General features: G+C 45.5%; 1 protein-coding gene across 1 annotated transcript; it reads right to left on the minus strand.

Annotated features, from left to right (window-relative positions):
- Positions 1-3813: 3813 nt before the first annotated feature.
- Positions 3814-81055, minus strand: TMEM174 (transmembrane protein 174). The gene is made up of 2 exons (XM_078677329.1): positions 80406-81055; positions 3814-4172 (listed from the first exon to the last, which is right to left on the minus strand). Exons 1-2 carry the CDS (start codon positions 81038-81040, stop codon positions 4061-4063), a joined length of 747 nt encoding a protein of 248 aa, XP_078533455.1. The 5' UTR covers positions 81041-81055; the 3' UTR covers positions 3814-4060.
- Between the last annotated feature and the right edge of the window lie 63124 nt (positions 81056-144179).

The raw sequence follows: 144179 nt of genomic DNA on the forward strand, positions 1-144179 counted from the left end.
AAGCCCATCTGTGCCCATCCGTGCCTGGACCGCGCCCAGCGCCAGGACCCCTGGACACCACGAATGCCACGATGCCCAACACCGCTACGATGCCAGAACCCTCCATGCACTCAACACCGGACGATCACACACCTGCTTCCTGGCCGCCCGAAGCGCACCCACGGAGCTTTCACCTATCGGAACTGCAGCTTCACAAGCATCCGCCCCACCATACTGCCGACCAGGAAAGAACCCAACCACTTCAGATGCATCCGTCTCAACACCCGCTCTGCCCGAAAACATGCTGTTGAACTCTGGAACCTACTCGACTCAACCTCCCCAGACGTCGCCTTCCTGACGGAGACCTGGCTGAACCCCGCCTTGGCACCCGACATAGCCATAGCCGTGCCGGTAGGCTACAAGATCACCCACAAGGACTGCACCAACCAACAGAGCGGGAGGAGGACTTGCCATCGTGCACAGGAACACTCTCAGAGTCTCGACCAACACCGACGACACCCTCAGCACCGCCGAATACCTGCACTTCCAGATCCACACCGACCCCAACACCACCCTCAGAGGAACCCTCATCTAGAGACCGCCCGGACTCCGACCACAGTTCAGCGACTCCATTGCCGACTTCGTCAGCACACACGCCCTCGCCTCCATGGACTACATCCTCCTCGGGGACCTGAACTTCCACCTCGAGAACAATGACGACACCATCTCCACCACCCTGATCGACAACCTAGCCAACCTCGGACTCAGACAACTCGTCACAACACCCACACACTCTGCCGGTCACAAGCTTGACCCCATCTTCTCCGCAAGCCCCCACATCTCCTTCAACCATACCACCGAACTCCACTGGACCGACCCCCGCTGCATCCACTTCACCTTCAAGAAACCCACCACGCACCACCGCACCCAACATATGCCTCACAGCTGGAGCAAAGTCACCGAAGACCAGCTAACCACCACCCTCGCCCAGAGCCCATCCGCCGACCATACTGACCCCGACACCGCCGCCCGCAACCTCAGACAGTGGATCAACGGCTGCGCCAACACCCTCACCCCGATCAAGAAACCCTCAAACAATCATACCAACAAGAAAGCCAGCTGGTTCACTGAAGACCTCCAGGCCTCCAAGCAAACCTGCCGAAAGCTGGAGAAGATCTGGCTCCGTGAACGAACACCGGACAGCCACGCCGCCCACAAGAAGGCCACCCGCAGACACCATCACCTCATCAGACCCACCAAAAGGGCCTCCTTCAAAGACCGCCTAGACAACAACGCGCACAACAGCAAAGAGCTCTTCAACATCATGAAGGAACTCTCCAACCCCAGCTCTAACACCAACGACGTCCCACCCTCGCAAGACCTGTGCGACTCGCTGGCCACCTTCTTCCACCGCAAGATCACAAACATCCACGACAGTTTCAACGCCACGACCGCCCCGACAACCACTGAGACCTCCGCCCCCACGACCACCATCCGCACCAACCGCCTGCTCTACTGGGCCAACATCAACGACGATGACACCATCAAGATCATGAACACCATCCACTCCGGATCTCAGTCAGATCCATGCCCACACCACGTCTTCAACAAAGCCAGCACATCCATCGCACCCCATCTCCAGAAAGTCATCAACACCTCCTTCTAGACAGCAACCTTCCCGGAGAGCTGGAAGCACACCGAGATCAACGCCTTACTCAAGAAACCTAAGGCGGACCCCAAGGACCTCAAGAACTTCCGGCCCATCTCCCTCCTCCTGTTCCCGGCAAAGGTCATCGAGAAGACCGTCAACGAACAACTGACCCGCTACCTCGAGGAGAACAACATCCTGGACCCTTCCCAGTCCGGGTTCCGCAGCAACCACAGCACCGAGACTGCCCTCAGCGCCACCACCGATGACATCAAGTCCCTGTTGTACAACGGAGAAACGGCGCCCCTCATCCTCCTGGACCCGTCAGCAGCCTTCGACACGGTCTGTCACCACACACTACGAACACGCCTCCACAACGCTGGGATCCAAGAGAAGGCCCTAGACTGGACCACCTTCTTCCTCTGCGGCAGAACACAGAGCGTCTGCCTTCCCCCCTTCCGCTCCGAAGCCACAGAGATCATCTGCGGCGTACCCCAGGGCTCATCCCTCAGCCCAACCCTGTTTAACATCTACATGGCACCGCTCGCCCACGTCGCCCGTCGGCACGACCTCAACATCCTCTCCTATGCCGATGACACCCAGCTGATACACTCCCTCACCAAAGACCCCAAACCGCCAAAACCAACCTTCATGAAGGAATGAAGGCCGTTGCTGAATGAATGAGGAACAGCCGACTGAAGCTGAACTCGGACAAGACGGAGATCCTCATCCTCGGATCCAACCCTTCGGACTGGGAACCGCTCCTACACCCACCGACCACGCACGCAACCTAGGGGTCATCCTCGACTCCACCCTCTCCATGACTAAACAGGTCAACGCTGTCTCCTCCTCCTGCTTCAACACCCTCCGCATGCTCCGTAGGATCTACAAGTGGATCCTCACTGAAACGAGAAGAACAGTCACCCAGGCCCTTGTCAGCAGCAGGTTGGACTATGGAAACGCCCTCTACGCAGGAGCCTCGGCCAAATTCCTGAGATGGCTCCAACGCATCCAGAACGCCTCTGCGCGCCTGATCCTCGACATCCCTCACCGCAGCCGCATCACACCCCACCTGAGAGACCTGCACTGGCTCCCGGTCAACAAGAGGATAACCTTCAAGCTCCTCACCCACGCACGCAAGGCACTCCACAACACCGGACCAACATACCTCAACAGACGACTCAGCTTCTACACCCCCACCTGCCAGCTCCGCTCCACCGACCTCGCCCTCGCTACAGTCCCCCGCTTCCAAAGAGCGACCTCAGGCAGCAGATCGTTCTCCCACCTCACCGCCAAGACCTGGAATACCCTCCTGATCCACCTACGGCGGACCCAAGACCTGCTGACCTTCAGAAAACTCCTCAAGACCTGGCTTTTCGAGCAGTAGCAGCATTCCCCACCCCAGCGCCTTGAGACCCTCACGGGTGAGTAGTGCGCTTTACAAATGATATGATTGATTGATTATCTTAATTACTCGTCCCTGCTTAGGCCTCGATAGGACTTCAGTTAGCGCCAGGACACCTCCGGGTAACAGTTGTGCCCTAGACATATCAATAACATTAACACGTGCTCATTTTGGCCGTGTGCACTGTTTTTAAGGACATGAGGTCAGTCGAGCTGCAGAGAAACTAGTTTCTGAATTTCACTCCCACTTCCTTGATCAGTGCAGATTGAGAAGTCAAAATCGCAAGCTACAGTCTTGTCTTTTGCAGGGTTCAGGGATGGAAAGCAGAAAGACGGCTCATAGAGGTTGTGGGGAGTTTATATCGTAGAACTAAGTGCATGGAATGTGGGAGGTGCCTTGGCTGGGCAAGAAAAGCCTCTTAGCAAGAGGTTAAATATTAAAGTGGAATTATTTGAGTTAGGATTGGCTATGGGATTAGATGGTTTTGATGTCTAGTTATATCACCAACAGTGTACTTGAAATTGAGAGACTCAAGGGGGACTAGGAAATTAACCGACAGTTGATACACAGATACACCACACCATGTTACTGCTGCTGGTAAACCTTCTTGTTTATAGAGTCCTTATGCACAGATGGATGAAGGAATAAAAACAGCCTTATTACATTGATCCTTTCCTCAGTGCATTCAGTCTGGGGTCGGAAGACGTGAGCCTCTCGCCTCAGTGACAGATCTTTGGTGCCTTCAGATACGCTCTTTAAAAAATGCTGAGACTTTATGATGTTTCCAATCACTTGAAATAAAGATCTTTAATGTATTGTCTTTTAAGTCAATGATAAATAGCCTGATGGTGTGGATCCTGAGATGCTTTTGATGTGCAAGGCATATTTCCCTCTACTCAGCATCAGGCCGTCGATGCATATCTCTGCTAAAAATGGTGTAGCTGAATATACCAGCATCTTCGTTTAAATCAAGTTTTGATTACCTCTGAGTTTCACAATAAACAAATACAGCAATTGCGATCACAGTTTTATTGCAACACCACAGGATATATTTCCTCATATGGGGGAGGCGGGCAGCAGTCATAACTCTCCTCTTCTAGCAAATCGTCGGGCTGCTGAAGATCCTCTACTGCACTGAGGCTGTGGAGAAAACAGAAACAGGAATCAATAATGACTATGTTGAGTGCTGCTTATGTTTAGAAATGCAAAGCATTTGTAAATATGGGTTTTCATTTAATGACATGGGGCTCAATAAGCAACATCTTTCATGACTCTTCAGTCTGAGATTAGATTAGAAAGGTTTTGATCAATGATTTCGACAAACAAGATCTTCATCCAAACATATGACCCGTTATTTATAGATGTTATTGATTTCCTTGAAGTATTGCAAGGGATAGAAACTGTCACCCTCATTTATACCCAGCTCGCCAATATGATGTTTCTGATTCAGCTTGAGTGGATAATGTGTGTGCGCCTTATGTATGGAACACCGCATCTTACAGTAAACATGAGGTTTTCTGACAGGATGTTGTGTGTACATTCTAATGTTTTTTTCTGTCACGATCAATGTTAAAGCTGTCTCTCCCACAGACTGACATCAAAAGCGGCTGCCACACATATAAAGACAACAATTTTAGTTTCCTTTATTAACTGCCAGCAAAAAGCTTGGAGTTTAAGAATGCGGGCCCGATTTATCAAGGTTTTGCACCCCCCTTGCTCCACGCAAGAGGGCACAAGGGCAACACAAAACCTAAGAGACATTTATCAAGTCACACAAGTGGTACTCGCAAATTGTGCATGCAATTCCCATTTATTCCAATGGGCCTCTAAGCCCAAAGGAATGAATGGGAAGCAATTCCTTATTTGCGAATCGCAATTTGCGAGTCGGAACTAATTTGGGGCCGATTCACAGATATTACTTACGACAAAATCCTAAACTTACTACTTTTGGTATTCACAGAAGGCATTTAGTAGTCGTAAATTAGGATTTTGTCCTAAATTAGGATTTTGTCTTGAATTAGGATTTTTTCCTAAATTAGGATTTTGTCTTGAATTAGGATTTTGTCCTAAATTAGGATTTTGTCTTTAATTAGGATTTCGTCTTAAATTAAATTTAGGACAAACTTAAATTAAACTTAAGTTTAACTTAAGACAAAATCCTAACTTGACAAAATATCCTAATTTAGGGCAAAATCCGGGCTAAATGAAATATCAGAAATTTATAAACTGTAACTGTACGAAATTCCAACTAAACCCCAAGGAGTAATTCACATGGATATAACCTACGAATAACATTTTTCACCCAGATGCCAAGCATAAGGAGATACCATAGGATTACCCACCATTCCTAGAATACCCGTGTAGAATCCTAGACTAATCTACCCAAACCTCCGAGATCATGGGACACTACTGACATTTCAATCTCTTTGCTGATACAAGGCCCACCAATTCCACCATGATGAATATTCCCAGAAAGCATCATGAAGGGATCCCGGGTGGCCGGCAGTAAGACTACGGACAACACGGGTCCCCCACCTCTACGTCTTGAACACACCCAGTTTTTGGTTTGTCGCAATTCATATATGTAGGTTTTTGATCTGCAACACCAGGTTTTTTAATTTACCAATGTATGCGTTTGGACTTATATCCACAATCACGTTTACTCCGAAATAAGGGACAATTCCCAAATTAAAATAGTATTGTTTTTTAAGATTGGAAGAATGGATGGACAAACATCGCTATGGTATCATGTAGAAGCCTACATGTCAGGCACAGATACAACAATAACACGAAGCCGGCACGCTGGGAACAGTGCAAATGCATGGACACGGATCGCCCATGCGCGAATCCAAGAAAAACTACAACTCCCATTAAACCAAGGGCCAACACCGATTACGTCATCTCGAGGGCGCGCTGGTGCTCAGCTACGGAGACGGAAGGAGTTTTGAGACTCGGAGGGTGATTTGAATCGGTAAGCCTACTGTCGGTAAAGGGATTTTGTGCAGAACAATATCCCGTTCAGGACATGGAGACTTTTAAGTGCGCTCTTTGTTTCCACCCCTTGTTTTAGACCACGGGGACCTGACATTGAACAATTGAAACATCAGGTCACCATTAAAAGTACTCCTCGCCGACGGGCGCCAGGAGGTAAGATCTTCCGTTTGAGTCGCCCAATACCAGAAAAGCTGTTATGGACTCACGGTTATTAAGGGTATCCACACATTTTTTATCTCCTTGTGGTTAGATGGTGACCCAGTGAAGGCATCTTATCACGTGGCCACACATAGGTAAGAATTGAGATAAGACGAAGGCATTGTGTAGAAGTAATACAATAAGTGGAAGGAGAAGTATTATATATGTTTCTCTTTTTTCTCTCCCCTTTTCTTCTTACATTTATAGCACTCCTTTGGGGACAGAAAACACACATTTTTCCACATGTGGGTGTGATTTGAGAGTGGTAAGCTGGAGCTTGAGAATAGTGGTTGTCACTTGATATTGTATTTAATTGGTGGTGATGAAGAATAGGAGATTACCATATTTCCTTTATTATTTCAGATTTCTATGGTCCTGATGAGAATCCCTACAACTTTTGGGATTTGAAACGCGTAGACTTTCGGTGCTGCCACAAAATATCCATATAGATAAAATTTTCTGAAAAAGAATTGGTTTATGGACACATTGTAAAAAAGTATTAAATGTTCAATCTTGTGTATTAACGAGTCACCTGCTAGTCCAAATGTTGAATATACTATGTGGCAAACCTTTTGCTACTCCATAGGCTCAGTCCTAGTGTTGGGCGTGTGTATATATGTATATTATGATGTATGAATGTGAATAAATGCGGATTGCTGTTGGTAGGAATGATTGATGGTATGAATATTTATTTACTTGTCCCCCAAATTATTATAAATGGTGTCTTTGATATCTTGATTATGTGTTAATAATGCTTTTTGTTACATGATAAATAAAAAATTGAAATAAAAAGCGACTTAGGAGCTCTCAGATGTGTATAAATTGGACATTCTGAAATACATCAGTCTTTTGAATGATCATCAGTACTGGCAATTGTTATTGTTATAAGGTTATATTGTGCCCAGCCTTGCTGATTAGAGCCATCCCCATTTTTTGTTAACAGTTGGTGTGGTTCTGGCGTGGATTACTGACCTGTCTCTCTGAGGTGTAGGGGTGGGATATTCTGCAGTCACCCCATTACGGTGGGCATTGGTGGTGTTAGACCTGGCATCCTTGGCATGGTTTTCCCTGATTTCTTGCCTCTACCTCCTATATTTTTGATGCTATGCTGGATTTCGTTTTTGCTGGTTTAGATGCTTTGGGCACTTTGCCACTGCAGATCAGTGTTAAGGTCCAAGTGCTCCCTGTATAAATTAATATGATGATTGATTGTCCATGATTGGCATATTCTTCTTCTAACTAAGTCCCTAGTAAAGTGCACTAAGTGTACCAGGGCTGGTAAGTCAAATGCTATTAGTGGGCCTGCAGCATTGATTGTGCCACCCACCTAAGTAGCCCTAAAACAGATGTCTCAGGCCTGCCACTGCAGTGCCTGCGCGCAGTTGCTAACTGCCATCCTGACCTGACAAGTGCACCCACTTGCCAGGCCCTACCTCCCCCTTCCTGTGCACATAGGACACCCCTATAGCAGGCCCAAGGTACCCCTTAGGGCAGGGTGCAGTGTATGTGGAAGGTAGGACATGTACTGATGTGTGCACTACGTCCGTGAAATACTGCCTATTTTATTATTCACTATTGAGAAGCCATCTTGCCCATAGGATAGAATGGGGAATGCTGTGTGCCATGTGTACCAGCATATCTTCCCATAGGAGTGAGATAGCCCATTGGAGTCTGGTATCCCTGAATTCTGCATTAAATAGTACATCTTTTAGTAAAGATGGTTTTTAAATTTTAAATTCTGTGTTTGAAAATAGCACTTTTAGAATTTTCTTGTTCAATCTTCCTGTGTGGCTCTGCCTGGTTGTGGATTGACTGTCTGGTTTGAGAGTGACAGGGGCTGGGTGGCTCCAGGAGTCTGGGTGAGTCAGCACTAAGCTGAATAGACCCATCTACATTTGGAGTGGTGGGAGGAGTAGCACCTTGGACCTGAATAGGGCTGAGCCTGCCTTCCACAATGCTGGCTCCACCTCCTGCAGTGCGTATGAAGACCCTGGCCCACCTTCACAAAGGAAAGAAGTTGTGCACTGGCAGAGTGCACACAGGACTGGTTTGAACTGGGTCTAGGACCCCTAACACATGAAGAACAAAGACTTTTGGGGTATAAAATTAAGAGCTGAAACCCCAGTAAGATTAGACTACTTCTACAGTCAAGACGCACCTCTGCCCAAGAAAATCAACTGAAGAAACTGAGCAGAAGTACTGCCCTTGCTGTGTGCGCTGGGGCTGGCCTTCAGTTTGCTGATTTTACTGAGGGTGAGGACAAGGAGCTTTGCTGTGTGCTGTGTCCCCCCTGCTTGCTGAGGACTTTGATGTGTGCTGTGTCCAGTAGTCAAGGGTCTCCAAGGGCCTCAGGAGAGCTGGCCTCCTGTTTCAGGAAAACTCAGGTATATAAAAGTTTTCCAAAGCCTCATCTGCTCAGCGTTGTGTTCGTATAAATGCGCCCAGCATGTATTCCCCGTGAAGCTCTCTACTGGTGAGGAATGTCTGACAAATTATCGAAATACAGAATATCGTAGTACACTAATATCGGAACAAAATTATCGTCTACACTATTATCGACATCCTATACTTAACTATACATATACAAATATATCGAAAACTTTATATCGATATACACAAACATCGTTTTCATTTATATCGACTGCTTTAATATCGGTATACATAAATATCGATTTCTGAAAAATACATACACATTAAATAAAATATCGACAACATAAATATCGGTTTTTCAGATATATCGACAGTTTATATACATATATTTGCACATTTATTTAACATACTAATATTTTATTTGCAAATAAATACACACTACTTAATTATACATTTTTATTTTTCTTATAAAAAATTCAAAACTTTTCTATATTATCTATTATATAACCTACACATAGAACATTATTGTCTGCTATTTTTATAATTATATAATTATCTTTCTTTTCCCTTCTATTACATAATACTCACAACTGAAATTCAAAAATACTAACTAACCAATCAAGACACTGATTTTTTAAAACAACCAATAGCTAACTAATTACTAATGACACTCCTCTATATAAACAATTAAACCCACAACACAAACTACTTGCTAAAAGTCACGGAAGGAGATACATCTCTGGATGATTTACAGCACACCTACAAGAACATCACGACTATCAACATATAATCAAATCTTCCAAGTAAGTACATAAATTAAACACGAAGTAATTAGCTTCTACTTCTTTACTTACCTGCTAAATACCCAGTGCTCCTTTCCTATTACTACTACTATACATGCTAATAATTTATATACACAAATGTTTTTATAGATACTACAACTACAGAAAATTCTACTAAAAACAACTGTGAACAAGATCCAAAAACTACAGATAATAAAAAGTAAGTAAATTGTCACTTTTCATTTACTTGTAAAATCTTCTAAAACACAAACAGTTACATTTATCACACATATGTACTTTTTTTCTCCAGATTCTACTACTGAAAACTGCACTACTAATGAACGCAGAACATTATTCCTATTTCTACATTTAATATTACTAAGTAAGTATTTGTAAACTGAAATGATTGTGGTAAAAACCGACTAATATTTGCACTTATTCTAATTTGTTATTATTATCTATTTTTTTTACACAGCTAACACTACAGATAAATTTACTGGAAATATTCTGATCTCCAAAATAGGAATACCAAAAATACAACTCACTAAGTAAGTATATTAAAGAACATAATTAACTGCTAAGTTGTTGAAAACGTACAAACATGGTGAATTTTGTAACACATATATACCTTTTTTTTTTTAGATAACCCTACAAACTACTCTCCACAAAAAGAACATACAAGTATACAGAAAAACCCTGCATAAAACAAAATAAGTAAGTATCTTGACAATGTAAACTAAAATCCTACACTTATTAGGATCCACTTTTGTAGTAGAAATTAGCTGTAACATTGTAAATATACACAAAATGGAGTAATAATATTTTCTTTTTATGTTTTTCCTAACAGCTCTAACAACATCAGAAAACAGTATCCACAACGAAAGAATAAAGCATATCAAAATATTTAACTGATTTCTAAAACACGTAAGTATATACATTAATAATAATCACTTACTTAAATTTATAAACACATTTGCCTTAACATTAACTATTATATATATATTTTCTAGATATACAAACAACAAAATGACAGAAGGAGCAGATTTTGTAACCAGCCAGAAAGGAAAGCTATTACTGTGCTACATGGGTTACACTTATACACAAGAAAAGCAATATGGCATGAAAGTTAATTGGAAATGTTGTAAATATTATTCTAACAAGTGCTATGGAAGGGCAACAACAAGAGAAGCTACTGTACTGTATACTAGGGAACACAATCATCCACCAAATGTTACTGAAATAGAAGTTAGAACAGCATTGGAAAATATAAAAGAGGCAAGTACAGGTTCCCAAAAACAAACCAACGTCATTTTAAAAGAAGCAATTCCTAAAATCCCTAAAACTGTCACAACTCAAATGCCAAATATTCTTTCCCTAAAAAGAACTATAGCACGAACTAAAAAATCTACTACTACTACCACACCAGCTCCCAGAACATATCATGATATCAATTTAAATGCCAACCAAATTATAACTTTAAACAAGCAACCATTTATAATTTATGACAATGAAAACAATGACAAAAGACTTATTATTTTTGGGACCAATATGAATCTAGTAAAACTTCAGCAAAGCCAATATTGGATGATGGATGGGACTTTTAACATCTGTCCCAAACCATTTTTCCAATTATACACAGTACATGGCCTCTACCAAAACTGCAACATACCACTACTATATGCACTACTACCAAACAAAAATAGTTCCACATATATGGAATTATTAAATATAATTAAACAAAAAACTAATGATTATTCTCCAGAAAAAATAATTCTAGATTTTGAGCAAGCAATGCTTTCAACTATCCTAAAAATCCACCCCCATACCTGCATTCAAAGCTGCTACTATCATTTAAACCAGTGTCTATGGAGACATCTACAAAAAACTACCTTAAGTGTAGAATATGCTACTAACTCATCTTTTGCATACCAAATTAAAAAACTCATAGCACTGGCTTATGTTCCAGAAACAGACGTAGCAGAACACTACAACATTCTGATAGACAGCCCCTTCTACAAACAAAATGAAGCAAAGTTGAGTCAATTTCTGGACTACTTTGAAGACACCTGGGTAGGCAGACTCCATAGATCTGGCCACAGAAGAAACCCCAAATTCCTAATACCCTGGTGGAACGTTTACAGAAGCACCTTAAATGGAGAATCTAAAACTAACAACGCAGTAGAAGGTTGGCACAATGCCTTTATACAATCAACTGGCAGAACAAAACCAACTCTAGAACATTTTATTAAATGCCTACAGAAAGAACAAAGCTACCAGGAATTGAGAATGGAGCAATCCATAAGTGAACTAGTCCCAAAAACCTCAAAACAAAATAAGCTAATGCACAAATACCTAAAAGAGCAAGTGAAATTATACCCTAGTACAAAAGGCATCGAATACTTAAACATCATTGCCAAAACTCTACTCTGAATAAATAACAACACCAAAGCAATCCCTAAAACTATCACCTAAATATGCATAACTGTTCAAACTTGATGTTTAAAAGTATTTAATGTATGCAATATATATAGATATGAATAACATATATGCACACATTAAATAAACATACGAACTATGAAACAACGCAATATTAATAATAACATTACCCACCCACAAAATATAAAAAATAAATGACTTACCAATCATGTTGTGATTCCAATAACGTCCTTCTCCACCAAAGTAATACAGGTAGTGCAAATGTAACCCAAAAAAAAAATGCAAAAATACAACTGTTCCAAAATAACCTAATCCACGGTGTGAAGAGCCATCGAATAACCATAAAAAAAACGAAAAATATTAAAAAGTTTAACAAAGGCTCCAGGAAAACCAAAAACTTAAAAGAAGTGTTTGCAAAGCAGTGGTGAATAAAACCAACAAACACTTCCTTTAAAAAAAAACGGAACTTCCGATATAGCGAACACCTATAACAAAAACAAAGAAAACAGACATTCCCACCCAGATTAACCAACATATAAATAAATACTAAGATTAGTAAAAACATTATTCTGCTAGTACATAAACTTAAAACCTAGATAAATTTACTATGTAAACAATAGTATAACAAAGTAAAACTACGTGTATCTACCACATGTAAATAATCGTTATAAAAATCTAAAACACAACTCACTCACGTATAAGAACACTAAATAGAAGCACACTACTCTCAAAAGAACATTAAAATCGACATAAAACATATAAAATAAACCTTAACTGAAGCGACGTGAAGTGTCTCCCAACCGCGAGCTGCTCTTCATCCAAATGACCCAAAACGACCTAACCCGGTTACAAAATAAAGAACCCAAAAGTAATAAAATAGTCCATAGTAAGAAATATAATAGAAAATATTTTCACAAATACCTGAAAAGATTTAATAAATGGTAATATTTGCTAAAAAATGTTACTTATTTGCTAGTATGAAAGTATTTACAAATATGTATAAAAAGTTTAAAAATAAATATTATGAAAAAAATAATGTTTATTACAACAATGTATAGAAATGTAAAAAAAATGTCACACAATGTTTAAATGTACTAATTATGTTTACACAAAATATCCCTTTTTGAAAGAAACTGATATGTAAAAAATGTAATTGTTTTAAAAAGTATTAATAATATTATTAATATTAGTAATGTTTTATTTTATTGACTATATAATATGTAATACTATAAAAATTATATTACAAATTAATATAACCATTTTATTTTATCTTCTTCTTCTGCTAATTTTATTGTAATTGTGTTAGAAAATTATTATCAGAAATATAAATGTTTCATAAAAGTGAATTAATTATGATTTAAATTGTTATCTCTGCAAAAAATACAAAACATAATAAAAAAAAAATTACAAACATCTTGAACATTTTCTATTTTATTATTACTATGATGTCAACATATTATTATTGGCAAAATCCAATAAGGTACAAATATTAACAACATTTAACTCACTATTCCCACTCCAATCTATATCACAATATAATTGATGCTGTACACTAATTTAATAAAAATAATTATTCCAACTCCACTCTACTTAATAAAGAAAGAGTTAGTAAACACTAAAAAAACATTACCTACTATTCCCACTCCAGTGTACAATAAATAAAAGTAGTTGTTGGACACTAATTATTTAATAATTATTATTCCAATTCCAGTCTACATTAAATTGAAGTAGCTGCTGGACACTAATTAATTAACAATTACTATTACAACTCCAGTCTACATTAAATTGAAGTAGGTGCTGGATACTAATTAATTAATAATTACTATTCCAACTCCAGTCTACATTAAATTGAAGTAGGTGCTGGACACTAATTAATTAATAATTACTATTCCAACTCCAATCTACATTACATTGAAGTAGGTGCTGGACACTAATTAATTAATAATTACTATTCCAACTCCAGTCTACATTAAATTGAAGTAGGTGCTGGATACTAATTAATTAATAATTACTATTCCAACTCCAGTCTACATTAAATGGAAGTAGATGCTGGACACTAATTAATTAATAATTACTATTCCAACTCCAGTCTACATTAAATTGAATTAGGTGCTGGACACTAATTAATTAATGATTACTATTCCAACTCCAGTCTACATTAAATTTAAGTAGGTGCTGGATACTAATTAATTAATAATTACTATTCCAACTCCAGTCTACATTAAATTGAAGTAGGTGCTGGATACTAATTAATTAATAATTACTATTCCAACTCCAGTCTACATTAAATTGAAGTAGGTGCTGAACACTAATTAATAAATAATTACTATTCCAACTCCAGTCTACATTTAATTGAATTAGGTGCTGGACACTAATTAATTATTAATTACTATTCCAACTCCAATCTACATGTAATTGAAGTAGGTGCTGGACACTAATTAATTAATAATTACTATTCCAACTCCAATCTACATGACATTGAAGCAGGTGCTGGACACTAATTAATTAATAATTACTATTTCAATTCCAATCTACATTAAATTTAATTAGGTGCTGGAGACTAATTAATTATTAATTACTATTCCAACTCCAGTCTACATTAAATTGAAGTAGGTGCTGGACACCAATTAATTAATAATTACTATTTCAACTCCAGTCTACATTAAATTTAAGTAGGTGCTGGATACCAATTACTTAATAATTACTATTCCAACTCCAGTCTACATTAAATTGAAGTAGGTGCTGGACACTAATTAATTAATAATTACTATTCCAACTCCAGTCTACATTAAATTGAAATAGGTGCTGGACACTAATTAATTAATAATTACTATTCCAACTCCAGTCTACATTAAATTGAAATAGGTGCTGGACACTAATTAATTAATAATTACTATTCCAACTCCAGTCTACATTAAATTTAAGTAGGTGCTGGATACCAATTAATTAATAATTACTATTCCAACTCCAGTCTACATTAAATTGAAGTAGGTGCTGGACACTAATTAATTAATAATTACTATTCCAACTCCAGTCTACATTAAATTGAAATAGGTGCTGGACACTAATTAATTAATAATTACTATTCCAACTCCAGTCTACATTAAAATTAAGTAGGTGCTGAACACTAATTAATAAATAATTACTATTCCAACTCCAGTCTACATTTAATTGAATTACGTGCTGGACACTAATTAATTATTAATTACTATTCCAACTCCAATCTACATTTAATTGAAGTAGGTGCTGGGCACTAATTAATTAATAATTACTATTCCAACTCCAATCTACATGAAATTGAAGCAGGTGCTGGACACTAATTAATTAATAATTACTATTTCAATTCCAATCTACATTAAATTTAAGTAGGTGCTGGATACTAATTAATTAATAATTACTATTCCAACTCCAGTCTACATTAAATTGAAGTAGGTGCTGAACACTAATTAATAAATAATTACTATTCCAACTCCAGTCTACATTTAATTGAATTAGGTGCTGGACACTAATTAATTATTAATTACTATTCCAACTCCAATCTACATTTAATTGAAGTAGGTGCTGGACACTAATTAATTAATAATTACTATTCCAACTCCAATCTACATGAAATTGAAGCAGGTGCTGGACACTAATTAATTAATAATTACTATTTCAATTCCAATCTACATTAAATTTAATTAGGTGCTGGAGACTAATTAATTATTAATTACTATTCCAACTCCAGTCTACATTAAATTGAAGTAGGTGCTGGACACCAATTAATTAATAATTACTATTTCAACTCCAGTCTACATTAAATTTAAGTAGGTGCTGGATACTAATGAATTAATAATTACTATTCCAACTCCAGTCTACATTAAATTGAAGTAGGTGCTGGACACTAATTAATTAAAAATTACTATTCCAACTCCAGTCTACATTAAATTGAAATAGGTGCTGGACACTAATTAATTAATAATTACTATTCCAACTCCAGTCTACATTAAAATTAAGTAGGTGCTGGATACTAATTAATTAATAATTACTATTCCAACTCCAGTCTACATTAAATTGAAGTAGGTGCTGGACACTAATTAATAAATAATTACTATTCCAACTCCAGTCTACATTTAATTGAATTAGGTGCTGGACACTAATTAATTACTATTCCAACTCCAATCTACATTTAATTGAAGTAGGTGCTGGACACTAATTAATTAATAATTACTATTCCAACTCCAATCTACATGAAATTGAAGTAGGTGCTGGACACTAATTAATAAATAATTACTATTCCAACTCCAGTCTACATTTAATTGAATTAGGTGCTGGACACTAATTAATTATTAATTACTATTCCAACTCCAATCTACATTTAATTGAAGTAGGTGCTGGACACTAATTAATTAATAATTACTATTCCAACTCCAATCTACATGAAATTGAAGTAGGTGCTGGACACTAATGAATTAATAATTACTATTTCAATTCCAATCTACATTAAATTTAATTAGGTGATGGATACTAATTAATTAATAATTACTATTCCAACGCCAGTCTACATTAAATTGAATTAGATGCTGGACACTAATTAATTAATAATTACTATTTCAACTCCAGTCTACATTAAATTGAAATAGGTGCTGGACACTAATTAATTAATAATTACTATTCCAACTCCAGTCTACATTAAAATTAAGTAGGTGCTGGATACTAATTAATTAATAATTACTATTCCAACTCCAGTCAACATTAAATTGAAGTAGGTGCTGGACACTAATTATTTAATAGTTACTATTCCAACTCCAGTCTACATTTAATTGAATTAGGTGCTGGACACTAATTAATTATTAATTACTATTCCAACTCTAATCTACATTTAATTGAAGTAGGTGCTGGACACTAATTAATTAATAATTACTATTCCAACTCCAATCTACATGAAATTGAAGTAGGTGCTGGACACTAATTAATTAATAATTACTATTCCAATTCCAATGTACATTAAATTTTATTAGGTGCCGGACACTAATTAATTAATATTTACTATTCCAACTCCAATCTACATTAAATTGAAGTAGGTGCTGGACACTAAGCAATTAATATTTTTATTAATAAATATTATAAAATAAATTATTAATAATTAATTTTTTTATATTTTTAAAAATATATTTCAAAACACTTCCCACCCTTATCCCCTATAAACCCAATAACCCGCTCCTAAAACTAGATATGTTATTTTTAATTCATATTTTTAATAATAAATATTATAAAATAATTTATTAATAAATAATTTTTTTATATTTTTTTAAAATATATTTTAAAACACTTCCCACCCTTATCCCCTATAAACCCAATAACCCCTTCTAAAACTAGATATGTTATTTTAATAAATATTTTACTAATTATATTTAAAAAAAAATTTATTTAAATATTTTTGATTATTACTTATTTCTAATTGCATGACATTTTTTTTACTACTTTAACTTTTTTTCACCACTATTAAACGATATTTTTGATTGTCGATATTTTGTCTATCGATATTCTTGCTTTCGATATTTTGTTATACTTACTGATTACGATATTTTTGTATTCGATATTTTCTTATTTCTATATTATCTACCTTCGATATTAAAACTTCGATATTGTGTCTTGTCGATATAATTTTTTCGATATTATGTCTGTTTACCACTGGTGAGATCGCCTCTACGTTGCCAAGTGCATTGTCCAGCGCCCAGCCTGTGTCTACGAGGAGCTGTGGGGAGAAGTGGGACCGGTCAAGGCGCAGCGCTTCCCGTCACCGCCGCTGGCCCAACATTGTAATCGCAACAAAGAACAAGCAAGCTGTGCAGAGCTTCCCGGCTGCGAGGCGTTGCCTAGCAACCGGGACTCCCCTACCAACTTCACCGCCAAGTAGAGCAGAGGGCGCCCGGCAGGACACGAGCAGGAGGAGAACTGCTGCTGACTGCGGAAAAAAGTCTCGGACTCGCAGGAGAATCGCCGCCAAATGGCTCCAGTGGAGGATCTCCCAGCGGGAACCCAGCGTCGGGAGCAAGTTCATGATCGAGAACGGGAAGCGGCCCCGAAGAGAAAACTGCCTGCGGAGTCGTCAGCGCGGACTGCACCCTCCACGTCATGACACCACGTAACTGTTTCCATCTGTGACCGGGGCCTGTGCCTGGGGCTGTGGTCGGCAGGAGTGCTACAGGTGGCCTGTGTCTTGCTGGCTGGGGAGCTATGTCGGCTGGCCAGTATTCGCACCGTGAGTAAAGTTTGATACCAGGGTCGGCTTGGGGTGGCCTTGCCTAAAACTCTACAAAACAACGTTCAGGAACTCACGAGAGCTAAGGGGTGATTATCGATTACGCTCCCTTCTTGAGGTCTTCTGCGCGGCCCATACTGACACAACAGAAGAGCTGCGGTACTGGGTCCACTCCAAGGAGCCTATTTGTTTCTCACCATTTGGGGGGCATACCGGCACGATCATTGAATGCAGAGTCAGCTTGGGACAATCTTGAAGGGTGCAGGGCCGCAGGTGCCGCACCTGTTAATGCCAGCATGAAGGGGTTGTGATATCCCGTATGGGCACCTAATCCTGAACTGTCTTGCACCAGTGAAACTTTGTATACAAGAAATACAGAACTGTGCACATCTCCACCCATAAATCATATCAAAGACATTCCTAAAGAGAAGTTAATTGTGTATGTGGATTTTTTGTTGTTTTTGGTCTTGTCTAAATTTATATAAAGATACCTATTTTTTATAATTATCTGTGTTGTGACCTTTTGTGGTGTTTCACTGTGTTGCAGTGGGTATTAATGCAAATACTTTACACATTGCCTTGGGGATAAGCCTGTCTGCTCGTGCCAAGCTACCAAGAGGGTGAGCAGGGGTTATCAACAGTGTGTTTCCCCCTTACCCTGACTAGACGCAAGGGTCCCTGTTTGGTCAAAGGTACCTACCACTGCCAACTGGAGACCCTGAGATCCAACAGGTGGCAATAGATACAAGAGGCATTTGCTCTTCCTGGGGCTCACTCTCGCCAAGCGCGACATTGCCAAGGTTTGGAAGGCGACTTCGCCGCCATTGGTCGGAACCTTGAAACAGGGCCTTGATTTTTACATGGATTTAAAGCTACTCATTTTCTTAGCTCGGGGATGTCCCCAGAAACACCCGAAGATTTGGAAGCGGTGGGCTGATTATCAGGGTCTATATCTTGAACCTATCTCTTCTACAATACACAATGAAGATCTGCCTTAATGACCAAATGTTGGGTATTTATTCTGTGAATGATTATATCTGTACGCACACGGTACGATTGATTACTCTGTATGACAAGTTACATATGGACCTTGTGACATTGATGTTTCTAGTTAACAATGTTTATCTGCGTTTAATTCATTGTATAGCATATTCAGTTCTGCGAAAATTGTATATCATAAACATTGACATCTTTACCATAACCAAGATATATACAAATGCTGCCCCGGTACCACCTGGGTAGGCAGGTTCAGTCAACAATAACATTTGTTGTGCAGAAAAAAGAAATTGTAGCTTTTATGAAAAAAGAATTATTTAATCTATACTAATATAATAAAGAGAGAGCCCAAACCTTTGAGGCGGGTAATCTCAGGAACCACAGCACCAATCACAACACCCAATACAGCGTTGGAAAGAGCAGCTGCAGCAGAAGGACCTAGGCTATGCAGATGCCCACCATATACATTTAAAAGGTAAAAGAACCGTGCCAGCAAAGTAGTCCCATGTGGGCGTGTCTGCGTTGTGCTGTGGGCGTGTGCTGGGGGGCGTGACAAACGCTGGGGGCGTGTGGTACGTTCCGCCCTTCATGCCATGTCTCATATCGTGTGCTGTGGGCTTGTGCTGGGGGCGTGGGCGTTTGCGGGGCGCGGTGTTACGAAGAAAAGAAAACGAGCGTTGTGCCCAATATTTCATTGTTTTTTCTTCCCAGGTTCTGTACATTCCAGCACCGGGTGTCCACCCTGCTCCCTTTAAATACCCCTGCACCCCATAATCATAACCCACCCTTACTCCTTAAAATACCCTAACACCCTTAAACACTAACCCATCTTAACCCTATAAATATACACTGTACCCCAAAACCCAAACCTAACCCTAAAAATACCCCGGTACCCCAAAACCCAAACCTAGCCCTAAACCCTAAAAATACCCCTGTACCCCAAAACCCAAACCTAGCCCTGAACCCTAAAAATACCCATGTACCCCAAAACCCAAACCTAGCCCTGAACCCTAAAATACCCCTGTACCCCAAAACCCAAACCTAGCCCTGAACCCTAAAAATACCCCTGTACCCCAAAACCCAAACCTAGCCCTGAACCCTTAAAATGCCCCTGTACCCCAAAACCCAAACCTACCCCTGAACCCTAAAAATACCCCTGTACCCCAAAACCCAAACCTACCCATGAACCCTAAAAATACCCCTGTACCCCAAAACCCAAACCTAGCCCTGAACCATAAAAATAACCCTGTACCCCAAAACCCAAACCTACCCCTGAATGCTAAAATACCCCTGTACCCCAAAACCCAAACCTAGCCCTGAACTCTAAAAATACCCCTGTACCCCAAAACCCAAACCTAGCCCTGAACCCTTAAAATACCCCTGTGCCCCAAAACCCAAACCTAGCCCTGAACCCTAAAAATACCCCTGTACCCCATAACCCAACAATATATCTGAACCCTTAAAATACCCAAACACCCCAAAACATTTACCTCAGTACCACAAAACATATACCCCTATACCCATACCTACCTTATCCAAACATTAAAAAACATGCTTTTACCATTCATGTAGTTACAACGAATTTCACTGTGAATGTACGCGTGGTAAAAGCATATAAAATGTAATGCCATGCCATGCGTTATAATGGCATTGCGGAGTCATGGACTTTCGTAATGAAAGTATGCGGAGTGATGGTATGGGGAAAGAAAGTTGCGGAATAATGGGTGTTTACCCTCCCCCGGTAAGTACATTGGTGGCACGGCGGCCCACATCTCCAGCAACATACTCATATTTTTTCACCACCGATTTGAAAAATGCACAGGTCTCTCTCATTGATGGCCAGCACCGACATACACTTTTAGACACACCTCCCGCCACAAGTTCTAGAATTGCGAACTTTAGAGCTGAGGAGCTAAGTTCGAATCTCGGCATCAGCTCAACATCCTGTGATTCCAGGCAAATCGCTTTGTCTCCCCCGTGCCTACCACAAATGAATGTGTTCTTCTGTAATGTAAATTGTGTTAATTTTATGTTGTCGAGTTCGCGCTATATCATATTGCAAGGAAAAATAAAGTAGGGAAACTCGAGTTCACAAACTACTGAACGCGCACTCTTAAGTGCATCAGCAGTGCACTGTGAATCGGAGCGTTTAACAGGCCTGTCACAGATAAGAAATGCTATCAAAACGAAATCCTACAAAACAATATACTACTGGCCGGCAGCAATTCATACCCGGACAATGTCGGGACGGGCTGCTAGTGTCAACATACAAAACTTGTATGACACTAAATATTCCATGCATGCCTTTTAAGTTCAGTGTGCTTGTGGTAGCTGGGTTGGTATCTCAAGAGTCCCCCTGAACCTTCTAAAAGGGGTTGTTAGTCACCATTTGAATAATGAAGGCAACTCCCAACGCTAATACCATGTACCCCAAGAGTAAGGTTTGCCTTAAGAGTTCACAAGTGCTTTAGGGCCACATTCAGCAGGCCCAGGTGCCCAAGAAAAGTTCGACCTGGCACACTGTCAGCAAGCGATCAAGGGGGGAACAGGGCACTCCTTTGCATGCTTTCGCTTCACTTCTCCGAGAGTCGGCAACCTCTTGCTACTCCAGCAACAATCAATACGTTCTATCTGCATCATCCATGGCAGGATGAACCAGGGCAATAGTCTTGCCTACATGGTGGCCCTCTACCAGGCACATGGGGGTCAACAATTTTGGTCCCCTCACAGGCGACGGGCTTGTCTTCACAGTGGCTCCCTCTTAGAACAGGGGCCAACCAACTACAGTGCGCACACGGGTGACAGTCGCACTTCATGGAGGCCCCTCCTGGCACTTGGGGCCACCAACTACAGTATGCAAGCCAGGACGACGGCACTGGATGAGCCGTACTCCTGTAATGGTCCAGACAGGGCGTCTCACATTTCACTCACCGGGATCCACTCGGCAGGATCCCTACTGGGCCTCGTTCATCTAGGATCTCTCCTCTTCCTCACAAAGCTGTCTGGTCTTGGCAAGGAGGCAGACACTTGACGCTCTCCTTCTAAGATGGTACTCTAATCTTGGCAAGCAGGCATACTCTAGACTCCCTCCTCTGCAAGGGAAGCTCTGGTATTTTCAGGCAGGCAGAAGGCTGGTGCTCCAGGCTGAGGGCAAATGGTCTTGACTTCCTGGGAGATGCCCCCCACCCAGCAGGGAGACTAGCAGACCTTTGTTCCAGTCCCAATTCCATCAGCAAAAAGTCTTGGTGATTTCTCCTCTCCTGATAAAACGGGCTGTTCAAACAAGTATGGGGCTCATGCTCCCACCTTTATAGCCCAAATACAGTGACATGTGATTTAGTATCCGAACTTTGAAACTCATGCTGGAGGTGTAAGCTGCTTTGACGTCTCTCCTCTGCACTGCCCTTTGCCACAGCAGGAATGGCTTGAATTTTGAATGACCCACTACATAGGCAAAGGGAGTAATCAAGGATCACACCTGGCTGTCAGTCTTTACTGACTAATGCCCCATAAAGGTTCAAAGGACTAATCATCCTTCCTCTCTATTAAGATTACCTGGTAGTGCCAACCCTATCAGACACACCATCTCCCTAATTATGAGCGCAGGGTCTACTAACCGGTAACTCTTCCTGCACTAAAAGAGACCTTTGAGGTGTACTGAGGATGCTCTTGTCCCCTTCCGTCAGTGTGTGTTCCTACCCCAAGACTCAGAAATTTCAGCAATACACATCTCCTGTCTGGGGGATGCAACCCTCACCTCTCTGGGGCCCCCGAAATGGAACGCACAGGCCTTTATGTTATCTAACATCCATAGGTGCGCAGATGCAACCCAGAACACACAAACAGGTATCATGCGCTGTGCAAAACACAATCCACGCAGGCCAAAGGTCAAGTATTCAGCCACAGAACTTTAAACGAGTGGGTCAGTTGGCCCCACTCCAGTGACTCAGGTAAAAAGTCCTGTTCACATTACTGATTCTACTGAACACAAAGCGAGCATGCTGCCACCTCTCTACCTACGTCACTTAACTTCAGATAAGGGCAGTAGCCCTTTACCTTCAGAAAACATTTAAATGATTATCTTACTCAGTAGGCTGAGAAAGATATTTCAGAGTAGGCATTAAGGTATTATAGAAATACAGGGCCATATATATGAGAAGTGTTGCATCGCTGCTTTATCGCAGCGATGCAACACTTCTGAGTGCGCCCTCCTTGCGACACCATTTGTGCGTCATATTCACTGTATGACGCCCTACGTCAGAAGGAAGGACAGCTGACATATCTGTTGGCGCAAAACTGATGCATTGCTAAAGTTGTGTCGGTAGCATGATGCAACTCCAACAGTGTGTCCTTTCACATGGGGCAAGCCCCATGTGAAAGGGTTTGCGTGAGTCTTATTCCTGCCATGAGGCAGGCTTAAGGTTTTCACACAATGGCGTCCTAGAAGTGGCGCACTGAAATCTTATAGATTTCAATCCGCCACTTCTAAGAGGCTTGTAGGAGGGGGAACGCACACCCAGCAATCATTATAACTGACACACGTATAATGCAGTGCAGGGCTTTACAAAGTGACGCATTTGCCTAGATGGGTCACTTTGTAAATAGGGCGCAACATGGTGCATTTTTTATGCCGCCGGTGCGTCACAAAAAGTGACGCACCAGCGGCGCAAAACTGTTGCAAGGGTTCATACATGAGCACCACAGTTGGGAAACTCTTAGCTTCACCTGGTAAAAAACACAAGAGTTCCAGAAAATGTCTGTGAATGGTAAATATATTTTGACATGGGACATAAATAAAATATTTCAGAAATGTCACTCTAATTTATATGCTGAATGTTTGCTTCCTTTAAGCAAGAGATCAACTGTTCTTCTGCTGAAATTACCTTAAAAAAATAATTCGGAAAACCTTACCTGTTAATATTTCATGTTGCAGATGAGGAGATATATAATGCATTTAGCCATATGAGAAGCACACATTTCTTTATTGTGGAAAGTCTATTATGAGTCCCAAAGTACAGAGCAGCTGGCAAAATCTATGCAGTCATTACTGCTAACTTCAAAACAAATCTAGGAAGGATCAAATTGACTATACGTCTTAGCAATCAATCTCATTATTAAATAATGGCATGGCATCAAACAACTACTTTTTTTTGTTAAACTAGGAAAAGAAAGGTATATATTCTACATGGGGTTTACCTCACTTTTAGATTTTCACTTTTTCTTTAGAGTAAAGTCAGCATTGTGATAAAAATCCCAAAAACATTTTTGGTGCGAAGAGAAATAAATATTAATTATACTTTGGGCAATCTGAAAGATTTGTATTTCAATATTTTAAATGACCAGCCTATAGATTCACCAAGCATCAATTCTGCGAATCCTAAATAGCGAGAAATAACAAATCGATATTAAGAATTCGCAGAATGGGATGCAACATCAAACTCGCAAAAGATTTGAGATTCGCACCCGCCCGCAATCGCCAAATGCGACTCTGCAGGAATCCCTCCAAAATCGCAAAATCGGCTGTTTCCAACAGCCTAATTGCGAATTCGCAATTGCCAATCTCGCAAATAGCGATCTCGCACATTGCGAGGTCGCAAAAACGTTACAACATCAAACTCGCAAAATATTTGCGATTCGCACCCGCCCACCACCGCCAAATGCGACTCCGCAGAAATCCCTCAAAAATCGCAAAATCGGCTGTTTCCAACAGCCTAATTGCGAATTCGCAAATAGCGATCTCCAACATTGCGAGATCGCAAAAATGTGAAGTCGCATTTGGAGCCCAATGATGACATCACTACCAGGAAGTAGCCTGCTCCATGCATCATTCAGAGTACAGAGCTGGATACAGGAGGAGGCAGAGCACTGAGCTCCAGGAGCCACACCCTGCAGTGCCCATACAGGAGTGGAAATCAAACCACAATGTCCCAGGAAGCTGCAGGACCAAGTGAAAAAGGCCGCAAGCGCAAAGTCAAGTTTAGTGAGAAAGAACTTGAGTACCTGATCGAAGGAGTGAGCAGGGACCACGACCAACTGTTGGGGAAGCTGTCCCAGAATGTGCCCGAGGCAATCAAGAGGCGCATCTCGGTGCGCATCAAGGCAAAGGTGAATGCGGTGGGAGTCACCCACCGGAGCATCGATGATTTAAAAAAGAGGTGGTACTACCTCAGAGGTCGTGCCAAGGAGCGAATAGCTGAGAGACTGGGGGAGAGAATTGCTACAGGAGGGGGACACTCCACAGTCCCAGAAAACACCCCCATGGAGGACCTAGTGGAGGACACCATACACCCTGAAGCCTGCGTGGGCGTTACCCAACTGGACACCTCCCGCACCACACACAAAAGTCAAGGTAAGAGGCATGCTACTGCGACCCCGTACCCTAACAATGCCCATGCCCCCAGTGCTATCCATATTGTCCGTGCTCCTCCCAAACGCCCAAATGCATTGTGGAACCTGTAGTGTGTAAAGGTGCCTTGATAGCCAAACACAGCCAGATTAGTAAAGATGCACAGACCCCTAAAGCCAGCCAGGGAATGCAGACATTAACCAATAGCGAGCCTGCATGCATGTTGCAACATCCCAGTTGCCTTAATCATACCAGTAATAATGCACTCATCCACATCACAGGTGCTGCGGATTCTGACACGTCCGACAGTGACATCCTCCACATCGCGGAGACACCTGTAGAGACGGAGGGGGAGAGACAGCCTGCACCTGCACCTGCACTGACACCCAGGGCCACCCCTGCAGCTACAGGCGGAGCACAACACCACGTCTCGGCACATAAGGAAGTGGAGCAGACCCCACCACCACCCAAGAGGCGGACACAAATCACTGCAAGTGTGCGGGCCCACACCAGCAGCAGGTCAAGGCAGCAGCGCTCCGTGCCCACCACAGCAGCCAAGGAGCAACACGCACCCAACTTGGGCCTGAGCATTAAGGCACAGATGCTGCGTGTGCAGCACAAACAGGCCCAGCACATGGCAGCAATGCAGCTGCAGCTCTACAAAACAGCACGCAACATCAGTCTCCTCACAGAGAGTGTGCAGAAACTGACCACGGCGATGAAGGAGAGCAACCAGCTGATGGTAGCGCAGCAGGACGTCACCTGCAGATGCCACAGGCAGCTGCTCACACGGCTGTCAGCCTACACCCGTTCAAATCACCTGATCGGGAACGCCACATCCCAGCTCTCTCGTAGATCATTTGCCATGCAAATCCAGATGGTTCAATGCTGTGCTGACGTAGAAAGGGCCCTTAAGCAGGTCACCAACGTGGTGGAGCACCAACATGCGGCAGACCATAGCAATGCAAGGGGGGGTGATGCCAGCGAAGAGGCATCTAGCCTCAGCAGCCTGTCTATGCCGGTGCAAACAGACAGGAGGCGCAGTGCCCAGCCCAACACTGCATCCCGACAGAACCTACCTAACATGGAGGGTGCGCGCGGCAGGAGGCGCTAGTTCCTTTACATTTCAGGCTGTGCCGTGGTGAGGCAACCATGCACACCAACTCAGGTTACATGACCTTGGATGTTTAAAAGCAGTACCCTTATATGTTGCTGATGGAATCACATTGAGACTGTGTGAAATAAACACAAGCTTTATGTTGACAAAAAATCCTCCTCATGTCAATCTTTGATGTGGCTTGCATGAGTGCAGTGTTGTGTGAGGGGTATGGATGCACTAGAAATAGTTCTGTGTGATGTGCGTGCGGCGCCTGTGACCTTCAGCGGGATTCTCCCAGTGTGCATGATGCACATGTGCAGGTGGCAGGTTGCCCCCAGACACCTCAATAGGTATCCTCCGCTTGGTGGCAATATTGTGAAGCATGGCGCACACGGCCACGATGCGGCAGCAGATCTCGGGCCGGTATTTGAGGGCCCCGCCAGTCTTGTGGAGGATGCGGAACCTACTCTTTAACATGCCAAATGTTCGCTCAATCACATTTCTGGTGTGTGTATATGCATACCATTGTACCTCCGTTCCTGTGATGTTGCTGGGTTGAGGTATGGGGTGAGGAGGTATTCACTGAGGCGCTGTCACCTGAAGGGAGGAGCAGAGGGTCAGTGCCTGTTATGCGCAGCAACATGGTCTTCACATACTGTATGTGGGCATGTGTACTTACCTAGGAGATGTCCCTCACCAAAATCACCCTTGGCCAGGCGGGCGTGTATGCCGCTGTGCCGGAAACGTAAACGAATCATGCGTGCTCCCTGGGTATTGTGCCACAATGTCTGTAATGATGGCCTTCGCATTGCAGACCACCTGAATGTTGAGGGAGTGATCTGACTTGCGGTTGCGGTACATGTATTCGGTCTCTGTGGGTGGACAGATGTGTATGTGGGTGCAGTCGATGCAGCCAATAACATGGGGTAAATGGGCGGTATGATAGAAGTCCAGTTTAGTTTGCATTAAGTCCTGTTGGGTTGTTGGGAAGGTGATGTAGTGATGTATCTGGCTCAGCATGGCGTCCAGTAAACTCTGTAGGCAGCGTGAAAGTGTACTCTGGGATATACCCCCTGCAACTGCGACTATCCCCTGGAAGCTGCCGGAGGCCAGGAGGTGCAGGCAGCACAGGACCTGGACATGGGTGGGCACGGCATTAGTCCTCCACGTTGGGTGCTGCATCAGGGGGTCAAGGTCTCTGATGAGCTTCTTAATCATTGCCCCATCGAGCCTGTATTTGGAGTAGATCTCCTCTTCAGTCTGTCCCAGTAGTGTAATCCGCAGCCGGAAGATGCGTTCATGGATCCTGCGTCTGTTCTGGGCTTTAGCCTGGAGCCTCAGCCGCCCTGCCACGATGTATAAACCTGCCATTGTGACTTTCCTCATGCTCCTAATGAGTCTTCTTAAGTGTGTTTGATTTCGCCAACACCTATTTATTATTTCCAACTCTTTTTTTATTTTCCCCAATTTGACTTCATGGTTACCACCTGGTTTGGTTTCTCCTTAAATTGCGACTCGTATATTGCCAATTATGGTGTTTTCGCTATTTGCGATTGCTGATGCATGTGGATAGCGATTTGTTTGCGAATTCGCTATTTGACTGCGAATTCGCTATCAAATTTGCGGATTATGAGAGGAATAGCTTTTAAGGAATCGCACTGGTGGTTTGGACGGGTTTAGCGATTCTTTGTTTTGCGAATTCGCAAATTGTTGCTTTTCAACTTGATGCATTGTGGAAGTGGAATTTGCAATCACAATCGCTGCGAAACAGCGATTGCAATCGCAATTTCGCTTGATGCATCTATGCCCAGGTGTTTTCTGGCTGAAGTTTAAATTGTTGTCTAAAGTAAGGTGTAACTCAAGGTTTGTGCCTGACTGAGCGACCATTTGTATTGACCTTTGACTTTGGCTGCTTCATATCAATCGATTAAGACTTAAGGCACTGCTACTGGTGTTGTGCTTGCATTTAAACTATAAAAGGTACAACGGATAATAATCTTTTTTTTCTAAGAAGCACAGGAAACACTAGAACAATGATCAAAGCAAGACTCTGTTAGCCCTGGACAACCGCTTTGAACATATGATTCATGAAAAGTAGATCATCTTGAAAGATAGGTGTAGGAGGTAGTATTCCTAAATTTAATTATTATTCACTGGGGGGAAAAAACAAGATAACAGAAACTTGCAAATATGTGTTGCGTTTACTAATGGAATAGAAAAGAACATTACCTGTAGGGCCTAAACTCTTCAGGCATCTGAAAGTCAACACCACATTCTTTGCAATTTCATACAATCTAGTAACATCTTCTCATGGAGATAACCTAGAATAGTTGAAGAGCGTACTTAGATTACTAGATCCCCTGGGTGCACACATCATGTGTTGATCCTGAGAAACAACTGCATTCTTAACACCTTGGAAAAGCACTTTGGTCAGACTTTGCTTTTTAATACATAGTCCAACATCAACACACTCACACACAGCATCCACATTTGTACCATGCATAAAAATCTGTAACACCGTCTCACTTCCTCACTGCACATGCAAAACTATAGCGGCTATATGGATCAATGTCACTGGGAGAACATTTTGTGAGTCCTGTGACATACAAGTTGAATAACAGGGACCTTCTTGCTGGCTTTAGGACTCTGGCACGTTACTACTGCTAATCAGTGCTAAAGTGCATGTGCTCTCTCCTCTAAACAAGGTATGATTGCGTTACACATGTTTGGCATATTTGACTTACTTGTGAGTCCCTTTTAAAGTGGTATCCCATATGCCCAGGGCCTGTTAATTAAATGCTACTAGTGGGCCAGCAGCACTACTTGTTCCACCCACAGAGGTAGCCTTTCAAACCTATCTCTTTAGGTCCTGTATGCGCATTTTATTGCCACTTCAACTTGGCATTTAAAACTACTTGCCAGGCCTTATACTCCCCTTTTATTACACATAAGTCACCAGTAAGGTAGGACCTAGGTAGCCCTATGGGCAGAGTGCTATGTAATTAAAAGGTAGGACATATGCGTGGCATGTCCTGCTATTGACAAACAGCCTATTTTGTTTGCACAGACTAGTATTGAGAATTCCCTTATATACTTTTAAGTGGTAATTCCTGATCAGAAAGGAGTGGCATTGCCATGTTTGATATGTTTAAAATAGTGGTGATAAATCGTACTTACTGGTGTAGTTGGATTTTGCAGTATTATTTAAGTAATGCTACTTTTAGAAGTGGGCATTTCTCTGTGTTTATGACTATTTGTGCTTTGCCGCCTGACTCCAATACACAGGCTGTTTGACAGCTGCACTTTGTGCGTACTTTCTAGACAGCCACCACACAGAAGGGGCTCAGTGTGATAGGGAATACATACTGGGCTGCGAGAGGGAGAGGGAGATCACACGTAACATAGGTTGTGTCCGGCCCTCAAACAAAGGGCTGATATACCCCCTACTGTGGAGCCATGATATGGCTGAAAGTGAATGTTGCCCTCTTCTGAGAGTCCCTTTGAAGACACCCTTTCATCAAATACATTTTTTAGTATAAGTACAGGGGCTCTGACCCCATGTTTTAGATATCACATAGGACTTGTAACCAGACGCTGCTGGCGCTACAATCTGCACACTGCCAAAGGACTGCTGTGCTACCAAGAGGAACCGCCATTTGGGCTACTTGCTGTGTTGGGCTGGCCTGCTGCGTGCTGGGCTGCTGAAGAGACTGCCACCCTGCAACTGGACTTTTGTGCTGGCCTGTTGCTCTCTTTGTTTCCCAAGTTTTCTCCAGTGGCTTGTTAGCTTGCTCCTCTGTTCTTCGCAATCTATGGGCCTAAAATATTGCCTTTCAGCCCCTCTGCTGTGGGACTCTACCTCTCAGGAGTCCGGCAGCAGCAGACGATGTGAGGAGCTGTGATCATTAGCTCTTTGCCTCAGGATCTACAAAACAGCATGGCTGAAGAGCTTTGTTTTGCTCCCAAAACCCTGATCAGAAAGGTGTAAGAATTACCTGGTGGAAGTTATCAACCAGCGCGTGTTGAATGCTGTTTTTTGTTCCTGGCTCTGGGAGTAGTGCGTGTTGAGTGATTCTTGTGTCCACCGATAACATGTGTCCGAACGCTTCGGATTGTGCAGAGAGTGGCTGCGTTCCTCCCAGTCCGGCTTCCCAGCAAGTGGATCGCAATGTACAACTCTGGTGAGAAAAGTGCCATTCGGTGGCACTATCTCCCTGCCAGAAAATATTATGGCTGGCCATTGGGAACCCCACCCAGCGAGGCCCCTCCACCACGAGAAATGTGGTGGACAGTACTCACACGCAGGAGCTACAAGAAAAAGTCCCTGCTCCTGTGGGTCGTGTCAGAGGCTCTCCTTTTGGCACCAAAAGGTACTGTGGGGGCTACCTGGTCCATTGGCAAAGTGCAGCTGTCCCACGCTCCTGCCCGGGTGGCACTTTTGCTTGTGAGTGCTGTGAATGGGAGGTTTGACGTTCTAGGTCCTTGTGGAGCAATCCCGCACTCCTTCACCGGCGGCTCTGTTCTTGGGCAGCAACTCCATTGCAGGAGGAGTTGTAACCTAAGAGGCCCTGAAAGCAGAACTTGGACATTGTACTTATTGGCCTTCTGTATTGTGGGGTAAAGCATCTACAGAGGACCCGGAGAGAGGCATGGATCTGCCTCCCCAAAACTGAACTGCCTTGTGTGATTTTTATTGTTAGGTTTTCTCTGAAATTACCGGAAAAGGTTGATTAGGGGCGCTGGGGCTCCTGTGCCTTATATTTCCCCTGATGTAACAATCATATCCTTACTGTGATTCATGTGATTACCCTCACAACTTGTATTACTTGCCAATTACGCTAATAGGGCCATAAGGACTACCATAGTAACTAATGCATTGGTAAGTGATATCCATGCAATCTTTAGCTATGTATCTAACGTGATACCTTGAAGCTGTATACCTTGGGAAGAACGTATGTGTTAATCACTGGAGGGTAACTGTTCCTAGAAAAAAAGGTGGCCTATTAGGTCGCTGGAAGGACAGATGAATGGATTTCCTACAAGGAATATATGTTGGATAATCAGAGGTCCTCCTTGTTGAAGAAGTGCCCTAACACACCCAAGCGGGTGTCATGCTTCATCATTGAGCGTTGCTCCTCGTGGGGGTGGCGCTGCTGTCCCCCATGGTCCCGGAGAGAGTGCTCCTTGTCGGAGATCTTCTTGACAGTGGTGGCTCCCCCATTGGGGAGCCGCTCTCTGTTGTGGGTATTGACTGTTTGGTCGGCATGGGGCCGAACAAACAGTCAATACCCACAACAGTGGGCAAGCCACTCCCCCCTGCCCTCGAGCAGGACCGCCCACTCTCCCTTTTTCTCTATGTAGGCTGCTGCATGCAGCAGCCTACATAGATAAAATGGGCCGGCTGGGGCGCTCTCTTCTGCGCCTCACCAATCACAATGCTGCCATTGCAGTGTTGTGATTGGCTGAGGGGAGCGAGGGAGGCCGCCTTTCCTGATGACAATGAGAGCTGCAGCCCGAATTGAAAAACGCAGGATGGCGGGAGTCAGGAGACATTCAGAACAGAAGCTGAGGTGGCGCAGGACGGTAAGTTATTATTATTTTTTTTTAACTAAACCCCTACTGCCTCCTCCCAATATCCCCCAGCAACGACCCCATTTCCAACCCCCCACCGATCCACCATGCCGTCCGCGACTGCATGATACTTCAGTTAATTGATTTATGGCTGAACATGCTTCCAGAAGTTGAACATTTGTCACTGTGTGCATTTTATTCTTAGATTTGGTAGCAAGTTTGCTTGTGATGAGCCAAGTTCTAGCTAGATGTGTGAAGGCAGAATTTTTCAAATGAGATTAAAACTGGAGCCGAGGCTGGTAGGGCTCGTGTTTTGAAGGGGAGACCGACAAGGTGGGGCTTTGCGCGGGGTCCCCAGCTGTTGACTTTGCAACTTCAGAACAAGGTTCAAATCTTGGCGCCGGCTCAATATCCCGTAATTATGGCAAAATTACTGAATCTCCCAGTGCCTCAAAATATGTATGTGACCTGTCTAATGTAACTGGTGCTCATGTAAAGCACTCCAGTATCTTTGTTATATAAAACTGCATATGAAGGGGCGTGGCCAAGATGGCGACGGAGTAAGACGCACTTTCGTGTCCCTCCGGCGCCCGACCTAGCATAGCATTGTCCAGCATTCCCAGCGGTGTGCTGAGCGCCTGTCGGTGACCTGCGGAGGTCCCCCGTACCGGTGGAGTGCGGTCCGGCCCGTAGCAACTAGCGGAGGCGGCCTGGAGGCGGCGTGGGTTGCGGCGGCGGACTGCGGCCCTGCAAGCCTCGGCCTTGCGTGAGGGGAGGAGCTGGACTTCCTGTTCAGCGGCTGCAAAACCGGACCGAGACGCGGAGCCGCGACGGCCTCGGAGAGCATTACCCCCGACCCATCGCACGCTGTTCGCTGCTCCCGCGCCTGGAGAGGAGGGGCCGCCCTGGTGATCCCGTAGAAGTCAGCGGACAAGTGCCGGTGAGCGGGGCCGTCAGAGATCGGCCGCAGCTGCCACTGCCAGACCCTGTCACGCGGGAGCCGCCCGGCCGGGTGTGCTCGCGGGCCGAGACTCTGCCGTGGGCCCCTGCAGCAGTGGTGGGCTAGGGTTTACCGGAGGTCTTGTGGACATTGGCGGCCTGAGGCCTAGCGATCCCCGGCCTGGCCTACCTATTGGAGTTGAGCGAACCCAGAGGTGAGGAGCCCCGGCTGCCTGATCCCTTGTTGTTCTGCCCGGTCGGCCGTCTGGCCATCCGGAGGAGGGGCTGTGTGGAGGGCCGGAGGAGTGCTTTCGCTACCGGCGGGAAGCTTGTGACACCGGGCCCTGGGAGCCGGACGGGCTCGGGCCCCCAGCACACCACGAGGAGTGGGAGGCCGTGGAGGTGGCGCTACAACAGCGGGGTCCTCAGGCACTTGGACTACCGACCGCCCCCCCTGCAGCTTTGAGGGACTCTCCCGAGTGGCAGTGGTCGCGCACCGTGACCAGTGAGGGGGGACTCGGGGGGGCCGCCCAACAGGCGTTCAGAGCTCGCTACCGGCGCCACCCTTCCCCCACTGCGTCCCTGAAGTCTCCGGGTGGAGGAGAAGGTACTGCAGTGACGCGGTCCCTTGGCTGGTTTGGGACTGCGGTGCCGACCCTTCGCGGGGGGTTCCCTCCCTGTGCGCTGCCAGTTGAGCTGTGCGCCTCGCCTACTGAACGGACCGTGTGGCGTACCTGGCTACGACGAGGCTGGTAGTAGGCCTAGACCGCGGAGGGTTCCCTGCCCTGGAGCAGCTCACGGCGGCGGAGGCGGAACGACCCCCAAAGGTGGTTTGCTAGACGTGAGCGCCTGACATACGGACTGTGACCCACTCTTAGTGGCCCCTGAGGGTGAAGGTCCGGCAGCAGCCTTGCGCTACCGACATCGTGACTGCAGTGCCTTGTACATACCGAGGGGGGGTCTGCTCCATCCTCCAAGGATTCTACGATGTCCTCCGCCCTACGCAAGGGGAAGCCAGGGAAGGATGGCGCGGCGAAGAATTCTCAGCACCCGCCGTCGCCCGGACCTAGCGTGTCGCCCAAGACTTCAGATGATGAGGCCCCTGCGACTAAGGCCTTTATGACGGAACTTTTTGCCTGCATCAAAGAGGACATTTCTGAACTTCGTGCCCAACTGGCGTCAGATCTCCGAGAGGTGCGGAGGGACGTGGATGGCATAGGCGAAAGAGTGGCCACTCTGGAGGACCATGACCTGAATGTTGCGAACGATGTCCATCAGCTGCAGCAGGACGTTCTTAGGCTCACGGAGCAGAACCTGGATCTTCAGGCCCACGCGGAGGATCTGGAAAATCGTTCCCGCCGGAACAACATCCGTATTCGGGCTGTGCCCTGGGATGGAGAAGCGGGCGATCTGCGGGGTTATGTCCAGGCCCTCTTCTTGCAAGTGTTGGACGACGCAGATGTCCAGGAAGTCAGAATGGATAGGGTGCACAGGGTCGGTCTTCCTAGGCGGGGGGGAGGGCCCCCCCCCCCCGGACATCCTCGTCTGTGTACACGATTTTCAGCTCAAGGAGAGGATTCTACGGAAGGCGCGCACTATCCCTTCCTTGCAATTTAGGGAACACCGCCCGCAGCTGTACCAGGATTTGGCGGCGTCGACCCTTCAGAAGCGGCGGGAGTTCCGCCCGGTGACAGCCTTCCTTCGGGAGCGCGACATCTCCTATTCATGGGGACATCCCTTCCGCATCATCTTCCGGTGGGAGAACAGGCTTGTACAGATTCGGTCTCTCCAGGCGGCCAAAGATTTGCTGGGGCTGGAGGAGGAGTCCCCCTCGCAGGAGCCTGCCGGATCGCCGAGGCGGCGACGCAGGCGTTCTTCCTCGTGGCAGAGAGTGGGCCGGGCCGCGGAGCGTGGGCGGCCTGACCGAGTGGCTAGCTTACAGGAGAGAGGGAGTGCGGTGGCTTCGGTGGCCTCCGCGACTCTGGCGCCTTCCCAACAAAGCTCCGGAGCTGCTTGAACCTTTGGGCCGCAAAATGGTTGTTGCCGGAGGGGCACGTCCTGCCAGGTAACGTGGGTTTAGTGTACTTTTGGAGAAGACACCCCGTACCGTGGCCTGTGGGGTCCTCTCAGGACACCACATCCCGCAGCCCAGGAGGACCACTACATCTTATCCTCGATGGGACTGCTAACTACATTTTTTCTGTTTCTTTTTTTGGGTTGGGGTTGGGTGGTGGGGGGAGGGAGGGACGGGGGGTTGGGGTGTTGGGGCGGGTTGGTCGGTGGGGTGGTGATGACAGGAATGCGTGGATAGCTTGGTGTGCTGTTGTTAGTGTTTGGGTCGCTGTTAGCTTTAGGGCCTGGGGGAGTGGAACTGAGGTACTGACTGGTTCAGGGTGGCGGGGGGTAGTGGGACCTGCAGAGCGGATGTCTTTCCTTTATCTATATGTCACTTAATATAGCTACGTGGAATGTGAAGGGCTTGAATTCGCCACAAAAACGCCAAAAAATATGGAAATACTTGATTGACCATCAGCTTGATGTGGTGGGTCTGCAGGAAACCCACTTGGCGCGTAAGGATGAGCTCCGCCTTAGACATAGGCATTTCCCGCTTATCTATAGGTCCTCGGCTTCCACCAAACATAGAGGGGTGGCCCTTCTGTTCCGAGCAGCCCTTCCTTTTCAACCTCTAGGGATGCAGAGTGACAGGGAGGGCCGATGGCCGATGGTGAAGGGGCTGCTGTATGAGAGACATTGCACGTTTGTGGTGGCGTATGCTCCTAACTCGGGGCAGAATAGTTTTCTCCAAGAGCTGCTACGAAAACTTGAGAACTTTGTTGAGGGTCATTTGATACTTCTCGGTGATTTTAACATGGTGTGGGACAAAACCCTGGATAGCTCTGGCACCCTTAGAGCCGACGCCGGCACGTTCTCCTCAGCCACGCAGCGTAAGATAAGTGAAATGGGATTGATTGATAGTTGGCGCGCTTTGCACCCCCACACCCGGGACTACACTTTCTTTTCGGCTGTTCATCGCTCTTATTCCAGACTAGACCATGTTTTTATAAGTCAAGCCCTTCGGGGCGATGTTCGTGACTCCAGCATCTTTCCACTCTCTGTCTCAGACCACAGTCTGCTGGTCCTTGGGTTGCGCTGGTCGGCGAAAGGCGACGGATAGCGCAAATGGTATTTCCCTGCTGCCTTAATCCGAGATGACGCTTCTTGCAAAGCGTTGCGGATGGCAATTCGAGATTTCTGGGCACTGAATCCGGTCTCGGACACCTCCATCTTCACGACCTGGGATGCCTGTAAGGCTTCCCTGAGAGGCACGTGCCTCGCTCTCAACGCCAACCTCAACAAGTTGCGGAGAGCGGAACGTGAGAAGCTGGAGGCAGAACTGGCCGACCTGGAGGCAGCGCATAAGATGAACCCTTCCCGGCTCACCCTTCGCCCTCTTACTGCGGTGCAGGGGAAATTGAGGGTCCACTACAACAATCGGGCAGAATTTACGCTAATGCGGCTGCGCCACGCTTCGTACACGCAGGGTAACAAGGTGGGGAAGCATTTGGCCCGTCAGTTCCGAGATAAACGGGAACGAGAATACATTGGAGGCATGCGGGACGGAGCGGGGGACCCCCTTCACCGTGATGAGGAAAAGGCTGCCCTGGTTGGCCGCTTCTACGCTGATCTCTATAGCAGCGATGCTCACGATCCCGATATGCAACGGCGATATCTGGTTGACTTGGCACTACCTCAAGTCTCTACTGATCGGAACGAACGCTTAACGGCCCCCTTCTCCCGGGAGGAAATACTGGACGCCATCAAGGCCCTGAAGCCTCACAAGGCGCCGGGGCCTGATGGCTATACCGCCCTTTTCTATCAGACTTTCGCCACTGAGATCTGTGACTACTTAAGAGATCTCTTCAATGCGATGGCGGAGACTGGCTGCAGCTCTGGCTCCATGGCTGAGGCGGTGATCTCGGTCATTCCTAAACCCGGGAAGGATCCCGCTCATTGCTCTGCCTACCGGCCGATCGCCCTTTTGAACATCGACGCGAAATTGTACTCGGCTATTATCGCTTGACGCCTCCAGGAGCTGATGCCGGTCCTCATCCACCCGGACCAGTCGGGCTTTATTACGGGACGCCAGACCCGCGATAACTTACGCCGGGTGATCCATCTGATCGAGAAGGCCGATAGATTCCGCATCCCTGCGGTACTAGTGGGGTTGGACGCGGAGAAGGCTTTCGATCGAGTGGATTGGGGGTTTTTGTTTAGCACTCTGGCGGTCTTCGGGTTCTCGGACAAATTCATCGCGATGATCCGGGCGAACTACAGTGCTCCCCGCTCCAGAGTTACCGTTAATGGCCATCTGTCGCCCTTCTTCTCCCACTCTCGCGGAACTAGACAGGGATGTCCTCTCTCCCCTCTGCTCTTTGCGCTTAGCATCGAACCGCTGGCGATGGTGGTACGGCAACACGAGGAGATTCAGGGCCTTCCCTTTACGGGAGAGCAGCACAAAATCTCACTCTTCGCTGATGACGTTCTACTGTCCATAGGAGATCCTGCTCGCTCGCTTCCGCACGTCCAGAGGGTCCTATCCGAATTTGAGAAGGTAGCCGGCTTTAAGGTAAACTTTGGGAAGTCGTACATCCTGAACCTCACACTCTCGCCGGCCGAGGTGGAGCGGGTGCGGCCTTTGACCCCCTTGTCAAGGGCGACCGGCTCCCTCTTGTATCTGGGGGTCCGCTTAACGCCCACCATAGGGGGCTTGTTTGCAGCAAACTTCCCTCAGCTGATGGCGTCCATCCGGGCTGACTTAGCCCGCTGGAAACCCAAATACATCTCTTGGCTAGGTAGGATACATGCCATTAAGATGGTTCTCCTCCCCAAGTTCCTCTATCTTTTCCAGGCCCTTCCCATTCCGCTTGACTTAGATTTTTTTAGACGCCTCAAAACCCTGATGCTCTGCTTCATCTGGCAGGACGGACGTGCCCGCTTCTCCTTATTTGCGTTGCGGTCGGATGGAGGGGTGGGTCTTCCCGATCTGCACCTGTACTATAAAGCGGCGCAACTGCGTGTTCTTGTGGAATGGTCCCAGCAGCTTTCGGAGAAACATTGGCTGCATATGGATAGGAGTGTCGCCGGTCGTTCCGTATGGGATCTAGCTTGGAAGCCCAAGAGTGATAGGCCTAGGAATGCCTATATCAGTACCCCCACCAGCACGGTGCTGAAGGTGTGGGACACGGTTTCGGGCGACGAACACTGGACGACGTTCCCGTCGCCCTTTACCCCCATTCATTTCAACCCGGCCTTCCCCCCCGCGATGCAGGAGGGCCCCTTTCGTTTGTGGCGCGAGGGAGGCTGTCGAGCACTTACTCACCTTTTTCATGGCACCGTTCCGCTCACCTTCGCCAATTGCATGAGAGACTATGGGGTTCCCCCCTCGGAACAATTTCGCCATCTCCAGCTACTCCACTGGGCTACCTCCCCAGGGACGGGGGATGCTGCTACGAGACCGCCTTCCACCTTCGAGGCCTTCCTTCTGCGCACTACATCCATGAAGGGGGCCATCTCCTTTCTCTATAAATTGTTGCTTACCACGGCGGCAACACCCCGCCCCCGCTATATGGGACATTGGGAGGAAACGATCGGGAGAGACATCTCCGAGGCCGAATGGGCAGGCCTCTGGCGGGACGTCTCGGCGCACAATCGATCGGTAGCGCTGCGGGAAGCACACTTCAAAACAATGATGGACTGGTACTTATGCCCGGCCAAACTGCGACGCATCTTTCCATCCGACCGTTGTTGGAGAGGTTGCGGGCTCCTGGGGGATTTCCGCCATATCTGGTGGGACTGCCCGATCATCCGCCCTTACTGGGAGGAGATCTTGTCCCACATTAAGGACATCCTGGGCTATCCGATATCGACCTCACTAGAACATGTCCTGCTCGGGCTGCGGGACCCAGATCTTGAGCACCAAACGAGAGCCGATAAGCAAATCCTCTGGCTCTGCCTTGGGGCGGCTAAAATCACCCTTGCTGCAGCATGGAAGTCGCCGGCCGCTCCAGCGATCTCCCTCTGGCACGCGAGGCTGTGGAGACTTCTGAGTGTGGCGAGAGTGGCGGACATCTTTCTAGGGAATTTTAAGAACTTCATCTTTCGCTGGGGTCCTCTGGTCCGATTCCTTTCACGAGGATTGCCCTCGGCAGTCTGCCCTTCCTCGGTGCGCGCGCTCCACCTATTTCAACTTTAACTGAGAGTGGTATGTCTGGATGTATGAATGGCTGTCATCACCGCGGGGGGAGGGTGGGGAGGAGTGGGAGGGGGGTTTGTTGTGGGTTGTTCCTTTTAGGCGACAATCATGGCATTTTTTCACCAGGCTCTGCACTTGGGGCACACGACGGCTAGCCTCGGCTCCGGCTGCCCTCTTTGATTGGTTTTGGACTTTGCCTATGGACTATCTGTGCTGTTCTGCCATTGAAATCAGTTTCCTGTAGTCCGTTGCCCATGTGTAGGCTGTGCTTTAGAGGTGTCGCTCATTGTATTGTTTTCTTAAGTGTTTTGCTTACTAAAAATGAAAATAAAAATTTTACAAAAAAAAACGGCATATGAAAATGGTAATGTGTGGAATAAGGAACGAGTGTTGCGTGTATTTTCAGTTCAGGGTGACTCTCAATGTTTTGAAATGCACACGTTGAGTTGTGTGCAGTGGAGAGTAATATACTACAGTTGAGCTAAAATACCATTATTAGGCCTATGACTTGAGCTGGCAAATTGACAAAGCTGCCCGACCATGGATAAAGTGAGTGGCACATGATGCTGCTGGCTGAATCTGCTTTGCCCTCGGCATCCAAGTCCATGACAGGCTCCGATGAACTTGGAGTAGACCATTAGACACAGCAGCCTCATTTCAAAAACATGCTCAGATACCAGGGGGGTTATGATGTGTGCAACCTACACCCCATTGTCCATAACATGCTCAGATGCACTGGTAGTGCCTCACGTGCCCACAAGTCTGATAAACAGATGGTGACAGCACCTTAAGTTCCAGTTAAACTGAAGGTACATGCATAGGAAGGCCAACCTCACTGCATTGTAGAGCGCCACTAACCGATGCTTCGCATTTTGCCTATCAAATCTATTACCTGCATAATGTAGATTTTTCTAGTATTCATGACGGAAAATCTTAATTTTATTAAAGACACGGAGGCGAGTATTATGCTTTCTTATCTTGCTTTAATTACACAGCAGCCAAGATAAGTAAAAAACTACAGTTCCCAGAGGGCCAGAGAACAAACTGGGCCATGGGAATGAAAAAACGCGAGAACACCATAACCAATCATAGGTGAGCTATCAGATAAAGACCCTAACTGACTGCGCAGCTTCCTCTTTTCGCTGGCGAGCAGATCAAGTATAGTCATTAAACAAAGGGAAAATGAATAAAATTAAGGATATAGCCAAAGTCCAGGAACATAAGTCTTGTATCAGGGGAATCCAAGGAAGAAGACCAAACAGGAGTCCAGGAGGAGGATCCAGGAGCGTTGGAACTGGAGAACTCGAAGGAGAAGATCGAAGGATTTGAAGGGTAGATCTTCTAGGATGAAGCCGGTGGCAGGGCTGGATTCGCTGTAGGGAGGGAGAACAAATGTTAACAATGTTGCGGCGGGATAATACTCGCCTCCGTGTCTTTAATAAAATTAAGATTTTCCGTCATGAATACTAGAAAAATCTACATTTTATGGCAAGACCGGAGGCTCCTATTATGCTTGTTCAAAGCATATTAATAACATCAGAAGCCACCGTATGAACAGGTTTACAGTAGAACATACGAAATATACTGTCATTTGACCAGTCTGCTGATCTCAGAATGTCTTCTAGACGAGAGCCAGACCAAAAGGCTGTAGAAGCCATGGCTCCCCTGGCCGAATGAGCCCCGAAAACGGAGACATCAATTCCGGCAAGAGACATGATCCAACGGACCCAACGGGCAAGGGTAGGAGAAGAGACAGGGAGATGGGGTTTCCGAAAGGAAATAAGGAGTTGAGAAAGAGAGGGCGTTCTGAGATCAGCAGTTCGGTGTTCGTACACTTTTAAACATTGTCCCACACACAGTTTGGGATGAGCTGGAAAGTAGGGGTAAAACACTGAATCCAAATTAGTCTTAGTACGTCTGCGTATCTGAAACAGCACACCTGAAGGAGAATATTGGCGGGTAGAAACATCTAGAGCCTTAACATCAGAAACTCGCTTAATGGAAACTAGACACAGTAACATGGTGAGTTTAGCAGATAGCATTTTCAGTGAAAGAACAGCATTATCTGGCCAACTATTAAACAATTTAAAAATCACTGTAACATCCCATAAAGAGGTATACTTAGCCAACGGAGGTTTCGCACAACGTACACCCTTGAGTAGACGACAAATCATAGGGTGAGCACCAACTGGTTTACCATCGATTTGGGAATGGTAGAGGGAGATGGCAGAGCGGTAGAGATTGATGGTGCGGTAAGCCTTACCGGCACTGGCTTGTGAACCAAGGAAATTAATTATGAAATTCAGAGAGGCTGAAATGGGATTGAGGTCCCTTTCCAAACACCAGCTTGTCCAAAGAGACCAGGCGGATCTGTATGCTTTGGATGTTCCCGGAGCCCAAGCCTGGCTGATGAAGATCGAAGCCTCTTGTGAAATGAGGACGTCAGAAGAGGAAGGCCGGAAACTTTCCAGGCCGAGAGTTGCAGGGAGGAGTCGAGAATGAGACTGTGTTGTTCGCCCTGAGGATTGAGAAGTAGATCTCCGAAAGAGGGAAGAAGGACCGGGAAGTCCACTGCCATTTCGAGAAGAGTCGGAAACCAAACCTGGGCTTGCCAGAAGGGGGCAACTAGAACCAGGGACGAAGACTGGCGGCGAACTTGAGAAAGAACCCTGTTGATCATCAGAAAAGGAGGGAAGGCATAATGAAGATGACGAGACCAATCTTGCAGGAAAGCGTCTGTCGCCAAAGCCAGGGGATCCGGGCGCCAACTGTAGAACCGGGGCAATTGGGAATTGAGACGGGAAGCAAAAAGATCGATAGAGAAAGGGCCCCAAAGATGGGAAAGAGAGAGGAAGACGGATGGACACAGCTTCCAATCGCTGGAGTCTCGAAGAAATCTCGAGTGCCAATCCGCCACGCTGTTGAGATCTCCAGGGAGATACTCGGCTGTCAGAGAAAGATGATGGGCGAGGCAAAATTCCCATAGACTCTTTGCCAAGTCCGCCAGGGGTTTGGACCTTGTTCCGCCAAGATGGTTGATGTAGCGGACCGCAGAAACATTGTCCATGCGGAGGAGAATAGAACAGTGAATCCTGTTTTTGGAAAGGCTTTTGATCGCAAAGGAACCTGCAAGCATCTCTAAACAGTTGATGTGCAACTTGGACTCCTCGGCGGACCATGAACCTCCAGTCGAGATTGGTCCACACCGGGCGCCCCAACCCGACAGGCTTGCATCTGATTCTAAGACTAGATCTGGGGCCGTGGCGAAGATAGTGCGCCCGTTCCACGCATCTAAATGGTCTATCCACCATTGAAGCTCGGTGCGGGACTCGGGGTCTAGCGCCACGAGATCTGAATATGCGAGGCCTTGTCGAAGGTGACGGATTTTTAGGCGCTGAAGTGCACGATAATGGAGAGGGCCCGGAAAGATGGCCTGAATGGAGGAGGAGAGGAGGCCGACGATCCGTGCAAGAGATCGGAGCGACAAAAGAGAGGACTGAAGAACAGATAAGATCTCCGCTTTGATCTTGGAAACTTTGGAATGGGGAAGGCGAAGGGACGCTGCAGCAGAGTCCACCAGGAACCCCAAGAACTCCGTGTTCTGAGAAGGAGTCAAAGACGACTTGTCCTTGTTGATGAGAAAACCCAGATCCAGGAGAAGGGACTGAGTCAAAAGAAGGTCGGAGAGGAGAGACTGTTTGTCTGAATTCATGAGCAGGATATCGTCCAGGTAAATAATTAGTCTTATGCCAAGAGAGCGAAGATAGGCGACCACTGGTTTCAAAAGCTTTGTGAAGCACCAGGGCGCGGATGATAGGCCAAAGGGAAGAGAGGTGAAACAATAGTTGATACCTGCCCACTGGAACTGAAGAAATTTCCATTGAGAGTGATGAATGGGGACCGTGAGGTAAGCATCCTGAAGATCCAGACGGACCATCCAGTCGCTGGGACGAAGAGTGTCCCTCAGATGTAAAATGGTCTCCATTTTGAAATGGCGGTAAACCACAAACTGATTGAACCATTTCAGATTGATGACCGTGCGGAGCTTCTTGTTTTTCTTTTGAACAAGAAAAATGGAGCTTAGAAAGCCTGAGGAGTCGAAGGGAAAAACTTGAATTGCTCTTTTGTGGAGAAGAGCCTCGATCTCGTTTGAAATTTGAGATGCCATTAGAGTTGAAAAGACGAGAGGGGGGGGAAGAGAAGATTGGACGGGAGGGGAAAGGAATTCTATCAGGTAGCCTTGAACCGTGTCTAAGACCCACGGATCTGAACTGAGGGTGCACCATTTTTGAAGAAACAGTTTTAAGCGACCCCCTACAGGAGGGGAAGAAGAAAGGCTTACCTTGTTGGTTGGAGTTTTGACGATAGTTTCGTTGACTTTTGCCTCTGAAGCCACGGCCACGTTGGGGATAGAATTGAGGCTTGTAGTCCTGGTTGTTGTTGAACGAACCTCTGGAGCCTTGGTTGTAGGGACGGCCGGAAGAGCGACCCCTGCCTCTGCCGGCCCGTCCAAAAACCCGAGGGGCGAAAACCTTTTTTACTGTTTGCTGGGCTTTGTCCAAAGAAGCAAAAGTAGAAACAAATCTACTAAGGTCACGAACCAGAGATTCTCCAAAGAGGAGACCATTCGCCTTGGGGCCAGGATCCATGGGTGCCAGATTTGAAAGTTTAGGATCCAATTTGATTAGGAGACCTTTTCGGCGCTCATGAGTGATTGCGGAGTTAGCCTTTCCTAGAAGGCAGAAGGCGCGTTGAGCCCACATGGAGATGTCCTCTGCAGAAAGTTCAGAACCCTCTAAGCGAGAAGCTTCCGCTAAATCAAAGATGCGGGCGAGAGGGCCCACAATGTCCAGTAGTTTGTCTTGGCAAGTGGTCCAAGCTTTATCCACCCCTCTGCGGGGGTCCTTGCCGAATTTGGAAAAGAATGTGAGGAGAGGTTGGTCGATGGAAGGGACCATCGTAATTTTGTCTGGGAGAGAAGGCTTAGGGCATTCAGATTTAAGCCTGGCTCTTACCGGTGCTTCCAAAGGGAGACGCAACCTGGCAGAGATATATTCTCCCACATGGTGAGAAGGGAACCATTCAGTAGAATTAGGGTGACGAATAGTGGAGGGATCGAACATGGGAAAACCCTCGGAGTCAAAAACAGGCTCAAAAGAAAAAGAATCCAATTTGGCAGATTTAGCAGGGGGGGGGAAGGGTCAGTGTTATCAAACAGGTCAAACAATTGATCAGCGTCATCGAAATTAGCATCATCATCATCGTCATCTGTGTCCAATATAGTGGAAATTACTAATTTTCTCCTAGGAGACTCTGCATGTTTCTCTTTTTGTTTGCGTTTACCCTCGGAGCCAACAAACCCCTCCTTAGTAGGAGGCCTGGGAGGAACTTGGTCCTCAGTCAAGTGCGAGGAAGACTCGCTAATCAAAGACGCTTTTTTAGGGGCACGAGATTGAGCAGAGAATTCCACTTTTTTCTTTCTGCTTTCCCCCGCAGACTGGGCCAACATTTTGGACATGATGCTTAACATGGAGTTTTCCATATTTTTTGATATTCTCTTCATAGAGACTTCCACAGCTGTTTCCACAGAATTATTAATGAATTTATTTAAATCTCTTTTGAAAGTATGAGAGTCCTGGGGAGGGACTTCCTCTGAGGAACTATCACGTTCCATAATTAGGCTGTGAATGAGGACCAAAAATATCACACACAGGAGGTAGGCGAGGGTTAATTGACAGAGCGGGGGCGTGTACAAGAGGAGGGCCGGGCAGAGCGTGAAGCGACGTCTCACACGGAGCTAAGAAGGCACAGAGGCTGGAGCACAGGGCTGGAGCAGCAGTCACACGCAGGAGACGGTGACCGGAGAGAGAGAGCCTGAAGAGGTTAGGAAGACGCGCGCGCGCTAAGACGCTACCAAGAGCGTCTGAAAACGGGGGGGGGGGGGAGGAGGAAAACGAAGCGCCGGAGCTTCGTGGAGACACGCGCGTGTAGCGCAAAAGCACTAGCGCGAGGACGCGCTGAACAAGTAAAATGCTAATATTATAAAAACGGCCACAATTAATATCAAACAAAGCATAAAATACTGGGAGCAAAAGATAAAGGCACTTATCTGACTGCGAGCAGCAAGAAAAGAGGAAGCTGCGCAGTCAGTTAGGGTCTTTATCTGATAGCTCACCTATGATTGGTTATGGTGTTCTCGCGTTTTTTCATTCCCATGGCCCAGTTTGTTCTCTGGCCCTCTGGGAACTGTAGTTTTTTACTTATCTTGGCTGCTGTGTAATTAAAGCAAGATAAGAAAGCATAATAGGAGCCTCCGGTCTTGCCATAAAATTCCACATATCACTTGATCCTTAACTGCGCCGAATTAATGTTTTTGTGATGCTTCTCATGGAATGAAATGCGTGCTCGCCCAAATTATAAAAGGTGCAGTTGTGCACTCAAGTAGGTCAATCAAGGAGGCAGGAGCTAGAACTTTTTAAAATCCTCGACCCCAGGTCTAATTGATGTAAAATAGTTTTGTATTGAAGTGGCACTCTTTTTTAAACATTTTCACTGAGAAAACCACCCCCAAATCCTTTTTTGTTGGTCGGGCTCGCTTGCTTTGCTTGGTTTTGATGTCTCCCCAACTTTTATGCCCAACTGCTTTCAAAAGTCACCAGCCACTACTGCTTTTTGAGGAATGCTGCAGTGGTAAGTGCGGGTGTGTGGGTAGTGGTGTGAGTGAATTAAAAGTATTGCACTAGTGCCCTAAAAAACTTTATTCAGGAGCCAAGAGGAATACTCTTCATCTGATAGTCAGGGTTGGGATTATTTTCCTTCTGCGTATCTCAGTGCTTCTGGTGATAAAAAGTAATGGTTTCAGGCCAACATGTTTCACACGTATTGTGGTCCCTAGTGGATCCAATGGTGATTCTTCAGGACTGTGCAAAGGTAAAATGTGTGAAGTGAGGTACAGGGGTTTGAGATGGCAACAATATCTAGATTTAGGTGTGGTCAGGGCGACTCTGCACCCGAACGGATACGACCACCTAAGTTTCAATATCCAACCTATGAAAAGGAAAAAAAGGGAAAGAGAAAGCAACACTTGTCCTTTAAAGATAATCATACTTGGTAATGCTGTGAAGATCAGGCGTGTTCATACACGGCATCCGTATTTAATAAAGATATTCTGGCGGTAAGCTGTATTATCCATATCAGCATGAGCGTGGCTTTCAATTAAAAGAAACATGCCTGCGTAGACGGCAACTTCATGTCGTATGAATCCCTGGTTGACGAGGTGGGGCTACCACCTGGGCAATTCCTCAGACACTGTTCCCTGATTGCAACACTGACCGCTAGCTGGGGAGACATGAAGGAGGAACCGAGTCAACACCTTACCATACAGAATCTCCATGTTACGGGGTGAGGTAGGCACTTGATTCAGTGGTTTGCGGCATCCCTATACACACGCGCAGCGATCAGCATGGAACTCCTCCACAGCAAATGAGAAACAGTCATAGCAGTCATAGCACGGCCACTAGAAGATAAGGAATGGGGCAAGATGCTGCAAAGTCCAACGCGCATACCCAGAAACATGCGGTTCCGCCAAATACAGCTGCTTATACTTCCTGGGCATACCTTACACCCGAGACGATCAACAGGTACTTTCACTGCACAGATACAGTCTGCCCTCGCTGCACGGAGTTTGGAGCGGGGCTAGTACACATGTTGTGGAGCTGCCACAAGCTACACCCCTACTGGGAGGCAATTCACGAGGCACTGCATATGTGCACGGGCCGTACCATTCCATTTGAATGGTCTGTTTACCTGCTGCACCTCTTTCGCAGAACGCCGTCCACGAAAGTTACCTCCCGCTTCCTCGACTTGGGGCTGGTGGTGGCTAAAGGACTACTCACTAAACGTTTGAAGGTGCCAGACCCGCCGCACATACAGGCATGGAGGTATTCGCTCCAGGCGTGTGCCAAGGCGGAGGGAATAGCTCTCCCGAAGGAGGAAACACTGGGTCTCTAGAAGACACCTATTGTGACACAGTGGGAGGGTCTCTACAGGCATTGACGCGGATCGAGGGGGACACCGCAGAGGGACGTCCTGTACTTGGGGGAGGCGCTCTCCTGGGGATGGCTGAATAGACCACCAGGGATCAGTTGTCCGCCACGTAGATGACTGTGTACTATCTGGTGCTCAGGATGACTAGTGCTCGGCTCTCTGATGTGTGGTGTCTGCCTCTGGTATTCCAGGGGATAGGAGGGCGGGCGGGGGGGAAACAATGCGGGATACACACCTAAATGTCGGACTATGCTACTGTTCTTGGTTATTGGGGGTTTCTTGAGTTTTGCCCCCCCATTTTAATGTTCTCTTTCTAACATCTGTGCATGCATGTATCCTGAAGACTTTGCGTAGACTCTGTACACCATACCACTGGACCTATATTTCCAACGCATGAAGCCGTTTATTCTATCGCAGATCAAACTGCTGCTAAGTCATCACTGACATTGCTGTATGTTGGGGGGTGGGTTCTCCTGGCCTATGGTCATGCTTCTCCGTTAATGCATAATATTCTACAGTATGGTCAATGTAATTTGTTGACTGTTGCCTGTCTACAGGTTGTAAACTTTGCAAAACAATAAAAACAGATTTAAACCAACAAAAAAAAGAAACCTGTCTGCGTACACACAGGATACACGCCAGGGACCAGCTGTGAAGTGATCGAACATTCTGCTCATCTGTGTCAAGGATGGAAGGACAGGCAGTGAGTGACAGAGATACACCAACACACGAGGTGTAGGAGTGCCTATCCGAGTGCGGCGTCTAAGCCGGGATCTGGTGGTGAGGCTTTTAAAAGGGCATGCTCGTCGGAGCACAAACAATTATCCAGAGTAGTGGATTTGTGACACAGATGTACAGACACACAATACAGAAACACAAATAATCCATACCCCAAAAAGTCATTTAGGGAAGCCTCATTGGCGTGGAAAGCAACTCTGAGAAGTATACCTGAAAGTTACATATTTGCAATAAACACATTGCCGCAGGTTGTTTAAAGTGGAGAAAAACACTTACATGGTGTCGATAGCAGGATGAAAATACTCACAATGACTTCTGCAAGAAACAAGCTTGTCACATGCCCACTGTTGCTCACTCGCCGGTGGGAGGGAGGAAAGCTGCTTCCACTTTTAACCCAAAGAGACTCCCACCACGTCAGCTCCCGGATACGGAGTGTTGCGGGGAAATGTGGTGTTAATCGGCTGAGGGGTGTGGGAAACGTGGCGCCATGTTGTGAGTAGGGTGGAGAGTTACCCAAATCAACTAGAAGAGTGACCTCCTAAGGCACCGGCGTTTGGGTGTTGCAGGCGCCATGTTGGGAGAGAGGCCGAGGGGGACAAGTCAACAGAGTATGGGGAGATCGGTAATGAGGTAAGTGAAAAGCGCTAATGGTGGTCAGCGCTAAGTAAAAAAATAAATACTGGCTCTAATGTCATGTATTACGGTCACTACTCGACATGGAAAAAGTGTCATGTGTCGGTAGCAGAAACAGGGAGACTGCAAACTTTGATGAAAAAAAAGAATAAAAATAATTTAAATGTGTCAAGGTAATCGTCCACTTAGCAAATAAGGGAAAAATAGGTAGCTCGATTGAGAAGCATAGTGGCAAATATGTCATAGGTACACCTCTAGAAAAAGGTGTTGTTTTTCTTATAGGTTTGCAACAGCAGAAAGGATAATTACCTTAATGAAAGCAGGTTAAGGTAATCGTCCTGAGACTGTCTATAGGTAAGGCTAGGGTAGTCCAGTAGGTGAATAGATGTACTCCACTAGTCCATACTGTCTTTAGGTGTGTAACTGCCTAAAATGGATGTCATTGCCAATGTTTTGCATAGCGGGCAGACATTACTAGACGGTTTAAACAGTAAGTTCATTAATAAATTCGGCCCATGGGATATCGTTGTTAAGGCCTCGTGTGTTGAGCTGTAGTCGGAAAACCTAGCGTTGCTCCATTGTAAAGAGGGTTCTCATCGCCCAGTTGGTATTGGAGTCGATGATAGTCCACCAAAGACTATCTGGTGTGTGGTGTGGTGTGCCTCAGAGAAATGACTGAGCATTCTGGTATTTGTTTTTCTGCGACGGATCGTGCTTCGGTGTTCCCTGATCGGTACCTTCACAGGTCTTGTAGTCATACCCACGTAGTGGAGATTGCATGGGCATGTGATCAGATACACACAGATTTTAGTGTTGCAGATAATATGTAATTCCCTGAAAGTTTCCTTCAAGGATTACAGGAAGGGTTGCAGGATACCATTGCTTCAGTAGTTACTCGACTCAGACCTTCTACAGCCGATAGATTTACTCTTAGAAAAGACAAAGTAAGGGATTAGGAGGAATTAGAAGAACAGTGTAGAAGACACCTAGCACCTATTCTACTGCTTCTACCCATATTGAAGAACCCAGGTAAAGTGGTAATCTAAGAAGAATGACCTGGCTTGAAAACTGCATAGCTTGGTCTTAAAAGGCAGACTTAGACTGGCTGTGACTCAGTCACTGATTGTGAGGTTTGCCATGCCTAAAGTCCAGTGATCAAGTGGAAGATGTAGCTCTCTTGAATTGTAGCTGTTTTATGAATCAGACATTCTAGCCCCAGAATAATATTCCAAAACAGAAGGAACCATAACAGAAGAAATTTAAGGAATTTATGAGACTTCCTTTACTTATGGTGTGATGCTGTGGAAAACCGTAACCTTGGCGGTGGCTAGTAAAGAGGGGCATGTTGACACTCTAGAATTTGATCTGATATGCGTTTGCAATAATCTTGGGCCATCGTGGATACGACTCCATAACCCCTGTATGAACTGTGCCTTTATGGACCCTCGTTGACAACAGCATTGTGTACCTTGGAAACGATGCTTTAATAAAATATTCTTTGATCTGTTCAACAATCTCTGCAGATCCTCTTCAGGAAGGGCTACCAAATGAGAATAGAGAGTTTGTGGATGTATTCAGCAAAAAGTGGGCAAGCATATTCCCACCACACCAACCCTAGGGTGGTAGCACTGACCTCATTCGAGATACTTAGACTTCTGACAGTAGAATATCTCCACTCAGCCCTAAGAAAACCCTAAGTTCAGATGTAAGTAGCCTTTTTGTGGTCGCAAAGTGTCCAATTTGCATGATCAAGCCATTCGCTACTGCAAAAAGGCCTTTAGTTATGTACAAACCTGCATTCCAAATTGATAACGTCACTGAATCGCAATTTAGGTTTGCAACCAAATACCGATTTAGTATTTGGAAGGGGGGGTCTATAGGGCATCCCTTCCTAATACCAAATCGTATTGGTAATATTGCTGTTTTGGGACCAAAATCCAGTTGCAAAAAACATTTATATTTTACCAACTACAAACATGTAATGGTAAGCCATTTCCTAACGGGAAGAGGTTCCTAAAGGCAAATGTTCACAAACATGGTGGTCTGCTGACCTCAGCAGCGCACCATCACAGTGAGTGAGTTGAAATTTGCAACCTACCTCATTAATATACATAAGGTAAGTTGAATTGCAACCCACTCTTCCCTCTATTTCTGTACTATTGGAACAGCTACAGGGAGCAAATGTATTTACTAAATTCATAGTACGAGGAGCATACAATCTAATTAAAATAATAGAAAGAGATGAGTAGAAGATGCCTTACAATACACAGTAAGGCTACTCTGAATATCTAGTAATGCCTTTTGGGCTCTGCAATGTCCCAGCCACATTCCAACAGTTCATCAATGATGTCTTCAGTGATCCTTTGAATTCTTATTTTGTGCTAGAGCTAGATGACATTCTGGGGCTTCTTTATAAACCCCTTGCTCAACCGTTGCGTCACTTTTTGTGATGCCCCGGTGGCGCAGGAGCCTGCTCAATATTTACCAGGCAACCTTCTTGGCTTAATGCTGCCTTGCAAATATCGTTCCATTTAATGCCATTTTCTGCTTTAAAGGGGTGTGCAATGGGTCCTGCTGGGTGCCGTGACTTTTTTCACTGTGGTCAGAGTATTTGCCAAACCCACAACAGAGACAGCAGACATTCCACCTTCCCAAGACCTTTACAACAACCTCAGCACCTTCTTCCAATGTAAGATTAAGAAGATCTACGGCAGCTTTGATATCCAAAACGTCACCCGACCAGCAACTACTGCTCCCAACAATGTTGGATCCCAGCAGACCCTGACTAGCTGTACTACCCTCCCCGCTGACGACACCCTCAAGATCATGGAGAGCATCCACTGAGGATCACCCTCGGCCCCTGATCGCGCCACCTCTTCAACAGAGCCGGCACCTCCATCACCCCCCAACTCTGCTGCACCATCAACTGCTCCATCAACTCCGCCACCTTCCTGGAAGAGTGGAAACACGCAGAGATCAACCTCCTGTTGAAGAAATTCTGACCTTAAGAACTCTCCTTCCCAGCCAAGGTCATCAAGAAGGCCATCAGCGTTTAACTTTCCAAGTCCATCAAAGAGACCCACATCTCGGACACCTCCCAATCCAGCTACCAAAGCAACCACAGCACCGACACTGCACTCTTCGCTGCCATGAACGATGTCCGCACCCTCCTCGACCAAGGCGCAACTGCAGCCCTCATCCTTCTGGACCTCTGGGATGCCTTCAATACTGTCTCCCATCGTACCCTATGCACAAGACTCCATGATGTCAGCATCCGCAACAAAGCCCTGTAATGGATCCACTCCTTTCTCACCAGCCGAATGTAGCGAGTCAGACTACAGCTGTTTCACTCTGAACCCACCGAGATCGGCTGTGGAGTGCCCCAGGGCTTCTCCCTGAGCTCTACTCTCTTAAACATCTACATTGCCTCGCTTGCAGCAATCGTGAGGAACCACTTACTCAACATCAACTCCTATGCCGATGACACAAAGCTGATTCTCTCCCTCACCAACGAACCCTCAGTCGCCAAGAGCAACTTCCACAACGGGATGAAGGCTGTTGCCAAGTGGATGAAGGACAGCTGTCTCAAGCTCAACTCAGAGAAGACCGAAGTCCTCATCAAGGGCTCCATCCACTCCACCTGGGATGACTCCTGGTGGCCCACAGCACTTGGAACCCCCCCCCCCTACACCTATGGACCACGTACGAAACCTCGGCACCATCCCGGACTCCTCTCTCACCATGAACTGCCTAATCAACGCTGAATCATCATTCTGCTTCCATGCGCTCCTCTTGCTTCTAAAGATCTTCAAGTAGGTCCCCAATGAGTCCAGAAAGACGGTCTAGCATGCAGCCATCAGCAGCTGACTCGACTACGGCAACGCACTTTATGAAGCATCACCAAAAAACTCCTCAAGAAACTGCAGAACATCAAGAACATCTCTACCAGACTCCTCCTGAACATCCCATGCCACAGCCACATCACCAGTCACCCAAGAAACCTCCACTGGCTCCCAGTCAACAAAAGAATCCCCTTCAAGCTCTTCAAACACACCTGCAAAGGCCTACATGACACGGGACCGGCATACCTCGACCACTGCCTCTCAATCCACTCACCCACCAGAAATCTCCCCTCTGCCCAACTGGCCCTGGCCACCGCATCAAAGACCTGGAACACCCTGCCTCTACATCTCAAGCAATCACAGTCACTGCCTCAATTCAGGAAGAAGCTCAAGACTTGGCTCTTCGACTGAACTGCAGTGCCCTCAATGGATCACCAGTGCCCCTGCACCTCCTGCACACCAGCACCTTGAGACCCTTATGGGTGAGTAGTTGCGCTCTACAAGACACTTGATTGATTGATTGTCTCCCCTTTCACTTTGGTTGGTGGTAGAGGGGCACTGGGAAAGATGGTGGAATTGCAAGTCTCCATTACTATTTTGCTGACCTCTCTAACGCCCTCCCCAGGAAATTATTTGGTGAGATAAATTGCTTTGTAGGCAGTTTGAGTGGCCTTATAGAAATTACAATTACCAAGAGAAAAAGCGGTGTAGACACCCTTGATGTTGAGATTTGCTACCAGGCAGCCCAGCTGCAGTGAGTGACCCATTGATTGACAGGTCACAACCTGTCTGAAGCTGGATTCTCCGCGACACAATGGCAGGAGGGAATACTACATATATCTTCTTCCCCGGAAGATGACCCAGACTTGTTTCAACTGGAGGGCCTAGTCTGTAACACACCTTGCAGCTTTTACGCATGAGAAAGCCATATGCTCCTTCAGTTACACTTAGGGGATTACCAATTCATACATTTACCATTGGAATGAGGGATTTAATACTTTGGGAAGATGTTGACAACACAGTGATAGTTGACCGGTTCAGAGAAGGAGCTTTAGCAAGTTTCCCGTCATTACAAGTAGAAGTGGGTGTCAATGAGGGTTAAGTCTTGTTATACACCAGATCAGTGAAAGCCAGTAAGATACATTGTGATATAAATTATGACTAACCACCCACAGATGTAGTTCTACAGGCCCTACATATCATCGGAGAGGGACAACGGCTGATTAGGTGGCTTTATAAAGCCCCAATAAAGCATACAGATATTTCTCTGCTGTCCCTAGAAGGTAAATGAGAGGGGAAATTTAATGATTATGAATGGGAAAGACTGCTGTAGTACCTCATAATGGCTCCTGCCATGTCCAGATGAACCTTATACAATTTATTTTCTGCAGAAAGCTACTTTATGCCACTTAAAATCAAAGCGATCTACCAGTAGAGTTCAGCAGTGAGTCCCAAATATCATAGTGAGAATGCTGACTTTAAACACATTCGGTGGAGTTGCACCCTATCTACAACCCTTTTGGTTAGGGACAGCAAAGTATTATACCAATAACTAGAATAGCAGATCTGGCTGATTTTTAAGGGTGTATTTTGAGTTTGCTTAAAAGACTTAAGAGCCATAAAGTTACATCTAAATATATTGACCATACATTATTGGTAGTCAAAAGAGAGCAGACACTTTGATGGAAGGCGACATAAGCCAGCCCTTTTGCACAAATTTAAGAATAGATTTGCTGCTTTGTCTGAGACATAGACTCCCACATTTCATAAAGAAAAATAATGCAAAGGTATACAAAGGCACCCAGTGAAATGAGCTGTTCTTATAATTTATTAATATAACAAGAGAAACTGGGAATAAAAGGAACAATCTGCACTACTATTGAAGTACCATGCGTTATATAAGAACAGAAGGTGCTAAGTCCAGACACGTGATCCCCACACGGGCCTTAAGGAGGATAGACAGCCTATCACCCAGTAAAAACTGATTTTTGAAATTGGACAGCACCCTTCAAGAGTTATGCACCATTGCAAAACAATTGTTAAAGAGAAACATATAAATAAACAGAGTATTGGTTTTCCCAAACGTACACAAAATACACACAATCTTGTGACTTTGATTTTCTTTCTTTTATTCAGGTTTTATTCTTTCTTTGCTTTTTTTGATAGTTGCGAATAGCCGACGCGTTTCGTCCGTTGCCGGACTTCTTCAGGGCTTAAAACAATCTTTCTGATTTCGTTTTTCACATATGTACCGGTCAGGTTTTCCGGGGAATTTCTATTATTAATTTAAAGGTCATAAACAGGATTATAAATCCTAGCAACAGTCAGTGTAGACAAAGGACAAGGGCAGGCCCACAGTAAGGTCAATAAGCTGGAACGTACAGGGGCATCGCGCCAGAAGGCCACGACGCGATGCCTCTGTACGTTCCAGCTTATTGACCTTACTGTGGGCCTGCCCTTGTCCTTTGTCTACACTGACTGTTGCTAGGATTTATAATCCTGTTTATGACCTTCAAATTAATAATAGAAATTCCCTGGAAAACCTGACCGGTACATATGTGAAAAACGAAATCAGAAAGATTGTTTTAAGCCCTGAAGAAGTCCGGCAACGGACGAAACGCGTCGGCTATTCGCAACTATCAAAAAAAGCAAAGAAAGAATAAAAACTGAATAAAAGAAAGAAAATCAAAGTCACAAGATTGTGTGTATTTTGTGTACGTTTGGGAAAACCAATACTCTGTTTATTTATATGTTTCTCTTTAACAATTGTTTTGCAATGGTGCATAACTCTTGAAGGGTGCTGTCCAATTTCAAAAATCACTTATAATTTATTAACATGGGTGGAAGTTGTACTAAACTGCCTTAAACTGGTCAAATTCTGTAAAGGTCGAGGATTTTGCTTACCTCAACTTTGTAAGATACACTTATTATGCTTCCATATAATGTTAAAAAAATGCAAAACACAAAACCCTTGCTTTGTACCAAGCAGGCGGACCTGTATTTTGAGACCGTGAAACAAGCATTATCTTATGCTGTTCCAATAGATCTTACTCGTAATAATAAAGCTTCCATTTTGTACTGTCATGAAAACAATGGGTTTACATTAGGGATTTTGCAGAAAGATCACAGAGATCAGAAGAGACCTGTTATACTTCTGCACCCTCGAATAAGTTGAAGCAGGACTTGTTTTTGAACTGTGGTGGCAGCTGTCATTCTTGCAAAGCTTTGGAAAATATTGTTCTTGGTTCCACTTTCACAGTTGCCGTACTCTGTGCAACAGTTGCCGTTATGCAAAGCCTAACAATTATCCATGGCAAACTATCAAGATACGAAATTCTTTTGTTACCTGCTTCTCACATTACTCTGGTTCCACTTTCACAGTTGCCGTACTCTGTGCAACAGTTGCCGTTATGCAAAGCCTAACAATTTTCCATGGCAAACTATCAAGATACGAAATTCTTTTGTTACCTGCTTCTCACATTACTCTAGTTCCATGCCCTTTCCCAAACTCCACCTCCTTGCAGCCCACTGCTTAGGAAAGTGAGTTGAATGACTTTCTTATGTTATGTGCCCATTGGACTAAGGTCCTCATAGGTCTCTCTGTGCACCAATGCTCAGCTGTGATCTTGTGTATCATGCTGATAGATTATATCTCAGTAATAACTGCAGCTCTCCGGGCATTCTAATTGCTAACTGTTTGAAGTTGTTGACAATGCTTTACTGATGTACACTCCCCTCAAGCGTGTATTATTGCTGCATGAAAGTTTACTTTATTATATAATCTGACAAAACCATGGTTTTGGGTTCAACGGGGTATCCTTACCTCATCGGACGGGAACCCCGATTAAAAATGGGGCCCAAGTGAGAAGTTTACTTGATGCTCTTATCTCACCATCTAAACTTGTGTTTGTAAAGTACTCGCAAGCATAAAGTATCTGCAGGAAACACTTGTGTTGCTCTAACTACAAAAAGGGCTGATTTGTCCCCAAGTTACTAAGTATAATTCTCAAACTGTTGCGTCTCTTATGCCAATTCACAAACAGCATTGTATACTACATGAAGTAGTACTACAGTAGTACTGCTCACTTACTACATGTGAGCTGCACCTTGCAACACAAGGACTGGCCAGGATCCTGCTATAACGTTTCTATTTTCCCTACCATATGACATGCTTCTGCTAAGTAGCATTACCAGAAAAGACTGCCCAGAGATCTTTCCGAAACTGCCTGCCTCTTTGCTATCATAATCCCAGAGCATTCCCAGCCTCCTATAAAAACCCAATATGCCTGTTACCCACACTCTCAGTAGTAGCATGTAGGGTTAACATCCCTACTGACATGTTGCTCTGTGAAAGAGCAAAAAGAAAAACATATATTTTTTTAAACTTTATGAAATAAAATTAAAACAATGCCCATGTTTCACAGAAACTCCACAATTTGCATTATATCTTCAGTGTAGAATTTGATACAAGATTGCACAAAAAGAATCATGTGTTGAAAAGAAATACACAGTATATTTGGGTTCACAATAACGAGGCAGCATAGTTTCATATGTTTGTACAAACGAGCAGCATCATCTAACGTAGAGTAACACAAACACCTTAACAACTAAAGAACTAATACGCATTGCCCTACCGGGGCCAGTGCTGAATATGCTGGGCACATCATGTGCTAATTGGAACAGAGAGCGGAATAATTGTTCTCACAGGGTCGGTTGAGATCACTGGTTTCTGATCCAATGGGTGGCACCTTCCACACTCCCCCTTCCACCCACTCCCCTCAAGACACTGACACATTGCCTTTCCTTCATACGTGAAAACTGAGAATTGAGTCCTACAGAGGAAGTGTGCGATCACACATCAATAAAAAGGTTTGAAAGCCAGCTTCGGAAAATGGGCTATGTGACCGAATGGCCGGAAAATATCAGCAATAGGATTGTGAATTTCCTTATGGTCACAAATCTTATAATTCAAGATTAAAGTGTAAATAGTTCCTGACCACCTGGGTCAACAAGCAGAAGATTGTCAAGCTTAAATTATTGGTTTTTGGACCCTATGAGAAATCTCATTCTCCTACTTTCTCTCTGTCGATTGGAATTCTTATATTCAACAGAATCAGAGTGTGAGGGAAAAATCAGGTAAGGAGTGAGTGAGAGTCAGAGAGACGCAGGTGGTAATCAACCACTTTTCGGATTTGGCTCAGAGATGGCAAACACAGAATGTATGTCAAGGTTTGAAGGGAAATCACACACAACAAATATATTAAATGTATGCACAAATATACTGGGACAAAGAACTACATAGTAAAGTATAAGACTGTTGCTTACCAAATTCTGTGGTGGAACGTGCTATGATGAGCTCCAAGCTGACTTGGTTAAAAAGGCAGAGCCCCATGATGCCACAGAATGTAAATGCTAAATAATTGTTTTAACAAGACAATCACAAAGTAAATCCTGCCTAAACTGCACAAACGTAATGAAATGAAAGACCACAAAACAAGAAAGGTGCAGGGAACGGCTATGGTGACAAACGTTATGCCACAAGAAGCCGTACAACCATTTGGAAAAGTTAAAAGTTGCCAGTCACATAATGCTTGTCACAGCAGACTTTAAATACTGACTCTACATACAAAGCCATTGAAATAATGTACTTTACCCAGAAGTGGCCACACACATAGGTTAACAATCTAATTGTCACCCCTAGTTTCTATGCATTCTTTCTCCACTCCACTTTACCACTTCCAAGCAACCATCAAAGCTCTTTAGCTGGGTGTCATTGGGATTTGTAGTCTTAACAGTCTCTCTTTTCTGGTTGTCCATTTGACTGTACTCTGCATGCCTTGCCCTTATTTCCTGATCTTTGGGTCATTCTGTAGTCTTTCCACTAGCAAAGATCTGTTATTGTGGGCATTAGAATTATTTCTAGACTAAATCTGTCTACCAAAACTAAGGAAAACAGAGTTTGGTTCTAGATTTAGGGGTAGTGTGGTATTCTGTCAACTGGTGATATCATCGAAGACTGAGGATGTGTGGCTGTGAATTCTAAGAAAACAGAGGAGCCAAACACACCTGCAGAGAAAGCTCAAGTGATCAAGTGGTATGTTGGGGATTGGTCATAAGGTGGCCCGACTGTAGAGTCCTTCCTGGTTTGATAGATTTAAAGTCCACAAACACTGACTGCAAAATTTTATTGAGACATATCGGAAAATACCCACAATATAGCTTTCATATTTAGGAACCAATCTGAAGACTAGAATGAATTTCCAGGATCAGTTAGGTAAATACATTACTCAAGTGCTTTAACCAACCGGGAGCCTTTTTTTCTTGACGACTCTTCTCAAATGGTTTAATCAGGTATTCATTCTAATCTGCACTGGTAAAAACCACCCAACTAAGTTTTGCAAAAAACTAACCAAAAACATCAGTGAAAAACACCTATTAGGAGATTTTTAATAAGGCTTCCTTGTAGGGCACTGAGACTGCCAAACACAAAATTCTCAGCTGTATTCACCATATCCTAGATGAGAGAGATACATGCCTAGATACAGCCCACAAGGACGCCTCCCGCAGACATCACCACCTCATCAGATTAGCCAAGAGACCCTCCTTCAAAGACCGCTTGGACAACAACGCACACAACAGCAAAGAGCTCTTCAGCATCGTAATGGAACTCTCCAACCCCAGCGCCAACGACATCCCGCCCTCACAAGAACTGTGCAACTCTCTAGCCATCTTCTTCCACCGCAAGATTGCTGAAACACCAGCTTCAACACCACAACCGCCCCGACTACGCCAGACTCCACCTCCCCTGTGAACACCACCAGCGCCATCCGCCTAACCTCCTGGTCCAACGTCAACAACGACGAGACATGCAAGGTCATGAACTCCATCCACTCAGGATCTCCATCAGACCCGTGCCGACACCACGTATTCAACAAAGCAGACGCAGCCTTCGCACATCAACTACGGAAGATCATCAACATCTACTTCGAAACAGCGACATTCCCGGAAAGCTGGAAGCACGCCGAAATCAACGCCCTTAAGAAGCCCAAGGCGGACCCCAAGGACCTCAAGAACTTTCGGCCCGTCTCCCTGCTCCCGTTCCCAGCAAAGGTCATCAAGAAAATCATCAACAAGCAATTGGCCCGCACCCTGGAAGACAACAACCTCTTGGACCCGTCCCAGTCTGGATTCAGATGAAACCACAGCACCGAGACAGCCCTCATCGCCGCCACAGACGACATCAGGCGCCAACTAGACAACGGCGAAACATCAGCCCTCATCCTCCTGGACCTGTCGGCCGCCTTCGACACGGTCTGCCATCGCACTCTAAAGACACGCCTCCTAGAAGCCGGAATCCAAGAGAAGGCTCTTGACTGGACCACGTCCTTCCTCTCCGGCAGAACCCAGAGCGTCCCCCTCACACCCTTCCGATCCGAAGCCACCGACATCATCTGCGGCGTCCCCCAGGGCTCATCCCTCAGCCCGACGCTGTTCAACATCTACCTGGCCCCCCTTGCACAAGTGGGCCGCCATCACGACCTCAACATCATCTCCTACACCGACGACACCCAGCTCATCCTCTCCCTCACCAAGGACCCACACACCGCCAAAACCAAACTCCACAAGGGAATGAAGGGCGTCACCGACTGGATGAGGAGCAACCGTCTGAAGCTGATCTCGGACAAGACGGAGGTACTCATCCTCGGACCCCCCCCATCAGCTTGAGACGACTCCTGGTGGCCGACCACACTGAGAACAGCCCCAACACCCACCGACCATGCACGTAACCTAGGATTCATCCTCGACTCCTCCCTCTCCATGGCTAAGCAGGTCAGTGCCATCTCCTCCTCCTGCTACAACACCCTTCGCATGCTCCGCAGGATCTACAAGTGGGTCCCGACCGAAACAAGAAGAACGGTGACACAGGCCCTCGTCAGCAGCAGACTGGACTACGGCAACGCACTCTACGCAGGAATCCCAGCCAAACAACTTCGACGACTACAACGCATCCAAAAAGCCTCCGCCCGACTGATCGTCAATGTCCGCAGCCACATCACCCCTCACCTGAGAGACCTACATTGGCTCCCCGTCGACAAGAGCATCACCTTCAAGCTCCTCACCCACGCACACAAGCCCCTCCACAACGCCGGGCCAGCCTACCTCAACAGCAGACTCAGCTTCTACACCCCCACCCGTCAGCTCCGCTCCGCCATCCTCACCCTTGCCGCTGTCCCCCGCATCCAACGAACAACCGCCAGCGGCAGATCCTTCTCCTACCTCGCCGCCAAGACCTGGAACACCCTCCCCACGCACATACCGCAGACCCAAGACCTACTCGCCTTCAGTAGACTCCTCAGGACCTGGCTCTTCAAGCAGTAGCAGCACCTCCCTTCCTCCCCGCCCCCCTCCCCTCAGCGCCTTCAGACCCTCACGGGTAAGTAGCGCGCTCTACAAGTACTCTGATTGATTGATTGATTGATTCTATCTGTTTTTCTTAATCTTTTGCTGCTCCCATCTAAGTAGACCAACATAAGCTTATCCTAGAACTCAAAATGGGCTTTTTGCAATCATATCCTCAAACAGTTCGCCAGCTTCACCCTCCAGCAAAAAAAATTATAAAACATTGAGTATAAGATATCAAGTAGAGCAATATGATATTCTGGCCCATACATTGTTTAAACCCCGCAATGAACCTCAAAACCATGTACTGGAGGATTCCAGAATGCCTGTACATCAGCATGGAGACAATCAACAGCATTAATTAGGGACATTATCAGTCAAGTACAGCCTCGTGCTCAGATCATGGCTTGTAAAACTCCCAACATTTAATGTTTGCAAATCTACTTGTGTAGAACTCTCAAAAAGCAGACTTCAAATTCATGTTGCATCAATGCAGAAAGAAATTGGATGCCACACTACTGTTCAAACTCACCTTACCCCCACTTTACTCATGCTCTATTTTCATTGATTTCCAGAGCTTCCATAAAAAAACTCACATAAATTAGCACCCCATATCAACAAAGTCTGACAACGTCTGTCTCTATGAGCTTAGGAAAATCAAATATTTCTTGACCCATGACCAACTCAAGACTTCAGTTCATGGCTGCTGCTCTGGCAGGCCTACCACGATATGTTGCTGATTCCAGTCATTGCCATCATCCACGTCCCTGCCCATCTCCTATCCATGAAGAGGAATTTTCATCACAAATCACCAATGGTGAAAGACCTTTACTGGTGCCAATGGAGGCCAGTATTCAATTTATTATTGACTACCTCACTTGGAAGACACTTAATTTTGTGAATCCACCTTACCTCATAAAGCTCTAAATGATATCCAGAGAATAATGACCTGAGAAATAAAGACAGTCTCCTATTGGAAACGCTAAAATCAACACATCAATGACCATGAATCAAACCTTAATTGGCGTGGACAGCAATCTCGTGATCTCTCTACTGACAACTTTGAGCACTCAGCCGATCCTCTTTTTAATCAGAAAAATTTATTTATTTCAAATTAATTTAAAGCTGTTTTGGCCATAACAACACTCTGCCTGTGCACTCATTTGGACGAGCTCTGAATGTTCTCTTATGTATCGCAAAGCACACTTATGTGCATGGATACAGTGGAAAAATGTTAAATAAATGAATATCAAACGCCTGCATACGTCAACTAATGCCAAGTAACACTGATCTTGCTACAGATCTTCACTTGATGTAGAGAAGAAATCTTCTGCTGCTTTGCAACCCGAAGACAGTCAAGGAAAGTCACCATGTACATCCTGCAACCTCCAATCTTCCATCAGCCATCATGCATCTGGAATCTTTGTCTGTTCTTCGCCTCTCTTCGAAGCAGCCACCAGATTAACATGCAGAATGCTGTAGAGCCCACATCAAATACACTAGAAGAGTAAGACCTCTGTAAAACAATATCAGTAAGAAAATAACTTTATTCAGGCAACCAGGATCTACATGACTGCAGAAACACACAAATAGGGTTACGTTTTACCCCATTTGCATTCATAAGACCTATGGCTTAATCGAGATATGTTTCTGAATTTTCCATCATTCCCTATAAAATAATATGGTTTACTCTGAAAATAAATATTAAAGATTATTCGTACTGTCCTAAATTGGAACCAGTTTAAGCCATTTTCTCTGGTTTTCTTTTATCAGTTTCTTCTAGATCTCTTCATTCTAGTTCTCTAATGTATTTGTAACTTTTATGAACCTGGTTTGTACCTTCTTTCTTTATTACTTTAACTGTATCTATTTGAATTTTTGAATCTATCGTTGAATTTTTTAATCTAGAACCACTAGCATCTGGTTAGATTTTGTAATGAGTTGTGCTATCTAAGATTGAGTTAAGGGTACTTTATGGCTGCCGTTCATGCATTCACTCTTTTTTAGGTAGCCATGAAGAAAATAGAATGTGAAACTCAATGCAATACTTTGTTTGAATTCATTAGGTGGTTAGAACATATTATTTTACAACTAAAGCCTCTGCTATGCTTAACAATCTTATCAAAGCAGAATTTGAACTTAACAAATTCCCAACATTTAATGCATGCCGTGTTTTGCTACGGATTATAGCTACATTTTATGGTGGCCAAAATAAGGCAGTCATAATGCTTGTGGATTATTTAATGTTTTAATTGTCAATTAATTAAGTATGTCATCAATGAAGGTGACAATTCCACTGCTATTTCAAATGTTGATATTTCTAAATCTTTTAAACTTTTCTACAAATAACTTTGCATTGATGATTGTAACCCATCTCAATCTGATTTTCATTCTGTATTCTCTGCCATCCCTAACATTAACTCCTATCTATAGATTTCTCTCCAGTAGATAAGGACAGCTCTCTAGATGACGTTTTATACCATTCACTCTTTCTTAAAAGATAAAGCTCCCAGTCTTGATGGCAGCTCTACTGATCTTAGTTTCCATTTCTCTTCATTGTTTGCTCCAAAAATGTTTGTACTTATTTCACTACTTTTTTCTGAGTCCTTCATTTCTGGAATTGTTTTTTAGAAGTTCTGATCATGGATCACGACAAACTTTATTGTAAAAATTATAGGTCAACATTTTTGATTAATAGTAACTGTAAAATGTTTGCTCCAATTCTTGCCACTTCTCTGTAGTCCCTAATACTCATTCTTATTAAATGTGACCAATCTGTTTTTGTTAAAGACAGATTAGGTACAGGTAATGCTAGATTGTTTTCAAATATTATTTTACAAGCATCCTGGATCAATATACCTTTAGCTACTTTTTCATTGGATGCTGAAATGGTCTCTATTTGTATAAACTGGAATTATAACTCTCAAGATTTTATTTTAGGGGAAAATGTATTAATCTAGTTAAGATTTAATATACGAATGCCAGAGTATGTGTTCTTACTAACGGCTGCTGTTCCCCTTATTTTACCTTGAGTCATGGCACTGAGCACGATTGCCCTCCCTACCCTTGATTATATAAGTCATGCCTTGAGTGCTTATTAGGAAGATTGGGAAATAGTACATATATAAAAGGTTTCAGTTGCAAGTCACAGAAAGTTAAATTACCCACTTATGCTAGCAATATTCTTTGTTATATGTCTGATTCACTTAAATCATTGGTACCTTTTTACAGTGAAATTTCCTTATATTCATTTTGGCAAAACATTTTTTATCTGAATGTTACTTTGATGAGGTACTCCTCATGACTAACTGGTCCAGCACCAATAAATGACACATTCTATAATTGTCTAGGTCTTTGTTACAGCAACTCTTGTTTTCTCATTTTACCCTGCAAGCTAATGTTCACAGTTATTTTGTATAATGAGCACATAGAAATGAAAAGCATATTCTTTTCTTTGAGTAATGACACAATAAGGGTATATCATGAATTATTCCGATTATTAATGGATATAACATTGTACCCTTTAATAATCTTAAATCTACACTTTTACTTCCCTTTTCCTTCAACAATGATTACTTACTGCTTCATGATACTTTATCCCAATACCTTGAAAAGATTTCTGATTCCCCTGACCAAAAACCCATTGTTCATTCTGAACTATACAATCGTTTTTGAAGTAATTCAATACCCGAAGTTGATCTGATTTACAAATGTGTCAACGTTTCAATGAGACCTAAATTTCAGAAATTTCTGAAAAAGTCTCAAATTATTTGAGAATGTATTTATGAATTTCTTGGGACACTCAGCTTTGGGATCAATAACGAACTAAAGTGTTTAAGCTTGTTTTCATTTCTCACTTCTCTCCACACCTGCTACTTTATGTGGGTTGGTGGATTCAGAAACTGGACGCTGTGGAACTTATAAATGTGCTAAAGGTACCCTATTTCTGATGTTATTTGATTGTAAGTACTCTATATCTATTTTGGGAAGAGATTTGGCCTATGTTTAAGAAATTATTGCTACCGATATTGTCTTCTCTCCTCAACTCTCCGCAACTCATTTTACTTGGTTAGTTAGCCTTACAGAAAAACAGTACTTATCAAAATAGGTTTATTAATAATTTGATAATTACAAAAGCATTCAAACAGATTATAAATTGTTGGAATGATCTATCTAATTTGTCTTATTATTCATAGGGAATGATGTTTCTGACAATAATGGAATTGGTACCGCTAGTGCATGTACTGTCAAAGATAAGACTATCAGCCAGATTCATCATTGTCCCGTTTCGCGAGTCCTTAATAGCGATTATTAAGGAATCGCTATTAAGGACTTGCAAAACGGGATTCATGTAGGAATAGCAAAAAATATTGCGATTCCTACATCTTCCTTATTTGCGATTAGCAAATTGCTAATCGCAAATAAGTAATAACTTCCCATTCATTCCTATGTGCCTACAGGCCCATGGGAATGAATGGGGAGTTATTCCTTATTTGCGATTAGCAATTAGCTAATCGCAAATAAGGATGCGATTTCAAGGGTGCCAGGGGTGTCCAAAGGACACCCTGTAGCACCGCTGAAAAGCAAATGTACACAGGTGTTGCGCACACACATGTCCAAAGGACATGTGTGTGTGTAACATGCAACTTAGAAAAATGCACTAAAGTGCATTTTTCAAATTTTTCGCTATTTACCACGAAGTCAGACTTCGCAGTAAATAGAGGCCAAAAATTGCGAATTCGCAATTTAAAATGGTTAATGAATTGCATTTAAGGAATCTCAAATAGAGATTCCTTAAATGCAATTCCTCGCAATTGTGCGATTTTGCTATTTTTTTTTTTTTTTTTTATCCTCATATTGCGAAAGTTCTATGTATTCGGGTTTCAGGTTTCTGCCTCTGGTTTTGTTACCAACACTGCCCCTTGGTCTTTCGAGGTTGGGGAGTTTGTCATGTGTCCGAGGTTTTTTTCAGAGGAGTGTCCTTATTCCTTACATAGTACCAACTCTGGTTTGGAGATGCGGGGGTGAGCTAGCCTTCAGGCTACTCGACAAGTATCATACTTGTCTACCAGTTGTTGTTTTCGCGTTAATCATAGGACTGTAAGTACTGACCCGGTGTTGGAATTTATGAAGTTTTCGAAAATTTCCCAATATTTAAATCTTTTTTTGATGTTTCCTTTTCTGTCTAATTTGTTGGTCTTTATGACAGAGTTCATCCAATCACTATGTGTAGGTGGCAGTAGGCTAATCCATTTTAAACAGATCTCCCTTCTGGCTAGAACAACTAGTACAAAGAGAAGGTTTTCCTGACATTTTGTTAAACCCCCCTTACACATTGTGACGTCGATCCCAAAAAAAGTAAAGGTTGTACTTACAGTTAGGTGACTCTGTATGATTATGCTCATGGTCTTACCCACTTCTTTCCAAAATTGTTCCAGTAGGGGGCAGTTTCTGAACATGTGGAAGTCGTCTGCCTTTTCTTCCCCACACTTCGGGCACTTTTTTACGCCTGCATTTTTAAATTTGGACAATTTTTTCGGAGTCCAGTATGCACGATGGATTGTATATAGGTGATTCCTTTTTAATGCAACAGATTTTAGAGTTGATCAACATTTTTCCACGGATCTTTCCCAGATTATATCTAAGTCGTCCAATTGTAGCTCTCTCCCCCAGATTTGATCTTCCATCCTCTTGTCTCCCTCTCCTGCAATTATAAATGCCCAGTACCACTTTGCCACCTCCTTAGTAATTGTTAGGAGTTCCACCATTTCTTTTTCCAGCTTAACATCCCCTTGATTGTTAGTAGGGATGTTTTTCGCCCAGCTTGATATTTGATAATATTTAAATTTGGACACTGACCCTTTGGTAAGAGATTGAAATTTTTCCCATGTGATCAGAGTTGAATTTTTTAATAGTTGTCCCCAGTGGTTGATATTGGCTTGTTTTAGGGGGATTGCCATTGCATCTTTTAGGCATTCTGGTGTTCCCGGTGAGTCCCATAATGGGGCCATTACACTGTAGTATTGAATTTTCAAATTTGCTCTAATTTGTGCCCACAGTTTTGCTGCCTCTCTTAATGTCTTTAATTTAATTGTTTTAAAGTATTTGGGATGACCAAATTTGAATAAAAAGTGATCTTCTCTGTCTGTCATTGCTTGCCAGTATTTTGGATAATGTTGATGATTTTTTAGTAGGGTCCGTATGTTTTTAAACTGAAATGCCTTGTAATACTCCACCAGGTCTGGGCTTGATAGTCCTCCATCTTGTTTTCCTCTCCTGAGTTTCTTCCAAGAGATCCTAATTCCCTTTGAAGCCCATATGAAATTGATGATATCTCTCTGAGGTTTTTTTAGAAGAGATTTCCCAAATTCTAAAGGGATGGTGTTAAAGAGGAAAGTATACTTTGGTACTATTGACATTTTAATGATGTTCGATCTACCTATCAAGGTTAGTGGTAAACTAGACCATACTTCGAGCAGTTTTTTTACCTCTCCAGTTACTTTATTCAGGTTTCGTTGTGTTATTTTGTTCAGATCTTGGTTTTTTAGGATCCCTAGGTATTTTATTTCTTTTTTGATATTTGAACTTTGGAATTGTGTATTCCATGTCATAATCTCGGTCTTTGAATGATTTACCAGATATCCTGAAACTTTCCCAAACTCGCTTATAATTTCTTCTATAGATGTCTTGGAATTGATGTAGTCGTCTGTGAAAATCATTAGGTCGTCTGCGTATAATGCGATTTTCTTGTTCCACCTCTGATATTCAAAGGGGGTAATCTCTTTGGTGTTTCTTAGGTTGTTCGCCAATGGTTCAATATATAGATTAAAAAGCAGGGGGGAAAGGGGACACCCCTGCCTTGTTCCTCTTTCTATATTAACATTTTCAGTAAGACTGCCGTTTACTAGGATTTTTGACCTTGGTGTTTTATAAATATGTTTCACCACATGCATGAAAGATTGACCTATATTGTTTTTGGTCATGACTTTCTCTAGGAAGGTCCAGTTGACTCTATCGAACGCCTTAGCGGCGTCGATAGTAAGTATAGTGAGTGGGACTTTTTTTTTGCGTGGCTATGTCAATGGAGCTCACGAGCTCATGTGTAACTTCATGCAGTTGTCTTCCTTTAATGAATCCTTTTTGATCTGGGTGAATAAGTTGATTCATTACTTTCCCCAGTCGAAATGCCATAATTTTTGCGAATATTTTATAATCTGCATTAAGCAGCGATATAGGACGATATGATTCACATCTAGTGGGGTCCTTGCCAGGTTTTAGTATGATTGTAATTATTGCATCGTTCCAAGAATCTGGTATTTTATTTTGTAGTTTAAAAATCAGGTTTATCAGTTCCGTAATATGTGGTAGTAGGGTATCCTTTAAACTAATGTATATCTCGTTTGGTAGGGCGTCTGGCCCTGCAGCTTTTCCCTTTTTTAGGGTTTTCATAGTCTCATCTACTTCACTTATTGAGATCTCTTTATTTAGTTCTTCCCTTTCTTCTTCCGTGAGGGCCAGTAAAGGGATGTCTTCTAAGTATGAGTCTATTTGGATTTCTTGTGGACTTGTATCTTCGGTATATAGTTCTGTGAAGAATTTCCTAAACTCTTGTCTAATTATGTTCTCATCTGTGGTTTGGTTCATTTGTCCTTCTTGGTGAATTTTTTTTACTTTATTCCTGATTTTATCTGTTTTCACTTTCCAAAAGAGCCACTTACCACATCCTTCCCCATATTCGTGTTTTGCGAGTTTACTTGATTCCCATTTTTTGCGTAATCTGTCTTCTAGTAAGTCTTCCAATTTTTCTTTCTGATTTTTCCTTTCTAGTTCTAGGTCTTTTTTCTTTTGTGTTTCTTGTTCTGCTACTATTTGAGTATCAATGAGGTTAATGTTTTCCTCCAGGTCTGTTATTTCTTGACGCGTTTTTTTGTTTTTATATGCTCCAAGGCTTAGTAGCTTTCCTCTTAATACGGCTTTATATGTGTCCCAAGATACCTGTTTTGTTGTTCCATTCTTGTTATTTTCAAAAAAGTTTATGGTTTCCAGTTCAATTTCTTTCATAATTTGTTGGTCATGTAGGATTGCTCTTTCTACCGTGAACCTTCTTTGCATTTCTACTAATTTTATTTGAAAAGTTAATTGGACCGCAGAATGATCTGACAGATGGGCAGGTAGGTAGATTAGGTCTATTACACTACTTGATATGTTTTGATCAATTAGAAAATAATCAATTCTTGATCTATGCCCCAATTTTTTATTATGAAGCGTGAATGGGTTTGTTTTATCTCCTCTTTCTCTCCAAACGTCTGTTAGTTCTAAATCCCTTTTAAAAATACCGATCCATTTTCTCATTTTCGGTAAATTTGCGTGCCTCCCTGGTGGGGATCTATCAATGCTTGGGTCCATTACGAGATTAAAGTCCCCGCCCAAAATTATTGGAGAGGTGGCTTGTATTAATTGAGAGTATAGTTTCCGTAACGGGTCTTCATCGTCTAGATTGGGTCCATAATATCCCGTTATTGTGAGGGGGTTATTCCCTATCAAGACTTTTTCTATTGCCCATCTTCCTTTGTTGTCTACTTCTGCTGAGTCCAGATTGGCTTTGAGTGATTTTTTGACGATTATTGCAATTCCTTTGATATTGCATTCTTGTGTGGTGCATACGAGAAAGTCAACCCAGTTTAGGGTTTTTATTACTTGATCCCATTCCATTTTTAGTAAATGTGTCTCTTGTAGTATTATGATTTCGCTTTCTGCTGTTCTGAGGTATTCCAAGATTTTGTTTCTTCTGCTTTTTGTTCTCATCCCATTTACATTCCAGGAGAGTATTTTAAAATCTTTTTTTGTTTTCCTCATTTATCCGGTTTTTCTTTGTTTGTGCTCCTCCCTCTGAAAACCATTTGGTTTACCATTTTTGTAAAACCGCAGTTTGGTGACCCGTCTTCTTCTGCATTTGAGGATATTTTTTTCTCTGTTTTTTCCCTATTTTGCACCCCACCCATTTTCGTGTAGTTTTTATGATTTCTTTTTTGTGTTTTACCATTACCCACCCTGGGGAAGCCTCCATCTTCCTTTCTTTGGGTTAATTCCATAACCCTTAGTAGCTCCAACTTCTAACTCTCAGTTCAAGTGAATTGTGTTTGTTCAAGTTTCTGCACCATTATTCATATATGTACTCAAGTATATATATATGTATTCTTTTAAGAAACATATTCTGGGGATATTCTTTTTTAACTTATTGGTTTATCAGCTCAGATTTGGTCTTTTATTGATTCAATAAGTGCTTTAGCTTCTTCTGGGTCTCTTATATTTCTCATTTTATTTCGCCACATAATTCTTAATGAGGGAGGGAATTTCATCTGCACTGTGGCACCAAGTTGTTGGAGTTCTGGCATTAGTTTCCCCAGCTCCCATTGTCTGGTTTGAGAAGCGTTCGACATATCTGATCTAATTTTGAACGTCCAATTTTCTTTGTTGTATGTTCCTTTTTTCAGGGCCTCTCCCAATATTTTTTCTTTCAATACATAAGTTTTAAAGTTCACGAGTATTTTTCTTGGCGTTTTCCTCTCTTTGTTTTTACCGAATGGATCTCTATGAACCCTTTGTATGTCTTCTTCAAGTAGAGCTTTGTCAGCCCAGGGGAAATATTCTGCCAACAGATCGATTATATATTTCTTTATTTCTGTCCCTTCTTGGTTTTCTGGCACATTTTGTATCCTTACGTTATTTTTCCTCGCCTGGTTTTCAAGTGACTCCATCTTGTCATATAGTGTCCTGCTCTCTTGCTTCAGTGAGTTAATTTCTTTTCGGTTTCTTTCCACATTTTTATTTAGAGTACCCACTTCACTTTCTACAGCTGTCACCCTGTCACCCAAAGCGTTTAGTTTATTATCTAATTTCTCACAGACTTCTTGAATTTTATCCTGTTTAGCCTCTGATATAGTGAATTTTTCCTTCATCTCCATCCATATCTTTTCAAGGAATTCATCTGTGTGACTTTTGGTGTTTTCTTGTGCCTCTTCTTTTTCTTTTTCTGCTGTATCTTCCTCGTCTGTTGTGTCCTCCCTTATTTCTACTGCTGGTGCCGATGTTCCCTTTGTTCCACCCTCCGCCATATTATGTTTTAATGTCAAGCCACCTAAGCCCCTGTTTGTTTGTTCATCTGAGTGAGTATATTGTAAATCAGGGGTTTGTGCAGTTGTAGAGGTGAGCGCGCTTTCCTTTTCTTGCATACTTGGGGATCCTTGAAATGTCGGAAGTAAGTTTTTCTGAGCTTGCTCTTCCTTTTGTAAACTCTGTTGTGTCTGAACTTTAAAGTAAGTTTTTAAGGAAGGGGTGACCTTGATTTTTCCTTTCCAGGATAGGTCCACTTTCCCCTTGGCGGTAGCTGTACCTCTCTCCGTATTAGACTTTGTTTCTTGTTTGTTTAATTTTCTGGTTCTTTTTTTGCTTTCCCTGTGAGAGATACCTTTAGGGTACTGTTCTTGTTTTAGGAAGTTTCTATTTCTAAGACTGTAGCTGGATACAACCTGCTTACTTTGCTTGCTCCGTAGTTCTACTAGTCTTCCTTCTTGGTCAATTCGTAGATTTTCTCTCTCACCTGTGACTGAATGTCTGAGGTTGTTCTCCACTTCAAAGTAGCTCTCCCCTTCCACCTCTACCCCTTCCTGTGATTTGCTCATATGTTGCTGCTGCGGTTCTTTTCCCAATATTTGTATATTAATTTTATTGGGCTCACCTTTCGATGCAGCTATGGGGTCCTTGGTACCTTTGTTTTTTATTTTGAATTCCACTTTGTAAGTCTTGTGCTGTCCCCAGCCTCCTGGGGGTGATACAGCGCTGTGATGGACACTACGTTTATCCAGACAGGTTTTGGCTTGTACCTCCCCTCCCTTAATAATTCTCCAAAGACCAAGAACTATCTCGTTTGTTTCGCTGGTTTCTTTAGTAAAAAGGTCGAGTTCTGACATCCATTCGTCATTGTGAGAAATACCGCTTAGAACCTCATAAGTTTTGCCTTTCGGTTCTTTCAGTGTGTTATTCCCTTGGAAGAAACGAGCTGCGGCACTTGCCTCAATCACCGTGTCTGTTTGAACATGGTTTCGCAGTAGCAGCTCCGCACGGTCACAAACGCGATCCTGCGCTGGGAACCGCTCCGCGTCCGTGCTCGAAGCTGCTCTGCCACTCGCGCCCCGGAATTGGAACTTCAGCCTCCCGGAAGCCTTTGCGCAATTTGCTTTTGCTACTCCGGCCGCCGCCCAAACTCCTGGTCCACGCCTCGCACTCATTTTCGCCGCCGGCTCCACTGCCTCGGCTCGCCCCCTCTCATCCGGACTGCCGTTGCTGCCCTCCTTCGTCAGGTAGTTTACCATGCTATTCTGAATCAATATCCGTTACAGTCTTTTTTGATGAAATTCTTTTTTCTTTATCTTTTCTCTTGCTCGGTGCAGTTTCTTTCAATGTAGAATATTAACGCTCTTTAACACTCTCGTAGCTTCATGCTAGAGAGTCTGAACCCAGAGCTCTCCGGCCGTGCGTCTTACCCGGCCGCCATCTTCCCCTCGCGCGATTTTGCTATTAGCGATTTTTGCATTTGGGATGATGAATCCCAAATGCAAAAATTGCGCTCGCAAAGGGCCAGATTCTAAGAATCTGGCCCTTTGCGAGCGCAATTTACAATGATGAATCTGGCTGTATGAAAGCTACTTTCTGGCTTCTGTTTTTTAATTTCTTAAATAGGGAACCTTCTGCTAAGGCTGTTCCTCAATACAATATAGCCTCTATTTGATTCCTTAACCTCTTTTTGTTCCGTATCTTATGCTTTGCTTTTTATTTCTCTTCAGCCTTTTTCTCTTATGACGTTATGTTCATGTAGATGATTGCTTGTTTCAATTCTAGCTCTTATGCTTTATATATTTATTTTATGAATAATGTATGTCATTTGAATCGTGCATTCGATATAACTTGATAATACTAATAAAATTATCTAAATTAAAATGCATAACATGATTCAATGCCCTGTCTATCTGTCTGTATTTTCACTTTTTGGTACCCCTCCACCATTACCAAGGTCGGTACACTTACAAAAAATATTACATTCTATAAGATATTTCTAGCACTCCCATTCTAAAACTATTCGTGTCAAACTTTTGCAAATCAACTCCAGGGATTGCTATGGCAATTAAATCATGTTACCCCTGTACCTAGAAAACTCTGGACATGGCTGGCTGTGAGAGTGCATATTTCTGCATCACGATCAGCCATCATTTTACTATGTCTGGTTTGTTGATTTATAGACCTCCAGGCAGTGATGTGTCCTTTAGGAAAGCTTTCCCAGATGTTGTAAGTTCTCTGGCGATGGGGTCGGCTAATTTTAGTATATTGGGGGACTTAAATCTCCACTTTGATCCTCCCCATACTCCAGCTATTAGTAGCATTCTGGCGGATCTGGAGGCACTCCAGCTTCCCCAGTTGGTCACTCACCCCACTCATGGGGGGGGGCATATCTTGGACCCGGTATTCACTAATCTAACTATGGCTAAGGTCCTCCTGCCAAGACCTATAGCCTGGACTGATCATCATCTAATAGAGCTTCATCTGACAATCAAGGATCGTCCGTTTAAAGTGTCAGACAGAGTTATTTTCAGACGTCCCTGGAAAAAACTCAAAATAGCTGACTTCTATCATCTTCTCAGTGGTCTCCCGCTAGCCTCCTTTGAGGATGTGGAGTCTGGCTATGAACTCTTTTGTGAATGGGTCACTAAAGCCCTGGACTCTGTGATTCCTGCAGCTTGGAGTAAGAGTCGCTTTTAGAACCCAGCCCTTGGTACAATGATTCTCTTCGATTTTTAAAAAGAACGTGTAAGCAAGCAGAGAGAGCCTGGCGTAAGTCCTATGATGCTGGGAAAATAACTTACTATCTGGCACAAGTTAAGAGCTATCATAGAGCTATTTGTAGGACACGGGCAGCCTACTACTCTCATGAATTTAATACTAGCCCTAACCCCACGAAGTTGATCTTCAAAGTGTTAAAAGACCTTACAGCCAACAGAGTACCTGTGGCTGAGATCTGTTCACTTTCATATTGTGAAGATCTTGCGGTCTTCTTTGTGGAAAAAGTGTCTAAAATATATCACTCTTTCCCTAGTACGAGCCTGATAATGGAGGATCAGAGCTCCATGCCTAGTGCCAACTTGGCTTTATCTACACTACCTGATCTATCGGAGGAGGAGTTTGACAAGCTGGTAGCCAAAGTCAAATCTGGCTCACCTGCGGATCCTCTTAGACCTGCACATTTCAAAGAACTAGCCTCACTATGCCTACCCCCTATACGCCAACGTATTAATTTATCTTTATCCTCGGGCCTCATTCCTCCTAAATGGAAACAGGCTTACGTCACCCCTATCCTGAAAAAACCTGCACTGGACCCTCTCAAACTGGAGAACTATCGACCCATCTCCCTTCTCCCTTGGGTCGCGAAGGTGGCAGAAGCCCATGTCAATGGCATTCTGTCTAACCACCTTCAGTCTGCTAATATCCTGGACCCCTCGCAAAATGGTTTCCGTGCTGGTCACATTACCGAGACCGCACTTCTCTCCATGACTGAACACCTGCGTTCCGTGTTGGACTCGGGTCAAACTGCGGCACTGGTACTACTCGATCTCAGTGCCACGTTCGACACTGTTTCGCACTCAATACTCTTGCAGCGTCTGGGAGAAGCAGGTGTCAATGGCGTGGCACTTGATTGGTTTCGGTCGTTTTTTACCGACCGCACCTTTAGGGTCACCACTCCACCATTTGAGTCGAAACCCTATACCATTGAGCAGGAAGTCCCGCAGGGTTCGGCACTTAGCCCCACGTTGTTTAATCTCTATGTTCAGCCGCTGGCTGCGGTCGCCAAGCGTTGGGACCTGTCCATGGTCTCCTACGCTGACGACACGCAGCTGGCGGTTGCACTTAGTGGGGACTCAGACCCTGAGGCTACCAGATTTCGGGAGGGCCTCAGGGCAGTGGCTGGTTGGATGACGGCTAATTGCCTACAACTTAACGCTAAAAAAACAGAGGTTTTGATCTTGGGCAAGCAGAGCAATCTCTGGGGTGATAAATGGTGGCCATCAGAACTGGGCCCTATCCCCACTCCGGCAGCAGAGGTAAAAAATCTGGGGTGTGGCTTGACCCCTCCCTTAGCTTCTCAACTCATACAAAAAAAGTAGCAGCCACCTGCTTTGGGATTTTACGCGGGCTAAAACCGATTCTGAAATTTTTTAACGCCCCTACCCGACAGTTGATAATTCAGGCTGCCATACTATCTAGACTCGATTATGCGAGCTCACTTTTGCTCGGAGCTAACCTGGCGGAAATCACCAGGCTGCAGCGCGTCCAGAACGCGGCTGCCAGGGCGCTGGTAGGCCTTCCTAGATTTTGCTCGGCTAAAGAAACTATTCGGAAGCTTCACTGGTTGCCCCTGATTCAGAGGATTGAATTCAAGACTTTATGTCTATCTTTTAAAATTCTGAAGCAATCCTCACCTCAGATACTGGAACATCTTATCACTCCCTATGTTCCTTCTCGGCAGCTGAGGTCTCTGGGGCAAAATTTAGCCGTTATTCCACGTTTCAAGAGAAGTAGAGCAGGTGGTCGTTCTTTTAGAGTTCTGGCACCCAAATTGTGGAACTCTCTCCCTGCCCATATTCGCGCCATGAATGAGTTGCTAAAAACACAGTTGATGGACAGAATGTGGAACAATGTCATACATTCACCCCAGTACAAGGATCTGGGCCTAAACCCATCGTTTTTTTGCACTCCACACCACCCTGGGTTAGACACTGGCTATATGCAAATCAGCTCTGACCCTGTGCCTCATGGGAACAGTCCAGTCTGAACTACCAAGCCATGTCTTTCCCAGACCGGAATCAAGCATCCAAGGACCGGTTTCTGGCTATTAGCCTTCATTCAGCCTGGATAGCTTGACTCCAGTGGTGTGGAGAGCCTGGGACTCACGTCTGAGCATACCCAGCCCACTCGGGGTGAAAATTGCAAAAAACACAGTTGATGGACAGAACGTAGAACAATTTATTTATTTTATTTATTTTTGAATTTTATACAGCGCGCAGCTACCCCCGAAGGGGTGTCCCGGCGCTAGAACCAGAGCCTCAGGGGAAAAGGGAAGGCAAGGATATCAGCATTATAGGGATCAGAGTACGGAAAACAGCCAGGTTTTTAATCTAGCACGGAAGAGGGGTTCAGAAGGGCAGAATCTAAGATCGATTGGGAGACAGTTCCACAGTTTAGCAGAGATAACGCTGAACCCTCTGCCGCCCATTCTGGCGCGTCGAAAGCGAGGAGAAGTCAGGAGGCGTTGGTTGTTAGATCTCAGGGATCTAATGGAATGAGATATTGACACTCGCTTTTTCAAATAGTTAGGTCCAAGGTTGTTGATAGCTCGGAAGGCGAGAGTGAGGATCTTGAACTGAATGGGGCTAGCAATGGGAAGCCAGTGGAGCTTTTTGCGATAGGTGGTAACTGACTGACGGTATGGGATATTACCGATCAGTCTAGCCGCCGCGTTCTGAACGATCTGGAGACGATCGATCAGATACTGAGGGGCGCCAGCGTATAGGCTGTTGGCGTAGTCCAGGTGAGACATGATGAGGGCCTGGGTGACTGTTCGGCGGGCGTCCAAGGGGAGGTAGGGAAGTATCTTCTTGATCATGCGCAGTTTCATGAAGCAGGCAGATGTGACCTTATTGACCTGTGCTTTACATGAGAGAGAGTCGTCGAACTGATAACCCAGGTTGCGTACTGAGTGTACAGGGGAGGGAGCGGGGTCGGTGCAGTGGGCCACCACCGGGAGGGGGGAATAGGATTTTTCTGGTTAAAAAACAGCACCTCTGTCTTATCAGCATTGAGTCTTAAGTGATTATCAGTCATCCAGACACGAATGCTGTCAAGACATTGGCGGAAGGTGGCAAACGTGGAGTCCGAGTGGTCTCTAAAGGAAAAGATCAGCTGAGTATCATCAGCGTAAGAGACCACTCTGACTCCGCAGGACTCCACCACAGCGGCCAGGGGTGCGAGATATACGTTGAAGAATAGAGGGCTGAGGGCAGAGCCCTGCGGCACACCACACAGCAGGGGTTTATCCTCTGATTTAAAAGGCCTAAGCATCACCCTCTGACTTCTTCCAGTAAGGAAGGATTCAATCCAGGTGAGAGCAGTGCCACCGATGCCGACCTGTTTAAGACGGTCTAGGAGGGTATAGTGGGAGACCGTATCAAAAGCGGCGGATAGGTCGAGGAGGACTAGCATGGCCTCCTCGCCCCTATCCACACACTCACGAATAGTCTCAGCCACTTCCAGAAGAGCCGCCTCAGTGCTGAAACCAGCTCGAAATCCGGATTGTGAGTCGTGCAACAGAGAGTTGTTCTCCAAATACTCCGTTAGTTGCAGTTGCACGGCCTTTTCGAGGATTTTTGCGTGTTTTGGGAGGAGGGAGATGGGACGGTAGTTGGCGAATATAGTGGGGTCGGCATCAGGTTTTTTCAGGATAGGGACTACCAGTCTTCCTTCCAGGTGGTTGGGAAGAAGCCGTGATGGAGGGAGGCATTCCAGATGGAGAGAAAGGAGTTGGCCAGTGAAGGGGCCAGCTCACCCATGAGTTTGGCAGGAATAGGGTCGGAGGGGGCACCGGATCTGCATTGGGTGAATAGCCTGAGTGCGGTCTCAAGAGTAAGCTCGTTGAAGGATTGTAGGGAGGCGGAATCTGGGGCCCTTGTGTGGGGGAACTGAGGGGATACCCCACAGGGGAATGAGGCACAAAGTTTATTTATTTTTTCAAGGAAGTAGTCCGAGAGTCCATCGCATAGTGCCTGGCTAGCGGAGATCTGCGTGGCCCTAGCGGGGGGGTTGATGAAGTCTTTGACAATGGTGAAGAGGATTTTTGATGAGTTCTTGGCGTTAGCAATTTGTAGTGAGAAGTAGTCTCTCATGGTTGTTTTTTTATGTTTAAGAAAATTTTTCAAAGCGGATTTGTAAATAGCTTTGGCTTCGGGGTCGTAGTACTGTCTCCACTTCACCCCAGTGCAAGGATCTGGGCCTAAATCCATCGTTTTTTTGCACTCCACACCACCCTGGGTTAGACACTGGCTGAATGAGTTGCTGGCATTTAGGAGAGCTGTTAAGACTTTCATCTTTCCCACTGGATCTTAGGGTTTCTTTACTTGACTCCTTTTCTTGCCCTGACTGAATTGTGTTTCTTTCCCAGATACAGCGCCGGGACGCCCCTTTGCTGGGGCAGCTGCGCGCTATAAAAGTGGAAATAACATAACATAACATAACATTGTACTGAAAGCAAGAGTATAGCAAGCAAACCCAACCTTCTCCAGTAGGGTTGCAGGAGCAGATGTCCCCTCGAAAGGCTGGCTTGGCATTCACATGTCAGCACATTCAATAAGAGACTCATACTATATATATATATATATATATACATATCAATGTTCCTGCACATAAGGTAAACACAACTGTATGATTTATTTTACTTTTTCTAGAAATGATCACACCTATCTCTAAAAAGAGATAGAGTCACTCTAGGGGCAGGTATCTCAACTCACTCTCCTATCACTGGAATCTCCTTGCTCTCCAGCCTTTCCCAATAAAAGGTGCCAGTAAATTTCCTTTCATGACAAGAAGGCTTTTTTACTTTACCGATTTCAGCCCCATGCAAAGCAAATATACTGACTTCATTATTCGAACCTTCGCAAGTAGAAGGTCTAGGCCTTAAGAAAAAAGTCTTTCTCTAGAAAAGAGTGGTTTTCAAAGGTTGAACAACGTTTTGCAGAGCCTTCCAAATGCCTACTAATGCAGACTCCACAAATATGGTATTTACTTTATTTTCAGAACTTTATATTGCACAAATGAGCCATAAGTCGTCTGCGTACCAAAAATTAACAAATAAACCATGTAAACACCAAAGAAAAAAATAGTTATATTCCTATAGAAATAAACGTCTATTGACTCAGCACAATATACAGGTGTTTTAAAGCGAAGTCAAAAACAAAACTCAGGCACTTGATAATATGGAAACAAGAAGACTGTGTGGAAGACTATCAGACATAGATATTCACCTCGCCTGAATGGTCTTTAATTCCCCATCTAACAAACAGGTGCCGTTTATCCCTTAACTGTCAGCGATCTGGAGTTACTATATAGCAACACTCAGCACTTTACAGACCTCCCTAATGCGTAAATACATTAGTTCAAAACGTGGGAAAAGGTGAGACATTAAATTGACGGTTCACAAACTAACATCAGCTAATTGTCCCCAGCCCACTGGACCAGCATAGTCCAAGCACACTCCGGCAGAGACAGGAGTCAGAGGAGAGATTCATATCCTGCAGCACCTTTAAAACTGTGATCTTCGGTTCCCCACCTGCCAACAAGGACTTGCACCACGACCCAGTGTTTCTTTGCCCCCCTGGTAGTCATTCCGAGAGACAGACAAACCAATAGAATACCTCGATCAGGTAAGGGTCAATAAACATCTCAACTGCAGCAATGTTTACCGACACAGCTCAACTGCAGCAATGTTGAAAGAAACAGCTCAACTGCAGCCATGTGTTTAGAAACAGGCCTATTGCAGTAATGTGTAAGAAACAGCTTTGACTGCTGCAATGTTTGCAGAATCAGCATACCTGCAGTAATGTGTAAAGGAACAGGCCTATTGCAGTAGTGTGTAGAAACAGGTCAATTGCAGTAATGTGTAAAGAAACAGCTCAACTGCAGCAATGTAGAAAGAAATAGCTCACCTGCCTGCAGCAATGTGGAAAAAAACGCTCAACTATAGCAATGTGGAAAGAAACAGGTCAATTGCAGTAATGTGTAAAGAAACAGCTTGACTGCAGCAATGTTTGCATAAACAGCACACCTGCAGTAATATGTAAAGGAACATCCAAACTGCAGCAGTGCATAAAAACAGCACAACAACAGCAATGTTTGCAGAAACTGCTCAACTTCAGCAATGTGTGCCACCAAGGAACCCTGCTTCTCAGCTCATCCCCTTATCGCAGTACCTAGGCTAAAAGCCCCCCTGGACCATTGTAGCTATAGTGCTCTGCTACAATATACTACAAAAGCAATCAGTTGAATGCTTTACTTTTCATGAATAGGCGAAGAGAATAGAAGTCAAATTTAAATAAATTATGTCTAATCATCTCTAAATCACTGTGTTGCTGCTTCACCAGCCAACCCACTCGTGACTGTACCTAAAAGTCGACTGAAAACAAAGATCTTATTTTGAAACAAATGCTCCCTGTCAAAGAAACCTAAGGCTCAAATGGACCTCTAATGCTTGTATTTTCCACTCCTGAATGACCTGTTAATCCAGTATGGTCAATCAAAACACAGAAGGCCTATTGCCTTAGGCAGCAGGATGAGGAATATATTCCATGGCCAACAGCCGGACTGGGACTTCGTGGAGCCCATAGCATACCTCTCTTGTGCACCGCCGGGCACCGGCCACTCAGTACGGTTCTCTTCTTCTATAAAGGCTGGATTATCCAAAGGAAAGATGCTGTAGTACTGGGGAGGACCTGTGGTGGCGGCTGAAGGAACCCTCGTGGAAGCCACGCTTCTGGGCGAGTTGCGCGCGGGCTGCACGCAGGCGGGGGTCACCGCGAGGCCGTCTTGCGCCGCGTAAGGGGGAGGGATGTACTGCACCACCGTGGCACCGTGAAAAGTAATTGGCTGATTTATTCCAGTAAACACAAAAGATTGCCCGCTGGGTGCCTGTTCCCCCTCTGACGCCCTGTCCTCGTTCTGTTTGCAGGATTTGCACGTCAGCATCTTGAATTTGCACACGGCAATCAAAGCAAACGTCACTCCGACGGACAGCAGAATGGGCCCGAGCAGCTGAGTCCACTCGAAGTGTGCGATGCCCTCGTACTTGATCCAGCCCATCACCGTGAAGGTGATACCAACCAGTCCCAGAAAGACCCCCGAGAACAGGAGCGTCGCGCCCGCTTTGTCGCCGTCTGACACTTGGATGTCCGCTCTTCCGGGGGGATAGGGAGCGACGGAAAATAGGTTCACAGACAAGTTGTCCACCGTGTTGTTCGGCTGCGCCATTACCGCCCGACAGAAGTTTACTGCTTCCTCCTGGAAACATTAAGAAGAGTTTTACAGACGAATTTAAGCTGAAAAGTTTAGATGAGTTACTGTACACGTGGACCTTGCGCTCCTATGCTCGATGGACTACATCGTGAGAAGAGGCAACATTTGCTGATCCGACTAAAGGTTTGCTCAGTGAACCGAAGAGGTTTGTCTAGGAATGGCAGTTGCACAAGCTTGTGTTGTTTTTCCACATGCTCGACTGATTTGGATGACTTGCCATTCACATATTTTTACTCACTTTGCTTTATTTACCTTTTGATAATGCTATTCTGCTTTGACCTGTTCATCTGGTGGCATACTTGCCTGAATGGCGAACTTGAATGTAGGAGAGATGAGGATATAAGCTGCTGAAACTACACATGTAAAATGGCTGCTGTGTGTACCTAACTTGGCTAGCTGTGTCCCATATGATATTCAGGAGCGCTGGGCCATGCCGTAGGGCTATGACCTGATGAAACGCTACTTGTCAATGCAGAAGGCGAGAGATAGGTTGGGTGTAGTGATTCTAAACCGAACATACACCTCATGAAGCTTCTTGGCACAGTTCATATGCTTATATAGTGGCCCCAAGGCAAATAAGACAAATAGGATGAAAAGACCCAAGTTTATTGGATATTTACTAACGCTCAGATCACCTGCTGCTACTGATGCTAGCTAGTCTCCAGAGGGGCGCCGCGGCCAGAGGTGGAACGGCCTCTCATTTGTTGATTTCTAGTTCCTGGAACTTTTAAAAGTCCCTGACCTGCATATAATAGAGAGGGAATTTAATCCTTTAACAACAGCCGGTTCCTGCCATAGAGGGTCTGATTGGCAATCCTTAGACACCAGACAGAAAGAACTACACATGAAGAAATTAGAAGCCAGTGGAAGGCCTCCAACTAAGAAGTAACAGATGGAAACTCTCATGTGGTCAGTTTGGCAGTTATGTATTAGACTCACTGAATGTATCTAACAGAGCCCTCAAAAAAGCCAAACGCATAGAATTTCCACATTTCAATCTGGAGCCAGCCGAGGCCATAACTGCTGATCTTTGACCAGCAGGTGTAAGGCGAGGGAGCACTCGGCACAGAAGTTTCAGTTCAAAGAATCGGTAGATGCGAGTAACCTGTGTGAGGTATATCCCGTCAAAAACTCTGCTAGATCGACAGAACCATTTAAGAAGTCCACAATTTGCCCTGCTGCTAATATCTACATTTGAAGTTTATTTCTGACGTTTTAGGGAATTTCAAAGAATTTCTGTAGTTCTCAATCAAATATGCCAGTGTCACAGGTTCTAAGAAGTACTGACACATGTAACTATTTCCACATGCCTAAAAATAATAGGCATAGATGTCCGTATGTGGGAATGTGATACTGGAGTGCAGTGACACTTAAAAAGCTTTTCTTTTCTCTAGGGTAACCAGGGGCGTAACAAAACTTGAGGGGGCCCCCCTGCAAAGCACATGGAGGGGGCCCCACCAGCGTCGCGGCCCACCATGTACCACTTTGCCCTACCACCCAGAAATCTAGCCTATGTAAGAGTTTTCCTTTCCCTCTCTGCATTTAATGTTAACGGTAGAAAGATTTGTCTAGAGAGAGCGCCACGACTCCCCTCACTACTCTGGGTCTGTCACAGCATCGGCATCCCATGTGCACCCCTGTTCACCTCCTTTCACCCTCTCCCGCTCCTGGAATAAAAGACATCAAGGGAAGGTCAGAGGTCAGGGGCCCTTCTGTACAAGAAAACACTTTTGAAGCTTAGCTGGCCGCCCGCCCCTCCAAGGTCCCTCCACCCACCTACTCCACTGCGATCTGAGCTATAATTAGGACCACAAAATTACAGACAGCATCCAACAGAAACATTACAGGTGCGGTGCAGCTAGGTTACAGGTATGGCCAGTAGTATTCACCCTGAACTGATGCTCTTACTTTCATGGCGCCCTTCTCTTGTGACTTCTTTTCACCTAGTTTCCAGCACCTGTGCTTCAAAGTTGCAAATATGTATATGTAAAATGAATTCAAGAAGAGGTGCCAATAAACAATTTACAACCTGCCCCCCACCCAATTTGCTTCTGCATGCTTGTCATTAGTGTAAACATCCATCTTTTAGTTTGACCCTTTCAAATGCACTATTTCATTAATGTGTCCCTCGTTCATTCAGGCTCAGCACCGGTACTACCGGTCCGGTACTAGTTCGCCCCACCCCCTCCCCTCCACCTCCCCTCCATCTCTCATCGACATCCAGGCTGAGGCGCTCCACTACAGCCCTGAGCCCAGCCCTTCCAGTGCTAAGAGCCTAAGACGAGGGATATTTTGTTGCAGGGTTTCTGTACTCACACAGAACTGTGCACAGAGGAGTGGAACCTCGGCAAATTAGGATGTCCCAAAACTTACCTTAGCAACCAACTCACCCCTTACCGAGCTAGCTACAGTGTCTCATTGGACATATCAAACACCCAATGTTTAGACAAACCAGAACATGAACTTACAGTACCTCAGGGTACGTGGGACTCATGAACACTCTTTCGTTATATTATCATTACAAACCAGAACATGGAGTAAAGAAGACACATGTGCATTTGAAATGTTTATTTACTAATGCCGTCTTCTCAGGCGCAGTATCTTTGATAATACAAGTATACTTATTATCAGTAGCAAAATTATCAGCATAGTTACTAAGACATAAAAAGCGAATGGTGACAGCATGTTAACATGCTGTAATGAATAAGAGTTAACAACACTTATATCTCACCCTCCCTAACACATATATTATATTATTATCTAAGAAGGTCTCTTTGGGTTGTTTTAGGGTGGGCCCATACCTTAGTGTCCTAGCATGAAGGAATCACATCAGCATACACCAGCTCTCTCTGCATGTGCACCGCATCAAGTGTGTTAACAATTCTCGTGCAAAGCAATATCAATCCCGCCTCAAGCCCAAGTTGGCAAAGGCTGCACTTGTGTTATGACTATGAAGGCGTGGAGATCAGACCTCATAACAATTCCATATCGTGTTGCTCCTGAAACTTCAGCACTCTCCGTGCAGACATGTTTTATTAAACAAAGCAGATATCAGAGCAATAACATATTATTCTCACATTCACCACGGCAAACTACTAGGTTGAAAGCTAAGTCAACAATTAAGGGTCGTGTGCAGAAGTTGCAAGAAAGGAAAAATGGCGTTTAAATCTCAAATGTACCTATGCTAACTTAACACGATATAAGGATATATAGGAGCTATACAACACCCCCCCATGATCCGAGAACGGACTAAATAGGATAACAGAAGTGCCATCACATGAGAGCAGAATCCATTTATAAACGAGCATGAATAAAAATTCAATTATAAAAACTAATGCTAAAAAAATAGCCCACAAATATAATGTGGCTCAAGCCAATAGGCAAGCAAAAAATAAAATGTCTTGACCAAAAGTCAATAAAATCAAGGGAATGCTATCAATCAGCATGGCAATTTGAGGCAGTGTCTATGATAAGACTGTATATGAAAAGTAAGCTGCAACAGCCTCCAGGAGGAAGTCATTGTCCTCATCCGAAAACAGATCAGCCATCCAATTTAAAAGATGAAAGGAACATACGTGATCTTCCAGCACCGGATCCTCTATAACCATCAGAGGACAGCTCGGTGGGTTTTCAAGAAAACTTAGTTCCAAGAAATTTTGCGCTGCCGACAACACATCCCAGGGACCCATTAGTCCATGTGCCACCGCCAAGGCCATAATCCTTTCGTCAGAACAAACCAACTCGTGAGCAATGATAGGACTCATTAGTTGATCAAAATCGACGTCAGAAGATACTGGTCCGCAGAGACACAAATCAATGGCCCAAAGGAAATCACAGGTCAGACAGCGAAATACAGGCTGGACACAGGTGAAATAGGAGAACCGAAAAGATAATCCAAATGCCGTGCTTAGAGTCGCTAACGGCAGTGTGCCATAGTATTCAAGCATGCGGTTGCGAAACCGCGTCAGTAGTAGCTGTGCGTGGTCTTGCACAGGAAGGGCATCCATATTTAAAAAGGCAGAAAACCACCAATGCGCCAGCCGCTAATGCAAGCAAAAACGGAAACCCTCCAAACAAGGATGAAAAAATAGAATGGAAGAAAGCAGGGATGACTCCAAAAATCTTCTCAAAGGAAGTCACGAGACCACCGCTAACAACTTTAAAAAAATGTGCTAGGCCCGTCGTGGAGGACGCGTTAAAGATAGAACGGACCATGGCTCCGAAATGCAAGGGCAAATCAGTGTTTAAAAGAGCCTGAACCTCCGTGCGGGTGTTAGCAATGTGAAGCACGAAAGTTTCACGGGCCGAGCTCAAGGCCACCTCTTTCTGGGACAATAGAGCTCTTATTCTAGCCATGCCGCTGAATTCTGCTCCCAAGGTCGGTATCTGTGGCCAAATGGAAGACTCCCTATGTTCACGTGTGGGAGGATAAAGAACATTTCTGCAGCAAATAACTCGCTCACTAACTGTTACTATGAAAGCTATACCTTTAATTAAACCACAACAGTTTTCATTATTGAGCATTAAATAACTACCATTCTCTAACAATTTAAACGTGGGGATGATAGCAGGAACTGGCGTGCCCTGTAAAACGCAAGCCATATTCGGGCGGTCCTTGTTACATGAACCGTGCAACTGTATGTGTCTGCACATTAAAGAATGATCTGGAGTCTCAGTACACTCATCCCCTGTCAGATAAACCTCTTGGTCATCCTTGAAACATCTGTATGTGTATGGGAGTGACCAGACCTCATGAAGAAAACCGCTACCTAAGGGTTCAAAACGACCTATTGGCACATATTTCATACAATTTGAAAACTTAAATAAAGCAAAAGGCAGTGTTATTAAACCGTGGATAAGCCACGTAGCAGCAGTGGTCTCTGCCACAGAGAAAGGTAAAGATTCCAATCTTTCAATATGGAGCATAGAAAAGGAAGCATCACGCATTGAAAGCAAGCGTTGTTTGTCTGTCAAATTAAACGGTGCAAATAAAGAAGAAACGTTCATGTATCCCCAGGGAACTTTACCCATTTTCAGAGTCTGAAGTGTCCACGCAAACTGCATGATTGAACGTAATTGATTTTGACCATGGTATAATACAGATACTTCATCATGTACAATATCAACAACAGACGACACAATATTATCCAATGTGTAAATTCTTGAGGAAAGCACGTTAATGCTATTGTCAACAACTGCAAGAACTTTCTCAAGATTTGCCTGATCAATAGCCCTAAGGCGTGAAGCAGCCTCAATTTGAGAGAGTTTCCAAATTTCATTGTAAACACCATATAACCAGCGTTTCGACCTGCCACTAGCTGGGCCCTTAATGAAATCATTCAAATCCACATCTGCATTCAGTTTGGAAAGGTGATACTTAACCGCAGGTAAAGTTGAATGTTTCAGCCAAGCTTGACACAACTTGCCAACAGAGTAAGAGGTGACAGTATGACTCAAATCAAAACGGGGATCAGATCTAACAGTCTTAAAACCGTCAGTTATATTTAAAAATCTTTTTTGGCAAGCATCAGCACTACGGTGCCAAAGCAGCCAACCCTTGGGATTCATACTGGAAATGTTAAAGGAGGAATTCAGAAGCAGAGCCTGTATTTCTCTAATGGACAATTTAGTAAAATTACTCCAATTCTCATATTCCTCCAACTCCGGGAAAGACGGGGTGTTTAACCTTTTAGATGTAGCCAATCCAAAGCACGTGGTCTGGGAAATGGTTTCATTTAAAAACCACATATGATTTGGGATGAGACATGCACGGTGCAAAGCCTCAGTGCCTTGTACCTGCCAGGCCCTTGAGCCCCAAACTGATTTAAGGTCTATGGTATCCTTCCATAACTCATACCCTCCAGCAACTAATTTATCCAGGAAGGCCTTTGAATACAACAATTTTGTATTTGTAAGTCGAACCTTGGACAGTGGCTGTTTGTTAAATTTAAAATAAAATGACTCGGGATTGGACTGATTAAAGTCAGTGAAATAAGTATACTTTTTAAGAAACGTTTCTGAACTCCCTTGTTTTGGTGCTGGGCAATGTTCCCACTGAGTAAAATTAACCGCATCCCTACGGGAAGATGTCTTGTGTAAGAAGTGATTGCCATAATGTTGGTAACAGAACAATTCACCATAATTAGCAGATTCTAAATATAAATCCTCAGCATCAAAAGCAGCATAATATTTCAAATCAGAAAACAAACTTTCCACAGCATTAACATCCCAATCATCAGAACGAATGTTTTGTTTCACCACATCCCCCATATTAACTCTTAGTACATTAGGAACATTAACGACTTCCGTTGGGCCATGAATCTGAAAACGAACTGCATCCCACGCGATTCCATCCAGAACAGGCCATGCTGTGATGTTAACCAAAGTCAAGTCTCTTTTTAATCTGTGTGTAGAATGTGAAGAGGAAAGTGGGGCCAAAGTTCCATTTAAATGAGTAATGCAAGTTCTCTCCTCGACATAGTGTCCATTCATAATCCGAAAAAAATAAAACACAAAACCAATTGACATAAAAAGGTAAACTGAAAAAAGGACCAGCCAAATGTATATCCAAGGAGGTATCAAAAAATGTTTTTTAAACAGGCTGGCATATACTGCAATTTTAGAGGGTTTTTTCGAGGCAAGGGAAGCAGAGTCAAATGAAAATCTGGATTCCGTGGCTAAACGAGCTTGCAGGTCAGGCATGGACAAATCAGTGGGGTATGTATAGTCTGTCTCATCAAGGTTAGTTCCTGGTAAATTATTCAATAATGGACTGGAAACAGCAGGTAAATCGATTGCCACCTCAGGTTCATTATTAGAAGCAGTGTGCATAACTGAATTTCTCACAATGGAAGGACAGGAAACAGCCGGTGTCATGCTAAGAAGAATCGGCCACTCTGTGTATCTTGACATTGTCAATAGAAATAAACCTGTTTTCCTTACGACCTGGAAGTGGTGGTAAAATGACTGTTCTTGTGCCCTTCACTCCAAGCACTGGGACCGGAGTTCGATAGGAGGGACCAAACTCTTTCTTGTTGTCGATCTTCTCTCGAACCAGTTCTCCAACTTGGGGTAGCCAGCCAACTACCGGGATCTGCAACGCATCATCCGATGTGGAGGGCAAATGTTCTTTTGCAAGAGTGTCTCTCGTCTTTTGTAGATTCTGTAAAACATTGTAATGTTCATCTGCGTCAAAGGAAGTGGCGCGAACCACCGAGTCTAGACCGTCAAGGTCAGGGACGAACATCTTGATGCCAAAAAGCATTTCGTATGGGGTCCGCCCACCCAGAGACCTTCTTGGGAGATTATTAAGAGCACGCTGCACGCCATAGAGGTGAGCCAGCCAGTTTCTGCCAGTGCCTATAACTCGGGCTGTCAAAGATTGCTTTAAATCACGGTTCATTCGTTCAACTACACTATTACCCTCGGGTCTGTAGGGTGACGAAAACTTGACTTGGACCCCCATCGAAGTCATGGCATCCTTATACGCCTTAGAGGCGAAAGCCGGACCCTGATCCGAATGGAAGGTACCACAGGCAAAAATCCCTATAAAGATACGCAAATCTCTGATGACAGTCCGGGAATCAGCGCTGCGATGTGGCCATAACCACACAAAGCGTGTGCATGAGTCAACTGCTACTAAGATGTATTTATACGCAGTATCAGATGAAAATGGACCGCAGTGATCTAAATAAACACAGCCTAGTGGTTTATTAGAAATGTACAACTGAGTCTGAGGCGGACGCGTAGCAGTTGAAGGTTTAATCTGCTGGCAAATGTCACAAAGAAGGACATAATCACGCGTCTGTTTGTACAGTCCCCGCCACCAGAAACGTTGTTGTAGTTGCGTTACAGTGGCTGAGACGCCCGCATGCGCAGACGCCACACCTTCATGAGCCGCTGTAATCAAGTCTGTTCTGCGATCCGTGTTGGGAATCAGCCGTTCCCCAACATCAGGAATTGTCACAAAAGGAACCTTTTCGGGACTTAAGTGGTATTTATACTTCGAAGGGAATCCCGAAGGATGTTTACTTCCCTTCTCAGAGGCAGCAACCGCTGCCAAGATGTCGCTATCAATCTTGGTTTTAGACCTAGTAACTGCTGCAACTAAGTATGTAGATACTGCTGATTTCGCTGCTTCATCAGCAAGCGAGTTGCCAAGAGCGTGTACTCCCACGCGCTGATGACCGAGAGTATGAATCACATAAACGAGTGGCAACATAGCTTTAAGCTCTGCCACTCGAACCCAGATCATTTTATGTTTTATTGTGCTACCCTTGGAATCACGAAAGTCATTCTGAATCCAAAAGAACAAGTTTTCATTGTAAGACTGGACACAGTAGTAAGAATCACTTACAATTAGAGTAGTAACACTTGGATCTGCGTACTCCAAAGCTAGTAATAGAGCACGAAGCTCTGCCAATTGTGCAGTGCAATCGCCCAGGGGCAACGTGTGTACCTCCCTGGAAATGAACTCGTCATTCAACATAGCACCGACCACAATGGCGCATGCGGAAACGTAGGCATGTTTAGAGCCATGCGCAACCTGCGCCGACCCATCAGTGTAAATGATGCAATGGAAGTCCTCCAAAGGTCGCATCGCCAGAGGAGCAGGATGAACGAATTCATACTGCAAGTACTCCTGTGACCGTAAGGAGGCGTCAAAAATAAACATGACATCTGCGGATGACAATGACGCAGCCCACTGAATCCACCGAGGGTGCAAAGCCTTTGAATTTGGTACACTGGCTTTCGTGACTGCCTCTAAATGAGGACAGGGTGTTACCACTAGCATGCGTTTCCCCTGTGACAGAGCACGTTCTTTTAGAATTGCCATCTGTACAGCAGTTAAAACCTTTTCTACGGTGGGAAACCGCATCTCAGCCGAGGTGTACAAGTGTGACTTGTAAGCAATAGGTACTGTGTCACCTTCATTAAAAGTGAGGTAGGTGAAACCCACCGTCCCAGGAATTATTCTTATTACCAGGTTGGTGTGGTTATCACGAGTCAGTAAATATTTAGAAGCGAGCAGATCAGCCTGCAAGGATTGCAAAATGGCTGAATGCTCAGGCAGCCAGCATGATTTTGAGAAAGTTGGTTGTATCAAAGCATACAGAGGCTTGACACGCTGGGCATATTCCGGAATGTAAGTTCTGCCGAAATTCAAAAAGCCCAGTAAGGAATGTAATTTCTTCAGTGTTGTTAGTGCGCGCAATTGTGCGCACTTCTCCAAGAAGTGAGGAGCCAAACCTCTACCTTCATTGTTGAGCTCATAGCCCAAAAACAACACTGTGTGTTCAGCAATGTGCGATTTTGCAAAGTTGAATTTGTAACCCATGTCTGCGAAGTTGCAAACAAGAGAATTTACACGACACAGATGCTCCCAAATATCGTCGTCTGTGAGATATATGTCATCCACATACGAAAAAGCATCCGGGTCGAGAGCCTCCAGAATAGAGACAATTCGAGCGGTAAATACACCAGGACTATTCTTGTAGCCCATTGGAAGACGCCGGAATTGCTTTTGGACTCCAGCGCTTGTAAAACTGGTCCATTGGGAGCTAAAGCTGTCCAATCTGTGGGCATAAAAACCATTGGATATGTCAAGCGTTGTCTTGAAACGCTTACGCACGAGACTATCCACTAGGGCAGAGCCGTGGGTATTCTGTACTGCACAGTTACGGCAATGCGAGTTCAAATGCCGGTAATCCAAAACCAAACGATATGATCCGTCAGGTTTATTCACAGTAAAAAGGGGATTATTCATCGGTGACACACACGTTTCAATAACTCCCTGATATTCCAATTGTTCAAGGATTACTGCGACGGAAGATTTTGCTTCACGTCGAATGGGATATTGAGGTTGAGGCTGCGGCTGAGACCGCAACGGAATTTCGTGGCAAGGCGACAATCTATCCCAACCACATTGGTTACGGTACAGAGCCGGCGCGAGAGCCCGAGCCCACTCTTCTGCAAAATGCTGCGCATGCTCTTTCGAGACAGTGTTCGCGAAACTGGGTAGGATTACCTCCTCCCCTCGCGGCGCCGCGAGCACAAAAGGTGGGGGCCAGTCAGCCTCCGAAAGTAAAATATCATATGTGGAAGACAGATTCTCCCAAAATACACCTTTAACGGTACGCTGTATGTCACCTTCAATTAACAGGACGATTTCATATAGTCTTTCAGGGGGAGCAAGTCTCGTATCCGCTGTTTCTATCACAACGTAGACATCAGTCGCTGTCACCCTCAGTAGTGGACGCAGCGCCTCTCTGACTATTGTTATCTCCGCCGCGCTGTCCAGCAAGGTCAGAGCCCACGTCAGATTCCGAAGCCGCGTTCTCACTATCTGTGGCATATCGATGCGCTGTTAAGGCTGCGACTTTCTTTTTCGCAAACTGCGGACGCCGAGGCGTAGAATCCTCCTGCTTCACTGCGCCGTCCGTCTGGCGGGACTGACCACGTCCTTGTTGGCCACCACGTCCACGTCCACCCCCTCCTCCTCCACCGGTTTTCTGGGCCGATGTGTCCTGAAAGGAACGAGGAGAGCGTTGATCAGAACCCTGAAAACGATCAGGTGATTTAATCATCGCGCGGTCGCGCAAATCATAAACTTTTTCGGGTGGTGCAGGAGCTAGTATTGCAGGAAAAGGACCCTGAGTCTGCGTAGTCTGCTTCCCCTGTGTCTGTTTTTTAGGCCAATTTTGTTTCTTGGACTTGGGCTGGGCATCTGTCACTGCAGATTGTCCCAGTGGTTGTTTTTTCTCCTTTACTGGAAAATATTTCAGACCTCTACTTGTGCGGCCAATCGTTTTATAAGCGGCCACCACAATCTTTGCTAACTGGCGGGGTTTGTCGGCATCGGGCAGAGCAGCCAAAGCATTAGACACCTGAAAGTTAACTGCATCTCCTTTAACATTGGAGAGAATGAGATCACTTACAATCTCAAAAGAACCACACAGGCGCATACCCAATTCAACCGCTGCCTCTGGACCGTGATCATTCTGAACACGTCGAACGATTTCAGGCAGGGCAGTCATAGACGGGGTGCCGAAGCACCTTGTATAAACTGCCGCAAATGTTTTTCCCCAGCTGTCACAGTCAGCAAGTTCAGGAGTAATATCCTTCGGTAGAGTAATCGTCAACATTCTATGTTTATCAGCAGGAGTAGAATTCGGAAAAACCGCCTCCAGTTGATCAAACTTCTCCGCTAGCCAGAATGGGAAGTCATCGTTGTCAACTGGACGCGCACCAAAAACCGAATTTACCATCACTGGATTGAGACGCATTCCGCCTCGTTCCAAGGGAGCGGCCGCACCCCCCTGGGGACCACCAGGAAGATGCCGACCAATGTATTGCACTAAAGCACGAATCACGGAAATGGAAACTACATGTAGCCTGCGAATTTCTGCCAGGGTACAAGCCCCGTGATTCGGGTGCGGGGTAAAGCCACCCAATGCAGGCCAATTCGTACCTGGAATCGAGAGTGGACCTAACCTCGCACGGGACAAAGAGTGGGGGAGGGCGCCATCAAACCAAACTCGATGCTGCCAATGATCAATAGGTATTTCCAATGCCCTGTATGGCGTATATTCAGCCGGGACATCCGAGGCGGTGTAGGAGTGGTACAAACCAGAATTAGCGTCCACAGCCGGAAACGTAACCCAAGAGTAAAACAACTCGTAAGGAAACGCCGGATCTGCACTTACCACGAAAATCACAGCCATCCCATCTACTGGGACCTGGTACGTCTGAAGATGGTTGCGTATCGCTACGCGACTATGCTGCGCAATAGCCACCGCTGCCGCCATCACAGAATTGGAAACAAGAAAACACAAAGAATACTTTGTAGCACAACTGGGTAGTAATTCAAAGAAACCGTTTAAGTAAGAATCAAGCTTGAATAAAGACCTATTTCAAAAAATAGGTAGGTTTCACCAACACCCCGTTTTCCGGAAACGGACGTGAAGGGGTTAAGGCATGAACGATAAACTACTCGAGTGTCATGATATAAGACCACCGAAACCGTTGGGCGCCATGTTGCAGGGTTTCTGTACTCACACAGAACTGTGCACAGAGGAGTGGAACCTCGGCAAATTAGGATGTCCCAAAACTTACCTTAGCAACCAACTCACCCCTTACCGAGCTAGCTACAGTGTCTCATTGGACATATCAAACACCCAATGTTTAGACAAACCAGAACATGAACTTACAGTACCTCAGGGTACGTGGGACTCATGAACACTCTTTCGTTATATTATCATTACAAACCAGAACATGGAGTAAAGAAGACACATGTGCATTTGAAATGTTTATTTACTAATGCCGTCTTCTCAGGCGCAGTATCTTTGATAATACAAGTATACTTATTATCAGTAGCAAAATTATCAGCATAGTTACTAAGACATAAAAAGCGAATGGTGACAGCATGTTAACATGCTGTAATGAATAAGAGTTAACAACACTTATATCTCACCCTCCCTAACACATATATTATATTATTATCTAAGAAGGTCTCTTTGGGTTGTTTTAGGGTGGGCCCATACCTTAGTGTCCTAGCATGAAGGAATCACATCAGCATACACCAGCTCTCTCTGCATGTGCACCGCATCAAGTGTGTTAACAATTCTCGTGCAAAGCAATATCAATCCCGCCTCAAGCCCAAGTTGGCAAAGGCTGCACTTGTGTTATGACTATGAAGGCGTGGAGATCAGACCTCATAACAATTCCATATCGTGTTGCTCCTGAAACTTCAGCACTCTCCGTGCAGACATGTTTTATTAAACAAAGCAGATATCAGAGCAATAACATATTATTCTCACATTCACCACGGCAAACTACTAGGTTGAAAGCTAAGTCAACAATTAAGGGTCGTGTGCAGAAGTTGCAAGAAAGGAAAAATGGCGTTTAAATCTCAAATGTACCTATGCTAACTTAACACGATATAAGGATATATAGGAGCTATACAACAATTTCTATACCACCTGGCACCTGCCACCAATGACCAACGCTGCCTGCGCCCTGCCCTGAGGCTGAGTGCACCATTGCGGGCACTGACGGGCAGGCTCCCTTATCATTGATCCTCCGCTCCCGTCCGACAGACTCCGAGTACACACACACACACACACAATGACATACTCGCTCACGTTAGGCCTGGCTGGCGGCCTGCGGCTGGCCTGCAGCTAAGGCGAGCGGGGCGGGCACACTGGGCAGCAGAAGACAGGGGGCGACTGACTGGGCGAGGGGCTAGCCACCAGACCAGGGGCTAGTAGTACTAGTGGTACTACTCTTCTGGTTCTTGCTTCTTTGTTCTTCTAAAGTCACGGGCTGCACGCACTACAATGCGCATGATAAAATTGGCACTATTAGTCACGGGGCGAGCACCGCCCCCACCCTAAAGACCGCGGCACCCCCGCGCGCAGACGCACATAGACAACTGCGCGCCGCCACGGCCACGAGCACGGACCATTTATTTTATTTTAAATGATGTTGTTGTGAAGACAAAGAGCCGTCCTGCAGCGCAGTGCACGCGCGCCAACTATTTAATTAATTTAAAGGCTCGGGCAGGCCGCAGGGCGTGCGCACGCACTGCACCATAATTAGAGTTTGAAAAAATAGAGGCATGTCACCGTCGGTGCGCGCACTGTTTGGCCTAGCTAACTAGCTTGCCGTGCTGCGTCTTAGTTCCTTACTGTGCTGAGAGTGAGAGGGCCTCTGGCTGGAGCGTGGGGGCCCCCTGCGGGGGGCTGTGTTGTTAATACGCCCCTAATGTTTAAATACAGGCCGGCACCGTCCCTCCGTGGTGTGCTGGCTGGCTGGGGGCTGGCCTGCTTGCAGTCGTCTTCTGCCGAGACGAGAGACGTGAGGGGGCCCTTGGAGCGTGGGGGCCCTGGGCCTGCGGGGGGGGGGGTCAGGCTGTGTTAATACACCCCAAGCCAGTCAGAGTGTTTCATTTAACCCGCTACTGTGTGCTAGCCTAAGCCTTGCAATGCTGCCTTGCTTGCAGCCGTCTTCTTCCTCTGCTGAGACTAGTGAGGCCAGGGGGTAACTCATGCTTTTGCCAAGGGTAGACTTGCAAGTGTATTGAGTGTGGAAACTACACATCAACCAATGTACTTGTGAGTTTTTACTGGTGTCTTACCCTAGAACGCCCATAAATTCAACCCTATTGGTAAATTTGCTCATGAAATTCCTCCCCTAATCACAGGTTTTATCACATTAAAATGTCCCCATGATGGTGGAATTAACAAGTGAGAAAATCCCTTTAAATAGTACAAAGGTCCACTATTCCTGATTGACTGTATAAGTAATTAATTTTTGTACACGCGCTGCGGATTTAGGTTGACAAAATCATTTGTAAGTGCCTCACCATGTGCACAGTTCAAGGCAATTCTCAAGAGCACTGGTCCTGAAGCCAGGCTCCATATGTCACTGCAGATAACATCCTCTCAGTTTTATCAGAGTTAAATAAAAGCAAATGAATTCCAGGCCCATCCACACCTGACCTTCCACATTTCAAGAAGAAGTGAAAACACTAACCACTGGATGACCAGAGTCATGCAAAAGGCACCACATAGGTGTGAAATGAGTTTGTAGACCGAGAAGATCTACGTGGGATCTACAAAGAACATACCTATTCGCTCAGAGGCAAAAGGGGGAATGAAATTATATTCATCAAATTGGATAAAAGAACTCCTCTCACCTTTGAATGTGACCATTTGTTTCGTCAGGATAACATGACGGAAAGTGTCAAATGCTGCCGAAAGATGAAGTGAAGCATTCAAAATGAACAGGACAGATTGAGTTCAGCTGTTGTGTTTAAAGCCCACTGGGGTTCATTGAACAAATAGTTTGCTTCAAGATGGGTCATGACCGAGTTATTACAGCAGTGAGGGAAACAAATCGCCAGGTTTCCTTAAAAGGGCCATAATGCTGAGAAAATTAACATCAGCAAAAACGGGTTCAGCGGCAATAGAATAGTTTATCATTACAGATTAAACAGAAGCCACTTTCGGTGGAGTGGAGAAGCTCGGATTTAGGTTTACCAAAAAGTAAGGGAAGCATGAACTTCAGTAAACAGAAATCTGCTAAACAAGCTATCCACATGAAGGACATCGGGCTCATAAATGGAAATCAAATATTGAGAAGAGCCAGATGTTGAGCTACCATTTGAAGATGCAGTGCTTTAAGGTTTGAATGAGTAGGCATGCTTGGCCTACATTTTCTACATGTATACTGGGGAATCTTACCCGCGGTTTTAGAGAAATTGGATTAAGCCAATTTTATGAGGATGAAATTAGTAGGTCATGAGGTAAATCTGGATTTGAGATTTGAAAATGCATTTGTGGCATATGTAGACAGTTACATGAGGACTTTGTGGACAAGGGCAAGAAGTTTGGTCTCTATTTTACTACAGTTCACTTGAGTTCATTTAGTTAGGCGGTAATGTTATGTTATGTTATGTTAGTGGGTTCTTGTATAGCGCATGACTCACCCAGGGGCATCTCAGCGCTTTAACGTGGTTGACTTTTTTATGTGCCACATATCAGTCTTGGTGGAACATTCTGGATGGCCTGACCAGTGAACAATAGGTGTACCACCATGCCCACATGGATAACATTATTTTGTCAAGTTCTGAAATTACTGTGGTGATAGCTATTGGGTAAATACCTTTTCGGATAGGAGGTAAGCAATTTAGCTTATTTTTTCAGCCTGGTAAGTACAGGTTTTGCAATGGCTCCTAATTGTTATTTGAAGGTGAGTTGGCTGTGCATTAGTCATGCTAAGTTCTTATGAATTCTTGACTTCCTGGTCCACCCATCCCATTCCCCCCAATGCATGACTATAAACCACATTTACTATTATTCACTTAATGGGGTGCTGCATGACAAATTACAGCACTGTGTTGTGCAACCAAGGAAAAATCGAAAAATTGTTCAGAGTTAAATCAACAAAGAGTCATGCACCGAGGATGTCACTGGCAGTGCTCGAGCAAAAAACACCTGTTTGGTATAACACTAAGAGTTGTGCAATAATGCAAAGACAGGGCACAGTGTCATGTATACAACTTGTAAAATACAAAATTTAAACAAGGGTACTCCCAAGAATGATTTAAGGTCTAGAGGGGGGTGTAACATGCAAAAACCAAGAGAAATGAACCTCTATACTGTCTGTTTGTGTAGGGGTCTCAGATGTATATATATATACATCTGAGACCCCTACACAAACAGACAAAAAGGAGAAAGAAGCCTATGGGGAAAAAATGACTCATGATTTTGGATACAATCCAAGATGAAAAGATTGGACACCCAGCCGCAAAAAAACATTCTGGGATCTCATATGTACCGTTGTCCTTTGTTTGTATTTTGTTACCATTGAGAGTATGCTAGATTAAGAATGAATGATGAGGAATGTATGTTTTGATAACTATTTTTCTCTGTGGGGTCCAAATTAAATTTCACTTTTTACTACTGTCATTTATGCCTTTTTGCACAATTATATTTAAAAAAAATGGAAAAATTTGACAAAAATGTTCTCTTGCTCTTAAGAGGTTAAATGAAAATAAATAGAAGACTAAAGTATTACATGTCTATGTGAATATTTTCATCCACATTGCATCCTTAGAGTAATATGTTAGATTCATTCTAAGCTTTGAAAATTAATAGGTCAGTATAGAGGTTCATTTCTCTTGATGTATACAACTTGTACCTGAGATACACTATCGAGTACAAAGTCCGTTAAGATGATAACAATCAAGGGTAATTCCTTCTTCCCTTTTTTTAATCTTGCTTCCCTATTTACTGTGTCCAGCAAAGGTAGGTCACCTACATGAATGTTACACATTCTCCATTCTCTTAACTATCTACCTAATCTGAGAACCAGGAAATTAGCTGTGCCACACTCAGTACAAATATATTTCACGTTGAAAGCATTTCCCTTCCCCACGCTTGAGGCTTATTTTTGTAACAAGTCACTGTTTTTGGCTAAATCCATACCTACATGCATACACATGCATGATTATGTGTTACACGCTCACGTCCCACTTCCTTCGGCATGGTGAGGTACTTAGTCTTGATTTCTTTAAATAGGACGCCAGGCATCCTCTCCACTATAGCACGATCATGTTGGTGCTTAATGGGTGAATTGACTAGGAGACTGTGAATCGAAGGTGAGTTGAAATACCTTTCAGGTTAAATGCCTTGGCGGTTCTCAACTGAGAGGGATGTTGATTTTTTTTTTTTCTTTCTGACTACTACAGTTGAATAACTTAAATCCAGATATCTCCATGTCCCCTTTTCTGGAATCTTTCTGACCAGCCCATAAGGGGTAAGCATATCCTCTCTAGGAGCTTTCCAGTACACTGCTTGTTGATATTTGAGACTATCCACGTATGAGGATGTGATATTCTTTTGGGAATATGTGTGTCCACCAAGCATTTTGTTGGTTGTAAATGCAGGTTAATCACTGTAGGACATTACATATGCAGAACCCATCGATGAGAACTGAGATATAACCTTAGTTATAATGTAGTTTGACTACTTTCTAGGTTCTAACAGCCATACGTTCAATTTTTCACACAAGCGATTCCAGCATTATCTTTGCCCTGATATTCTGTTTATGATAGTATTTTCACTGATAGATCATAGCTACACAACTGCACGAGCTCCCTTAATATTAGGTTGAAACCACGTACATCTTCATATCACCGATTACATAAGGAGTGGGCTCTATGAAACAGCATGCCCCCTTAGGTAGGTAAGGACTTAGCATCCTTTGAGCAAGTAGCCAAAGCATCATGCACTTGGTAGCATTTTAAACCTTCTGTGTTTATCTCAGACGGTCACACACCATACGTTAGGATTCTATACTTCAATTTGAGTCTGGAGATTATGTCACCACTCAGAAAGGCATAGTCCTTTTACGCTTTGGACAATGATATATTTGGCTTTTTTCATCAGTGAATGACTAACTGGTGTTATTACATCTTGAATGCCCTTTATCGGCTCATGTCCTTTTTCCTGGTCGACATGCGATTCATAGATGATATACAACCAAACCCGAAATAGAGACTGTAGGTTTCGGCTCCTCTGAACAAGTTGGGGGTTTCTGGGTTGAAATTCTCTGTGTCAACAATCTAGAGATTTCCTGACCTGGTGGAAACTGACCCTGGTACATTGAGCTTTGGATATTTTCTAGAGCACACCAATGGAATTAATTAGGGTGTTATGACAAAAGTTGGATTCACTCTGTAGCTGAATGTTTGGGGAGGGGTAAGTCACAGCCAAAATGCAAATTTCGATTGTAACTATGTTGCATCACATTTGCAATATGTGACCCACTGATTTGTAGCAGCTACGAGAAATCACATGAGTGACTTAGGTCCTCATTCTCCAACCAAGCTATGGAATACCCCAGGCTCAAATCCAACAGGGAAGAATCTTGAAGCAGGTCTGATTGGTACGGAAACAATAACATAACATGTATTTGTAAAGCTCACTTTCCCCCGTGGACATCTTGGTGCTGAATAACAGATGTGTATATAATAGTTTATATAATATTTATATAATAATGGCATGAGGAGAGCAATGCCAGGCAGCAGTCTCACCTTGACAAATGTGTGACTACAGGGTACCGCTCCTATTCCCTCGCCAGTTAAAGTCTACTTAGTGATGGAACTTGATTACTCGAGATTGTGAGTTACAAAACCCTTTGCCATAAAGGAATTACACAGAAAAATCCAAAATAGGACAGGAGGGTGTTTTGATTTGGATCCTGATGGTACTGATGAATGCTGGAGTGACCCAACACTGAGGGTGCATTCTAATCGGCAGAAACATATTGACACTTTTGCAGTAAGGAGGGGTGAACTGATCCTAATTTCCTCTTTTCACCACCATCCTTCACGTTTTTAACCCTGGCCGGGTGGTCCAGGAATAAAATAATACCACGGACACACCCGAGCTAGTTTTAACCTTCACAAACTGCACATTCTTTGGTGATTTCCGCTATTTTATGTTTGTATTGTCTTCCCCTCGCCTTAGCTCCACCCTAGGCATTGGTTTGCGCCGGGATGTTAGTTAGCAAGCCGGATGATGAAGCATGTCCTAATTTGTGAGTGAGGGCAGTCTTTTTTCACCATCTCATACATGTCTTTTTTTTAATAGATGTACGGATATATGTTTTTAGTTAAGTACCAGCTCAGGTGAAGTAAATCCTCTTGACCACCCTTTACCATTGATGGTGTTCTAATGGATACATCTTCCTGCAGATTTCTAACCTTATTAGTACTCCTTTCAGGCTGCAGGCTCGTCCACAAACATTTCCCTAGCAATGACTACCTAGCGCCGCCAGGTAGAGCAACGGGGCTCTAGCTGCATTTCCAGCTTCGGGAATCATGTCACTGGGATAAATTAGAAACCATCCAAAGCTCTGACACCAGTTCCTCTTTGGCCATGCCTCATCGATGTGGTCCACAGCGCTGTCTGGATGTCTCACTGACCTATTCCATAGCTATTGGACAGAGACTCGGTCAAATATCTGCTTGAAGAAGAAGCTCCTTCTGGATTCGATACCAACCAGGCCCGGGCGAAGTTTAGAATTCACCTGCATTATTTGCATCATTTCGTGAATTTCATGTTATGCATGGGATGTAAATATGCTGAAGTTATGCCATTATACCACGTCGCATAATTATGCTGCTGATATAGCGTCATAATATTCTGAAAATTGTAGGGGTGCATCATAATCACAGATAGTCCGCACCAGCATATAATCCTTTGTTAAACTAAGTATAATCATTAGAAAAAGTGAATAATGGAATTGTATGTTTAATCTTAGAGAATTCGTTTGTGTAAATTGAAAAGGTAAAATGACATTTAAATGTAACGGCCTATTATAAGTGCTTAATGTTTTAGTTCATGTGTTATGTGATACATTAGATTTGAACATGCACCATAAAAGTCTGCACGTGTACAGGCGCCTAAATGTGCTTTAAAGATGAAGATAATGTAATGCTTACAGATGTAATGTTTATTAATGTGTGTATTCTTTGGCATGTAAAGGCCTGAATGAGTATTCACATTTTGCAATGGAAAGACCTGTTCATGATTTCTTATGTTAGCTAAATTGAGTAGGCCTGAAATGTGTTTTCCTTGGGAAGGCTCTCAGTTGAAGGCAGTCAGCAGATTTGAGCGTGCAAGGTTAATTCATTCACATGCTTACCATTGCAGGTGCAAGGACATTTTTCTTGTTAGCTAGACTGATGCTCTTTGTTTTAGGAGTTAGGTTTGGAGGAGACCTGTTACAGTGTTTCATGGAGTGCTGATAATTAGGAGCTCGCTGAAGAAGCCTGGGACTCAAGGACAACTCAACCGTTTTTGGACAATGTACAAGTTTCTGGAAAATTACCTGCAAGAGGCCCAGCCAAAGGAGGTGTTTCGGGGCGTGCTCTTTGAGTTGATCATTTTGTATTAGGGACAGTGCCCTGAGGGAGGGAAGTCAGACGAGAGCAGAGGGGAGATGAGAGCAGAGAACCGTTAGGAGGGTAAAGAAGGGATTGATTCTTAGAATGAAGACTTCACTTTGGCTTCAGGCTCATGCAATGTGAGTGTACTTCTTAGGAAGTCTTCACAAGTTGACACCTTTTCTCGATCTGGCCTGGGAAATTCTAAGTTGGGATGTCACCTTAGTGTTAGTGTAGGGACAGAAGTAATTGATTAATTTTCCTTTTTGTATCTAATGAAGACTAATTTGGATATTGGAGCAATTGTTGCTTGTTTAATATTCTTAGAGTTGCCTATTCTTTTCACATTACACCGAAATAGGTTGATTTGTAGAATGAATTTTGTATTAGTGCTCATGTATTTTTTCAACCTCGTCATGAGGTGTTTGTATGTTCAGTTATTTTTGGTTTTGTAATAAAACCCCTAAAACTGTAAGTTGGAGTCAGTGGTCCTTCCCGAGTCTAAATTGGTTAGCTCATATTGATGTTAGTGAGTGTATTGGTTTTCTCCCCTTTACGCTTCCAGCAGATAAAAAGATCCAGTCAACCGAGGATTCTTAAGAGATGGTAAGATAAGATAAGAATCCAGCGTTATCAGTTGGTAGCAGAGTAGGATGGTTATCTCTGGAGCAAGGGGAGACCTAGAGAAAGGTAGTCATTGAGTCCCATATCCATAGAGCCCAAGGTGATGGTTGTCTGGCGGATCGTGAGCGGAGGACGACGGATGGAAATCGACGGAGAATGACAGGGCGGCAGAAGCAGCAGTTCGTGGGAGAGTGAGTATGAACAGGGTTCTGTGTCTGTTAGATTGCAGTGTTGTTTTGGTTGTGTGATGTCTTGCGGAGTTGGGATGAGAGTTAAGTGATTGTGGTTTCGGGCCGAATGAGTGCGGTCCATGAGATTTGATTTTGATATCCCGGTGTTAGACCTGGCATCATTGGCGTAGGTCTCCCTTCCCCTGCTACTCTGCCTGTCCTGTATGTTGGCTGGATATAGATGTTCTGGGCGCAGTGCCACTGCTACTCAGTGCCACAGCGTGAATGCTCCATGTATATAAATGACTTTTTGAATTAGGATAACTGACGCTTACATTAGTATAGCCTGTTTTGTTAAGGATTACTTTCTATCACCCTAGCGCGGTGCCACTGCTACTCAGTGCCACAGCGCGAATGCTCCATGTATATAAATGACTGTGTGAATTAGGATAACTCTGACGCTTTCATTAGTATAGCCTGTTTTGTAAAGGATTACTTTCTATTTATAATCAGGCCGGCAAGGGCCACCTTTTAGTGAGGACCATTTAGGAATTATATGTTATGAAATGCTTTTCCCGAAAACGCAGTTGTTTCTTGTTTAACTCTTTATTGTGGGCTGTTGTGACTGTGCATATTGGCCGTCTGGTTTTGGAGCAGCAGGGCCAGCTGGGTCAGACCTGGCTGGAGAGAGGGATCGGTATTCCAAGCGTGGGGAGGGGTGACTCTTTGATCCACGCAGGGTCGTGCCTGGGAAGGTGAATGATGACTTCACCTCCCACTGGGTGTCTGATAGCAGACCCCCTCATTCTGAAAGGGCAGAATGTTGCCTCGTAAAACAAGTGCTCCCCGACCCCACCAATCTGGTTCTGACTGGAGTCAGTGATTTGCAACCTTAGAGAACAAAGACTTGTTAGGTATAAAATGCTGCACTGGAACTTTGGCCAAGTGTGTTCCTTCTGGATGTCAAGACGAGACTCTGTCTGAGTGAACAGAGGAAAAGACTTTGCAACTGTAACCCATCTTGCCGAAGAAACTACCCAAGGGCCTAAATCGAGGGAGCCTCCTGCCGAAGTCTCAGGGGCATTAGACTTCACCCAGTCGGCCTTTGGAATTCCCGTGCGGGGAGTTCCGCTTGCAGGTGAGGCCCCCGTCGAGCCTGTAGTTCTACTGTAAGGGCCGCAGACTGGACATCTTTTGAACCTTTCTTTGCTGAACCTGTGCGTGCCGCTGCAGCTCAGAGGTTACTGCCGCAGCTGAGCGCCCGCCTAACTCTGAACCTTTGAACCTTTCTTTGTTAAACCTGTGTGGGACACAGCAGCTAAGATGAGAGCCGCCGCCGCTGAGAGCCCGCCTAAATCTACACCCTCCAACCTTCCGCAGGAACCGTGTGGGCCGCTGCAGCTGAGGGAGAGCTGTCGCCGCCAAGAGCCGCTGGAACCTGCACCATAGTGATTTGTCCCATGGGCTGCCGCAGCCAAGATAGAGCTGTAGCTGCTGAGTGCCCACACTTTTTGCTACTGTGCACCATTGCGATTTGTCCCATGGGCCGCCGCACCAAGAGAGAGCTGTAGCTGCTGAGTGACCACACCTTTTGCTACTGTGTACCAATGCGATTTGTCCCGGGGGCCGCCGCAGCTGATAGAGATCTGTAGCCGCTGAGTGCCCACACCTTTTGCTACTGTGCACCATCGTGATTTGTCCTGTGGTCTGCCGCAGCCGAGAGAGAGCTGTAGCTGCTGAGTGCCCACACCTTTTGCTACTGTGCACCATTGTGGTTTGTCCCGTGGGCCGCAGCAACAGGGAGAGAGCTAAAGCCGCTAAGGGCCCACACCCTCCGCTGTTGTACACCATCGTGACTGGTCCCGTGGGCCGCCGCAGCCAAAGGAGAGCTGTAGCTGCTGAGTGCCCACAGCCCTGGTCACTGTGCCCCCCGTGAGCTGTCCCGTGGGCCGCCGCAGCCAGAGGAGAGCTGTAGCTGCGGAGTTCCCACCACCCTGTGTTACTGTGCATTATCGTGCTTTGTTGAGCGGGGCGCCGCAGCTGAGAGAGCTGTTGCCGCTGAGGGCCCACACTCTTGACACCTTGAACGACTTTGCATCACCCTTTGGAATTGTCCAGCGGTTCGCCGCAGCTGGGAGAGAGCTGTAGCCGCTCAGCACCCGCACCCTTGACACCTTAACCTACTCTGCATCCCCCCCTTTGGAATTGTCCAGCGTGCCCCCGCATCTGAGAGAGAGCTGTAGCAGCTGAGCACCCGCACCAATGACACCCTGAACTACTTGGCATCCCCCTTTGGAATTGTCCTGCGGGCCGCCGCAGCTGAGATAGAGCTGTAGCCGCTGGGCGCCTGCACCCTTGACAACTTTGCATCCCCTCCGGAATTGTCCTGTGGGTCGCTGCAGCCAAGAGAGAGTTTCTGGCGCTGTGCGCCCACCATGGAGCAACACAACGAGAGTCCTTGCCTCCCCCAACCCGGGCCTCCGCAGCCGCGTGCTGTTACTGCGGAGAGCCCGCCTGTCCCCAAGTGCCCGAGTCAGTGTGGATGCATGCTGTGGACCTCTGCCTCACCGTATTATGGTAACTGGGAGTCCACCTGTCACCGTCTTTGCTTCTTTGAGAAGCTGGTGCGCAACGGGTCGCGTAGGCCCCGTTCCTGATCTCAGTCAGTGTTCCGTTTTTGTCGATACGTTGTCATTTTTTTGAGTCCCTACGGGTTGACGTGAATTGGTATTGTTGACGCTCTTTGAGAGTTGAGTTAACCTGCTAGATAAAGATATTATTTTTGTATACCTACCTGAGTTGTGTCCTTTTGTGGTGTCATTACTGCCTTATTGTACGTGGTCACAAACGCTTCACACACTGCCTCTGAGATAGGCCTAAATGCTCGTGCTACGTTACCACAGGGTTGAGCAGGGGTTATCGAAAGGGGTGACCCACTTGCCTGACTTAGGAGGGAGGGTCTCTATTTGGACAGTGGCGCCAGCCAGTCCCAACCAGAGACCCCCATTTCTAACACCTGGGAAAAGAGATTGTGGTGTAGAAGACACCCAGAGTTGAAATTGTCTGACCAGAGATTGTGGGAGTCATGAGACGTCATGGACTGACCCACCGGTGATAGGGAAATGTGTATGTGAGTGCATGAGTAACCGACGCAGGTCGTGGGCTACTGTATGTGCACTATTGAGTGATTGGATCCTATCGATTAAGTATAGGACTGTCCGGCCGTTCGTGGGCAGATAGTCTGAGGCACCTGTCCGGTCGTTTCGCGGACAGACGGTTGCCAGAGTTGAGGTCAACAATTGTGAGAGTATGTCCGGTCGTTTGGTGGACAGACAGTCAAAGAAGTGACTTTTAGGTCATTTTGCTGACAAACAGTTATTTCATTTGTATGAAAGAGACGCATGAATGTGCGAGAGGCAAATTGTAAAGGAGGGGAACTGCTGTAAGTGGAGGAAGAGTGACGTCAGAGAGTGCCGCGCTGCGAAAGGTCGGTTGGTGTGAATTCCACGCTAGGATTGGTGGATTGTCAACAGGAAGTAGAGTGAATACAAATGAAAAGAAAACGTTGATTTCATTATGAATTGTTTTAAAGTTTTACGAGATATCTGCAGGGGAGATAGAAGAGTGGTTATTCAAGGGGGAGAAGAAGCTCCACCCGAGGATACCTCATCCCATTACATGGCGACGAATGTGGGATTGCACACTGTAATTTAGCTTGAAAATTCGCATAAAATGACTGAAGGAAAGGAAGAATTGACTTTTCCCTGTTATGGTACCTTCAGGTTGGAAGTGTTGTATCAATTTAAAACAGTGATGTCTTCTTTACGTCCTCTAGACAGGCCAACACAGTTTTAGGCGCTACATGCTTGGATCAGAGCAGCTCATGACAGGAAGAGAGAACGAAGTCAGGAAAGGGTGAAAATGTCGATCAGGGCATTTAAGGATGCAAAATGGGATGTGTGGGGAAAAAAGGTGGAGAGTGGAAACTGTTGAGGAGGATAGGCTATTCCCGTTGATGGTGAAGGTGGGAGACACCCAGAAGAAGAGTGTTGAAGACGACGATAGTGACACAGATGACCAATCAATCAATCAATCAATGCCATTTGTATAGCGCACTACTCACCCGGGAGGGTCTCAAGGCGCTTGAGGGGAGGGGTATGCTACTGCTCGAACAGCCAGGTCTTGAGTTGTTTCCTGAAGGCGAGATGGTCCTGGGTCAGCCAAAGGTGGATGGGGAGGGAGTTCCAAGTCTTGGCAGCCAGATAAGAGAAGGATCTTCCTCCGGCGGTGGCTCTTCGGTTGCGTGGTACGGCTGCGAGGGCGAGGCTGGTGGACCGTAGCTGGCGGGTGGGCGTGTAGAAGGTCAGGCGGTCGTTGAGGTACTTGGGGCCCAGGTCGTGGAGAGACTTGTGTGCGTGGGTGAGGAGCCGGAACGTGATCCTCTTGTCGACGGGGAGCCAGTGCAGGTTCCTCAGGTGGCTGGAGATGTAGCTGCGTCGGGGGACATCCAGGATGAGTCGGGCGGAGGCGTTCTGGATGCGCTGGAGTCTTTTCTGTAGCTTGGCTGTGGTTCCGGCGTAGAGGGCGTTTCCGTAGTCCAGTCGGCTGGTGACGAGTGCCTGGGTGACAGTCTTCCTGGTCTCGGTCGGGATCCAGCGGAAGATCTTGCGAAGCATACGCAGGGTGTTGAAGCACGATGAGGAGACGGCGTTGACTTGTCTGGTCATCGAGAGGGAGGGGTCCAGGATGAAGCCCAGGTTGCGTGCGTGGTCGGTTGGCTTGGGTGCGGTGCCCAGGGCTGGGGGCCACCAGGAGTCGTCCCAGGCGGAGGGCGAAGATCCCAGGATGAGGACTTCCGTCTTGTCCGAGTTCAGTTTCAGGTGGCTGTCCTTCATCCTTCATCTTCATCCATTCAGCTTGTTTCATTTCAGCTTGTTAGAAAGGCTACTAGTGGAAAGACCACCTCTGTACAATCCAGATTCAGTAGAAGGAAAGACAGGGACCACGGAGGGAAATGGGGGATCGCATACTCAACCTATTAGGACTGTGGTTGGGAAAATCTCCACAGGAACAGAAGGGATGGGAACGCAGACCCCCGCAGGTATAGAAACTCATGGAGTTACAGGTGTTACAAGGTTGCCGGATGCTCTCCCAGTGCTGGTTACCATTGGCTCCATAGTGTCAGTATATGATCCAGATCAAGTGAGAAATGGGAGTTTGGCACAGTCAGGTACAGGAGAGGGAACGGGCACAGGAGGGAACGGCACTGTGAGTGGAATAGCTGACAAACCGAAACCCATAGAATCAAGTACGCAGTTGCCAGCCACTGCAGATTCCTCAAGGGGACAGGTAGATGTATAAGGATGGCAAGACCAAGATCTCTGGCCAATTCAAGATCTGACCTCAGGATGTGGGAACCAACAGTGAGGAATCAGAGTGGCAGGATGACATGAGACTGGGATCGGGGGGAGTCAGGAAGCAGACCAGCCTTAGGGAATGTAGTAGAAGAGATCCGATGTGGAAACCAGAGCAGTGAGAATGGAGAATCGAGCGCAGTGCCTAGTCGAGGGACCTTGAAAGTGGCTATAAGAGCAAAAATGTTGGACGTAGTGAGGTTGAAAGCTGAGGTAGATGAGATAATTAATGGAAATTTGCCTTTGGAAAGAGTGGAACTGTACGAACCTGATGAGTTGCTGTTTGTAGCGAAAGATGTGACTCACAAGGCTAGATCGGCACATGAGAAACTAACATATTTGGCAAATAGATACGAGGTAGATCTGTCCAAAACAAAGATGTTGCAGAGAAGTCACAGGTTGCAGTACAGTGATCAAGAACTGAAAGAGAAAAGGGTCATAGGGTTGAAAGCACATATTTGAGAAATGGGCATAGGGATGCGCGCATGGAGCAAGCTTGATAAGTGGGAAGAAAGATGGTCCAAGAAGAAGAGCACCAAAAAGAGTGTAGGAGAGACACCGCCTCCGGGAGGTGGAATGGTAGGAGTGGGGAATTACCACTTAAGAGAGGTATCCAATGGAGGGTATGTGCATGTACCTTGAAGTAGAGGCGATTTGGCAGCATTTACGAATGAATTTCCTTGGCTGAGGGAGAAGCCTGTCGAATGGTACAAACAGGTTGATCAGTTTGTTAAAATCTCAAAAGTGTTGTGGATTGAACTGAACACATTGTTTGCTATTGTAGTGCCAAACGATTTGTGGGCAGCTTGTAAAGTTGCTGTTGATTGGCCAACCTATGAACCAGGCAGAGATTCTGTTACCAATGGTCCTTCACCTATTGTTATGAAAACTTTGAGCAGGTTATTACATGGTTGAAGTAAAAAATGTTGGCACCGGACATTGATTGGGTTAAGACAGACCGAACAATCCAGGAACCGAAGGAATCTGTACATGAGTACTACGAGAGACTCCTGCAAGCCTTTAAGCAGTACAGGGGGCTAGACACCTTAGATCCTAAGGACATGGGACTGTTTGTTTCCAAGTTTGTCTTGGGTCTGAGACCAGAAATTAGTTTCATGATCCATCAACACCTGATCTGCTGGCAGAACAAGTCAGGGGATGAGATACTGCGATATACTAGGTACTGTAGTGACGAAGTGGACTCGAAACACAGGAAGCTTAAGGATAAGCTGATGTTGGTCCAAATGCAAACCGCTGATAGGGAACTCCAGGCACAGCCAAGTGGAGGGACGTTATGCAGAAGGCAGGGAAATAATCAAGGAGGAACACAGAACGCTCAGGGTCAAGGGAAAGGGTAACCTGTAGACCCCAAGACAGGGATTGATGTGGCGACACTGAAAAAGACCACTGAATGTCACCTTTGTCACAAAATCGGGCATTGGAAATGCAAGTGTAGGTTGAACCCAGCCAATCAGGTCCAACAATTGGAGGAGATGGTGCAGCTACCTGAGGTTGTGAATACAGTGACGAGACCCAGTTCTATGCAAGGGGGGACATTGGCACAGCAAGTGCAAGTTCCACAACCTCCAAGAATTTCACAGGGTGTTAGAACGTACCAGCAGATGCCCCCTTTTGAGAATTTTTCATGAGTACAGCTCAGACCTGTCGAAATGATGGTGCCTGAGGGGGAAGGAAGACTGCACTCTTGGGGCAGTCTTAGAGGTAGACCAGAGGGGACCTTTCATAGAGGTGGATGTCGATGGTCATCCTACCACCTTTTTGGTTGATACTGATGCTACCCATTCTACTGTGAGATCTGCAGTAGTTCTCAACCTACCCCTCTCGGGACAATCAATCCAAGTTGTGGGAGTGGCAAATAAGATAATGACTAACTCGTTGACTGAGCCGATTCCTGTGAGAATAGGGATTTTTCGAGATCGACACCAGTTCGTGGTGTGCGACTCAAGTCCAGTCTGCCTGTTAGGACGAGATCTCTTGTGCAAGCTCGATTGTACCATCTATTGTAACCCCAAGTGAGTGGAATTACAGACCAATGATGATAATTCTGCCTTTAAAGTTGCAAATCAACATTTGTGCATAGAGATGTCCCCCTGGTTAACAGTGGAAGAACTTCCACTTGATTTAAGGGACTCTGTCTCACTAGATATGTGGGACTTTACAAGAGAGGAGATTGGATTGATCAAGGATGTGGAACCAGCTAAGATTAAATTAAGCAGAATGTTGAGTTCCCGAGAACATCCCAGTACAATCTGTCATCGGAGATGATCGCAGGGGTCAAGCCTGTAATCGATTCTATGATCAAGCAGGGAATCCTGAAGGAGATAATAGGCAGTCCATGCAACTCACCCATTATGGGACTACAGAAACCGAGCGGAAAATTAAAAATCGTGCAGGACCTGCGAAAGCTCAACACGATTGTGATTCCATGTTGTCCAGTGGTACCGAATCCATCAGTGATACTTTTCCAGATTCCATGCAAAGCAGAGTGGTTTACGGTCATTGATCTGTGTCAAGCATTCTTTTCGATACCTCTTCAGGAGGAAAGCCAATTTTAGTTTGCTTTTCGTCTGGAAGACCATGTGTTAACGTGGTGTCGTATCCCTCAAGTCCATTGATCTTTAATCAGATCTTCAAAAAGAACCTTGAGAGTCTTGTGTTTCCGCAGAGTTCTGTTCTCATGCAATACATCGACGACCTCCTGGTTGCATCAGAGACTGACGATGCTTGCAGGATCGACACCATCGCATTACTAAACCATTTGGCAGAGAATGGACACAAGGTGTACCCAAATAAGTTGCAGTACTGTTTGAGTGAGGTCCAGTACTTGGGTCATCGAATAAAGAAAGGCAAGAGAAAGGTGTCCCCAGATCGAATTGAAGCAGTCATGAATATGGCTGTTCCTACCATGCAGGAGGAAGTCAGAATGTTTCTAGGAATGGTTGGCTACTGTCACCAATGGGTTCCTAATTTCTCCCTGAAGGCGAAGCTTTTGCAAAGGCTGATGCACAAGGATGTGAGTGATCCGGTACCATGGGATCACTCACATCACATGGCGTTCTTAGAGCTGAGACAGGGCCTGTGTCATGCTCCGGCCCTGGGAATGCCTGATTACAACAAGCCTTTTTCATTATTCTGTTGTGAGCGAGAAGGTTGTGCATTATCAGTTCTGACTCAGAATCATGGGGGTGTCCGTAGACCAGTTGCCTAATTCTCAGCTACATTAGATCCAGTGGCTTCAGCGTTGCCTGGATGTCTCAAATCCGTTGCTGCAACCGGTGTCAGCATTGAGAGGTGTGAAAGCATTGTTATGGGTCACCTTTTGATTGTGTACGTTCCACATTCTGTTGAATTGTTGATGACAAGGACTAAAACTCAGCACCTGACGGACAACAGACTCGCACGCTACGAACAAGTCATACTTGCTGCAGAGAATGTGACTCTGAGAAGGTGTTTGGTTTTAAATCCAGCTACACTGATGCCTTTGCCAAATGCAGATGATGAAGATTGTGAGGACCATGACTGTCTCGATGTGACTGAACTTTGCACCAAACCAAGACCTGACATTGTTGATGAACCTCTGTCTGACCCTGATGACATTTTCTTTGTCGATCGTTCATGCTTAAGGGACAATGTTGGTCAGTTGAGAGCAGCGTTTGCAGAATGTACTATCACTGGAGTGGTTGAAGCTGCTTGTGTAGAAGGAGTATACTCTGCACAAGTGGCTGAATTCATTGCCTGGACTCGCGCCTGTTTGGCAGCTGATCAGATTCGAATCACCATCTACACCGACAGCCAGTATGGGTTCAGTGTGGTTCATGATTTCGGACAGCTATGGTCTTAGAGGGGTTACATAACATCATCTGGATCTCCCATCAAGAATGGAGAATATGTTAGCTACCGGCGTTATCACTGCCGTTTGCAGCAAAATTATAGCACCAGAGTGCTGGAACAACGTGGACAATCAGAATGAAGGTGTCTGTTGTTTGAGACAGTTGTATATTTTGTGCTATCTTTTAGTGTAAAAAGTGTCCTCACATCAAAATTGACTCAATAATGCATTTTTTCTAAAGTTTAGCACTAAATGATGGATACCCCTATTGCATATCTATGTGAAAGCAAATTACGCTAACTTCGCAAACCTCTAATCCCCACAACAATTTTATGTGTTGTCTGGGGTCAGGAAACAACACCGCAGCCTCAGACTCTTGTGCCTCCAAGCACCAAAAGGGTCATCAGGAATCAGGAGAACACGTAATTGTTGGCTAAGACCCCCGGGGAGACTCCCGAGTGGACCCCCTCTCCTAAAGTTAAGTCAACTGTCAGGGAACATTCCCCTAAGGTATCTTCCCACATGAAATACAAAAAACAGCAGAAAGAGAAGCGTTCTGCCTCCAGTCAGACATCAGGATCCGCACCGATGGAAGGATCGCTCCAACCCATGCTTGGGTTACTGTGTGATGCCTCCTAGCTAAGCTAGGGTGTTCTTATGGCACAGTGACTGCACCGGCCTCTGGTCCATGTTGAGCAGCACCTGCACATAAATTTGCTTGAGCTTCTGGTGTTCTGCCTTGCCATGAAGGCCTTTCTATTTCCATCTCAGACAGCAACATCCAGTTTCTTTCAGACGACACCATTCCCATCTTATCATCACTCTCGACGATGTGGGGTCGTGGACTTCATGTTGTGAAGCAATTTGCCTATGGAAGTGGAAGCAGCGATAGAGAATCTTTCCTGCAGTGACTCACCTAGCAGGCTCCTTGAACATGAGGTCAGATACTCCCAGTCACTTGTCTTTGGATGACTGGAGGAAGTGAGAGTTACACCTCAAGGTGACAGAGGTGGCGATCTAGAAATTAGGATTTCCATTTGTGGATCTCTTCAGCACAGTTCAGAAGAGGAAAGGTCTTCGGTTTTGTGCCATACACTTCCTTTTGAATAGTTCCCTTCATCCGGATAGGTGTATTCCATAAGGTGAAGAATCTGCAGGAAGATTATGTGTCCTTTCAATCAATCAGTGAATTGTAAGCGCGCTATTCACCCGTGGGGGTCTCAAGGCGCTGAGGGGTAGGGGGTCCGCAGGTCTGTTAGCAGATCTGTTATTCTTTAGAAATATAATTTCTGAAGGTAAGTTCCATTTTCTTCTGGCTTTTAATTTGCGTGGTACATTTTCCAGAATAATGGACTGCAAACCACTATATTTAGTACCTGTGTAGACAAGGAATTATTAGTTGTTGAAAGTCTCAAGGCTTGTTTTTACAGCCCACCACAACAGCCCTCTCTCTCTACTATGGGCATGGCTCACTTTCTTTTCAGGTGAATCTCTATGTCACTAATTATATGCATAAGTGGGGATGATAAAACAAGTGGGACTTTTGGTATCTGACGGTATTTACTATGGAATATGCATATCATCATTTCCTAGAGTCTATTTTGTCTGCATTTGAAAAGGTGAAGGTATATTTACTTAAATAGGTATACTTATTCGCGTAGCTTTTTATTCAGACTTGAAGTCAAGGCTTCTCTGTACATCCGTGCTATATAGATGTGATATGCATTTATCACATATCTATTTTTTAGGAAAGTTAAATAAATCCTGTTGCAGTGTGCGGATAGACCAGGTACATACCAAAGGTTGTGAGTATGCGGAGTCCATAAACTGTACTGTCCCCATCAGGGGTGAACTGGTCTACAGGGCAATCAGGCAATGCCTGACAGGCTGGTCTTAAAGGTCAATGTTTGTGCCGGTTTTTTATCTATTTGTGGGCCTGTTTTATGGTCTGCTCGGCCGGTTTGTATTGTTAATTTCCCTGGTATTAAAACAAATATTGTCTATAGCAAGCTCAAATCCATGCAGTGTTCTACACATCGCAAAACACTTATACAGTGTGTCTTTACAAGTTCAAAACTGCCCTAAACATGGGACACTTTATTAGCCATTTAGTCCATTGATTGACTTTTATTTTTGTCCCAACCCTATTTTCTGTCCCAGTCCGACCCTTGTCACCATGAATCTGCAAGCACTTCATATCCATTGAGAGATGTCAACATAATTATAAAACATACAAATGAGTACTGCAGTTTTAACTTCGTGTCAGCACACTTCAAATAAAGTCCTTAAGGGGATTGCCAGAGACAGCTTTTAGTAGCTGAGCAAAGGGTAGCGTAGTCAGACTTTTAGTTGCGCCTCACATAGAAAAGGGAGAACAGAAAAACAGAAAAAAATGTCACTGTTAAGGCAGGGACACAGCTAAGAGGTATTGATGTGCAAGAATACACTAGTACATTGGTTCGTAATCTTTTGTTTCAGTGGACACTGTCGTGTCGTCATGCCTGACCACATGAGACAGGTCAGGCTAGGAGGAAGCGGAAGAGGTAGACAGGAAAAGGAGGAGTAAGTAGGCTGTAAGCCAGTAACTTCCTGGCAGGGAATAAAGAAGGTTGCCCTACCTGAGCTCTGTGTCCTGTGTCTCATTTGGGCGGGCTGCAGCGCGACAATGGCGACGAGGATGGGATGCCTTTACCCCACACACAACGTCGCGCAGCCCAGCTGAGGAAACAGCCCCAACGACAAGCCAGCAGCTCCAAAGAAGTGCCGCTCCAAAAAGAAAGAGCGCGAAACAGACTGCCACCTGCACCGCTACCCTGGGGGAGCGAAGTGAAGAAGCGGCCGCAGAAGCGCACACCAGGAAAGTGCTCGCGCGACATTCAGTGGTCGCGTGACAGAAGACGCGAAGAGCCTGCAGAGCGGCATCACGGTGAGCGCCGCATGCATGCCAGAGACTGCCGGGGCCAGAGAGACGACGTCTCACGCGGCGGCCATCTTTAAGTCAGGCGCCGGCCCTTACTAAACCCACGTTTCAACTACGGCGGCCATCTTAGAGTCAGGCATAACCACTCCATACTACAAAAACAAGTAGAAAAGAGCGGAAGCACCACTATTAACCTCATTTACAAGCAAAAGAAAGGCAGCAGCAAGTAAAAGACCGCCAATACCAAGCAAAGAAAGACAATAAAGTGCACAACTACAAATCACTACTGAAGAGTACAGAAACAGCATGTCTGATACCGACGCTCAGAGCACCTCCACAACCGGAGGCGCACCTACGCAACCCGGCACAGTGATGATGCCTCAAGCAGCGTCCGTAGGAGCACCCTTCATGCGACAACCACAGCCGCTGGTGCTGACGCCTGGTAACACCATGGGACCTGCCTGGAAGACCTGGAGCGAGGACTTCGAAGACTACATGGAAGGGTCCCTGGTACAACACTCAAAACGCAAGCTGGTTGCACTGCGAAATTTAGCAGGCCAGGAAATAGCACAAATAATCAAAGAAATGCCCGACGCTGCCACTGCCACTTATGACGAAGTGAAGGCTGCCCTTGACAGGCGATTTCTGCACAAACGCAACGTTGACTATGAACGCTATGTGTTCAACCTAGCTTCTCAAGAGAAAGGAGAGTGCATGGGCGATTTCATTACACGCATCAAGAGAATGACGCGCCACTGCGATTTCGAAAACTTCAAAACGGAAGACGCATTGCGGCTCCGCATCATCGACGGTTGCCGCTCAGAATCACTACGCAGACGCCTCTTAAAGAAACCATACACCTTAGAACAGATTGAAGAACTCACAAGGATCAACGACCAAGCAGAAGACCATGCCAAACGAATAGAAACACACAAGCCCGCCGACCACAAAGAACACAAAGAGCACGCCCTTCGGGTGCAGACGCGCAAGGTCACCCGTCCGGCGATGAGCACGCATAGGACAAGCAAGCATCACCACAGTTCCCGGAAAATGTCACCCAGACGTGAATCACGTCGCACAAAGTCCACCAGATCTGCACCTGCATGCTACCGATGTGGCCAGGACTATCCTCACTCGGGACAATGCCCAGCCATCGGCCAGCGGTGTCATCGCTGTGGGAAGGACAATCACTTTGAGGTCGCATGTCAAGCAAGACAATCTACCCGTCAGTCTCCCGCTCCACGATTTGACACCCGACATCATGCACGTGCCGTGACGAGAAGAGAGAGCCACTCATCCGACTCATCAGGCTCCAGTATCCGCTCGACACGCTCTCACCAACGGCGAAGCAGATCCACCAGCATGCCTTGCCCTCGACACCACACCACGAGGTCACACCAAGCTCACCGATCCTCGTCCAGCGGCTCGTCGTCGCTCACCACAGTGTCACAAGACAGTGACGAGTTCATCTGCAGGGTGGTTGACTCTTTGTCACACACGACGGTGCCACAGGACAGCGATGAATACATTTGCATGGTGGCTGACCCGGACCGGCTAAAACGATACCCAAAACTAGACATTATGATAGGGGACCACCCAGCGAAGTTCGTCCTGGACTCGGGAGCCTCACTAAATTACATCTGTGCGCTAGAGTACCACAAGATGAAAACCCGGCCCAAACTGGAGCCAGCGGCGGTTCGCATCTTCACATGGATGTGCCGGAAACCATTACCATGTCTCGGTCGATTCCACACTACACTGACCTTCAAAAATAGGAAAATTCCAGCATATGTCCACGTAGTGGAAGGACCTGACTTTGCCGACTGCCTGCTCAGTTTGCCAACAGCTGAAAGACTGAAATTGGTAGAGCTGTTGTACATGACTGAAGATGCCCCTGACATCGTGGCGAAATTTCCAAAACTCTTCAAAGGCTTGGGCAAGTTGAATCATTTCAAAGTGAAGCTCCATATCAATGAAAACATCACACCTGTTGCTCAGCACCACAGGAAAGTGCCTTTTCACCTACAACAAGCCGTTGACGATGAGCTACAAGACCTTTTGCAAACGGACATCATAGAGCGTACGTCTGGAACCACTCCATGGGTATCCCCTGTCGTGGTGGTCCCAAAGAAAGGACAAGACAACAAAGTCAGGCTATGCGTGGACACGAGAGCGCCCAACACCGCCATTGAGCGAGAACGCCACCCAGGGCCACACATAAGTGATATGATCACGAAACTGAATGGTGCCACAATATTCTCAAAACTCGACCTGAACAAAGGGTACCACCAACTAGAGCTCCATGAACAATCACGATATATCACAACATTTACCACGCATCAAGGCCTGTTCTGTTACAAACGCCTAAATTTCGGCATTTCATCAGCCGCGGAAATCTTCCAGGAAACAATTCGAAGGATCATTCAAGGGATCCCGAACTCATTCAACTACAGTGACGACCTACTAGTTTTCGGCAAGGATCAGGTTGAGCACGACACTGCCTTGGACAGAGTGTGCCATGCATTACTGAAGGCAAACCTGACGCTGAATGCCGACAAATGCGAGTTCCACAAAAACACCCTAGACGTCAGGTGAGGAAACCACGGCGACTCGTCGAAGAAATGTAGCATCATTTCTTTGTACAAAAGGGGGAGATGTCGTGTCGTCATGCCTGACCACATGAGACAGGTCAGGCTAGGAGGAAGCGGAAGAGGTAGACAGGAAAAGGAGGAGTAAGTAGGCTGTAAGCCAGTAACTTCCTGGCAGGGAATAAAGAAGGTTGCCCTACCTGAGCTCTGTGTCCTGTGTCTCATTTGGGCGGGCTGCAGCGCGACAGACACCAACTTAGAACATTACAAAAACCCAATAATCCCCTATGAGTCATTATTGGAATCTGAGGACCCCCCACTGAGTCATTAGTGGAAGAAGAGGACACATGCCTGTGTATTTTTGATGATTTGAACCGCAAAACAAAACACACAAAAATAACAGGAATATATCAACTATAATAGGAAGACTGGTACTTTTCTAAATTCATTTAAGGCCACCCATCATCCATACTAAATTCTGTTTGATGCACAATTCAAACTGAGGATACTAACTGAGGGGCACATATCAGCAACGCCCAACGATAATTATCGCTGGCCGTGCTTAGCTATAATTAGATTATCGCATGCTATCTCTGCTTTTTATCGCCCTGGTAGCACGTAATTAACAACGCGTTACTCCAGGGCGATAAAAATTCCAGAGATAGCGAGGTTATCTCCCTTTTGCAGGGAACATCGCTGGTTTTACAGCGATGTTCCCTGCAAAAGGGTGATAACCCTGCTGATACGACCCACACGGTCGTATCAGCACAATTCACCCCCTATGTTAGGGGTGGCTAAGTCAAGAATTTAGCAGGCATTAGTTTTTGGAGAAAACAGCGGTTTTCTCCAAAAACTAACGTCTGCTAAAATGCTAGGGCATCCTTGCTGCGCTATTGATGTCCTGACATGTAGTTGTAGTAAGGAGTGACGCTGAGTACAAGTTCATGGGTTGTTTATTGTCATGTAGATAACATCAGACTGCCGTCAACTTGCCAACCTCGAAGCCTGGGTCACTGTGTCAACATTCCACAGTGAGCGCCCGGCTGACATAAGGAATGTACCAACATGGAACTCTGAAGAGGGGGGGAAAAACGGGGAACAGGAGAAGGGTAAGGCATGGCTAGGTTACAACACATCATCCCCCTTAGGGAAAGGAACCAGGGAGAATCTGGGAATGTGTTCAAGGTGAAAGAAATACTATGACTGTGCAGTGTGCGTGTCTATCTCATTATGTACTGTTTGTGCCACTGAGGAGAGGTTCTAAATCGGTCACTCCTTCTGTCTTGTCTGTTGGTTTCTCTGACGTCATTTCCTTCTGCTCTTCTCTCTACTGTCCTATATGCTCTCCCTTCAGCTGGAACCAAACGATCATGGCTCCAAAGTCTCCCATCTTCCATGACTGCAGAGTTTCTATTTGGCCGCCGGATGGTCTTGGAGGCATAGAACTTGTTGCCACCTCTCCATAGTCTCTCAGGTTTCTTGACATACACCCCTTGTCCTTCCTGAAATTCTCTTTCCTTCACTCCCCACTTCTTGTCATACCATTCCTTGTATTTCTGTTGACTGTCTTCAATCCTCCTCTTGACCTCTTCGTGTTCGATCGCCGTTGTCTGTTTTCTCCCCATCCAACCTGGTGTGAGTTTGGTGCCTGCTTTTCTTCCTCTCAGTAACTCAAAGGGCGTGCATCCAGTGGCAGACTTAGGCGTGGTGTGGTATGCCCACAACATGTCCCTTATGGCTTCCTCCATGTTCTCCCCTGCCCGGTTGGCCAACTGTATGCACTCCTTCAGCATTCGGTTGACTCTCTCCACCTTTCCATTTGCTTTAGGACAATACAGTGGTGTGCGAATGTGGGTCACCGAACAGTCTTTGAGGAAATCCTTCATCTCTTCCGATACAAGTTGGACGCCATTGTCGGTCACCAGGGTGGAGGGTATGCCTTCTAGGGTGAACACCCCTTTCAGGAAATCTACTATCACCTTAGTGCTAACACTGTGGACTGTTTTGCAGGTTATCCAGCTTGAGAAGTAGTCTACTAAGACCAATAAGTAACAGTCTTGGGGACCTCCACCCCGGATGGGGCCTGCAATATCAAATCCTAACTTGCTCCACGGAATATCCGGAACTTCAACTGGTGATAGCGGTGCTTTGCTCGTGATCTTAGTTTTATCACTTAGAGCACACGCGTAACAATCACGTACCTTGTCCTCCATTTCTCTGTCCATAGTAGGAAACCAGTAGTCTGCCCGAAGTCTGGCCTTGCACAGGCTTCTTCCTAGATGTCCTTCGTGGGCCAGTTCCACTACTTGGTTTCTTATTGCATCTGGAGGGACCAATTTTCCTGACTTCAGTATGAGATCCCCTTCCACCGATAGCTCCTCTCTCACGTTCCAATATGGCTGGATCTCTGACTCCGTGTCCTTGCATTTCTTGGGCCATCCGGACACAATATATCTTCTCACCTTCTTCAGTACTTCGTCTTGTTCCATCTGTGTTACCCATGACACCTTCTCCACAGCCGCTAAACGCACCTCCAGGATTGAGCTACCCTCCTCTTCTTCTTCTTCTTCTCCTTCTGTGGGTGCTCTCGACAAGAAGTCTGCAACTCTGTTTTGTTGCCCAGGTATGTAGGACACTGTGAAGTTATAGGCTTGTAGGCCCACTGCCCATTTTGCTATCCTTGGCGTCATGCTTTCCATGTTTTTTTTTGTAAAAAGTGAGACCAATGGTTTGTGATCAGTCTGTATTTCAAACGGAATTCCCCAAATGAAAAATTTGTAGTGACACACGGCCCAATACACAGCTAGTGCTTCCTTTTCTATAGTCGAGTAATTTTTTTCAGATACTGTGAGGGTTCTTGATGCAAAAGCTATCACGTTTATCCTGCTGCCTTCTCTCTGCGCCAGGGTTGCCCCTATTCCTCTGTTGCTTGCATCCGTGGAGATGATGGTTACACCATTAGGATCAAACTTCCCTATATACGGTGCTTCGATGATTGCTTTCTTTATGCACTTCATGGACGTTTCTTGTTCTTTTCCCCACTCAAATACACTGTCCTTCTTTATCATGTCTCTTAGCGGCTGTGACACCATCGCAAAATCCTTAATAAATTTGGCCATATACTCTGCCAGACCTAGGAAAGACAGTATGTCCTCTTTACTCTTGGGAGCGGGAGCATTCTCCACTGCCTTTACCAAGTCTAGTTTTGGCTTGATGCCGTCTTCGGACAGGGTGTGTCCCAAGTAGTCCACCGAGCTTACTCCCAGTTTGCATTTGGAGGGTTTCGTGGTGAAGCCTACCTCTTTCAACTTCATCAGGACCCTTCTAGCCATTTCATTGTGTTCTTCTTCACAACTTCCATAGATAAGTATATCATCTTGAAAACAGATGGTGTTCCTACAGTCTTTTAACGCATGTTGCATGACTCTTTGGAAAGCAGCTGCGGCTGACGCCAAACCAAACGGCATTCTCTGAAACTTGAAATTTCCAAATGGGGTCGTAAATGCTGTCAATAGTTGTGAATCTGGGTGGAGTTTGATTTGATAGTATGCCGATGACAGGTCCAGTACACTGAAATACTTAGCCCCCCTTATGGTGCTTAACATCTCCCCTATCCTGGGAAGAGGAAACCTGTCCACAAGGATGTTCGCATTCAGGTCCCTCAGGTCCACACAGAGTCTTATGCTGTTCCCTTTATCCTTGGCCATGATGACGATTGGGGCAAGCCATGCTGAACTCTCAATTTCTGTAATGACGCCCTCACTTACTAGTCTCTGGAGTTCCTGCTGGAGGGGCTCCCTCATGCGCAATGGTATGGACCTGGTCTTGTGCACTACTGGCACAGCTCCCTCCTTTAACACTATCTTGTGCATGTAATTCTTGAATACACCCAATCTATCACTGAACACTTCTCCAAACTCTTTGGTGAGATCCTCTGATATTCCTTCAGGTTCAATTAACAACACCTGCTCTCTATTGTTTGGATCCAGAGTGATCCCCAGCTGCTTCTGATGCTTCCAGCTCAATAGAGTCGATCCTCTCGTGGACACATACACCTTCCCTACAGTGTGCCTATCCTTAAATGAGATTCTCATGGTCACCATGCCCTCCAAAGGAATCCTCCCTTCATTGTAACCCTTTGGACTGATGTCTGGCGGCAACAACTTTACAGGATGGTTGGCAAATTTGTCATCAAACACTTTCTTGTCTACTAACGTGTATGGGGAGCACGAATCTGCGAACATACTGAACTTAACCCCATCAAGTAAAACATCACATTTAGGGTAAATATCATCATTGTTGTCTTCCTCATCCCCCACTTGAAAAACGTAAGACTTTTCCCTTTCCTCTTCCTGGTGTGTCTCCTCAATGACATGTACTGCCTTTCCCGGGGCCTTACACACCTTAGAATAATGCCCCCACCGGTTACACTTTCTGCACTGTACATTCCTTGCCGGACATTTCCAATTATTTGCTAGGTGATTGGGGCTACCACATTTATAACACACTGAGGAACTGGGCTTGCTGCGATTGACTTCTTTACTCTTGTCACCTACTTTGCACACTGTTTCACTCTCTGTACTGAGTTTACCTTCAGCCCTCTCTCTGTTAGTCCCCTCTGGTGCTTTCATTTCCCTCATGCAACGTGCAGTGTGTTCTAGTCCCTTAGCAATGTTTATTGCCTCCTCCAGATTTGGGTTCTTAGTGAGTAATTCCTCTTGTATTTTTGTGTCATTGGTGCACCTCACTAGTTGGTCTCTTATTAAAGAGTCTGTGAGCTGACCAAACTCGCATGTGGCTGACATCCCTCTTAACACTGCTATATAATTGCTCACTTTCTCCTCCCTCTTCTGCACTCTCTTGAAGAACTTATGCCTTTCCATCACCACGTTTATTTTCTCCTTAAAATGAGCCGCTAATTCCCTCAGCGTGCTTTCATAAACATTAACTCCTTCCTCAACCACCTCCTCCTCATCCTCAATCAATCTCCCTGTAATATCTTCGTATATTTTCCTCCCATGTGTGCCTAAATTGTGTAGCAATATATGTTGTTTGCGTATGTTAGTGTAGTTACTACCCCCTATCGCTATTAAGTAAGATTTGAAGATTCCTTCCCACCTTCTCCAGGGAATAACTGGTTCTCCTAACTCATTGAGGAAAGGTGGTGGTTGGCTCATTCCTGCTCCTGCCATTGCCATAAAACTTTACAAAACCTATGGGTATGTATTAAAACTTAATAGAGAATCACTATGTCTCCAGGAGCAAACTACTCTCTCCCCCTAACTGCAGAGGCTCTCAGCTGAGGGATAACACATTTAAATGCATCAATAATGTCACTTTCCCTGTTGTGTCACATAAACCATGAAAATGCAGGGGAAACACATAACACAGTGTCCCCACAGTCCCCTTTCTACTTCGACTGGTTAAATATGCTGGGTCCAATGGGACTTCTGATTTCCACCGACTGGCGGGAACTTCCTGTGGTGAGGCTTTCTCTCAGACCAGTTCCTGTCAGAAGAGCGTGGGCTGCAGGCTGAGCTAAATGCCACACTAACGTTCCTTCGAAGAATCAAACGCTTCTGCACTGCTCACTGGGGGCTCCCACAGAGGAAAGAAACGGACCCTGAACACGGAGTTCTCAAAATCACTTCAGGGCGACTGACGGTGAGCGCGCTGCACTCATGTGTGATTTCTGTCAGAGCGCCGTCTGTTGAGCGCGCAGGCAGCTTGGGCCGGTTTCAGCCTCGGCGTGTGTCCGAGCGCGGATGGCAGAGCGTGCAGGGGCTTTATGAAGTGACGGGAATACAGATTAGCTAGAAGCGTCCTTCAACTGGAAACGGAGCAGTTTCATGCGCTAGCTGACACGGAATGTATCGCTGCGCCTTTCCTCCCTGGGGTCGTTGGATGTCCGACCTGGCAGCTACGCTCCTTTCCTCCCCATAAATTTCAATCTGACAGTCTAAACAGCAGGCACGATGCCCGACTCGGCACCCGAGTGTGCTAATTGACCCTCTGGCCCCTCAAGCTTCGCGTCGCTCCTGCCTTATGTCACAGTCAATGCACTCAATGTGATGCCCGACCAGGCACCCGAGCAGAAAGTTAACATCACACGCTGTTTAATTTTTAAATAAGCAATGACATCACCGTTCCACCTTACTTGTTAACCTTCACTGTTTTCATGTCCGCCAGCTTAGTTGTGAAGCTCCTGTTCGAACTTTCCTCTCAGGCTCCGTGTTTATTTTCCTCGTTGACAAGCATGAATAAATACCAGGGAAACGGCAGTCACTGTCCCTGGCCCAGTTTCCTCCTCCTCGTCGCCAGTAAATGTAGTAAGGAGTGACGCTGAGTACAAGTTCATGGGTTGTTTATTGTCATGTAGATAACATCAGACTGCCGTCAACTTGCCAACCTCGAAGCCTGGGTCACTGTGTCAACATTCCACAGTGAGCGCCCGGCTGACATAAGGAATGTACCAACATGGAACTCTGAAGAGGGGGGGAAAAACGGGGAACAGGAGAAGGGTAAGGCATGGCTAGGTTACAACAGTAGTGTATGTCAGGAACGCCCACTTTGCATCTCATTAGAGATGCAAAGGTAGGCGTAGTGCAAAAGGGTGCTAATATGTGATTATTCATGTTAGCACCCTCTTGTAAATAGGGCGATATTTTTATCTCCGCTTTCTTAGCTTTTTAAGCCAAAAAAGCGGAGATAAAGCCCTTGTAAATATGCCCCTTAATGTTTAGTCTCCAATTTCAAATTCTTTCACATTCACAGAATGTTTTAAAATGTTTAACTGCACATCCTATGTCTTTATTTATGTAAACTTTATTGGTCTCTTTAAATAATTTATTTTTCTAAGCAGTTGCGGACCCACGGGGTGCCGGCAGTGGCAGTCCTCCGCTAAGGCTGAGGACCCTCGTCCCACTACGTTGCAGCAGTGAAATGAAGGAAAAATAAAATTATAATAACTTGAGGTTATTAAATTGTATTTCTTCCCTGCTGCAGCAGCTTTGGGGATGGAGTGGGGCTGCTCTGCTAACAGAGCAGGGGAGGAGTTATTTGCACTCTCTAAGTGCACATGAATGTTTGGGCTGCTGTATCGGGCCCGCCAAACAGTCATGCACACATTGCATGTTCTCCTTCCAGGTTGCATTAAAGCCTGGGTGGAGAACATGCCCAGGCTTTCATTCCTTGCCTGAGCGCCGAACCATGGTGCTCAGACCAATCGTGATTGGCTATGGGGAGTCTCAGCCTGGGTGCTCCCTTTCCTGGAACACGGCCATGAGAGACAAACAGAGGGACAGTGAGAGTCGCAGCGAGGGGGTACGTTTTGTTCCCAGTTTTTACACCCTCTTACTCCTCAACCCACGCCCGCCACCCCCCGATCCATGCCGTTCACTCCTGGGTGACAGACCACAAGTTAAAAACCACTACACTAGTAGGTTTCTATTTGTTGGACATTGTTTTTCCCATTAGTTACATGAATATTGAGACATCATTGTTACATCATTTATGAGAGACTGTAGATTTTCTACATCAATCACCTTCTGGCTCTACTGTTAGGTGTTCTTGCACTTTTTGTAGGGGTATATATCTCCTGGACACAGCTTGTATAGTTGCAACGCAACAAAACTAGTGCCACGGCAGGATTTCTTGCATTCATTCTCAGAAAGTCATGGAAAGACAGTTTATTCAGTAGACTCAATTACATTGTCCTCTGCAAATTATGTTTGTTTATTTTTCAATTGCTAAAGTGAGGTGTCTTGTCTTTCCGTTCTAGCCTAGTTTCTCTTTTGTTTTAGCCAGATGTGGAATGTTGTGAGACACGGGGAATCTGTGATGTCATTTGTTCTAGTGCTTTCAGTTGGAGTTTCTGTCTACAGGTGGAGGCTGAGCTGGTTGCAACGTAGCTCCTGGAGGGGCTCCCTTACTTGTAACTCGTTCTTTAATAAAGTACTTGTTCCTGTACCTACCTTCCTTCTGGATCTTCGCATCAGTGTGCCTCTTGAAAGTGTAAGTGGCAACAAGTGAAAATTAAAGATGTTTGAAAGACACGGCAGAGGAGATCCATATAACTGCCAAGCTGAAGAAGGAACCCCACCAGTGCCAAAAGACAAGCAGTCCCCAAGCGGAGCACAGAAGTTGTATGAGGAGTGTGCAGCAGGAGTGAACACTAAGGAGAAGTGCAGTGCTAGTTAAGAAAGGCATGCCAGAGTCTAGCTTAGCTGCTGAGTGCAGCTACGAAGTCAGGTTAGGTAAGGCAAAGTTACTGCTAAAGACAGACCAGCCAAGGCAGTGCTGATGAGTCCAAATCTAAGAGACCTGAGAAGGTATATGTTGCAGCACCTTTTACAATTTTGCATTTGAAAGGTCTGACCCATTTCTGCCCAGGATCAAAAGAGCCTCAGCAGAGTATGGTGAGCAGCACTGTGGTGCAGGGAGCTTGTGTGGTACTTCTGTACAGTGGCAGGAGTCATGAAATTAAAGTGTGGTGCTGCATCATCACAAAACACCAGCTGTGCAATTTTAAAGAAAAGCACAGTGCAGTGTTTAAAAGAGCTTGTTCATATAAACTTTCTCAGATATCTTTTCAGTGTAAGAGTGTGGACCCAAGGGATGTTGTTTTCACATTGTATTTTTGGTGGCCTTGCTAGTTGTAAGTGGCCTACTGGAAAAACAGTCATAATGAGTACGTCACTGCAGAATGAGGGCAACTTCAATTTGTGTTATATGAATATAACTGCTGGGCTGCACCTCACCTGCACCTCACCTGACAGGGCGAGCAGATGCCACTTGTGTTGTCATCGTACATATAATCAGCATTCTGGACCTGATGTTCCTGAGCTGGACGGCAGGGTGCGCAGATATATGTATGCCTTACTATCATGTGGTCTGAGGGCATTTTGTAAATTACTGCAGTGGAGCAGTTGTGTGTATGATTCACAAGAAGCCCTTTTGTTATGAGTGAGCAGTACTCTGTTGCAAAAAGGCGGAAATGCTGTATTCCAGTTTTTAGTGGGGTTCCTTACATGTAACTTGTTCCTTAACATGTTCCTGTGCCTACTTAACTCCTAGGTCTTCCTTCCGGTGTGCATCTTTGGAAAGCAACATAAGGGTAGCCTGCACAGTTTCCACTCCAACTTGTTTTTGCCACAGGAATGCTGGTTCACACATATTTTTTGGGGTAGTCTGCCTACTAACTCTTCCAACTGCTTAGGGATCTAGAAATGTCACAGAACTCTTTCATGAACTAACTATATTATGCAATGGGATACCTTCTTGAATGTAATCCGCAAGATAGGAATAATGATATTGTCATATGTATTTCTATCATTCTTGGCTCTGACTGATGGTTGTCTGTGAGGAATTAAAGTTGCATTTGAGTAATTGGCATAGCGAAGTTCTGAGGTATGAAAAGATCATAATATTTTATTTTTGTATACTCTTTCAATCTGAAACAAATAAAAAATGTTATTGAAAAAGTTGTAACAATATGAGTACACACAAACCTCAATGGCTTTTCTGACCCAATTTGCACACCTACACTTGGTGCCAAAAAGTAAGCTGGAGTAAGGGACCAAATTGGATGCACAAGATGGGGTACTCTAGATAAGATTTCTCCACCAGTAGAAATGCTTTCCAGGTAAAAAAAAGAATGCTCTGAATTAATGTCCATTTCTGGAATATATAATGCTCTGCTCTGTATAAGAGTAAGTCTATTGACGAAGAAACATGCGCAGGATTTTTGTGACTCCCATGAACGTCCGACATCTACACACACTGGTTTTTCACGTCCATTTCTAAAGTAGTTGACTGGGACATTAGCTTGAAGAGAGAGAGATAGATGGTGCTGGACAGTGGGAACCAAGATAGAAAAAAGCATTCATCTGTCCATCATTTTCTGCAAGGAGGAGCATTAAAAGGTTTTAGCTGGTACACCAAATGTAATGCCGTGAATTATATATGGGTGCAATTAATTCTGAAGAAAAGGTGATGCTAACCCGTATGCTGTAAACTGGATTATACAGAGAATACTAAAAGTTATATGCTGCTGAATTTGAAGCCAACGTGACTAGTGAGATGGTTTTCGGTGGAGTCAGATTTTTTAAGATCCTAAGATGCCATACAGGTACAGCAGTGGTATTTTGGAGTAAACAAATTAATGATGAGGTTTTTTGGAGTTCCAAAATACAGACATTGCCATAGTCAAGATGTATTCCGATGAGTACTATGGCAACAAAGAGTTTGCCCTCCAGCATCATAGCAGGACAAATTGTACACAGTGTTCAAACATGACAGTAATGGTCCACTTCCCTTCACAGAAGCCACATACCTCACCAATTACTTGCCTTAGATGCTGTACAGTCTCCTGTGCCATTTTTCTAGGTTCGTGATATTATTATCATTTTTATTATTTGTTAAGTGCAACAAATCATCCCAGGGGGATCTCTCAGTGCCGCAGTCCCAGGCAACAGAAGCAAAACATTGTCTAGTTAGAGAATGAATAACCAGGTTTTGAGGAGTTTTCTGAACTGAGTGAGGTTAAAGCAGGAGCGACAGTAGAACTGCAGTTTGTTCCAATTATGGGGGGCCAGGTAGGAAAAAGAACGACCACCTACTCTGGTTTTATTTATCCTTTTAGGGCTCAATAACAATTTATCGCTAGATCTGAGTTGTCGGGTGGGGATGCAAAGTTTTCATTTATTTTTTGATAAACTGGTACCTTCCCCTGCAGTGTTTTAAGGACCATCCATAGGAGCTTAAACACCGTTCGTTATTTTATGGGCAACCAGTGGAGCAGACGCAGAAGGGGTTCAGATGCTGATCGTGGGGGGCGATTTAGAGCAAGGCGAGCTGCTGTGTTTTGAACCACCTGGAGCCTTGAGAGAAGTCCTTCCCTTATCCCTACCAGTGGGGAGTTACCATAGTCTCATCGGCTCACTAATAGAGCCTGAATTTGAGATTTTCCAGCTGAGAGAGGAATCCACTGGAGCACCTTCTTAAGCATTCGCATCAGGCTAAAACAACTTCCTGAGATGCTCTTCACATGTTCCTCCATGGATAAGTTGTCATCCAGTCTGACTCCTAGATGTTTCAGCCATTTTTTCGGAGTCAGTGATGGTCTCAGTTCGCGAGGCCACCAATCTGCAGGCCATATTTCATCTGCCTTTCCGAATAGGAGAGTCTCTCATTCGTATTGAGCTGAAGAAAGTCTGCTGTCATCCAAAGCTGCCGTTTTCAAAATGCATTTCTTAAATTTACCCTTAGTGATGGAAGGGTCGGGATCAATCGCGATCATCAATTGTGTGTCATCCGCATACTAGATGGTCTCAAAGCCACACAATTTAATAAGCTTAGCCTGGGAAGACACATTGATGTTAAAAGGAGTGGGACTAAGAATAGACCCCTGAGGTACCCCTTTGTCGAGGATCATGGACTGTGATGTAAACAAGTCCAGCTGCACTTTATGCGTTCTTTCAGAGAGAACATTTTCTAACCATGTTAACGCCTTTCCGTTGACACCAAACTCCCTCCGTCTTTGAACCAGGATTTGATGGGAGATGTTCTTTGAACCAGGATTTGATGGGAGATGGTGTCAAACGCCGCTGACAAATCTAGAAGGATCAACATGGTTGGGGTCCCCTTATCTAAAGCCAGCCCTATTGAATCAGTTACTTCCATTAGTGCTGATTCTGTGCTGTGTGACACACGGAACCCTGACTGAGAGAGGTCTAGTAAGTTATTCAGTTCTAGATAGTCCGTCAGTTGATTATTTGATTTGAAATTTGTAAAGCACAGCAGTCACCCTAAGTCATCAAGTTATTGACTAGTGCTTCAATAATTTTGGAGAATAAAGGAAGTAGTGATATAGGTCTTTAGTTCTGCAGGTCCTGCGGATCGGCAGAGGGTTTTTTCAATATTGGTCTGATTCGGGCCGTCTTCCACTTTTGAGAGATAGTGGCAGTTATTAAGTAGATGTTACAGATATTTGTAATGGGTGCAGTTATTGTCGAGGCCAAAAATTAGATAATATATGGGGGCGGCAGGTCCAGAGGGGAGCCTGATTTGATTTGATTTAGTAGGGCTTGTATTTGGTATGGGGTAATTGTCTTAAAATATTACAGTGAAAAAGGAGTGGGATCTAGAATATCTACATTACCAACTGCTGTACTCGATACATCCTTATTACTGAATGAACTATAGATTGTGTTAATTTTTGTTGGAAATGATCTGCAAGATCATCACAGAGCTTTTGATATACAAATACCACAGATATACAGGATGACGTAACACTGAACGAGGCAGCAGAGATACTGCTGAGTCAAATCTAAACCAATTGTTACAAACAGAGTCCACAAGTGTAAGGCAGCCCCCCCACCTATTATAGGACAAAAGGAAGAGCATCACAAATGTCTAATCCCACCGACCAATAGGCTTCATTCTCAGCTTAAGCTAATTGAGGCTTATCCACTTTAGCGCCTCTAGTTGGAAGGACCTACTATAATTTTCTGACTCACTAAGATCAACCGCTCCACCCTCATTTAAGAAAACATCTGGGTATCATTGATATACAGGTAGCTGTCAAAACCATATAAGGAAATGAGGTAATTAAGAGATGTAGATGTGAAAAATGGGCAGCAGGGAACCCCTGTGGAACTCCACAGAATTCTCTTTCCCAGAGGATGTAAAAGGTGTGATAACTGTCTGAGAAGTTCCCAGTAAATAGGAAATAATCCTGGCCAATGCACACCCTGTGGTCAAAGGTGTCAAATATGACTAATATGATTAGAAAAAAGAACGCACAGCGCCACAATTTGCGACCTGCGGGTCACCTAAGACTGAGAGCAGAACATAATCTGTTCCTCCAAGGAGCCAGATTTGCACATAACATTTATCAAGTCATTGTTTTCAAGTTCTGGATTTACTGAGCGGCAATTCTTTCTAGTAAAGGATCAATGGGTCCCAGTGATTTCTTTTGTAGGAAAGGGGTAACCCTGAAAGATTTGATTTCGAATTGTACAAGAGAAACGTTGATAAGCTACACTAAAAAAGGAGAGATGAAAGGAATCGATTTCAAAATTATCCACTGAATATGGATCTAGGACAGTCTAAGTTACCTTTTTGAAAAAGCAACTAAATAAAAATAAATTTGCTGTAAATCTGATAAAGAGATACCCGCCTAATACATAGTAACTGTGGGACAGAGATCATTTGCAACAATCTATAGAAGTAAAAAATGGCAAAGGATGGGATGGCTTTGGGAAGAACAGTCCTTCATTGGTTTTGAAAATATCCTAGTTACTTTTTGATTCCATAATCTAAAAGGAAAAACAATAATTTCTAATGAGTTAGAGAATTTAGGAAATGCGGCACAGCTATTTGTACCTCCAACAGGCTGTTACATCACAACCGAAAGATCATATGGGTTTGCTACTGCAGGCTTATGATTTCGGCATAGCCAATTCTGCTGAATGGCATTTGTCTGTTTTCTCTCTAACCTACTTTACTTTCAATTCGACCCACTCGAGTACTTAGTAAACTGCATCTACAATACAGGAAGAAAATCTATCATAGTTTGCATTGATGTGGGTTTTTGAAATATGTGGAAGGTTACCCCACTGTAAAGAATTTAGGGGCTGCTTAGAATGGGGGGGGAGACCGCCACCGACAGACTGTCGGTGGCGGTCTTCCCTCCCCCATTCTAAGCAGCTTTGCTGCCCGCCATATTTTGATGGCGGGCGGTGTGCTGGTGGGCAGAAAGCCCAACAGCCACGGGTCAGACAGTTGCAATCATTCCGATTGCCTGTCGGACCACTCCGCATCCCCAGAATGGTGACGGTGCCTACCAGCACCGCCATAGGGATAACAATGTCCTTCCCTGCCAGCCTTTTCATTGAGGTTCACTCGCCATGAAAAGGCTGGCGGAAAGAGACATTGAGGGCCTGTGGTGGGCCCCCTTTCTACCCTTCCCCCAGACATAGGACCTGTCCTATGGTGCCCCCCCTACATATGCCTGTACCATGAGACTGGCACAGCATGGTGCCTGTCACGTAGTGCAGGGATTTGTAAAACATCTCTTTTTTATATTGCGGCGTGTGCTGCAGCTAGCAGCACCCACAGCAATATAAAACATGGGCAATGCGACCGCCACGGTGGCGGTCACATCCTAATTTGCCCTGTGGGTCCGCCAACAGCATGTTGGGTGGTCCCCATCCTGGACAGGGTGGTGGATGGACGTAAGTCCACCCGCCATCCTAATCACCCTGTTAGTTCAGTTCACAACTGCCCAATGATCGAGGTGACAGAGCCGTTCTTGTTGATGGTTTAGTGGTACAAGGTTTTGGAATGACTCCGTTAAGGAGTGGCTGTTTGCCACTATGATTAAATGAATGAATGATTTAAGTTGATAGCGCGCACGACTCACCCCAACCAGGGTATCTTGGTGCAACGACAGCACAGTTAAGCCAGAGAGAGGCCAGGTCTAAAACAATACAGTTTTTAGTGCTTTCCTGAAAGTGTGATAGTCAGGGCAGGTTCTAACAGTGAGTTGGAATTTGTTCCAGAGAGTGAGGGCCAAATAAGAAAAAGACCTGTCCCCCCTCTAGATCAATGAATGCGCAGGTCTGACAGTAGATCTTTCTCACTGGAACGCAGAATACCAGCGGTATGATGGGGCTTAAACGTCTGGCATAGATATTCAGAGCTTTTGCCCAACCGGGCTTTGTATGTTAAACAGCACAGTTTGAAAGTTATCCTTTTCTTTACTGGCAACCAGTCAAGAAATTTTAAGAGGGGCGCAGAGGCCGTTCTGAGCGGCCAATTGCAAATCAGCGGGGCAGCTGTGTTTTGCACTACTTGCAATATCGACAATAAGGATTCATTGGCAGATGCCAATAGTGCATTGCTGTAATCCGGTCAGTTAACAACCAGAGCTTGCACTAACGTCTTCCTGGCCAATAAAGGAAGAAATACAGAATGAGAAAATGTCATTAAATCAGCCGCCCATTCTGCACATGCCAAAAGAATTTCCTCAGCAGACAAACTGTTGTGGGAGACTGTCATATGTGCTGATATTTGACTGTGATATTGCACTTTTCATTGAACTTTCCCTTTAATATATGGTTTATGTGTGTAGCTCTCCGTACACTATTACCTGCATACTCCTAATACGCACCTATACCTAAAGAAAGACAAGGGACTCGGACGGGGTACAGCAATGAGATGCACAGTAGAAAGGAAAGGGTCAAGGTACCCCCAGCAATGTGTGTAGGGGGAGTAACAGCTGAACCCAAGCCATGGAACTTCAAAATGGAAATGGCCAGTGCAGCAGCAGGTGCAAGAATTGCTGGATTCTTTATCCATAGATTTAGATTCCCACACAGGATGACCCAGGAGGATTCCAGATCAATTTGAGATTATAGCATTGTTAAATGAAAGGGAAAAGCAGGACCTTGACCAGAAGGGCAAAGAGACGATAGAGAACTATTGACAAAACAGGATAAGGAGCATTAACTAGACCATATGCATATTTTGTTGCTAAATGCACATTCCACACCATTGAAGTCCTTTTGTGCTAGCTAAAACTGTTCTACTCTCCAGTATGGGGTTAAGTCCGCATTGACTCTCCCGTAAATGTACTCATATTACATTTTCAGTACTCATTTCCTGAAGAAAAAAAATATAATGATTTCCTACCAGAGTTAAAAGAGTTGAGATTTGGATCAGGTAAATCATTGGCTGAGTCATTGAAGGAACTGCGATTGTAGGCTTCCTGATGGCATGTGACCTGCTGAAATACAAAACGTTACACATTTCTTTCACTGACAGTAGATTCACTTCCGAAAGACCTCTAGTAGAAAATTAAAAGAAAAATAACTAAGGCATCAAAACTTCCACTTAATCCAAGCTCGCCAAAGAAAGACTTTCCAGTTCACATCATTGAAAGTTCGAAACATCAGCAGAGATGTTTCTTTAGGCATGTCTCTTTTAGTGAAACAAACAACAGCTTTTATGGCATAGACACGCGTTGAAAGTAAATTTGTTGTTGTTGTACGGTTGCCACAAAACAAATAACAATTTCATGTTTATTGTGTGAAAGTATACACTTTTTAAAGCTAGGAGAGATACTCATAATTTTGCCCACAATTTTTCACACAAAACAAAATAACTCATCATCTTTTGCTCCTGAACTAAGCATAACTCAATAGATATTGCAGGCCCCAAACAAAGTAATCTGCACAACTGTTGGTGAGTGCAGAAGATGACTCCATCCAGGTCTACACTCTCAGCAGATGCACCCACGGGGCTGCAACAGGAGTTGAAGGACTAGCAAAATGCCCACTCTCAACATTTTGGTGTGACTGGCTGAAACCAACCTGACCAGCTCCAAGAGTACAGGCATTTCTGACATCGCTTTGCAAATGTTGACACATACTGTGCAAAATACACTCCTGGTGCTGTGAAAATATGTGTTACAACGTAGTTGTCAAGACAAAATGGTATTTAGACATGTTGCTACATCTTAACATATCACCGCTACCTTGTAAGCATACTTCACAAGTCGATGTCCAACATGTGAGCATGGAGTGAAACGCATCCACATTCAGGAGTTTTGGGGTCCTCTTCGTCCAAATGGCGTGACATCAACAAAAGCTGTTGCAATCCCAGAACCGTTGTTTGCAGCCTCAAGAGCCATGGGTCTATCGTTGTTGATGCTTCTGTGCCCAGGAGCCTTTTGCTGCATGGTTTCTATCAGTGTGATTACTATGTCACTAGCCAGCAATGATTGCTGCACCTACATTTCTGGATTTCATAAATAACACATTCTTAAAACAGAACACTTTTACTACTGCACATATGTAGATTCAAAGGCAAATGCACATACTGAACTACCGATTACACTACACTTTAAAAGCATTCTATAACTAAAAGGTTTAAAAACTGTTTCCTGTAACTGGACTAGAAATGGAATACTGAAGAAAATAACTACATTTAAGAGAGGCCTCAAAGAACCACAGTGGCAGTTCAAAAATAAGGGCAAGGGTCCACGTAAATTGATGCACATCATTCATAAATGCATGCACTTAGGTTTGCTCCAAGGTTTAAGAATTAAATCACACAGTTGAATATATTGTAGTAAAGCAATGCTTTATGTTTTAGTAAGTAAAAATGTGTTTGGTTGACCATTGGTTTGATTGTCCTCCGATTGGGTGGAGGCATATTGCATACGAGCAGATTAGGGAAATCTCTTGTAACTGTATTGTAATATTTGACATGTCAGAATGGTGCTAAGTCTATGTTGTTGCTGTTTTTCCTAAAAATGCCAATAAAATTGGTTATAAAAAAAAATGTGTTTGGTTAATCTTGAAGAAAACATTTTTGCTAACATTCAGAGTTGCAAAACACCCTCCATTACAGCTTCTAACCAACGTAACAATTACAGAGAAAGAAAGAACTTTGGCAACAGGACAAACAAATCCCCTTTTACCTTCACAGAAAATTATTGATATTTTGTAACGCTTTTGGTTCCCCTCCATAGCTGAATAACTCGTCATTAGTCACACTTTCCTGTAAAAGCTGTCACGCTTATTTCATGTAGATTTGATTCTGATGTAGCATGATGGCTAACACTGGTGAGGGTCAGGGCCGGACTGGAAACAGAAACCGGCCCTGGCACACTGCTCAGCTGACCCCCCCTGGTGAGAGGGGGAGTGCAGCTGAGAGGTTTGCGAGGGCCGGTTTCAGCTGGTTTTTTTTGTTACAGGGGGCCGATTTTGCCGACCCCCGTAACAAAAACGGCCCCACAGGGGCCCAAAACCAGCCCCACCCTAGCGGCCCACCGGGGAAACGCCCGGTGCCCTCTACCGCCAGTCCGGCCCTGGTGAGGGTCACACTCTGAGTGGGGAGAAAGAGCCAGTACCAGTAGAAGGGGGGTGAGGAATGCACCTTGGTGTAGTAAGTGGGTAATGGAGGGTAGTGCGACCTATAACAGCATTATTTACAACTATGGGTGACAATCCTTTCCTTTTCCACACCAAATGTGTCTACAGGGGTTCCTGGGACCTTTCTCCCTGGGGCCCAGATGATCCTCAATCAAGGTAAGAGTGTGTGAGACTTAAAGCCCAGTTTTATCAGTCATTAGAAGAATTGATTTATAAGACAAATGTTTTAGTAGTGTATTCCAGGTAACCTATCAACTATAGGTTGTGGCACGTTGTATGCCACTATTTCATTAGTGTATACTAAGGATATATACAATGGATCCGAAATTTATCCTGATGAACGCCATGGACTCTGTTGAGTCGCTAGGCTGAAACATGTCGATATCATAGTGAGGTTGGAGTACTTACTCCCCGATAATTATTATTATTTTTTTTTTTTAAAGCTTTATTTTGTTTTATTAAAGAAAACAGAAGAAAAAGAGCGACAATCCCGCACAACTTCCCACGCAGGGGGCAATCATAGAGGCAGAAAGCAAGGATGTTTAAGTCTAGAGAGCGGCCACAATCCCGCTCGGAAGGGCAGTCCCATGAAGCAGTAAGACAGTCCAGTCAGTGGTCATAACTGAACCACAGTTCAAGAGTCTCGGTGGGGTGGGAAGCGCTGCGAGGTAGAAATAGCGATACAGATACACATTGCCTGTTGCATAGGTCCTTTTTATGCCTCAATTATCATTTAAGGTGCCGCAAGAATACGAACGAACAAAGAACATACCCCCCTCTCACCCCCCCCAGTGGTGGTGACAACGTTCACTCAGTCATTCATTCTGAACTCAACATTCAGACCTGAAACAAATGGAGAGCCCGCACCGTGGATGGGCAAACTGTGTACGGTAGACCCCTGGAAAGGAAGCGGACAAAAGGGCCCCAGCGGTTTTTGAAGTTGCCCAGGAAGATGTCCGCTACCCGTTCCATGCTCAGCAGTTTCCACAACCTCGCATGCCACAGGGAGATCGCTGGAGCCTCCGGTTTCTTCCAGGCTGCAGCTAGAGTGAGTTTGGCAGCTCCGATACACCGCCACAATATCTTTTTGTCCGCTCGGGTCTGGTGTTCGAGCTCCGGGTCTCGAAGACCCAGCAGTACATGGGCCATTGAGTCAGCTACAGGGTATCCAAAAATCTCTTTGATATGGGATAGGATCTCTTCCCAGTATGGGCGGATGATCGGGCAGTCCCACCAGATGTGGCGGAAATCCCCAAGCAAACCACAGCCCCTCCAGCATCTGTCAGAGGAGGACGGGAAGATGCGATGCAACTTGGCAGGGTACATGTACCAGTCCATGAGAGTCTCAAGATGGGCCTCTCTTAACTCCACCAAATGATTATGCGCAGCGATGTCCCGCCACAGGCGTGACCACTCCTTGTCCAAAATATCTCGCCCGAGGAGTTCCTCCCAAAGACCCATATAACGGGGACGAGGTGACACGGCGGAGGTAAGCAGAAGGTTATAGAGGAAGGAGATAACGCCCTTCATGGTGGTGGTCCGCAAAATGAAGGCCTCAAAAGGGGAGGGAGGCCTTGTGGCCGCGTCGCTGACCACAGGTGACATGGCCCAATGGAGCAGCTGGACGTGATGGAATCGCTCGGACATTGGGACTCCGTAATCCCGCATACAGTTGTCAAAGGTAAGCGGAGTATAGCCATGAAACAGGTGCGTGAGAGCGCAACATCCCCCCTCTCTCCAGACGTCGAAGGGGCCCTCCAGCAGCGCTGGCGGAAAGGCTGTGTTAAAGTGTATTGGTGTAAAAGGAGATGGGAACGTAGTCCAGCATTCATCACCAGACACTGTGTCCCAGACCTTCAGGGTAGTGCCGGTGGGGGTACTAATGTATGCGTTCTTGGGCCTATCTCCTTTGGGTTTCCACGCCAAATCCCAGATCGATCTCCCCCCTAAACTTCTGTCCATATGCAGCCAATGTTTCTCCGAGAAGTGTTGGGACCACTCCACCAAGACCCGTAACTGCGGGGCTTTGTAACATAAATGCATGTCGGGGAGGCCAACTCCCCCCTCCCCCCGCGGCCGACGGAGAGCAGCAAAAGAAAACCGCGCCCGTCCCCCCTGCCAGACGAAACAAAGCATCTGGGTTTTGAGGCGCCGGAAGAAGTCAATCTCCAGTGGTATAGGGAGCGCCTGGAAGAGGTATAAGAACTTGGGGAGAAGAACCATTTTAAGCGCGTGAATTCTACCCAGCCACGATATGTACTTCGGCTTCCAGCGCTCCAGGTCTGCCCGAGTCTGTGCCAGCAACGGGGGAAAGTTCGCAGAATATAATTTCCCTATCGAGGGAGTCAGCCGGATCCCCAAGTACAGGATGGAATTGGAGGCCCACGGCAGCGGCGTGAGCGGCCGCAATCGGTCATCCTCCGCTGAAGAAAGCGTAAGGTTGAGAACATAAGATTTATCGTAATTTACCTTGAAGCCGGCCACCTCTTCAAAGCGCAACAGAACCTTCTGGACATGTGGGAGAGAATGAGCCGGGTCCATAACGGATAGGAGAACGTCATCAGCAAATAGGGTAATCTTGTGCTGCTCTCCCGTAAAAAAGGGAGACCACGTATCTCCTCATGCTCCCGCACAGCTAGGGCCAATGGCTCAATACTCAGGGCGAAGATCAGGGGGGAGAGGGGGCAGCCCTCTCTGGTGCCCCGAGAGTGCGAACAAAACGCTGACAGGTGGCCGTTTACTGCCACTCTAGATCGGGGGCTGCTGTAGTTCGCTCTCACCATCGATAGGAACTTAGCCGAGAAGACAAAGGCGGCCAAGGTGTGAAACAGGAAACCCCAGTCCACCCGGTCGAAGGCTTTTTCTGCATCAAGGCCCACCAGGACCGCCGGGATTCTGAATCTGTTAACCTTCTCTATCAAATGGATGACTCTCCTTGTATTGTCATGGGTCTGGCGCCCCTTAATGAATCCAGATTGGTCCGGATGAATGAGCGCCGGCATCAGGTCCTGGAGCCTACCTAAAATGATGGAGGAGTACAACTTGGCGTCAATATTGTGGAGGGCTATCGGTCGGTATGAGGAGCATTTGGATGGGTCCTTCCCTGATTTGGGGATAATCGAGATCACTGCCTCGGCCATTGAGCCCGACGTTTCCCCGGCCTCTGCCATGTCATTAAAAAGGGAGACCAGAAAATCGCTTACCTCCGTCGCGAAGGTCTGGTAGAAAAGAGCGGTATAGCCATCTGGCCCAGGCGCCTTATGGGGCTTCAGGGCTTTAATGGCATCCAGTACTTCAGCTCTGGTGAATGGGGCAGCGAGTATCCCATTCCACTCCTCGGAGACCTGGGGCAGAGGAAGACCGCCTAGGTAGTTCCGTTGGTCCTCAGGGTCAAAGGCCTCCCCCGCATAGAGCGTGGCATAGAAGCGCCCGAAGAGATCAGCTTTGACCTCGTCCCGATGCTGCAGAGTCCCCGCCGCATCTCGGATACCCCCTATTTAGTCCCTTTCCCTCTTATCCCGGAGCTGGCGAGCCAGGTGTCTCCCTATCTTGTTCCCCTGGGAGTAGGAGAGGTGCCGTAGTTTCAGCAGGGTAAACTCCGCTCTGTTGTTATAGTGGGCCCTAAGCTTCCCCCTAAGCGCCGTCAATGGGCGAAGGGTCAATCTGGAAGGGTTCTGTTTATGCGCTTGCTCAAAAGCAGCGAGTTCCCCTTCCAGCTCCTCACGCTCCTTTCGCCGCAGTTTGTTAAGGTTAGCATTGAGGGCCAAGCAGGTGCCCCTCATCGACGCCTTAAAGGCGTCCCAGGTGGTGAATACTGATGTATCGGACACGGGATTGAGAGCGAAAAATTCCCGAATGGCCTTTCGCAGCTCCTTACATGAGGGTTCATCCCGGACAAGGGAGGCCGGGAAGTACCACTTGCGCTGCCCGCCGACCAGTGTAGACAGAGCACGAGTAGGCTATGATCAGAAACAGAGAGCGGGAACATACTGGCTTCGCGGACATCTCCTCTAAGGGCTTGACTTAAAAAAATGTGGTCCAGGCGGGAATAGGAGTGATGGACATGAGAGAAGAAGGTGTAGTCCCGAGAATGGGGATGGAGAGAGGGCCATCCATCCACCAGACCCAAGTCACCTATCAGCCGCTGCGTCTCAGTGGAGAATAAACCAGTATCGGATCTCTGACGATGAGAGCTATCCATTTCCCTATGCCATACCAGATTAAAGTCCCCCATCAAAAACAGGACTCCCTCAACAAAGTCATCCGCTTTCCGCAGCAGGTCCTGGATAAAGCTATTTTGGCCTGCAATCGGAGCATACACCACCACAAAGGTGCACAGTTTACCATGCATCAGACCTTTGACCATCAGCCAACGACCTTCCTTATCGCTACGCACACCCATGGGCTGAAAGTGAAGGGCAGAACGGAAGAGAAGGGCCACCCCCCTATGCTTCGTGGAAGCAGATGATCTGCAAATAAGGGGGAAGTGTTTGTGTTTGAGGCGGAGCTCATCCTTGCGCGCCAAGTGAGTCTCCTGGAGGCCCACCACATCTAACTGGTGATCATTCACATACTTCCAAACTTTCTGGCGTTTTTGCGGGGAATTTAAACCTTTCACATTCCATGTCCCTATATTGAGCGGCATTACACAGTAGAGACCCTACCCCCCGCTACTTGCACACAGTCAAGAAACCTCTCAGCCTCCCCCACCCGAACCCGCCAAAGGTCAAATCGAGCTGGTGCACCATAACGAGGACATCCACAGGAAGCACATTCCGGGAGAACGTATGTCAACCAACACCCCGCTGGCTCTCCTCCTCCAACCCCCAGCCACACATCTCCCCATGACCCCAGCTCCGACGGACCAGAAGGCAAATCTACATCACTCCACAAGCCGGAATCTGCACAAACGCACACATCTTGGTCACCACCACTGCCCCCCCATTCCCCAACTGTCCCAACCCCCCCATTAGACCACCCAAATACCCCCCCCCCATTAAAACCCTTGAGCTCCACCAAGAACCAATAGAACAAAGGGAAGCAACAAAGAAACTCGAAAAAAGTCTCACAAGAAAGGACAGAGGGTTTGACAATCCCAGAATGTGGACGTCTATAGGTACCCTCAGGGAATGAGGGTCAGGGCAACAGTCAGTGTCCCCCCAGTGGTCCGGTCCGGGGTGTCTCCCCAAGAGTACATAAGGACCCACGGTACCTGAAATGGAGGTGTCCCTCTGACACCACCGTCGGCCTCCCAGGACTCAGGCCGCTCCGGAGCTGTCCTGTGACGGTGCCACCATCACTGTAGCCACAGAGGCAACCGCTGCACCTCTCTCCTGCAGGCTAATCGTGGGGTCCGGCCTCCTCAAGGCAGTCGCGTGGCCCACTCTTTGCCAGGACGGGGAGCGCTGTCTCCGCCTCGACGGGGAGCTCCCTCCTCTCGGGGAGGGAGCAGCGTCATCCAGACCCAGGAGGTCCTTGGCAGCCTGCAGGGATCTGACCTGAACCAACCTGTTTTGTCCTTTGAAGATAAGGCAAAAGGGATGGCCCCAGGAGTAGGCCACATTCTGGTCACGCAGGAAGGCGGTCACAGGCCGAAACTCGCGTCTCTTCTGAAGCGTCGAGGCTGCCAGGTCTTGGAACAGCTGGCGACGATGATCCCGAAATTGCAAGGAGGGAATCCCTCGAGCTTTCCGAAGAATGCGTTCCTTCAGTTGGAAATCGTGGATGCAGACCAGGATATTAGGGGGGGAGCCCCCCCGCCTCTCGGCAGACCAACTCTATGGACTCTGTCCATACGGATCTCGCGAAGATACTGCTCTCCCAGGATCTGCAGGAAAAGGGCCTCTACATAGCCCCGCCGGTCTCCAGCTTCCCCGTCCCAGGGCACAGCTCGGATGCGGATGTTGTTCCGCCGGGACCTGTTTTCCAAGTCCTCCTGCGTGGGCCTGGAGGTCTAAATTCTGCTCCGTGAGACGGATCACGTCCTGCTGGAGCTGGTGCACCTCGTCAGCCATACCCAGGTCATGGTCTTCCAGCGTGGCCACTCGCTCTCCAATGCCATCCACATCCCTCCTCACCTCGCGGAGGTCCGAAGCAAGTTGGGAACAGAGCTCCGAAATTTCCTCCTTAATGGCAAAGAATAGTTCCAGCATGAAGGCCTTAGTGGCGGGCGCCTCATCGTCTCTTATTTTGGGCGAGGTGCTGGGACCCGGCGACGCCGTCTGCTGGGCCCCTCTCGGTGGGGCGTCCTTGCCCGGCTTCTCCTTACGGGCTTTGGTGGACATTGCATCGTCTTCGTCCGACCCACCACACCAAAAGGAGCGTCAGAACCATTTCCTTGCCGTCAGAGGGGTTCACCAAAAGCCTCCTCGGTGCTCCGCAGTTGTCGTTGCACTCTATAGGCCCCAAAGTCGGAGTAGTGCAGGTCAACCTAGGTGGCGAATCCAGTCAGATCCCTTAAGGGCGCGTGCTGGGGGCAAAGAGTCCTAATGCACTACCATCACTGTGTCGCAGCCAGTGCTTCATGGGTCCAGCGCGCCCGCCAGGCGATGTGGAGCCAGGGAGGGTCCCACAGGTTAAGCCAGGGAGCGACTCAGCCCCCATCCAGGCCAAGGAGGCACCAGCAGCGGTCCGAGTCACCGACGATATAGCACACCGGGCCCAGGATTCAGAGGAGTGCTATCTCTTCGCTCCAGCCGCCAGCTCGCCAAGGTAGGTGCCGCACAGACTGCCCGTCGGCCCCTTCAGGAGCCAGATGGCCGGAGACACAGGCAGGAAAGATGGCAGGGGCCGTCCAGACGGAGATCGCGGAGTGTGGTGCTGCGGCCGATGGCGACAGCGTCCAGATTTCAATGCTCGTTCCCAGTGGGGCAGGGGGGTAAGGGGGGCGGGTGCCCAGAGCCGATGCTGGTCGCCCTGGAGGCGGGAATGTGGTCACTAACGCCTCACCTCTCAGGAGTTGGCCCAAGGCAACGGAAGGCTCCACGGGCCAGAGATCCCCAGGCTCAATTTGCTCGGCAGGCACGGGCGCGCCGCCAGGCCCGGGTGCAGTCCGCCGTCGGCCCTCGCAGCGCCGGCCCACACGCCCCGGTCCCTCCTCCAGGCAATCCCGGCTTCACAGCTGCGCCTCCAGTCAGGCCTCGCAGGGGTAGCAACCGGGCTACCAGGTCCCCCAACACCACTCGCAGAGTCGTCTCATGAACTGGAGCCGCGGCAGGCACATCCGGCGGGAGCCGCCATTACTCCCGGGCAGGCCGTAGCATACAGGAGCTCCGGTACAGCGCAGGTAGCGGGAAAGCTCTTCGAAACGGCCCAGGGTCACTCCGGATAGCTTCCCACACGAGATGAGAGTGGTTGGTGTCCCGAGAGGCTGCTACAACAAGGCGAAACAGTGGCTCGGCGTCGGAGGGACTCAAGGTACGTCTCACTCCGCCGCCATCTTGGACACCCCCCCGATATTTTTTTTTATATCAAGTGGTACCCTACGAAGTAAAAATTGTACTGGGTTAGCACATTGGTTTTTAATTTATCTCATGGATCCTAGGTCAGAATAAGTGCCTCCTTGATCTCAGGGTGTAGGTCCATTCTCCATCAAACCAAAGTTTTTGGAGAGCGTGGGGATATCCTATGATGAAGCATGACACCCGGTAGATATGTGAGGACATCCCATCAAACATTTTGTGTGTGTCTAGGAACAGATTGGTAATGGTGAAATAATAATAAAATGTTGTAAAATAATTACATTTCACTCAGACTAATTGAGGCCATCAGAATCCAGCCGGAATGACCGGCTGGTTTCAATTCCGATACATAATCAGCCGGTCAGAATTGAAACCAACCATAGGGATCAAAAAGCCTCCAACCGAAGGTCGGAGGCTTTCCAACCTCCATCGTAATCAGCCCCTAGGTGTCAAGGTGGGCACACAGCATGAGCTAGAGGCCCAGCTTAAGAGTATAGAGGGTTCTCTAGCATCTCTCGAGAAGGAGCAATTGGGGATGAGTGCTGCGAAGCCCCCTAGTTACAGGCAAACACCCGCCATGCGGAGTTTCTGGAATGACTCTGCTACACTTATCGTAAGGCATATATGGAGTGTATGCACTCAGAGGCAGATAAGCCCAGTGCTTTACTGGCCTGGCTGGTGAGACAGGATCAAACCCAAACAAAACCCAAACCCAACAGCCTCTCGCGTCCATCAGAGTGGGTCGAGACTCGTTCCTCCTTATGCAACAGGGGATTCACTTGTCCTTCACAACTCACTACCAGTGCCTGTATGCCTCACCTAACCCCACAGCGGTGTCCTCGTTGGCTCGCTACCTCGATAGTATCCCATGGTGTTTGGACAAAATATTAGGGGCCAGATGTAGGTAGGCCAATACCGGTCGGAAACGGCCGAAAATACCGATTTTCGGCCGTTTCTGACCGGTATTGAGCATTTGGGATGTAGGGGACAGAAAATCGTCAGAATCAGTAAATTTACCGAATCGGTAAAGTTATCGATTTGGTAAACATTCCGAATCGGAAAATTTACCGAATCAGTAATTTTACCGATTCGCAATGGTTTGCGATTCGGTAAATTTACCGAATCGGTAAATTTACCGATTCTGTAAATTTACCGAATCGGTAAATATACCGATTCGGTAAATAAGAAGTGGTAAAATTGAATATTGAGATGTAGGTAAGCTCTGAAATACCGAATTTGCTTGAAATTCGGTATTTAAGAGTCGGTATTTACCATGGATTGAAATCAGGTGGTAACCAGGTGCAGCCTATAAAAAAGGACCCAAAATGCAATACTTTTTTCACAATGGCGGTATTCTATGTCATTGCGAGACGGCTACGGCTATAGGAGGAAGGAGAGAGGGAATGCAGAGAGAGGAGCATGTCTACAGACAGAGGATCACCTTGTTCATGCTCACAGAGGCAGAGATACTCCAGAGGTACAGGTTGGACCCAGACACCATCTTGGACCTCATCAGGGACCTCCAACCACTGTTGGAGCACACTACCCCATGGGCACACGCCATTCCACCCCACGTGCAGGTGCTGTGCAGCATACACCTGCTTGCGTCTGGGAGCTACCAGAGTGTGGTTGCTGCGGTAGGTGGGGTGACCCAGAGCAGCCTGTCAC

This window comes from Lissotriton helveticus, chromosome 2_1, assembly GCF_964261635.1.
Source record: "Lissotriton helveticus chromosome 2_1, aLisHel1.1, whole genome shotgun sequence".
Lineage (NCBI taxonomy): Eukaryota > Metazoa > Chordata > Amphibia > Caudata > Salamandridae > Lissotriton > Lissotriton helveticus.

Excerpts from the sequence above, each read along its gene's own strand:
- TMEM174 (XM_078677329.1), bottom strand. The coding sequence starts at position 81,040 with ATGGCGCAGCCGAACAACACGGTGGACAACTTGTCTGTGAACCTATTT. Across the intron at positions 4,173-80,405 it reads CCCGGCGGTGCACAAGAGAG|CCTCAGTGCAGTAGAGGATC; the intron begins GTATGCTATGGG and ends TTTTCTCCACAG.